This window comes from Saccostrea cucullata, unplaced genomic scaffold, assembly GCF_032062105.1.
Source record: "Saccostrea cucullata isolate Sc308-1 unplaced genomic scaffold, CSIRO_AGI_Scuc_v1 ctg3714, whole genome shotgun sequence".
NCBI classification, from domain to species: Eukaryota; Metazoa; Mollusca; class Bivalvia; order Ostreida; family Ostreidae; genus Saccostrea; species Saccostrea cuccullata.
The window spans coordinates 1-114496 of NW_026934169.1; the positions used below are offsets into that span (position 1 = coordinate 1).

General features: G+C 33.3%; 3 protein-coding genes and 1 long non-coding RNA gene across 4 annotated transcripts; 1 reads left to right on the plus strand and 3 right to left on the minus strand.

The window, feature by feature from the left end:
• Positions 1 to 13730: 13730 nt before the first annotated feature.
• Positions 13731 to 14855, plus strand: LOC134240068 (uncharacterized). The gene is made up of 4 exons (XR_009986349.1): positions 13731 to 13792; positions 14175 to 14219; positions 14494 to 14538; positions 14690 to 14855. It is a non-coding gene; the product is annotated as an uncharacterized LOC134240068 (long non-coding RNA).
• Positions 14856 to 22835: 7980 nt separating this feature from the next.
• Positions 22836 to 30066, minus strand: LOC134240067 (cysteine dioxygenase type 1-like). Its single transcript, XM_062722178.1, has 3 exons — positions 29867 to 30066; positions 23504 to 23742; positions 22836 to 23011 (listed from the first exon to the last, which is right to left on the minus strand). Exons 1-3 carry the CDS (start codon positions 30022 to 30024, stop codon positions 22836 to 22838), a joined length of 573 nt encoding a protein of 190 aa, XP_062578162.1. The 5' UTR covers positions 30025 to 30066.
• Positions 30067 to 33314: 3248 nt separating this feature from the next.
• On the minus strand, positions 33315 to 44839 carry LOC134240069 (cysteine dioxygenase type 1-like). The gene is made up of 3 exons (XM_062722179.1): positions 44595 to 44839; positions 43746 to 43996; positions 33315 to 33751 (listed from the first exon to the last, which is right to left on the minus strand). Exons 1-3 carry the CDS (start codon positions 44750 to 44752, stop codon positions 33561 to 33563), a joined length of 600 nt encoding a protein of 199 aa, XP_062578163.1. The 5' UTR covers positions 44753 to 44839; the 3' UTR covers positions 33315 to 33560.
• Positions 44840 to 49872: 5033 nt separating this feature from the next.
• LOC134240066 (uncharacterized) lies at positions 49873 to 97835 on the minus strand. The gene is given in 40 exon segments (XM_062722177.1): positions 49873 to 50793; positions 50976 to 51111; positions 51771 to 51885; positions 52052 to 52291; positions 52427 to 52617; positions 54347 to 54515; positions 54602 to 54763; positions 54851 to 55106; positions 55280 to 55500; positions 56494 to 56679; positions 56779 to 56842; positions 57391 to 57476; positions 57555 to 57938; positions 58130 to 58216; positions 58901 to 59184; positions 59333 to 60233; positions 60236 to 60456; positions 60819 to 60929; positions 61091 to 61201; positions 62557 to 62667; positions 67581 to 67691; positions 67797 to 67907; positions 68067 to 68181; positions 69783 to 70022; positions 70126 to 70316; positions 70694 to 70862; positions 71503 to 71664; positions 71749 to 72034; positions 74639 to 74865; positions 77167 to 77352; positions 77440 to 77503; positions 80434 to 80519; positions 80750 to 81154; positions 81521 to 81607; positions 83933 to 84216; positions 84558 to 84572; positions 85222 to 85383; positions 87098 to 87301; positions 88459 to 88518; positions 97789 to 97835. Coding segments are annotated over 39 exon segments (7365 nt in total). The 5' UTR covers positions 88517 to 88518; positions 97789 to 97835; the 3' UTR covers positions 49873 to 50627.
• Positions 97836 to 114496: the final 16661 nt, after the last annotated feature.

The window sequence follows — 114496 nt, forward strand, 5'->3', positions numbered from 1 at the left end:
ATTGTACGCACAATGGAGATTTCTCAGGTTGCCTTACCGTTCGCTCTCGTAGAATGGTCAGTCAATCATGCATTTTACTCACTTCTGACACCATGTATCATTATCAGTTCCTGGGTATATGTCATTAAAGGTAGAACCACGTGTTGAGTACTAAATCTAATTTATTCCAGAACGAGACAACTTGGTAACACAATAGGTCGTACATAAGATTATTCGTATTTGATTAACTCGTACTTTTATACATATGTTACAAACCCTATGTTATTTACTGGATATTTACAATAAATTAAGATTTATAATGCACAATGTCGATGAATTTCTACTTGCTTTGATTTATCTAACCAATAAAAAATATTTTAAAGCAGTATTTAAATGTCTAGAGATAGCATCCACAAGTCAAATTTCATATTTAGTATTTACCGCTTGAGTTATATATCAAATCAAAGCTTATTAAAATCATTTAAGAAAAATATAATTTTGATATTTTCTGGTCAAGCATTGTTACTAAAAATAGATTGCGAAACGTAACGGTATTGCCTTAGTGTGTGACCACTTTTCTGAAGAAAATATCTTGTATCATTGAGGTCAAAACGTAAGAAATAAATTCAAAATATATTCTCTCTCTTCTTTTTTCTTTTACCCAGAACCAGAATTATTTAAGTTCAATTGCATCAAACACATAGATTGACCTGAATCGTTAGATAGTGAGAGTCTTCTTCCTGTGTACTGGTGTCTCATTATATCGCGGTACTTAATCCTTTTGCATAAAAAGTGTTATTCCAATTTTTTACTTTTAACTTTCATCAAAAAATATTCATAAACCAATCTATGGACTAACTTTTTAGTGTAAAATTATTTCCCAAGCTTGCATCGTTTAAGTTATTGTCTATTTTTAAAACAGGAAGTCTTATTTACCTCCAAAATTTGAGAGTCTAATTGTATCGCGGTATGGGAAAACATGGAAACTTGTAGATGACATGGACCTCAATTTTTATTTTTGATTTTTTTTTTCAAACGAATGTTCCATACTTCTTAATCATCAAAAAAGTAAACATTCAGACAACATAAATATATTGTCTATCAATAAAAAGAAAAAAGGCTATGTATCCAAATCATTGCGGCATACCGCGATACAACGAAACCCGCGATATAATGAGAATCGAGTATATAATTAATTGGGTCAAACGAGACACGCAACGTTACGTTGACGTTATGCTTATAAAAAGACGTCAACAAATCCAATCAATAAAAATTATCACAAATTAATTTTTAATTAAAGGAAAAATACTAAATTATTTTTATTATTCTTCCATAGTATAGCAATTGAAAACCTACAAAAAAGCATCATTTACTAGATTATATATATCTCGTTAAATAGTGTCATGTTTTCGCTAACTCAACAGAAGAAATACAGATTATACTTGACTGGTTACACCGCAAAAACCAAAATTTAAGTATTCAGGTAAGGAGGAAGAGATAGTTTTTCATGGACTTATAATCATGAAATTTTAAAGTTTTTAAGTTTAAACTAGATAACGCAAAAGAAATAAGCTGAACAAAAGCTCAATCGATTTAAACTGTAATATGCAGAATTTGAATTCAACACAACTAAAACCCCTGTGTCAACTCTTTTAAATATATTGGCAGTTCTTTTGTTTGCAAGCTGATTTTTCTTGAATCTCTAGAAATTTAAAGACTGTTTTTATCTTTTTGTAAAATTAATCTTTGGGTTAGACACAACACATGCAATAACAGGATTCAGTGGCGGATTTAGAGGGGGGTACATCCACCCCCACCCCCTTAAAATTGTCAAAGTTAGTGTAAATCATAATTTCGACGAGAAAATGTAAAAATGTCTACTCGGTAGGCATCAAATTTACCTACAAAATCTCTAGAATCCTAGAGTTTCCGTTGGCTTCGCACCGAGGCGGCGCCCAGACCCTGCCTATATTTTTGCCACCCCCCTTTTAATTTTAAATCCTGGATCCGCGCATGGGATTTATAGAGAGTTGGAGTGATATCCACTTATTATACAAAGGAAACTTAAAATCATGAAAGTTTTATGTAAATTAATTTAAAAAAATAATAATAACTGCATTTTAAATTCTTCAAACAAATACATTTGATATGATGCGGAGAATTGATCCAGAACGAGTATTGACTGGTAGCGTGATGTTAATCTTAAATTATTTATATCAGGTATCGGAGAGTTATATTCTGAATAAATTGATAATTATATGTAATTAAAAAATAATTCAAACAATTATATTTGAACTGGATATTTAAAAAAAAAACTTGCGGAATATTAATCATAAATATGACAGCAGCATGTAATAAATTCTGAAAGAGAAAAAGAAGGGGTAGGGATTTAATGTAAAATTAGTTTGAACGACATTTAGTTAAACATTTAGATATTTCCTAATGTGTGTTAAAGGTTGTCCAAATTGTTTGTGAATTATTGAAGCTCTTTATCCTTTTCTTTCCCTTTTTTCTCTCTCTAATTTTTTTTCTCTCTCTCTCATTCTCTATCTCCCTCTCTTTATCTCGTTTAAAATATTTGATTTGTCCCGCTTTCGCGAAGGCGACGAGTCTTTTAATCTTATTCGTCTGTCCGTTTGTCAGTCAGACTGTAAATCTGTTCGTATGTCATTAAAATTTAACCTTGGTCATATTTTTTGAACTAGAACAGAGAAGAGAATTTTTATATTTGATTCATGTGTTATAACTGTGACAAGACCTTTCTAAATACACTATAATTTCTTTTTACCCCATGACCTTGATCTTGAAGTTTGACCTACTTTTCAAAAACTTGAACCTTGGTCATAACTTTTGAATGAGAAAAGATACATATATATATATATATATAGTCACAAGCCACGGTTCGGAGTTCGCTTACTATTATGTGATAGGTAATAGATCGTACTGTCCTCTACAAAAATTTGAATTTTTCAATTGAAATTTGTATATGACAGAGGACAGTACATTTTAGTCGTGGTTTGTGACGATGGAAAAGATAGGGCTTTCACATTTCATATGTATATTACCATTTCTTACACTATGGATTTTGACCTTTGACCTTGAACCTTGGCATTTTACATACTTTTCAAAAATGTTATTTTCCCCTTACAGCTTTTGATTGAGAAGAGATAAGGCTTTCTTATTCGACAAGTTCATTATGTGTCAAACCATCGCGGTTTGGCGCAGACCATCGGACTTTGGCGTGACCATCGGACTTTGGAGTCCCATCGCACTTTGAAGTCCTACATATATACCCGCTGGCCGATGCTCATAAGGAGCATCGCCTTTAAAACAAAAGAGTTACGTAATGGTCAAACTAACCGATCCTCGCGAGGAGCATCGGGTAATCTTTGTAATAATAAATGTTTAAAGATTAATTTATGTTTCATAACTCACAATAGATCATACGTCATACAATGTAAATGCTGAGTGAGCTTCTCAAACATTTAAACAGCGGCATAAGAACTGGTCATGATAATACGTTATTTCGATGTAATACTTTTCTTATGTATATATTGTTTTTCATCTATCAAGGAGGGTAAAAATTATAATCTAATGAAAAATCTGCATGTAGCAAAAAAATTAATAAGTTTTAAAACAGCGAAGGGACGTAAACAAATCACTGATAAAAGAAGTTGAGTTAACAAGGCAGGGCGACTTTTTAAAAAGATCTTTATTAAAGAAAATAATGAAATGAATTACTTCAAATGTAAAATTATTTCTGAATGAATACAGTAGTTTCAATGTTATTGTTGACAAACCAATCGAAGAATCGTTCGTGTAACGTGCAAGATCGTGCGTGTATCAGACTCAATCGTTTGCAATCGTGTAAGACTGTTGAACGTGTAGAATCGTGTACGTGAAGGATAGTTCGTGTATCAGGTTTAATCGTGCGTTAATCATGCGCAACCGTTCATATAAAGTGGTCGTTCGTGTAAGTTGTGAACCATAATATATGTAATACAATTATTTTCTTACTTATTCGGTGTACTAGATAAAGACAATGAACTCCCTGTGGATATGATAGTTCAATACTAGATAAAGACAATGAACTCCCTGTGGATATGATAGTTCAATACTAGATAAAGACAATGAACTCCCTGTGGATTTGATGGTTCAATACTAGATAAAGACAATGAACTCCCTGTGGATATGATGGTTCAATACTAGATAAAGACAATGAACTCCCTGTGGATATGATAGTTCAATACTAGATAAAGACAATGAACACCCTGTGGATATGATAGTTCAATACTAGATAAAGACAATGAACACCCTGTGGATATGATAGTTCAATACTAGATAAAGACAATGAACTCCCTGTGGATATGATAGTTCAATACTAGATAAAGACAATGAACTCCCTGTGGATATGATAGTTCAATACTAGATTAAGACAATGGACTCCCTGTGTATATGATAGTTCAATACTAGATAAAGACAATGGACTCCCTGTGGATATGATAGTTCAATACTAGATAAAGACAATGAACTCCCTGTTTATATGATAGTTCAATACTAGATAAAGACAATGAACTCCCTGTGGATATGATGGTTCAATACTAGATAAAGACAATGAACTCCCTGTGGATATGATGGTTCAATACTAGATAAAGACAATGAACTCCCTGTGGATATGATGGTTCAATACTAGATAAAGACAATGAACTCCCTGTGGATATGATGGTTCAATACTAGATAAAGACAATGAACTCCCTGTGGATATGATGGTTCAATACTAGATAAAGACAATGAACTCCCTGTGGATATGATGGTTCAATACTAGATAAAGACAATGAACTCCCTGTGGATATGATAGTTCAATACTAGATAAAGACAATGAACTCCCTGTGGATATGATAGTTCAATACTAGATAAAAACAATGAACTCCCTGTGGATATGATAGTTCAATACTAGATAAAGACAATGAACTCCCTGTGGATATGATAGTTCAATACTAGATAAAGACAATGAACTCCCTGTGGATATGATAGTTCAATACTAGATAAAGACAATGAACTCCCTGTGGATATGATAGTTCAATACTAGATTAAGACAATGAACTCCCTGTGTATATGATAGTTCAATACTAGATAAAGACAATGAACTCCCTGTGGATATGATAATTCAATACTAGATAAAGACAATGAACTCCCTGTGGATATGATAGTTCAATACTAGATAAAGACAATGAACTCCCTGTGTATATGATAGTTCAATATTAGATAAAGACAATGAACTCCCTGTGTATATGATAGTTCAATACTAGATAAAGACAATGAACTCCCTGTGGATATGATAGTTCAATACTAGATAAAGACAATGAACTCCCTGTGGATATGATAGTTCAATACTAGATAAAGACAATGAACTCCCTGTGGATATGATAGTTCAATACTAGATAAAGACAATGAACTCCCTGTGGATATGATAGTTCAATACTAGATTAAGACAATGAACTCCCTGTGTATATGATAGTTCAATACTAGATAAAGACAATGAACTCCCTGTGGATATGATAATTCAATACTAGATAAAGACAATGAACTCCCTGTGGATATGATAGTTCAATACTAGATAAAGACAATGAACTCCCTGTGTATATGATAGTTCAATATTAGATAAAGACAATGAACTCCCTGTGTATATGATAGTTCAATACTAGATAAAGACAATGAACTCCCTGTGGATATGATAGTTCAATACTAGATAAAGACAGTGAACTCCCTGTGGATATGATAGTTCAATACTAGATAAAGACAATGAACTCCCTGTGGATATGATAGTTCAATACTAGATAAAGACAATGAACTCCCTGTGGATATGATAGTTCAATACTAGATAAAGACAACGAACTCCCTGTGGATATGATAGTTCAATACTAGATAAAGACAATGAACTCCCTGTGGATATGATAGTTCAATACTAGATAAAGACAACGAACTCCCTGTGGATATGATAGTTCAATACTAGATAAAGACAATGAACTCCCTGTGGATATGATAGTTCAATACTAGATAAAGACAATGAACTCCCTGTGGATATGATAGTTCAATACTAGATAAAGACAATGAACTCCCTGTGGATATGATGGTTCAATACTAGATAAAGACAATGAACTCCCTGTGGATATGATGGTTCAATACTAGATAAAGACAATGAACTCCCTGTGGATATGATGGTTCAATACTAGATAAAGACAATGAACTCCCTGTGGATATGATGGTTCAATACTAGATAAAGACAATGAACTCCCTGTGGATATGATAGTTCAATACTAGATAAAGACAATGGACTCCCTGTGGATATGATAGTTCAATACTAGATAAAGACAACGAACTCCCTGTGGATATGATGGTTCAATACTAGATAAAGACAACGAACTCCCTGTGGATATGATGGTTCAATACTAGATAAAGACAATGAACTCCCTGTGGATATGATAGTTCAATACTAGATAAAGACAATGAACTCCCTGTGGATATGATAGTTCAATACTAGATAAAGACAATGAACTCCCTGTGGATATGATGGTTCAATACTAGATAAAGACAATGAACTCCCTGTGGATATGATGGTTCAATACTAGATAAAGACAATGAACTCCCTGTGGATATGATGGTTCAATACTAGATAAAGACAATGAACTCCCTGTGGATATGATGGTTCAATACTAGATAAAGACAATGAACTCCCTGTGGATATGATAATTCAATACTAGATAAAGACAATGGACTCCCTGTGGATATGATAGTTCAATACTAGATAAAGACAATGGACTCCCTGTGGATATGATAGTTCAATACTAGATAAAGACAATGAACTCCCTGTGGATATGATAGTTCAATACTAGATAAAGACAATGAACTCCCTGTGGATATGATGGTTCAATACTAGATAAAGACAATGAACTCCCTGTGGATATGATAGTTCAATACTAGATAAAGACAATGGACTCCCTGTGGATATGATAGTTCAATACTAGATAAAGACAATGAACTCCCTGTGGATATGATAGTTCAATACTAGATAAAGACAATGAACTCCCTGTGGATATGATAGTTCAATACTAGATAAAGACAATGGACTCCCTGTGGATATGATAGTTCAATACTAGATAAAGACAATGAACTCCCTGTGGATATGATAGTTCAATACTAGATAAAGACAATGAACTCCCTGTGGATATGATAGTTCAATACTAGATAAAGACAATGAACTCCCTGTGGATATGATAGTTCAATACTAGATAAAGACAATGAACTCCCTGTGGATATGATAGTTCAATACTAGATAAAGACAATGAACTCCCTGTGGATATGATAGTTCAATACTAGATAAAGACAATGAACTCCCTGTGGATATGATAGTTCAATTGTGTATGCTTACTTCCCTATGACACCTGGTTCCTTTTTCTTGTTTAAGAAGAGTGTCTTTGATAGTAGTTCTTTTCCTTTGTATTTCACGTGGATTACAAAATGGACACATTTTCCATCTGTTGTAATGTAATGAAGACTAATTTGTCGTGAAATGCTATTTTTGTAATGTGTTTTTAATCTACACGAAACAGATGTTTCGTATTTGGAAAAGTTAAACCACTTAGTTACGATGCCCACTGTCGTTTACAAAAATTTTACATCATTTATTCTTTTAACAAACTCTCATTCTCAGAAATTTTCCAAATACACATAAAATGAAATGGTACTTTTTCCTTTTTTCGATAAACAGGGAAGAAATGCTATTTTTGAAATGTGTTTGTAATCTTCACGAAACAGATGTTTCGTATTTGGAAAGATAAAACCACTTAGTGACGATGTCCACTGTTTTTACAAACATTATACATCATTTATTCTTTTAACAAACTTCCATTCTCAGAAATTTCTAAATATAATGTATAATGAAATGGTACTTTTTCCTTTTTTCGATGAACAGGGCAGAAATGCTATTTTTGAAATGTGTTTTTAATCTACACGAAACAGATGTTCCGTATTTGGAAAGAGTAAACCATTTAGTGATCCATGTCCACTTTTTTTACAAACATTATGCATCATTTATTCTTTCAACAAACTTCCCAGAAATTTTCAAAATGGTCCTTTTTTCTTTTTTTTTATGTATAGGACCGGGTATATATATACAGCAATTCTAAGCGAGCTATTCTCAAATCCAAGGGACAAGATGAGGAACCTCTACATTTGTTTAACCGTAAGTAACCTGCATGGCTTCTTTTCTTTTTACCGACATCTTTATGTTTTGTTATGCAAAAAATATATACACTTTAAAGCAATGCTGAAATAGAGTATGTGCGTTTTAAAAGTGATTATATGAGTTTTTAGTATTCGTCTTACAAAACGTAAATAAAAATATGTTTTTTTATTATTATACTGATATTTTCTGTTCATAACTGCATGATTTAATGGATAAGAAATAATTATTTGTTGTTTCGGAGGGTTTTTCACCTAATTATTACAATCCATTCAACTTTTTTGATGACAAAGCAATAGAGTAAAACGTGCGTGATCATTCATATAAGATGAGAGATCGTACGTGTAGCAGGTTTAATCGTTCGCAGTTTTAATCCTGTGCGTGCTCATTTCATTTTTAAAAGATTTTTCGGAAATTTAATCTTTTAAACAATTTTTTTTTGTTTATTGTTCTACATGTAAAAGGAAGGAAATGTCATTCATAAAGTTAAATATTGAATTGATGATCGCATTAAAACACGTAAAATCGGGTCGCGAAGCAGGTCAAAATTTAGTAAGTTACAGACAATTCACTAAATAATGTCTGTAGTTATATTCTCAGTAAAATGGAGCAAAAACAACAAACAACCTAGAAATTCAAATTAAGAATTGTTACATCAATATGTGTACAAAATTATGGTTTTATATTTTGCTTTGTTGAAAGGAAATCAACTTGAGAAGATTAGTAGTACTTTTTGAAAATGACAAAAACGATAACGTTTTAGAACGTCACGTAGAAGCAGATACCGAAGCAATTTTGTGTTTTTCTCAGGAAAATCCTGAATAAACTCTAAAAATGTTGAAGGAATCAAGAAAATATGTCACAAGCGAGTTGTGTCTGTGTGTACAAATAGTACAGACAATATTTAAGTGTAACTGTATCGGATGAGGATTGTATCATTTATATGTTTTGAATTGACCCCTTTGTGTATTACGTCATCAATTATGTGAAGGAACACAGAATTAAAAGCATGGAACCGACGCCATTCTTATGTTGTATCTACAGGCTAGTAAAAGCTTTATGGGACCACCTGAACCTTAACACAAGGATGACCTGTGAAGAAACGGTTTTACTGTAAACATCTAAACAAAACTTTAAAATTTGAAACGTAAATGAAAGACAAAGGCGCTTCAGAGTTGCTTATCCTGTGAAAGCAGAGTTAAGTGCTAAAAGAAATTAAAACCTTAACAACGAAAATTATACAATGAGATTAATTCTAAAAAAAAATTGTCAAGTATAAGAAAAAGAATTTAATGAATGTGTATTGGAATATTCTGTGTGAAATGTATAGGTATAGTATCTATTATAAATTTTCGATGCTATGTTTTGACGTTACATTGCCGTTTTGTGTGCTCCGCGGGTACAGAACATGTTGATTTGAAAATGAAGTAAATTTATTTGTGTTAATTCGAATAGAATGAAACTTCACACACCAACAAAACAAATATTTTTACATATTATAATGTGCTTGTTTTGAATTTCCAGTGAGAAGTATAACGAAGATGGACATCGTCCACGAACTTTTCGAACAACTCTCGTATTAAATCAAAAATAAGTAAATGAATTCATTATTTCGATTATTTTTTCAAACGTATGTAAACAACGGTGTTTCTTTTCACGTAGTCTCTTGTCTTTGAACGTTTTTCTTGCAGGATTAAAACAGGTACCCTATGTTGAACCTGAATGAAACAGTCTAAATATAAATCAAATTACATAGTTTTCATTGACTCCAATAAGAACTTTTTGTTATTGTTAAGCGCCACCTTAAAACAATCTTATACAAGCTTTGAACAGAACAATTCCTAAAAGGTTAATCTCATAGAAATGCAGAATCTAAATATTCATACAATATAAATAATTCAATGTTTATTGAAAATCTTTTGAATTGAATTGAACATATTTTATTGACAATTAAAGCCAAAAGGATAAGACACAAGTTCTGACAACTTAGATAGTCTTCTCCTCATACAAAATTTTTATAATATTGCCAAAATAAAGAACAATTATTTTCAGTAACAATTAGTAATGTCAAAGACAGTAAACTCTTGATACCAGAACACAATACTATATATACAAAAAATAAAGATTTTTCAGAGAATCGACCACACTCTTTTAAAAAGGTATGAATAACTTTAAAAATTTCTACATTTTGTTGATCAGAGAATGAATCAACACCCCATAACATCAAATGTACATCTATAATGTACAAATTGTTGAATGATAATAACTTATTCATTAGAGAATATCTTGCTGTTGCATATTTTCTACAAACAAAAAAACAAATGATAGGAATCCTCTATTTGTCCACATGAGCAATTCGGACTGTCAATTAAATTACAGCGAAATAGGTCAAAATTTAAAATACAATTATGTCTTAACCTTGTGTGAATAATATTCCAAAATCTCTTACCAAAAGAAAAAATAATTTGGAGGTTTTACAATATTGCTTGGCAAGCATTTTAAAACATTTTCATAGGAGTTGCCTCCCTTATGTAAATTTTAGTTGCATTCAACTTTCTAATAGTATCTGGAATAAAGGATTTATTGAAAAGTTCTAATCTGCATTTTGTCAAGGAATAATTGGAGGAATTTCTAGTAGAGTATTGTGAAATGTTGCCTCTAATATCAGGTACTATATTTTGAATATAAGTAGGTACTAAATTATTGTGTATTTAGTACATTGTTACTAGATTTGTTCGATTTCTTCTATTTTCCAATGGTTCCCATCCAGTTTCCAGATAAAGTGAATTTTTAGAAGCAATAAATGTAAGACCTGTTACAATTCTAGCAGCAAATAGTTGAACTTTCTCAAGCTTTTCTATGTCTGCCTTTGTACACCCCGACCAAACTTCAACTGCATATTCCAGTTGTGGTCTGATAAAAGAAATATACATCTGGGACAAAATATCCCTTGAAACATTAAATTTTAGTTTTTTCAGTAAACCAAGTTTTTTGTAAGCCTTCTTTACAATGATATCAATATGATCAGACCATCCCATATTTGAAGACAGAAGTATCCCAAGATGTGTATGTTGTGTGACATATTCTATTTGACAGTTATCAAAAATTAGATTTGGAAATTGCTGCACAGCTTTCAAATGAAAAAATACAGCTTTTGTTTTCTGTGGGTTGAATTTCAACAGCCATTTTTCGACCATTCATGTAATACTTTAAGATCTTGATTAAGATTTTGTTCAATATGATTAATATTATCTGAACATTGTTGTAAAGAATTATCACCAGCATATAATCTACAGACAGATATCATATTTTGAGCAACATCATTTACATACATCAAAAATAAGAGTGGTCCAAGTACAGATCCCTGAGAGACTCCAGCTTTTACATAACCAATGGAAGAGAGCAGATTTCTGTACTTGACTTGTGTTCTATTGCTTAAATAATTTTCCAACCATTTTAGCATTTTACCATTAATTCCGAAGTTTGAAGTTTATGAATGAAGCTTTTATGCCATACTCTATCAAATGCTTTGGATAAATCACAGAACACCATACAGCAGAATTTACCTTCATCAATACTTTTCACAACAGAATGGTACATTTCTAGAAGTTGATACACAGTAGAGTGCCTGGGTAAAAAACCTGACTGATATTTATAAAAAAGATTTTTTTAATGTAGGTAATTGTACACATGTTTGAAAATAATTCTTTCAAATATTTTACTTACACAACTCAACAAAGAGACAGGTCTTTAATTTGAAGTTATAGAGGGGTCATCCTTCTTAAATAGTGGAAGAACATATACTAATTTCCAACATTCAGGAAATGTTTTTAGCATTAATGATTTATTAAATAAAATACACAGTGGTTTTGATATAGTATTTTTACAAGACTTTAACATTTTGTGACTGATGCCGTCTGGACCCACAGCTTTATTGATAGGAATTACTGAGATTATGTCTGTAATCTCATATTCTTGAATTTGTATTTCTGGAAATCTATCATGACATCTAATTTCTATATTTGGAAGTCCATGGTCACTGTCGTCTAAAAAAGTGATAGATGTAAAATACTTATTTAAGAGTTCAATCTTGTCGGAGTCTAGTATTGCAAATTTATCTGTGTTAGTTTCATTTATATACTGAATTGGTGGTATTTTACTCGTCGATTTAGTGTGAAAAAAGTCTTTCAATAATTTCCAGTATAATTTTTGATTATTCTTATTAGCATCTTTTAGATGAGAACCAATGTTATCGTAATAATTAGTTATGGCACGTCTTTTTCATGTTATTAACCTTATTTCGTAGTTTACGATAATTGTTGCGATCAGATTCTGTTTTAGTTTTTTGAGCTTTTTTTCCTAAGTCTATTCCGATCACGAATAGTTTTCTTTAAAAGAGAATCCATCCATGGTTTATCGTTTGGTCTTATGGTTATTGTTTTTTTCGGGTATGCATTGGTGAATTATAGAATTAAACTCCTCTGTCAAGTTTCTTTAGCAGAATCCATGTTTTCTGTGTCATCAATAATGCTATTCCAATCACTTTGTAATATGAGTGTATTTAGGAGTTCTATATCTGCATGCTTGACATCCCATACTTTGCGTTTGTATTCCATATTAAGGCCGTTGATCTGATGAATATACATGTTAGTAACCCTATGAACATTAAGTGTATGAGCACCATTTAAGGTGCCAGAATCATGTACATGTATAGTTTCACTGATAATTATAGGATCTATGAGAGTGCCTGTGTTACAAGTGATTCTTGTTGGTTCAAGTATAATGTTTGTTAATCTGCCGCTTTTCAAAATTGTATTTACTTCATGTGATGTATTTAGTTTTAAGAAATCAACATTAGGGTCACCAAGTATTACAATAGTATTCGAAATATCACTGGCTTTTTCAATAGAACAAGAGAACTTTTGCCAAAATGTACTACTACTATGTGGTGGGCGATAAATACAGCATATAAGAAGGTTTCCCTTTGATTGGGGTATTTCTATCCATAATATTTCTGTATCAATTGGTTCTAAATCTATTCTACGACTTGCCTTAATAAAATTCGAGACAAAAATCATTACACCTCCACCATGGAAGTTTCTATCTTTTCTAAAAATACTCCTAAAACTTTGTATAAATAAGCTTTCATCTGTTATACTTGGGTCCAAGTGATTTTCACTAAAACACAATAATTATATCAAAATCATGTACTAAGTACATGAGGGAATCAATCTTATTTCCTATACTTCTGATATTGAGATGTAAAACATCAAGAGAATTTTCAACATTTGGACCTGGATTTGTTTCAATATCACCTGAGCGTAAAAGTATGAAAAACAGAAATAACTGTGCAAAAAAATGAATGTTGAGGGACCAAAATGCCAGAGACCTGCATTGTTGCTTTAAAACACCAAATACAAACAGTAAATTTTTAAAAAGATTTGCAGTTTTAAAGATTCTTATAGCTGACCTTTTAGTTTTCATTAATGTTTCTTTTTTTCTTTTCTAGGTTCTTTTGATCCTGCATCTAGCGCAAGCAAGACGTGATGTAATGGATCGATTCTCCACTAGGTAAATATGAAAAATCTTTTTATATATTGTGATGTTTGCATTATTTTTTTTTTTCACTTTTAGCAAAAGAAAGGTAAAGGAATATAGAAATTAAAATTTCTTTTGTGTCATGAATATGACTTAAATTGGATAATATATAAAATACTTTTTCTGTAAGTGCAAGAGAGTCTATAATATCAAAAGAAGACAGATGCATAATATTGTAAATATTTTTTAAATGTATATATATTGGGGGAGGGGTGATTGATGAATATCAGATTTTCAACTTTTTTTTCTTTTATGTATTGTATGTATTATTAACATACAAAAAAATATTAGTTCAAAATGGAGAAAATCCATGTTTTTTTAATAATACGTTTTTTGAATATTTTTTTTCTTTCAGTGAGAGAGATCCCGAGAAGTCAAAACAAGATGGAGGGTTAATGATGTAAATATTTTTTCTCATTCTTTTTTATTTGTTTGTATTTAATGTTGAAAAAGAATGGTAAAATTCAAAATAAAAATAATCAATGTTTTTGTGTTTAAAAAAAATCATTCAATGCGATTGGTCCTGAGAGGCCAAAACTAATTAAATGGGTGATGAAGTAAATAATGTTATTATTATTATATTATTAGTTTAATTTTGTTATTGAAAAGGGATTGGAAAATTTCGAAATGGAGATAATTATTTTTTTTTTGTCTACTATTTTTTTCCCTTTCAGTGCGAGGGATTCCGAGAGACCAAAACAAGATAGAGGGGTCATGATGTGAATATCTTTTGTTGTTGTTGTTGAAAATAGTAATGGAATTGCAAATATTACAATTTTTAATTTGCCGTTTGTATGCCTTTTATCAAAAAACATTTTAAAATTAAATTTTCTATGTTATGATGTGCTATTAATTTTGTTTTCGTTTCAGTACGAGAATCGCACGGGCGCCCCCGGACTATCCGTGGGGTTAAATGTAGCTGAAGGTAGTCAACATGCCGGGCCCTTGGGGTACAGATCCATATTATGAAAAGATGATGACTGACCCTATGCTATTTACTGGATATTTACAATAAAGATTTATAATGCACAATGTCGATGAATTTCTACTTGCTTTGATTTATCTAACCAATAGAAAAATATTTTAAAGCAGTATTTAAATGTCTAGAGATACATGTACAGGGCAATTCCATATGAGGGAATTATTAACAATATGATTTTACGATTAAAAAAAGCCACGTTTTACAAAGTTCGGCACTTAATATCAAAACTTATTACGTGTGTAACGTGCCATTTCATTGAATATAAAAATTATTTATAAAGTGGTTTCTATTGAGGTGGTGTAAGCAAGAGTAATTCCCACGACCGCTATATATTGTACGTCGAAATTCACAGATCATTTCATTATTCATCCAAGTTCAATTTGTTAAACTGGTTACTGAGGTAAAGATACCACCACTTTTCTTGTGAATACTGGTTTGTTAAAGCCTCTATTAAGGTATCCGATCCATATTAGCCCCAGATTCAATGGAATTGAATGCATAATAGATATGTATGGGCTTAATACTCAGTGAAGTTAGAACTAATTTTTATTTTTTTAGTATAAAAATGTAAGAGTGGGACATGTCCTAATTTTTTACCTTTTCCTGCCCTTGACGAATTATCTCCCTTTGATTTTATTCAATAAAAATTAATTAAAAAAAAAATGTTCGATAAAAAAAATTATTTCTAATTGTTTTTCTATTCCCAATGATCAAATACATCTTTCCACCACAGCATTTTTTGATATTTAAAGTATTTAATTTTTTTATCTTAAAAAACTTACTTCTTTCCATATACTTCAATGCAATTTTCAATAATTAATTTCTGCTTAGGTGATAAAATTTTTAAAAATTTCTCTTGGTAAATCCCTTTCTACTCTAAAATGCTTTAAAATAATATCAGGATATTTTACAAAAAATTGATATTTAAGGTTAGAAATTTTGGTCCTTATATGGGTCGGATACCTTAAAGCTGAACACGACTCGTAAATAGGCGTACGCCATTTTCGATATCATTATCTACGATACATCGACACGAGGGTATTTTCTACCGATTCATTACACCTGACTGCTTTATTGTCACGGATATCGGCGTTGAATAGCAACCCGTGTTTGAGCTGGTTATCCTGCATTAATTTCGTTTACATGTTATTCCAGTTACGTGTTTCTGTGTTTGTATACTGCACTGTCCTGTAAAATTATAATATATACACATAATTGTAAGTTTCTTTGGTATCTTACTTTCCTGCATTAGGTGAAATATTACATTATTATTGTCGTTACCGAGTACTGCATGTATAGCATACGTCCGTTCACACCGGTATCGACTGATTACAATTGGAATTATTGAAGTTATTACATACGAGTTTATTGTTCCGTGTCATCCCCTTGGTACCTTGAATGGGACGAAAAGTAGATATTTGTGCTACTCCCTTTAATTACGAGAAACCGGATGCCAATGTCTCGATAAAATTCAACATTTAATTAATCCCATCGGAGTCTGGTCGGAGACATTTCTCGCCATTGACGAAACGTTTTGTCGTACTGAATGGCTGCTGGCGCAGTAGACGGCCAGCAAGTTTTTGAACAATAGACGCGTATTACATGAATTTTGTGGATTCATTTGTACTCGTGCTTCGTTGTGATTTAGATTGATTTTATATTGTTTAATGCCGAGTCGTCAATATTTCAGCCATATTTCGGCAGATAAAATTTTGGCCCCAAGTGAGCCTACTCTTTTTTTCGACCTCCACAGAAACATTTTTTACATGCCAAGGGGTTTGTTACATGTATCCTTGACACGGGGTACCATTTAATGTCCCATCCGACGGACTAAACTCGACGGAAATACGATGCTGCCTTCCTATAAGTTGACAATCCTATCCTATCCTATCGTGAACCCTGCGTCCACAATCCTATCCTGTGATTTCAGTATAATCCTATCCTGCAACTCTCAGTTTTTAGCTCACCTGAGCATTAGGTGAAATATTACATTATTATTGTCGTTACCGAGTATTGCATGTATAGCATACGTCCGTTCACACCGGTATCGACTGATTACAATTGGAATTATTGAAGTTATAACATACGAGTTTATTGTTCCGTGTCATCCCCTTGGTACCTTGAATGGGACGAAAAGTAGATATTTGTGCTACTCCCTTTAATTCCGAGAAACCGGATGCCAATGTCTCGATAAAATTCAACATATAATTAATCCCATCGGAGTCTGGTCGGAGACATTTCTCGCCACTGACGAAACGTTTTGTCGTACTGAATGGCTGCTGGCGCATTAGACGGTCAGCAAGTTTTTGAACAATAGACGCGTATTACATGAATTTTGTGGATTCATTTGTACTCGTGCTTCGTTGTGATTTAGATTGATTTTATATTGTTTAATGCCGAGTCGTCAATATTTCAGCCATATTTCGGCAGATAAAATTTTGGCCCCAAGTGAGCCTACTCTTTTTTTCGACCTCCACAGAAACATTTTTTACATGCCAGGGGGGTTGTTACATGTATCCTTGACACGGGGTACCATTTAATGTCCCATCCGACGGACTAAACTCGACGGAAATACAGTGCTGCCTTTCTATAAGTTGACAATCCTATCCTATCCTATCGTGAACCCTGCGTCCACAATCCTATCCTGTGATTTCAGTATAATCCTATCCTGCAACTCTCAGTTTTTAGCTCACCTGAGCCGAAGGCTCAAGCGAGCTTTTCTTGTCACATCTTGTCAGGCGTCTGTCTAGCTGTCCGTCTCACTGTAAACTTCTCACATTTTCGACTTCTCAAGAACCGCTAGACCAATATCAACCAAACCTGCCACAAAGTATCCTTTGCTAAAGGGGATTCAAGTTTGTTAAATACAACGGCATCGCCCTCTTTCGAGGGGAGATAATTAATAATTAGTGAAAAAAATAATGGCATCTTTTAAATTTCTTCTCAAGAGCGTTTGGGCCAGGAAAAATGAAACTAATGTGGTAACATCCTCAGGTAGTGTTAACATGCATTTTGTTCATATCATGACCACCGGGGATAGGGCGCGGCCATCATTGACCATACCATCGAAGTTTTACATAGGAATATATAGGAAAAAATCTTGAACTTCTTCGAAAATAGCAAAGCCATGATTAGTAATATTTATATAAAGGTAACCTCAGGTAGAGTAGATTTAGGATTGTCTAAGTCATGACCCTCGGGGGAACGGTGAGGACACAATGAGCGGTCCAAGTTTCTAACATAAGTGTACATAAATAATTAATATTAGTAATTAACAAGGAGGATGGGGAAATGGAACAGACAACGGTGGATTGGATGAAAATGAATTTGGTCAAAGTGAACATGGTATGTAACAGGGTATTATATTTTTTTATTTAAATATAAGTAAGAAATAACGTTTAATAAAAAATGAAAGTCATCTTAACCACTGTTATTCGATATAATACAATTTTTTACAACAAAAAGGTTTATAAAAGTCTGAACTGCCAAAGTTATATTATAATTGTATAACATAGGTTAACATAAGGCTTGATTCCTTATAATTTAATTTCAGTGTAGAAAATAAGACAATTTTTTCCTCCAAAAAATGACTTCAAATTGAGCATATTTCAAAAGTAACGTTAAGCGGAATACTGTATACAATATTATTTTCCCCCCATGTTATTTTCGCCCTCTCACACTTGCGTTAAATTCGCCCAGTCATAGTTTTATTTAAGAAATTATAGTGTATTCTTTGAATTCGCCCGCTTTAAATTCGCCCAAATGAGAATAGGGTGAAAAAAAAAACGGGGGCGAAAATTTCCTTGTATACAGTAATGAGTTTTAACGTAACTCATAGTGATGTTAGGGAACTTATGGTATACCATGTAAGATTAATTTTGTATCCAATCAAATGACATCTTACATGTACAACAAAAATTTTACTATATATATCTTTTTAAAAATCATTTTGACAGATTCAGGGATGATTGATGAACACTTGGCATCAGTATATAGGTAAGCATCAAGTGGTACTGAGTCTAGGTTTTCTCTAAAGTTTTCACATTCAATTATTTTAATCACTATTGAATTTATCACAGTGCAGGACAATTTGTGGTTGTCACTGTATGCAGTGACACAACAGTTGTGCCAGAGCGTTATGTAGCAGAGGTAATTGTTCATGGACATTATAAAACTAACATATAAGCTCGTGTTTTGTTTACCAAGTTCTTTTCTTCCAGCACTTCTATTTTAGTTCTGAGATATCAATTTTAGCATAAGTTTTTTCATTAGTTTTTCTTGTCATCTCAGCCTTCTGATTCTCACACACTGATTGATTGAATTAAACAGTCCATATTTAGAGATCAAAACTTTATTTAACATTGTACAGTTTTCTAATCACATTGGATGTTTTTTTTCTTTATACACTGTGCATCCCTCAACCTTTTTCTAAGAGTTTTGAAAAGATGCAGATACCCGGTAACTTTTTTTTTTACATTAAAGAAGTCTAGGAAGAAGAACTTCTTCTCAATTTTGTGATCAAAGACAAAACATTTTGACTTTACTTTTGGCCAACCAGAAAGGATGAAGGCTAGGAGCCTTTCCGCTCGGTTACAAAAGTGCTAGGACCCCCGATTGTCACCCAAAAGTCCAAAGTTTAAAACTCTTTTATAAATTTGATAACTAAGATTCTGTAATATTATGGAAATAAAATCAAAGTTAGTGGATTACTAGTAAATACCAGTGACTGTTATTTTTTGTACAATATTTGAACAATAATAACTTTTGAACATTAGACACTAGGACTTTCATATTTCACCTATGTATTCTTTGTGGAAAGACCTTTCATTTGATAGCGACAACTTTGACCTTTTGACCTTGGAGATTTCCGTACTTATCAAAAAAAATAACCTTGACCATAACTTTTGAACGGTAAGGGGTAGGGTTTTCATACTTCATATATATAATTCTTGTGAGAAGGCCTTTCATTGGATACCAAGAACTTTGACCCTTTAACCTTGACCTTGGAACTTGACATAATTTTCAAATTCTTTGACCTTGGCCACAACTTTTGAACAGTAGATACGAGGACTTTCATATTTCACATATATACTCTTTGTGGCAAGACCTCATATGATATCAACAACCTTGACCTTTTGGCCTTGACCTTGGAGATTTCTCATACTTATAAATAACTTTAACTTTTACCATAACTTTTGAATGGTAAGGGCTAGGGCTTTCATACTTCACATATGTAATCCCTGTGAAAAGACTTTTTATTGGATACCAAGAATTTTTACCCTTTGATCTTGACCTTGGAGTTCAATGATAATTTCTAAATAAATGACATATGAAAGGGTGTTCATATTAGACACAATATGTCATAAACTATAAATCACAATTCACCCACAAAGACATCAAAAGCGGGGGACCACAATTCTTTGATTTTGTTTGTATTCAGTTATCCTGAATTTGGTGTCTATGTTACTTGCATGATTACTTCTTCTAAGAGTCTAAAGTAAAGAACTAATACAACTTTGGCTTATTCCATTTTTGTAATTAGTAGACATGCGTATTACAGTAACACAGCAGATTTATAATAACTAAGTCAAAATTCAAACGCTATTGAACATACATCAATATAATACTTCATCAGATTTTATGTTTTGTTTTAAAATTCGTAGCTTAATTACTTTAATTTCAATCACACCAAGTTACCGTACATAAAACATGCTTATTTTATTAAACTGTACATTGTATCCCTTTTCCTACATCTTGGATTATCTTTCAATAATATTTTTCTGCAAGAGGAAAGTGAAGTGACTTTATCAGTATACGAGGGGTTATCAAAAAGTTCGTGTACTGAGGCTTTAAAATTAGTACCATGTAGTCTGAGCTTACAAAATTTATATGGAGCATAAAACAACAAAAAATAAATTAATGTTGAAAATTTTAGTTTGATACGTTCATCATTCCCCAAGTTATTATAAACTAAAAACGACATTATATCAGCACCCGGCGCCGTCGCCGTTTAGTTTAATGCCTTCCGACAACGTTATTGTTTTTCAATGTCTGCTTCTTCTACCTCATACACTTATTTTGATTAGATCTCCTGGAGCTGAGTAAGGACTTCAGTTCGTATTGTTTATATGACTTTAAAATGCCACGAACAGCGGCTTTCAATGCAAATACTATTGCAAATGGATTTATATAATGGCAGAGATCCTCGCTTGATTGTGCCAGCATATTTTGCTTTTTGGAGTTCAATATTTACAACACATTATCAACGTCATTTTTTGACGTGATTGATTTTTCACACCTTGACTACAAATCGACGTAAACTGTGCATTCCTTTTCTCTCTGAATATATTTTGGCATTAAAAAACAAGTAATCTGGATGCAGATTATTTCTTTTTAGCCAGTTTAAACATTTCCTGGGTGTTTATCACTTTTTCTATGTGCAAAACTTTATAGAATGTTGGTAAAGGAAGCCTCTCCCCTCTTTTGACGTCATTTTCAAGGCAATTTTTGTTTGGATACTCCATGTAAAACTTACGATAAAATTTCATAGAAATTCCAGAATGAGGTAAAAATTTAATATTTTATGGAACAAATGTGTCCCAACACATACCTTAATAAACGGGATTTTGGGATGTCAAATGTGGATATCACAATGGTTTTTCTTAGTTGCTACTTAGATCGAAAAAAACGTCATTTTCGGGGTTGCGCCGCATGGACATACCATTGCTTACAAAATCATTACTAATTTATTGAAAAATAAAATTCATTATTTGTAATTTATTCTATAGATAGAAAAGATGATGAAAACTAGATATTTTAAAATTCATTCATGTACCTAAAGCGGTTTTAATTTTATGATTTTCATATAATTTTTGATAGCCCCACGTACATGTAAAAAAAAACAATTCTAACAACTTGTAAAATTTAGCCCTTCTGTCACACATTTTACTGCGGTTTCGAAGAATGAGTTTACTGTATCATGAAAGAGGCGTATCGTTCACCTCTAGAAATGACTGAGACATGGTGATGGTACTCAGTATCGGGTATAAAACTCTTCAGAACAAGAATTGGTATGTGTTAGAATACTTTGCTGGATATTCTATTCGAAATACATCACCAGATTACCCTTCTGGAGCAGATTCCAGATCATGCCATTATTCAACGAATTTCTCATTTATTCTCTAACACAAATGGATACTAATGAACTCTTTGAATGTCTAGTTTACTCTTACTTAGCTAACATCCAGCGTATGCATAGGAGTGTAGATTAAAGGAGTAAAGCAGATTTACGTTTCATCGTAGGCAAATCCTGATATATGAACAACGCAGTTCTTTATAGGAGGAGGAAACACTGATATGGTCAGATTGAAAGGAATTCTTCTACTTTCTTTTAGAACTGTAACATTTCCAGACTATAACTCAAGACAGGCCAAGATTCGTACTTTGCCAGAAATAAAAAGACTGTTAAGAAGTTGCTGCTTTCAATTTCTTGAAATTCAATGCAGAAATCTTGGTGTCGCAGGATCATTTTTTTTTCTATGATACTATTTATGATGATTTGAGCATGCGTCATCTCGTTCATTTACGGTTTGTAAATTCATGACCTCTGGTATCACACTGTGAGAATGGAATGTGTATGGAGGTACAACGGGAAAATTTTTATTTGACCAATAGAGTTAAAAAAAAAGCTTTAATGCCACCGTTTGTCAGAACAATTCTACACATGGACAAAATGTTTTTTTTATTTAAGAAGAAACTTTAAGGCAATATTAAATGGGATAAAATAATATTAAACAAGAAAATATGAACCCAGTATACTGTAATGATATCCAGCTTTACGTAAAACAAATTCCATTCAGAAGCAAATATAAACACAATTTCAGATATTTATAAGTCACATAAATTATACCTGCACTCATACGAAAAGATCGCTGTAATCTTATGAAATATCATCACAGTTTTATTTTCTGAATAATGTCATTTAAAAGAAATGTCAATAGAATAATATCACGATTTGCAAAACACAAACATAGTTTATATAAAGCTAAACTGGTCGCTAAAATACTGGTCAAACTTCATAGCCACCTCTGTGTATCTGCCCGTGTTGTCCTCGTATTTACGGCAGGTAGAAAAGGGTTGAAAATAAAGGTGAAGGGTCACTGCGCCTTCCACGTGACTTCTGTTTCCAACGCGATGAAGACCGTCTGCGTCTAAGAGAAGAGATGGTACTTGTCATTGAAATAAGAAAAAACAATGTTAGAATGAAAATTATATGTACAGATGTTTCCCGTGGGATTTGTTTTTAAGTTAGCGATTTCTTTTCTTTTTTTCAAGGTATTGTCAGAAGACCTTACTTCTTCGCTCGCTATACTGTAAACCAACTTTTATTAGCGGCCAGTTTATTTCGCTATTTACAGGGGAAAACAAAGTCGTGACAATTTATTTTCGCTACGAAGTTTTTCTTAGATCTCTAAATAGAGACATAAGTTCACGGCAAGAAATATTAGAAAAAGGCTCTTGCGAACATTACTCGCACGCGAATAAAAGTTGGTTTACAGTAATTCCTTGCCAAGAAATGCGTTGAATCCAGGCGTTTACGATTATTTTTTTTTCGCCGAACTGCGTTCGTTATCTTTAACATTTTTCATCTAATAGTCCGAAAACCTTACACAAATCCAAGACTTGGTTATCAAAATACTTGCCAGTGATATGGGCTACATCGTTGACTTTGTATACGTTATCCGCTATCTTCTCCATTTTACATCCACATGACGTCACATCCGGATGTTTATACATCTCCTCATATACCTCACCCTTCAGTGTCTTCATAAAGCAGTGAGAGTTGGCGTGATTATGTATGGGGCTTTTCTGGTTTTTGTTCCAACACAGTATCATAAGGTTGTACAGTCCATTCCCTTTGTCCAACAAAGTCCTTGTGTATCTGATCAGCAAATGAATTTATAAAAAAAATTAAGGTTGTCTCAACTCTTTCAAATCAAATAAGATGATGCAAAATAGATAGGCCAAATTTTCCTCTAAGTCAATTTTTTTAAAACTTTGAAATTTTGTTGTAGTTTACTAAATTTCTCTTAATGTGTATTTTGAAAAAAAAGTTTATATATAGTTTATATATATATATATATATATATATATATATAGAAAGCACAAAGAAATTCACTTTTACATGGATACCATAATTAATTTCATTACAACATGTATTGGTAACAATCCTCTGTTAAAACTAATGTCCAAATAACTGTATCTCACTTCTATTCTCAATGACTGTGTAGTGTAGGGCAGCGCCGCGAGAATTCCATCGGCATCGAAAGCAAGTTTTTTTTTACTTGCCTAGATAGCCGAGCGGTCTAGCGCGCTGTTCCTGCACTGCTAGGAGACAGATTCCGAAGGTCGAGAGTTCAACCCCGGGCTGGGGCGGAAGTGGGTATCCATGTAAAAGTGAATTTCTTTGTGCTTTCTATATTAATATTTCTTCACTTAGGGCAGTTATGTTAGTTTAAGAGTTGTTGTAAAATGTGCTTTATAGATAATAATTAATTTCATTACAACATGTATTGGTAACAATCCTCTGTTAAAACTAATGTCCAAATAACTGTATCTCACTTCTATTCTCAATGACTGTGTAGTGTAGGGCAGCGCCGCGAGAATTCCATCGGCATCGAAAGCAAGTTTTTTTTGACTTGCCTAGATAGCCGAGCGGTCTAGCGCGCTGTTCCTGCACTGCTAGGAGACAGATTCCGAAGGTCGAGAGTTCAACCCCGGGCTGGGGCGGAAGTGGGTATCCATGTAAAAGTGAATTTCTTTGTGCTTTCTATATTAATATTTCTTCACTTAGGGCAGTTATGTTAGTTTAAGAGTTGTTGTAAAATGTGCTTTATATATATATTTATATATATATATATATAATATATATATATATATATATATATATATATATATATATATATATATATATATATATATATATATATATATTGAAGAAAATTAATTCGCACATTCTTTTGCCAACATGGTTTGAAACATGGCCTATAAGACTCCTGTAAGAAGACTATGAAATCAGACACAGCACTTCAGAATATGCATTTTTACATTTTGAAAATTACCGCTTTTAATGCATTTTATAAATACCTCCTTATGTTATCCTAAATTACAGTGATGCCGGTACATTTTTTTAAATGTTAAGAATAGAACCTAGTTAGACAAGGAATCGATAATTTACGTTCAAGTATCCAACACTACTTTATTACAGAGAAAAGTATAATTAAATTTTCACCAAAAAAACAACAGAATGGTTGATATAGAACCTGGATTAAGATGTGCTAAAATGAAGAATATTGAACCGATAGATTAAGGAATTTTGACTGTGTAAATAAATATTCAATACAGAAAAATAAGATTGACTAGAGCAGAGATCGTTGCGAAGCAACGAGTAGGTCTTCCGTCATGTTTGACCGGAAGTAGCTTTAATTTTTAACAAAAATGAGAAATAACGCCTAAAAATGGTTTGAATCCTCTAAAGCTATGTTAATTAATACAAAATTAAGGTATTAGATGTATAACAAGCATTGTTGAAGAATGAAATTTTACTTTATATTTCCTTATCTTTAGTGTTTTGAGGCTTTAATTCCAAAGTTACATAAAGTTTTGTCCAGAGATATCTGAAAAAAGAAGAATTTTCAAATCATACCCCCACTGTCGGAAACAGTGAAGAGTGTGTTATACCAGAAAAGGAATTCTGTGAAATAAACTCACTTTCAGACTTTAATTTTACGTTAGATGGAGAAAAATAACATAGACGCTTCATAATAAAAGACTTTTTTTTTAAAGTTACAATTAATAAAATTTCCACATTAAAATACGTTACTCAATGCTAAGTGTGTATTTCTTATAAAAACAATTAATTTTTAACTTTTTTTTAATTAAAAAAAGAAAAGAATGGGCTAAAAATTTCTTTGATAGAAAATGACTCTTATCAATGTTATACAAAAATAAAATACACAAAATATTTTTTACCAGGATATTTTGGAGTAATTTAGCATTTACTATCCCTACCCCCAGTTTTAGTATCCGTTTGCTGACAGATAAATATAAGTTTTCATTCTCAACACTTTTAGTATGATTATGCCATACTTAAATATTGATTAAGTGTATCAAACAACATAAATAAATAAGTATAATGACTTTTTTAACATTGTCCTTGACCTTTTAACCTAAAAAAAAACGTATTTATACACTTGTAAAGAACAATTCTGGGAGATAAAAAAAAATGTACAAGTAATCTTGTTCTTATGTTAGTTTAAAAAAGTATGGTATTTTTTCCTCATATGTACAGAGAATTGCAAAAATCATGAAAATGAAATTAATATAAATATTTATTATGATACCCCCCCCCCCTCCATATCTATCTACTTCCAGTTTGGAACTGACGACGCCGGGCGTATTTTGACGACTTCAATAGATTAAGCATGACATTTTGAACAACTTTTCTTCTTTGACGTATTACTAATTCTCAATTCGTTCTGATTTATAAAGAAAAAACTGTCGGCCCCTCTACCCCCCTAATTGTAAGGACCAGCCCTTTTTAAAAGATATCATTTGAAAGGTCTTGGAATTTTACACTTCTTTTATTCTATATGTTTTAACAGAATATTTCCAGTTAAAAAGATATTGTAAAGGAAGTGTTAAAAATTTTGAAATTCGGGATACGACTATTTTCGGACCATAGCGAGCGCCGACATGCGGCACTTCCGATAAAAATGAAATACTTTATACATATCTATACACTTTGGTTTATCATACCTGAAAGTTTCATGTTTCTATCTTGAGCCATTATTGAAAAACTGTCGGACAAAATGACCCTCCAAAACTCACTAAATCGCAGAAAACTCTGAACCGGAAGTGAGATCATCAAATTAAAAAAAAAACCTCAAGTTCATTTAATTTGTCATCAATGCTGAAAGTTTCATGAAAATCCATCGACGCGTTTACGAGAAATCGCCTGCACAACATCGGTAAGAATAATAATAAGAAAAGTTGAAAAGAAACAACAGAATTATAAGACAGCCTTCCGTTGAACGGAAGATCTTAATCATCAGTAGGTGATGTCACAATATTTGACCTCTAAGTATGACCTTGACCTTTATCATGAATAAGGAATGGAAACTTCTAATAAATATTTTCAAATAACAGGTATATTTTAAATAGATCAAAAGTTACTTTGCATTTAATAACAAACTGTCATTTCGCATCTACATGACAAATGTAGGCTCTCAATTAACCAATATATGTAGGATACTTTTTTTACTTTTTAATTAAAATTGTGTCAAAAATTACCAATTTCCTTCCAAAGATCATTGATAATTGACAATACAGTGATATTATTCTTTTTTTTATTTAGTGTATGTATAAGAAATAAGTTAAAACAGATTGTGTTGGAGTGTTTTTTTACTACCTTAAATACTATTACTACATGTATATAATTAACAGAATTGTAGGGCTGAAGGATAGATAATATTTTTCAACATCAGATAAAAGGTCATCTAAAGCAAACAGTAAACTGTAGATTATGATTTGTTAGGAGAAGCAATCATTATTGTTTGTCCATTATACAAACGCATGCAAGGGGATAATAATCAGACACAGAAATTATTCAACTTTTTTAAAAAAATAATTTCTTTAGTATTGTAATCAGACATGAATACCCGAATGACAGCGGCATACAGTTCGTAAAACCGTTGTCGGATTTATTCCTGAATATTCCATCCTTCCCATACACATTTAAAATGACATTTATTTATATTTAATTTTTTTAGGCAGTGAACCAATTGTCATTAACAAGCTGATGGCGACAAGTAAGGTAGCGTTGTTGTTGTGTTTGTTGTAAAGAATTGAGCAAGAAAACCCTCAGTTTTTTTCCTTAAAATAATCACACGCCATGGAAATAAGATCTACAAAAACCAAGGGTATCATCTGCGGTAATTAGAATGTTATAACCCGTGACAGTTATAATCCCAGACTTTATGTTAAACACCTATAATTATAAACAACACATCCATTCAGTTCATTTTATTTTTAAAAGGAATGAAAACGATACTTGAGGTTTAACCCTGAAACACTCATATTTTCTATAACAGATTTCTTGGAAGTATTTTAATTTTAGTGCTGCATGTGTCTTCCTCATTCTTCAATGCAAAAGAGAAAGAACAACACAAACTTAAATCTGCATTTATTTAAAATAGGCCATTGTCATACAATAATAATGTTTCAGACCTTTTTAATCGACGATTTTTTATGACATACCCACCTTACAATATGTTAAATTTCCCAAATCACTCCCTTTTAAATGAACACAAAAGCTTGAATTTAATTCTGCACGTCAATTCCGAATCCGGCAAGCAGTTTCCCTGAATATCATTGAACAATAGGATCGAATGCGAAGCAACAACACATTTCGTTTGTTACAAAAATTTATTTCAAACTGTGAATGTTATTAAGTATTTGTAAGAAAAAGCAACTATTCATTTTTATGTGTTATCTGTTATACAAACGTATGTAAGATAACTATAATCCTTGATATTTCTTTTTTTTCGAATTCAATAAATCTATTATAAAAGCGGACGAATATTGCAACTAATTGCTGCAGATAGCTACTACATTTCTGATTTGGATCCAAAGAGTGACCACATTTCCTTATCCAAAAAAATCATGAATAATGAAAAAAAATCGTGTCAGAGAGAAATTATTCAACCTCCATTTAATTCCTCTTTTATTCTTGCAGATGAATAGTTACATGTACTAGACAAGAATATCTAAATAAAAGTGGCATCTCGTTCGTTAACCATTTTTTTTCTTAATGATTGCTTCATCCTTTCCATATACATTTTATATTACAATTATATATTTATGATTTATTTTAATCGGCTTTTTTGTGCGTACCAATTTTCATTAACAAGCGTATGTCGACAGGCAAGTTAGCGATGTTGTTGAGTGTTATAGAGAATTAAACAAGTAAATTTTCAGCTTTTTAAAAATAATTCCACGGTATTCTAACACGTCAGGTGGAAATTTAATGACCTACCGAAACCAAAGTATCTTCAGTAATTGAAATTTCATACCCCGTGACGGACAGCTTTTATCCTGTACTTTACCGATATGACAACTTTATTTATAAACAACTCAACAGTTCAGTTAATTTTAGGAAATGACAGATTTCTTGGAAGTATCCTAAATTGTGGAACAAACTACCTTGGCATTTAAACAATAAAAATATATTGGAGTTATTTTCCTTCTGATTTAATAATATCAAAAAAAAAGGTTGGATGTACAAGAAAGGCTTGAAGCAAAAAAAAAATCAAAGAAATAATGGAAGTGTGACAGGTTTAGCAAAATAATTGTATGAGGTTGGGAGAGAATTGCATATATTAAAACGAAGAAGTAAAAACAAGAAATAAAAAAACGAAAAAGCAGATTATACTTTAACAAATTTCATATATGAATCAATTACTACTGTCTTTTATTATCAAAGTTAATTTTTAAAAGCATATTATAGACATGTGTGATTCAAGGCATATTTTAAAAATATTTTTGTGTGTGAGTGAAGCAAGTGTCGTCTCACTACTTTAATGCTTAGACAAACTTAGACCCAAGTTTTATTTCAAATTTGGTTACAATGAATAATGATACAGTTTTGATTTCTTTAGATTCTTTTTATCGACAAAGTATATTTTTAATATGGTATACCACTTTAAAACATTTAATTTCTCAAATCCTTTAATTTAAAATGAACATAAAAACTTAAGTTTTGTTCAGAAAGTAAATTTCTTATCGTCAAGTATAATTTCCCTTTTAATATCAGTTAAAAGTGAAATTGTATACGGTATAAGAAACAGCAAGGATTTAAGATGTGTGTGTGTGTGTTTTTTTTTTGCATTACGCAGTGCAGGAGATTAAAGTATCAAGGCAGAGGTCATGGTTGAATACGTGCATTAATAAAAGAGGAACATTATTATTTTGAAATATATTGTATTCATCATGGAATTCAAACTTACTTTTCATCACTCCAGAATTCCTTCCCCTCCCAGTCTTTGGGGTAACTCTTGTATTGAGACATTAGGTGTTTGACCCTATCCACGGAATCTTTTGTTATTCCATTTTTCAGTTCATTTTTCAAATCTTCCTGCAGAGCTTTAAGATCGTAGCGGCCCATTTGCGTTGTCCAATTGTTCAAGTATTGGAACTACCGACTGACTACCAAGTTTATGTATTAAAATATAAAGTACAAGTTATGCAAAATACATCCTTATATAGCAGTCTGAAAAGCAGGGCTATTTGATTATTTGTTTTTAAAAATACTTTGTTCTAGAAAATGCTTTGAATGTTCAGATATGGTTTTTCATAGATGATGAATATAAGTTAGATAACATTGTTTTGACCTTCAAATTAAGTTAAAACAATTAACTATAATCTAAATACAGAACCCCCAGTTTTTGGAGAATATGAAACATAAATTGTAAATCAAAATACCCATTTAAAATGATCAAACAAGACCTTTATTGGAAATACACGTGAGTCACAATTTCCATGAAAATAATAAAAATCACTCGCCGGTATCCACTGAGTTACTTATAGATGCTGTCACTTAAAAAATTACAGCCTTCTTTTCATAAATTTAATCACTGCAAACTGTAGTAAAATACCTACACACAAAATAGGGATATATAAACCTATTTATTCTTATATTTCCGTGTTCTTTCCCAAAATTCATGACCTAGGCATTTACACCAAAGGAAAAAATTTAAATAATTAAAGATGCTGTTTACCCATCACTTTTGTTGATATTATAAACGTAGTGGACTCTGCTCTATAAATAGCACGGAAAATAAACTATAAAAATAACATACAGAGAGAGAGAGAGAGTGAGAGAGAGAGTAAAATAGACTTGTTCGTATCTCTTAAAAAATGTATAAAAGAAATTTCCCAAAGTAAACCAGTACAGAAAAGGGAGAAAAAAGGTTGCATCATTTCCCAGTCGGTTTTAAATGTTTGAACTTGCAAATTAAATTTAAATTAAATTTTTAATTTTTTTATTCGGAAAATGCAATTCCTAGAAAATTACTTTAACTGCCTTTATAAGAATTCCCATATAGCTTGACACGAACCAATAAAAAGTCATTCAGGCGCTTCTCCTTCAATTTGCTGTTTGAAGTTATGCGCCTTTGTTAAAATGTTAACTATAACTTGTATCTATCTACAAAAGGCCCGTCTAACCCGGTATTGTCATTAAGAGACAGATGCAATACAGATAAGTCATTGCAGAATTCTGTTTTTGAGAAAACTTAATTCATTTGATTATATTCGATTATATAATTGTGATTCTCATTGTTAAAGAGTGAGCACTTTGACGGCAATTTTAATACAATCAGATTGAGGAAAGTAACACTCTTTAAAATGTTCATGTCTTAGAGGTCACAGGTACAAAGTACCAGGTGTAACATAAAACTTAAACTATCATTATCTCCTTCATATCCCCTCTTTAAATAACACTTAGTTTTATAAGCTGACAAAAAAAACATTAAATGTGCTTTTATACATCCTTAACCCATGCCCTTCATTGATAAACAGATATTTTTTTCCAGTGAAGCAATCATTTGTTTTAAATATACAATTTTTTAAAAATATGTATTTAATTAATTAAATATTTATTTTTGAAATATTTGTTTCAGGTTACTTTCTATCTGTTAATCAATAATAAATTTATAATCTGTAAAAGTTTTAACTTTATTCCTCAAATAATATTAGACTTATTGTTAAAAAAATTGGACGTCTTTACTTTTGGAAAAACCTGAATTAAAACTCTAGTAAATTGAATTTAAGATTTTGTTGGGAAGTTGTCGGTCCAAAAAGCACAAGTCGAGCAGACAAATAATCATCGTGGCATTCAATGTTGCCGGCACAGCTAGGTGCTGTTATATGACGATGACATCTAAGAAAAGAATGAAATGCTTCAGATTGATTCAGTTTTTGTTTTACAATGTAAACATGCCCCGTCCCCGCCTTTTGGGTAGTCCACTTTTATTTACACGTGATGTTACACTTATATCGCCTAGATGCTTTTGTCCTTGATGTAAGCTGTTTTAAGTTCTTTTCTTAATATAAACCGGTTTTCATTTTGACTCGGTATTTTAATTTGCATTTTAACAATTGTTTGATTTGTAGAATCATTAATAGTATTGTGGAATCATGCCGGTGATAAAAGGATTTATTTTTATATCAGATTAGCTTTCTCTGGTCTTATTTCTATCATAAAGCTTTAAGGATATCATACTGAAAATTGGAGCGTCTTTGGCTTTTCTCTCGTCTTTTGCATTAACCTGAATACAACTTTATGAACTGTCTAGTTATGACACCTTTTTCGTATACATTGTACATTTTGTTTTGCTTAATTTACTAATGTAATAAATACGTTTTCCAGCATTTTTTCTCAACTGAGAGTGTTATAAATGGAATAAATACTACTTATTGGTCAACCGTAAGCTTTCCTGGTATTGTTTATCCAAGATTCTTAGAACCTCATGAAACAAACACGAATTGAAAATTTTGTAGTTTTATATGGCATTTTAGCATGAAATAATCTTTTCATAAGTTTGGTATATATATCAACACCGAAGGTCTGATTCAAACTGACCATAATTATTTTTACAACAAAACATACATACTAAACAAGGAAAGAGTCAAATAAAATGATTAACAAAAAGTGACAAGAAATAAAGTATCAATCAATTCTTGGACGAATGGTGACATTTTAACGGCATGTAAATAAATGAATTACTGTAACAGATGAAAGAATAAGTGTTAATAACTACCATCTGCCTTGGAAGACGGTATTGTAAAGTTGAAGTTTTTTACAGTCTTCGGACTATGCACTTACTCTCTTTTGTGATTGGTAGAAATTGCATGATGAGAAAATTTCCAATTATTTCATTGGTTGAAATGTTGTTCAAGGCAAGGGAGATAACTTTCTGATGATCTATTTTTCGTACGACTTAACAATTTTGCAAGATTTCCAATCTTTAAAAAATGACAAAACGAACAACAAAATCAGCAGTAATTATTTCTTAATAACATGATATTTTTTATAGCAATAAATGTAAAGGTCTCTTTAATTTCATTATCAATAAAATTTGATAGTTATTGCTTGCAGGCTTTACAATTTGTTATTATTCTTTTCCCCATTCTTGTTTGAAGAGGAATGGGAATCAGCCGAGGTTTGCCGAAAGCTCTCGGCCAGTCAAAGTTTACGTAGATGACCGACCGACAACCGTGGTAGGGCTAATGCCCGTAAAAAGCTAATTTAGAAATGCAAAATCAAATAATTCAAAAGAATTATACGGCATGTTAAGTGTAGATCTGTTTACTGTTTATAATTGTTGCTATAGACGGTAAGCTTTTTTGAAAAGCTCTACTTGTAATATATTAATAGAAATCAATAAAGGGATTAACTGTCTATCTCTGACTGTGCTTTCGTAGAGATTAAGGCTGCGCGGAATTTATGAAATTTATCACACTTGCTAAAATATACAAAGTTTTGATATCATTCTACACAAAGTCCGATCATGTTATTTACACAGTTATCTAAAATAAGTTCAAAAATACTTTATTCCAGATCGTAACATTATCATTTAATAGTCATAACAATTCGTACGTTTTGGTTATTTTTCTCAAAGTATACATTCTTAATGCCGATTATTCTCCACAACAGGAACTTGCGCAGCATTGTTGGCTGAAATCCTTGTCGATCTCCATCTTGACCTCTGTTGACTTGCCTGTGTCGTCATCATACGTCCGACACGAGGCAAATGGCGGGGAATAAAGATGTAAAGTAACAGCACCTTCTGTTTGACTTTTGTTCCCGACTCTATGAAGACCTTCTGCGTCTAAATACAAGACAAGGCAAGCGTATTAGTAAACAATTATAAATACTAGTATATCATGAAGATGCCTAACAAGTAACAAGGTGCTGATAGAAGCACCAATTAAGATACAAACAATTTTTAGATTTAACTACACGATTCTAGGGACGCTATCAAAGTACTACGGAAAAAAACGCTACTCCATCTCGACAAAAGTTTGTTAAAGCCTCATGCAATGTAGTGTAGAACTTTTGAATTTCCGAGAGAAAACAGTTGATTGGAATTTTAGAACAGATTTTGGTTATTGTTTGACTTGAATTATCCCATACTTTGCAACGCAGTAATAGTTAGGGTGATTAAAACTGGTGACATATGTGACGCGCCAAGCAAAAACCTTCCTTATATCTATTATGACATGCAGAAGGATAAAACGTACGCTCAACTAGGACCTGGGGTCCCCCGCAAATAGTTCGTCATTTTGCGTAGTAATAAAACATTCTAGGAACTCTCCAGGCATTAAAGGCACAAAAGTAAATTCATCGATATCAATACGGAGACCTCAGGTCACCTTATATATTAACTGAATTTTATATGATAGACAATTTTCTTTGTCTTACTCAAAAATAATCATTTTCATAACTTTATAAAGATCAACTTTCTAATATATATATTAGCAGAAACGTGAAAATAATAAAGGGTGACTAGAGGTAACCTCATATTGTACATCAATAGGGGGACCAAAGATCACCTCACACTGTACATCAGTAGGGGAACCAAAGGCCACCTTATATTTAACATCATTAGGGAGACCAGTGGTCACCTTATATTGTACATCATCAGAGGGATCATAGGTCACCTTACATTTTAAATTAATAGGGGTCCAAAGGTAATCTTTTATTGCACATAATAGGGGGACCTGGGGATACCTTATATCGTACATCATTTGGGGGACCAGAGGTCACCCTATATTATACATCAGTAGGGGGACTACAGGTAACCTAATATTGTACTGTACATCAGTAGATGGACCAGAGGACACCTTATACTATACATCTGTAGGGGGACCAGAGGACACCTTATATTGTACATGAGTAGGGGGGCAGAGGTCACCTTATATTGTACATCAGTAGGGGGACGAGAGGACACCTTATACTGTACATCAGTACGGGGACCAGAGGTCACCCGATATTTTACATTAGTACGGGGACTAGTGGTCACTTAATATTGTACTGTACATTAGTAGAGAGACCAGAGGTCACCTTATATTGAACATCAGTAGTAGGACCAGAAGTCATCGTATATTGTACATCAGCAGAAGGACCAGAGGTCACTTTATATTGTACGGGGACTAGTGGTCACCTAATATGTACTGTACATCTGTAGCGGGATCAGAGGACACCTTATATTTTACATTAGTAGTAGGACCAGAGGTCATCTTATATTGTACATCAGCAGAAGGACCTGAGGTCCTCTCTTGTATATCAATAGGGGGACCAGAGGACACCTTATACAATACATCTGTAGGGGGACCAGAGGACACCTTATATTGTACATCGGTAGGGGGACAAGGGGTCACCTTATATTGTACATCAGTAGTAGGACCAGAAGTCATCGTATATTATACATCAGCAGAAGGACCAGAGGTCACTTTATATTGCACGGGGACTAGTGGTCACCTAATATTGTACTGTACATCTGTAGCGGGACAAGAGGACACATTATATTTTACATTAGTAGTAGGACCAGAGGTCATCTTATATTGTACAGCAGAAGGACCTGAGGTCATCTCTTGTATATCAATAGGGGGACCAGAGGACACCTTATATTATACTTATGTAGGGGGACCAGAGGACTATTATTATTATTATTATTATACAAAATTTATAGAGCGCCTTATATAATAAACACAATTACTCTAAAGCGCTGTACAACATAGTTAAAATACATTCATAAATACAACATCAAGAATAAAAATTTTGTTGAATAGCATAAGAAAATAAAATTTAGTATTGATAACCATTTTAAAAATTAAAAATATTTTTGCAAAATGATGATTAAACGATATCAAAACACGAAAAGAGAAAACTGCATACAATAGAGCATAAGAAATTTCAGAAGATTAAAAATAACCAAATATTTAAAGTCAAAAATCTTTAAACATAAATAAATAAATAAATAAATAAATAAATAAATAAAAAGTCTATATTTGACACTTAAAAATAAGAATTTAACCGAATGCTGACACCTTATATTGTACATCGGTAGGGGGACCAGGGGTCATCTATATTGTACATCAGTAGGGGGACCAGAGGACACCTTATATTGTACATCGGTAGGGGGACCAGGGGTCATCTATATTGTACATCAGTACGAGGACCAGAGGTCACCCGATATTTTACATTAATACGGGGACTAGTGGTCACCTAATATTGTACTGTACATCAGTAAAGGGACCAGAAGTCACCTTATACTATACATCTGTAGGGGACCAGAGGACACCTGATATTGTACATCAGTAGGGGGACCTGAGGTCACCTTATATTGTACATCAGTAGGAGGAACAGAGTTCACCTTATATTGAACATCAGTAGGGGGACCAGAGGTCACTTTATATTGTACATAAGTAGGGGGGACCAGAGGTCACCTTATATTAAACATCTGAAGGATGAAAAGAGGTCACATATGTACATCAGCAGGGGTACCTAGGGTCACCTTTTATTGTACATCAGTAGGGGGACCAGAGGTCACCTTATATTTAACATCAGAAGGATGACAACAGGTCACCTTATATTGTACGGGGACTAGTGGTCACCTAATATTGTACTGTACACCTGTAGCGGGACCAGAGGACACCTTATATCTAATACCAGAAAGGGGACTAGAGGTCACCTTATATTGTACATCATTATAGTGACCAGAGGTAATCTTGAATTGTACATCATTACAGAGACCAGAGTTCACCTAAAAGTGTACATCATTATGGGGACTAGAGGTCACCTTACATTGTACATTATTGGAGGACCAGAGGTAATCAGTGATGGACCACAGTAAATTTTATATAACATATCATTACGGAGACCAGAGGTCACCTTATATCGTACATCATTACGGGAACCAGAGATCACCGGATATAGTGTACATCATTCCTGGGACCAGAGGTCACCTTATATTGTACAAGATAACTGGAGCCATAGATCACCTGATATAGTGTACATAATTACCGGGACTAGAGATCGCCTGGTATATTGTACATATTTACAGGGATCAAAGGTAACCTTATATTGCAGATCATTATGGTGACCAGAGGTCACCTTATTTTATACATCATTACAGGGACCAGAGGTCACCTTAAACTGTCACCTGATATAATTATAGATATAATTAAATAATTATAAATTTCAAGGTCCCTGGCTCAGGGGTACCATGGAGGGATGGGGGCTCTAATTAAATACTGTAATTGAATTAATGCTTTCAAATTTATTCTTTGGTATAAACCAAATTTTTTTTATGAACAAGGGTGCCTTTTCCAAAATTGTGAAATGTATGACCCCAAAATGAGGGTTTTTATGGTCAGTGGGCACTACTTATTATTGATAATTATTACTGATTATTTGAAATGCACTTTTTTTGTTCCCCTACGCTCTATATAGGTATTATGTAGCCAAATTAAGTATGCTAAGTACATAGTTATAATGCGCAATGGTACTTTTTTTCAAAATTGCGAATGTCATGGCCACTGGTTCAAAGCGCAAACCAAATTCAATCGGTTTAAAGTTTTTACATGATCTTCAGATGACCTATAAGACCCATAGGCCTCTTGTCGTGTTCTTATAAAAGAACCTTTGCATGGTATCCCGTTAGTATGCATTTTATCTCTAATCTCTGATCCATCCTAATGTTCTTTTGAGATGTCTCTGGGTTACGATGGGTCCGCCTTCATATGAATTATATTTTATGTCTGGTTTCCTTAAAAATGTACAAAATGGGAACCACTGGTGTCCCTATTTATGTACATTATAAGGTGACATCTGGCCCCCCTTGTGTTGTAAAATATAAAGTGCCCTTAGGTCCCCATGATGATCTACAACATAAGGTGATCTTTGACCAACTACCTTATGATGTAGAAGGTGACCTGTGTTTCCCCTTATGATGTACAATATAATCTGACGTCTAGTCTGAAACAGTATAAGGTGACCTCTGTTCCCCTTTCTGTTATACAATTTAAAGGTGATCTTTAGTCTCCATAATGAAATAAAATATAAGGTGACCTTTGGTCCACCTATTCATGTACAATATTAGTTAACCTCTGATCCACCTAGTGAAGAACGTTAAAACTGACCTGAAGGCTCTGTACCCAAACTGATGTACAATATAAGGTGACCCTGAGTCCCCAACTGATGTACAATATAAGGTGACCCCTGGTCTCCCTACTGATGTACATTAGAAGGTGACCCCTGGTCTCCCACCCATGTACAATTTAAGGTGACTCATGGTCCCACTACTGATGCAACAAAACAAGATGACCACTGGTGACCACTGGTCCCCCTACTGATGCAGACACCATGAATACTACTACCTCTTGTTCACCTTCTGATGTAAAGTGCTATATAAGGTGTCCTTTGGTCCCCCTACTCATGTACAATATAGGGTGACCTCAGGTAAACTTATGGTGTATAATATAAGGTGACCTCTGGTCCCCACGATGCACAGACAAGATGACCTCTGGACCCCCTACTGATTTAAATATAAGATGACCTCTGGTCCCCTTATTGATGTACAATATAAGGTGTCCTCTGGTCCTCCTACTGAAGTACAATATAAGTTGACCTCTGGTCCCCTACTGATGTACAATTAAAGGTGACCTCTGGTCCCCCTACTGATGTACAATATAACTTAACCCCTTGTCCCCCTACTTATGTACAATATAAGATGACCTCTGGTTCCCCTGCTGATGTACAATTTAAGGTGACCTCTGGTCCCCCTGCTGATGTACAATATAAGGTGACCCCTGGTCCCCTTACTGATGTACAATTTAACGTGACTACTTATGTACAATATAAGATGACCTCTGGTCCCCCTATTGATGTACAATATAAGGTGACCTCTGGTCCCCCTACTGATGTATTTAATCAATATTTTATTATGTAAAGTAAGATTACATTATTGGATTGGACATCAGGCATGGCCTATATAAGTCCTCTCCTACTGATGTACAATATAAGGTGTTCTCTGGTTCCCTTACTGTTGTCCCCTACTGATGTACAAAATAAGGTGTCTTCTGGTCCTCCTACATATGTAGAATTCAAGGTTCCCTCTGGTCCCCCCATGTACAATAGAAGGTGCCCTCTGGTCCCCCTACTGATGTACAATATAAGGTGACCTCTGGTCCCCCTTCTGATGTACAGTATAAGGTGACTTCTGGTCAACCTAATGATGTTTTATATAAGGTGACACACTGGTCCCCCTACTGATGTACAATATTAGGTGTCCTCTGGTCCTCCTACTGATGTACAATATAAGGTGTCTTCTGGTCCCCCTACATATGTATTATATAAGGTGACACACTGGTCCCCTTACTGATGTACAATATTAGGTGTCCTCTGGTCCTCCTACTGATGTACAATATATAAAGGTGTCCTCTGGTCCCCCTACTGATGTACAATTCAAGGTTCCCTCTGGTCCCCCTACTGATGTACAGTATAAGGTGCCCTCTGGTCCCCCTACTGATGTACAATATAAGGTGACCTCTGGTCCCCCTTCTGATGTCCCCTTCTGATGTACAGTATAAGGTGACTTCTGGTCAACCTAATGATGTTTTATATAAGGTGACACACTGGTCCCCCTACTGATGTACAATATTAGGTGTCCTCTGGTCCTCCTACTGATGTACAATATAAGGTGTCTTCTGGTCCCCCTACTGATGTACAATATAAGGTGACCTCTGGTCCCCCTACTATAGCTAATGTACAATATAAGGTTGCCTCTGGTCCGCCAACTGATGTACAAAATAAGGTGACTCCTGGTCCCCCTATTGATACACAATATAATGTGACCTCTGGTCCCCATACTGATGTCCCCTACTGATGTACAAAAGAAGGTGTCTTCTGGTCCCCCTACATATGTAGAATTCAAGGTTCCCTCTGGTCCTCCTACTGATGTACAGTAGAAGGTGCCCTCTGGTCCCCCTACTGATGTACAATATAAGGTGACCTCTGGTCCCCCTACTGATGTCCCCTTCTGATGTACAGTATAAGGTGACTTCTGGTCAACCTAATGATGTATTATATAAGGTGACACACTGGTCCCCTTACTGATGTACAATATTAGGTGTCCTCTGGTCCTCCTACTGATGTACAATATATAAAGGTGTCCTCTGGTCCCCCTACTGATGTACAATTTAAGGTGTCCTCTGGTCCGCCTACTGATGTACAATATAAGGTGGCCTCTGTATCCCCATATAATGTAGAACAGAAGATGACACCTGGTCTTATTAACTTTTTGTTACCTCTGGTATCAGCATAAAGATTATGGGAACAAGCAGAAGTCTTATATTGTACATCAATAAGAATTTCATACTTCACAAATTATAGTATATGAATGATACAAAGGTAATCTTATGTTGTACATTGTTACGATGTTGCTGAAAGTTGTACGTAGTTTAAAATCATTTAAATAAATAAATTTAAATAATTTAAAATCAGGGTATGTGTAGAATTATTTTTTAAATCCTCTCCAAAAAACAGTTGCGACACTAATTTTTTGAAAATTGGAAAAAGTGCACAATTTCTCCGAGTTCTCTAAATGTATGTAGGATTGGTCAACTTGCTTGTCTTTAAATACAGTATATGTATCCCGAAAAGAAATAACGATTGGTGCATTTTTAAATTTTTATTTCTTTTTTTTAATGTAGTTCATGAATTTGATGTGTTAATTCCAGGGAAAGGGGATGAGAACTCGATGCAGCCCAAAACTTCGAAATACAGGGGGTACATCTTCTTTGTAAAATAAATAAAATCAGAGGTTTACTAAAAAATGTTAAAGTGATGAGGTCACCCATTTAATCATGATCTCATAAGGAAGAAGAAGGAGACATTAAATAATTTAACAAATAATTATTCCATTATGTTGAAGGATCGGTGAAAAGTCCGAGCGAAATTAAGAGGTACGGGGTGGTAAGGGAAAACATCTTCCTCCTCCCCCTACTTGTTAGAGATCTGCGAATTCAGAGACTTGATGTCGTTTACTCTGAGTCGCATACCATTAGTAAGAAGATCAGAGGTTAGGCACTGTGTTGTATAGATACTATAACCTTACATGGAATAAAATCATAGGGGAGACCACAGGTCACCTAACGTAAATCATAAATGTTAAACGCTTATATATCATATAAAATTGCAGTTAATGTTGCTCAGCACCCACCCTCCACCCCCTCTATCTTTTCTAATACCCATCAGATGGTTATTCCTTTTAAAAAGTTGTTTGTTTTACACTGTAAAGGTTTCACAGTATTACGATTTATTCTATTTTCACTTTACGTATGCAACGCACTACATTTTGTAGCGGAGTAAACAGGCCCGATAGTCGTGAACTAGCAGGGGACCTAAGGTCCTAGTTCAGCGTACGTTTTATCCTTCTGCTTATGACATAACGCGTCTAAGTATCATTAGGACGTTAACCTGTATTCTCATCTGCCATGTGTTTAACTTCCTTGTTCAAGCAATAATAAAAACGTTATGGAGGAATTTCAGGTGAGTTTTAATGAAGTTTACTTCACCATAATATATTCGCAAAAAAATATTTAAGTTAATAATTTTTTTTAATTAAAGATAGATATATCCGAATGAGAAAAAAAATATGTGAGAAACTTGTTGGACCACTATACTGTCATGTTGATTGGATATCGGTACATGCAAATGCGACTTTTTCGATCGCATGCATGCATGCAGGTGTGGATTTATTTAACTTTTTTTTTTTACTTCAAATGAGAATTGTTGTATTTATATTTCAAAAAATTATACATATTATATAATCTTTGCATTTTCATTACATTATATCGAAGTGGTGCACAGGATTGATTGCCTTCATCACAAGCTCTGCGTAAGCATAATTTACGCAGAGCTCCTGGTTTTGTCAATCGAGTGATTTCTATTGACTTGTTTGATAAAATTGCGAACTCCTGTGGCTATGCTTTAATAATGTGGAATATAAAGGGATGTATGAAATTCATAATATTTGATTTCGACAGGATAAAAACGATCTTAATAACTTTTGTTGCCAAGCTGTTGCTAATGTAAACAAAGGGGCTTCACTCTAAATTTCTTCAGAAATGAAATTCTTTCGAGAATTTATTTAATGCAGTTACAATATGTCAACAAAATGCTAATCTGTTGTGTGTGTGAATATAGATAAATTTACAATCATTAATAAGCAAAATTGTACTATTCATGACACGATAAAGAAAAACATAATGTACAACCTGTGTGACTTGACCGATTTAAATTTAAAACTCAGGAATGAATGGCCGAGGATACGGACCTTTAGATCCATTTTCTAAGCCTTATACTAAAGTTCACTTTACTTTTGATTTTTCTCAGCAAATGTTTTAAAACTCAGGAATGAATGGCCGAGGATACGGACCTTTAGATCCATTTTCTAAGCCTTATACTAAAGTTCACTTTACTTTTGATTTTTCTCAGCAAATTTTTTTGCCTCATCACTCCAGACAAATGGGCCCACTTTACTTCCTGGTTCCTCGCAAAATTCAACTTTTCGGAGTGAGAGTAGATGGACTTCCGAGGCAGTATAACTACCTGGTCGACGAAAACGAAACTGTAGGTATGCAACTATTTTTGCAGACCAAAATATGTACATGGACGTTTACCCTGCAATGAAAAAATGTAAATTAATGAAACTGAATTACACTTTCAGGGGAAAATGGATCGAAGACACATGGACTAAATGCTGTAATATCAATGCTACATCACTGCTTACACAACTTTGGATTAGGTGAAAACGAGTGCATTGTTCATGCGGACAATTGTGCAGGTAATTCTGTTCTTAATCTTTCAGTTCATACCGGTATCCGATCATAAAGATTTTTCTTTAAAAATAATATTGATTTTAATTGTAGCATAAGATCAAAATAAAAATCGATATTTGTTGGCATACTTCTGCTGGAGAATGTGAACTATATTCAGAATTATTTTTAATAATTTCATAACATAACTCAAAAATCTTTTATGATGCTTAGTGGATTCAAATTTTGCACATATTAAACGCATCCACAAGAGAAGTGATTGCAACTCCCTCGAACAGATCTATCGTTGTCCAACAATGCGGTTTTATATGCTGAGGAGGAATCTTTGATGTGGTCGGGTTGGGTGCAGTTCTTCTCCGAGCACTTTGTTTCACTCAATGATTTGCGCTGATTCCAAATCTTTCGATTTTGCCATGACAGTCCAGGGTATGTACTTTGCAAAAAGTCTAGTGATGGTGAGGAGATTCCTGTGAGACTTTTGAAGTTTGATGTAAGGCATTTTGCTCATGATGCACGACCTCCAGAGATTTCACCAGGAGGTCTGACACGAGAAAGGCAGGCATACCTTTATAGCCGGATCCGACCTTTCGTAACCAATCCTTGGAAAGATGTGACCTGTCCCACGATTAAGAACGAAAAATGGCAGTTCAAAATTACTTCTTTTGATTAAAACCTGTGCGATACAATATTAACCTTTAAAAGGATCTTTTATTATGAAATGTTAACTTACATGTGATATTAAATATCGTGATTTGTACATGTATACGATTACCAAATACAGTAGTTTAAATCTCTTATGCATCTGATCGTATCTCTAGAATTTCCCTGTTTTTACCTTCCTTAAATATTTTGTTGTTTTAAAATTTTCGACACCGAACACTGTTCCTTATTTTCACCTTTTAAGGCTTTTATACCTTCCAAATATGTAATAATATGTAGTTTATATTTCATTTACATACTTGTGTATAATAATATACATACCAGTGATAAGAGCCACGTCGTTTAAACTGTAAACGCTGTCTTTTATCTTCTCCATTTTACATCCACAAGACCTTTCACATGACGTCATATCCGGATTCTTATACAGCTCTTCGAACACCTCTCCCTTAAGGGTCTTCATAAAGCAGTGGGAATTTGGATGATTATGTATTTGGCTTTTCTGACCGGAATTCCAGCATAATATCAGCAAGTTGTAATGTCCATTCCCGTTGTCTAATAAGGTACGGGTATATCTAAACAAAAAAAACTCGCAATACGGCTATAGAAAAAACGGAAACTTTGTCAAATTAATCAGTAAATATATTTATCATCCACAACTCAAAATCAATTTCTGAAGGGAGTTTTTTTTTTAAATCTAAATTTTGTTATAACACAGCAGAGACATCTGGGTTTTTTTTAACTAGATATTTTTTCTCGAACCAAATATGCGTAGAAATCTGGATATCTCCACCAGCGTTGGGTGGAATGATTTATCTGTATAATTACATTTAAAAAAAAAAATCTTTAAAAGTATTCTAGAAACGTAATTCTAACTAAAAAAGATAATCTGTTCTATGACATGTACAGTAATGTTTCAGACAGAGAACGCATTTGATAACCCACACAACGTAAGAATTAAATGTGTACAAAATGCGTTATGTCCCAGGCCTTTTTTAATTTTAGATTTATGTTGCGATTTAATAAATTAACTCGAGCTCATTTAATAGAAAATTGGAAGTTCAAAATTGAAACGGAATACAATGTGTGTCTAATTAACTATTACCACCCCTTATTTATTTATATAAAAAAACCATGCTTTTTATGAAAATAACTCATACAGCCATAACGTACTTGTCCTTGCTCCAGATTTCCATTCCCTCCCAGTCCCCTGGGTGACTTTTGTACTTGGACAGTAGCTGCTTTACCATTTCTACGGACTCTTTCTGAAATCCGTTCGCCAACTCTTTACAAAGATCAGATCGTAAAGCTTTCAAGTCGTATCGCGCCATTATTTGAGGTATTTGTTGAAGTGGAAATTTAACTGCCTACAATGAATTTCTGTATGCAATAAAGGTATTAACGAGATGTTCCGATCCTTATATATGCACAGAGGTATTTTATTAATTTTTTTTTCTTCGAAATCACCTGATGGTATGTTTTTCTGTAAGTTTCACAACGGGTCATATTAAAAGGAAAATAACTTTTATGACATGGCAACAAGATTAAAATCTTACAATAAGAACATAAATGTCAAATACTTGTGTACTTCAGTAAGTTTGATTTCCTTGATTTGATAATTTAATCATAATATTGTTTTTGAAAAGCAGTAAAGCCAGATAGAGAAAAGGAAATAATAAAAACTTAGACATGACAAAATGTAAGTTAAGGAGACAGAAATAATTAAGTGTTCTAGTTCATGTTTCGGAAGTTGGGAGTTGGGCTTATTATTTTTAAATATTTTTTTCTTCAAGCATCAAAATATTATCCTAGTTTGGTTATACTGTAACGAACAATAGGGAAACAGCTTTTCGTTGATCTTTTTCTTTTGTAACAAGATGTGTTTGTGATGCGCCCGGCGGCAACAAAGTTCTACAGTCTATTTTAAGCTTATAGGCCACAGCCAAGGTCACTGACTTTGGTGTCATTTGAAGGAACTTAATTAGTGTAATATGTATACCAAATATGAAGTCTCTATATTTAATATTTCAAAATATATATTGTGAAAGTTTGTCTATCTGTCTGTTGTTAACTTTAACCTTCGCCACAACTTTTGATCCATTAAAATGGAGACTACATATTTGGTATGCTTACTCCATTATATGACATTTCCTTTATGTGCACCTTGAATTAAAAAGACCTTACACTTAATTAACCTTGCTAATTCCCTCAATTATATACATTAATAGTAAACACTGTAATTAGTAAAAAAGAGAAACCTGAATTACTTAAATTACTGAAATATATACATGTATCATTGTTTTTAATTATTGTTTAATTCAATATACTCGAAGTTTCATGGTATACAAGTTTATATTATTGACCTTTGACATTTCATTTAAAAACATTAATTGACACTGGAAGTTTTTACTCATAAAATAAACAGCTAAATATCTTCTCATTTTAAAAATATATAGAACAAATATATTTGCAGGTTTATATGTAAGTACATTTGTAAAGGGGGTTTTGACCACAGAATTTCAGTTATATTCAGTTCAAATTATTATGATCGGGATGAAATTAATTTTTCATTGAATGTAATGAATACAGTGTTGTCAGCAAACGCAGTACATGTATACTAAAAGTTCCGCTTTTTGAACACAAAGAGTTTAGCTTTAGAAACAAAACACTTACTAGTCACCTGACAGAAACAACTGGTAAAAGTATACGCTTGGGTTTTTTTTAATTATGGAAATTTATTTTCATATGACCTGAATGCTTTTGTGAGACAGTAAACTGTTATATTACGTTTTTGAATAAGTTTTCCTATTATATCACAAATGTAATAAGTTTCGCTATAAACCCTGAAAAATGCCGAGTCACACCGGAAACAGTTATGTCCGGCCGGAAACAGTTATGTCAACCCTCGCCGGAAACAGTTATGTCATCCTTTCGATCACGTTCACGTGTTGTTACCTTACGCATTTTAGCTCGGGTTCGAGATGTTATGACGTCGGTTGCTAAGCAAATGTAAACAATGGAGCGTTATTCTTAACGTCAAGAAAGCATTTCTGGATTATTTGTGAAAATTTAAACGATTTTAAATGATTTTATTTTTTTTTTTTTTAGTTTTAAAAATGTCATATAACATATACCACATAGCTTCTCGGGCGACTATACCAGAATATTTGCCCCTCGTTGACAGGAAAGACCTGGAGTGTTATGTCACCCGATGCCTTCGGCATCGGGTGACATAACACTCCAGGGCTTTCCTGTCAACGAGGGGCAAATATTCTGGTATGTCACCCTCGAAGCCATGTGATATATGTATAATATTACTTGTTAAATGTATCTTTGCATTATAGACTTAGATCGTCAAATTCAAACTCATGACACAAGACAGCCATATCATTTTCAATAGTTTTCTAATCTTGAAGACATTCTAAAAAATTCTAGGTTATTAAATCTGTTGTTTCAAAACGTATTATGTTTCATTCAAATGTTAAATAATATTTTATTCCTGTTTATTTAATATAAGTAACGACTTTGAATGTTTGTATTCCGTCCTCATTAAATGCATAATGGTTCTATTTAGGGTAATATTAGTTAGAGTAATATGAGCTGCAACTTTAATTTGATGTCGGAATTTTTTGTTGTTGCAAAATTGTAAGTATTTCAAAAACAGAGATAAAGAATATTTATTATCCAGTGTTGTTCATATTTGTGAAGTTTTAATAAACCATAGTTGAAACAAAATTGAAATATTTTCGTCCTGTACAATATTGATTTCTTAATTAAACAATGCTACATAACTGATCGTACAGAAGGCTTTCTTCTGAAACAGTTAAATACTTAATTTTAGTCTTAATAAATAAAAAAATTTAATTTACATTAAAAAAAATCAGAATACATAAAACAGAATAAAATGCAGGTCATATTGTTTATATAAATATTTGCTCAAGTGTTACAGACTCAAGGGGGTTACTCTCCCAGAAGTATATAGAAGAAGACGACGGGATACATAAAGATATAACAAAGAACACCTGTCTGATTCATGTACTTGTGTTCAACTTTTGATGAAATTTTCCGCGATTGCTCTTATTTATTTTGTGTTTTAACCGATTGTGAATGTACAAAATTCAAAAATTGAGCGATAACATTTTCATATCGAAAGACTCAATCTGCTTTCGGCCTCTTACATGTTGCAGTTAAAATGTAGTTGGAACTTTATTTGCATAACATGTCTTAAAAATATTGAATTGATATCATCCACATTTACTACGCATATATTTATCAAAGAGTATAGTTTCTTTTTTGAAATATGAATTCAAAACAGCCTTTGATAACAGCTTCTTTTTTACTTCAAAGCAACCGTATATATCAGAATTTCAAAAAAATGTTATTATAAGAAGCGAAGCAGTATTTTAGGTTCTCTTCTAATTTTAATCTATGTGAATGATGGCTTCCAGTATTTATCCTGGTTGCAAACATATTTAATATGCTAATAAAAATGCAATTTTATTCTTTCATAAAAATGCAGATTATATTTCAGAGAAACTTTGTACTCTTTTAAACAATGTTGAAATGGGTTTGTTGCTTTTAAGATTATAATTCACGACACCTGTTTGCATTAACAAACTTACACATGTTTAAGATTTTCATACTGAGTGTAAGGGTCATACAAATCATTTTATGGAAAAGGTTAAGGTATTCAATAAATAACAACCATATTTTGTACCTAATAGATGAATTGTCATATATCTTTTGACTATGGTAGCATTTTGAAGATTTATCTCAAAAAAGGCTCCACCAAAAGAATTTGCAAAATTTTTGTCAACTTAAATGCACCTTGAATTTTATTTTTAAGTCGATGGGCAGCACATGCTATTTAAATATATTGTAAAAAGTAATTTGATTTTCAAACAAATCTAAAAGAAATTAAAATTTCTCGCGTTACGAAGTATAGCGAGAAATAATTGTCCTAACGACATGTAAACAAATTGTTTGAGTCGGAACGGAAGTCTTATACCCGGTAATTGTGTACTGAGTAATGGCCAATGAAAATTGGTTTTAAGTTATGACGTGTTCGAATGGGTTAAAGAGAACTCTAGAATTCATTCTCTCGCACGCTCTACCCGAGCAAGTCAAAGTTTTGTAAGACGGACGCTATAGTATGCCCCTCGGGTTACATAATTTCCGTTCTTTGAATCTAACTAGCGAATTCCAAGAACACGATACTAGCATTCTGAAACATAGCAGCACGAATAAATTAAATCCTCATTAAAAGAAGACAGGAGTTTCAGGGATGCTGCTAATGAGTTGGAAGATCTTGGTAACCAAATGGAAATGTCGTCATTCATACATAAGAAATAAATCACTGACAGCCAATACTTGAGTGGACACAAACAAGATAGTTGCAGGAGGTAAATAGTATGATAGCCATAATTTGTTCAGGTAAGCTCTCGGTTGACCTAAAATTGCGTGATTCTCGCTGAAAGTTGAAAAGATAAACAACACGTAGTTTAAAGATATGTATGCCGTGTTAAACAGTATTTTTGCACAGCTGAAAGCGAACAAAAGTTTCTGAACTATGATGAGCTATCAAAAATGAATCTTTCTTGCAAATTCGACGAAATATTATTCGGTATGAACAAAGTACTGGTCGGGAAAAGAACACGATATTCTCGTGCATATTTATAAAGGACTGACCGTTTATCCTGGATCTGCGCATGTGCGCGGGAAAAGAATCGTGAGAATCATCAGGTCGAGGAAAATATTTTTCGTGACGTCTGTTCAGTGATGAACCAGTATGACTGACAAATATACCAATCAGCTCAATGAGTTGCATTTAGTGCATTTATGGGTTACTACATAAAATACTACATGTGTTTTTCGAAAAGGCCAGTTTTTCAAATCGCTCTCGGAAAGACTTGATGCATTTTCCCAAGTATTTACACGCTTAATGCATTATGTACATTTATTATCTACTAATCCCAAGTTTTCCCCACTCCATTGTACAGGTCCGTTTGTTTAAAGTTTCTCCGTGCTGTACTGCTAGTGAAAAGACAATTGCACGTGATTATTCCTCGGTACAGAAAGCAACCAACTCTGAGGTGTGCTCACGTATTGACAATCCCTATCTCACGTGTTTGTAGTAAAAGTGTAGTAGACCATCATGCTTTTCGGTTCATTCACGAGATTGGACCATTGTTTGCTGTGAGCATGCGAAACCACGTGATCACGAATATTTCAATAAGAGGCGGTTTATTATCCGAATCGGAGAGAAAATAACTTTTACCAATTAATATTTCAAACTTTTATATATAACTTTTAAAAGTGATGGCGTGGAATTGTCTTATTTGCAGAAAGTATATAACTTGACGAGACACCATATATATTTATTTCTTTTAAAATAAAACACTAATACCGCATATATATCTATAATGCTTTTCAACGATGAAGTCTCGACATAATAATAGTCCATTAACTAAAAATAATAAAAAGGTTGCTTACGTTAATGTGCAAGCCTGTCTCTAGTACAAGGGTGGTTGAATATTCGCCCTTTGGTTCAGGACATCTTATAATTTTAAATGAATAAACAGAACAGACATATGGGGGCTGCATATTCTTCGATGAAAAAAGCTTACTTGGTTCTCGTAAGCGTAATACGAGCAGTCTTTAAAATAACCATTCATGGTGACGCTATTTATTTCGAAAAATGTAATGAAATAATAAAACGACAAATTTTAGGAGTGAAAATGACAAATTGGATTTCAATTACAAGTAGCATTATATCTTCGATTATCCTGAAGGTTTCATGAAATGCTAAGAAATATAAATTTTACAAAGCCCTTTAAATGTTCTTTTAAAATATACATATCGTAAATTCATCAGAAAATACATCCAAAAGATTGAGCAAGAAATAGTTAATAAAAATAAAATCACAGCATGTAATGTTTTGTGTAGTCAGTCTATGTATTTTTTACAAGTTGTAATGTACAGGTATTCCTTACTCTACTCTTTCCGAGTTTGCCTCAATTTTTTTTTTCTAAAACCTACAATAGGATGTCATGTATAGCTACAATAATATTTCATTCCAAGAACATATTTCAAAACGGATCTTCACTTTGTTATAAATTAAACTTAAAAAAATGTCGGTTGATATGTTAAATATTTGAAATACAACTATTCAGTAACCCTCCAAAACTGTTCGATGTCAGCCCAGCACTAATAACTGCTTTCTTGATTCCTGTAATTTTGTTGACCCGAGTGTCGCCGACCTCTTGGAATGTAAAACTTTTGGAATTTTTCTCCGTCGTCAAAGTGCCTTCTCCATCTAGGGACATTCAAGTCTCTTGTTGAGTCATCATCATTGAAGTGACGTTTAGTAGGCCTGTTGGTAAATGATGAAGTAAATTTTGTCCAAGATATAAAAAAAATAATATTTTTAAATTTCTTTTTTTTATTGTATTATTCTCGGTTATTCAAAATTTGTTTGAATAAAAAAATGAATGTTTAGAAGTTTATTTTCTTCATGTGATTAAAGGTTTGATGTTGAACTGGAAAATTACTCACGATCGACACCACCAGACAAGAACGGCAACAAGTAAAGTCACAAGAACAACTGAAGAAGCTGCAGAAACAGTGATAATGAAAGCAAGACTGGTAAATGGATCCTTGCTTGTTGGCGTCAACGTGGTTGAAATACAATCTAAAAAAACAATATTCAAAATTATTTTTCTAACATTTCTGCAATTATTCTTAATTATTTAATAAAAACCTTATCTTTGAAGTTTGAACAGCTCTATGTTTTTATTTATTAAAACATGTTCAAATAGAAATATTTTTATTGGTAAATTTTATTAATCTAAAGTTTATCAAAGTAAATGAAAAATAAAAACTATTTTCAATATTTAAATGAAACCAGACCATGTAGTCAAAAAAGGAAACACTGAAAGCAACTTATACTTTCTCTCATATTACATTCACACTACATTGATTGGTAGAATCGAAATAGAATTTGCAAAAAGGTAGCAGATGATGCAAAAGACGAAAGTCTGACTTTTTAAAATTCTGAATAGTTAATTTTGCTATCAAAATTAATATGCAACAAGGTTAATAAAATTCTACATCGTTCACCGAAGGACGAGTTAAATCTAAAGCAACTCTTGTGATCACCAATAGTATTCTCACTATTTTTATTGTACAAAAATCAATATTGTTATAAAAAGATACTTCGAAATGAAATATAATGTAAGGTCCACATCGTGTCAGTTTAAGGTTGCTCTGATGCAGTAGATAGAGAAAACAGAAAAAAACATATAGTTCTTTGGAAATATCAAATTTAGTAATTATCAAAAATAATTTTACCTTTATTCAATGACCAATCGAACTTTTGACTTGAAGGATTGCAAACCTCACAGCTATTTCCTGGTTTGAAAGCTCCATGTCTTACGCACGTATTGTCAATAAAACAATACTCTGCCTATTTGTAAGGTAAGAAATAATCTATTCCTGTTAATATTGCATGTAATGCAGATTCATAGGTTTTAATGAATTATACATGTTACATTTCTCATAACATTATAAATCGACGAGTTTTAACTCAAGTGTATGCAACATTGTATCATATTTATTTATATAAAGAATACCTTAAGGTTGAACTGTTCAGCACCGTTGACATTAGAAATCTGCTGGCATTTTGACTGATATTTGTATATCGAGTAAGACGGGGAGAATTGATTTCTATCGTAGGAGATTTTGAATGTAAACTTGGTAATCCAAGTCACCCTACTGTCCTCAGGCAAAGGGCACGCTCCTTGAAATAACGTTCGGTCATCTAGAGGTTCTTCAATGTCAGTGATATGCATGATTGTGTTGTTATGATGCACCTATATTAGAAATGGTAAAATGTAATGTTGTTGAAGATCTAAGAAAAGGTTGTATTTACGCAACCAAACACAAAACAAAATATTATTTGTACATGTAGTAAAAACAATGAACTATAACATGTTGCTTCTACCTACCAACTCTCTTGTAATAAAGCACGTTTTCTTAATATCCTCAAGGAAGTATCTGCCCTCTAGGAGAACTTCGGAACAGGTCCGTGAAGATAAATCGCAAGTTCTATTTGGTGCAGTGTTAAGAATTGAGGGGGGTGCTCTGACATTGAAAGAGCAGTCATTTCCTCCAAACCCAGAATCACACGTGCAGTTACCTGTTGGGTGTAAGTTTTTAATTATTTTAAATTTATCCCGGTCGATACAAACTAACAAAAATATTAATATACTTTCAGTTTGTATACTGTGATGAATACTAAAAGGTAAATATTCACATCCAAGCCTAGAGGTTTGTGGGAATGATAAATGATCAACCTTATATACATGTATTTTTCTTAAACTGTCGGTAATAAAATCTAATTTCGAACTCTTTTCAATTTTGTATGTGATAAACACTAATAAATGATCATCAGGATACTTATAAATGAACTCTGTACACTCCAAATTTAATGGGAACAAGAAAAAAAAATGTTTCAATATATTCTTTCATTTATTCATTTTGGGGTCAGCAGGGTTCTCCACGAGGGGTTTTACAATGGCGGCCCACCATGGTTAAATTAATGTGCGCCATGGTTAAACGAGCTGCGCCATGGTTAAAATCGACAGCCGCCATGATTAAATTTTTCTGCATTTCAGTCCTGACACCTGCTTTTTTAATGACTTGAGTAGTTGATTATTGTGTTTATACTACGACTGCCATGCACCTCCCATGCCTCAAAGGAAAGCGGACTGTGCTAAACAAACACGTCGTTAATTAGCGAGTATGCTGTGAAGCGTGACAATCAATGGAGTGTCAATCAGCTGATCAGATGATAAATATCTTGAGAGTTTAATATCCTGTACACATGTAAATAATTTGGGTAAACTTCAACATGTTCACTAAATTATTAGATATATAACGGGTTTATAAAAGATGACAATTACGAGGATGATAATCGTCATGCATGCGAGTAAGGTTTCTGTGCCACAAAACCTAGGCCTACTCTATAAAATTTTATATTTCTCTGTATTTAATCAATTTCCCATGCTCTGTTTTTTTAAGCTTTAACTTTATTATCTATCTGATAAAATGTGCATAGGGTCTACATCTCAATCGCAGTCTTAGTCTTGGTTTTAGAGTTACTTCCCGTTGTTGTGAAACGTCGTGTGGCGCTATTTTTAGCACTTGAATACGTGGGGAAGTAAACAAAACATGGTGAAAAATGCAGTAACTTGAAAAATAAACGTTTAGAAAAAAGGGACACTTGACCAAATGTTCCTAAATGTGTTTAAACTTAATAAACATACTGCCTATTGATCAGTTTTAGTCGTATTGAACAAAACATTTCATACAACAAGCTACAATTCCCTATAATTATTAATTTCTGAAAAATATTGCCATGGTTACTGACTTACTGACGTTTTTCTTCTTTAGAAGGTAACTACAGTTTTGGACAAATTTTGGTACATTTGTGAAGTAAGATACAGGATAAATCCTTTTCAATTTAATTATTATTTTTTAACTTTAAAAAGTGTTAGTTATTCCATTGCTGTGTTGCAGTGGTTAAGTTTAAAAATTGTAAAACCAATCATTGATTAAATAAGATTAGGAAGTCTAACAAGCATTCCTTTTTTTCAGCCACATTTCGCTTCGCGCAGCTTCCTCCATGGTTAAATTTTCAAATGTGGAGAACCCAGACTCAGGTTAAAAAAAATTAACATGAACTGTATAGCTTACAAAAAGTATGGTTTTCAATAAATACTATTCTCTGACAGTCAAGGTCAGAAAAAAAAATTTCTCGTCTTTGTTGCAAGTTTCTGAACCCCACATACATTTTTTTTCTTATTAAATGCCTCTACATTGTATGTGCTCAATATTGTTAATATATATATAAATTTATATATAACCTTCGTTGCAGACTCCATGACCACTACAATTATTTGAACACAGCGACTGAAGTTGATACGTGACATCAGGCTGCTCTGTCTTTAGTGTGGTGTTCAGGTCTAGAAAGTTAATGCACTGCTGAAGGGCAGCTTCAATATGGATCACTGTTATGTTTACATCTCCAGTCAACTAAAAATTAAATTCACCTTTCTTTATTCTTGAACTTTAAGACAATAATTAATTGATGTATAAAATGACCATGAAAGGATAGTTACTCTGACGTCCATGATGCAGTTCGACAGCGAGGCATTGGTCATGTCACTGACATACTGCTCACATGTCTGGAATGGAGCTGAATTTATAAACGCAGATTTACAGACACTCTCAGCTATGGTCTGGTTTGAGACGTAAATTGTTTGATCCCGCTTTTGTCGACCCTAAAAAATAATATTTTTACATGAAATGTAAACTTGTCAAATTTCATATTCTACAAATTGTAGTCTTTAACGAAAAGTTGTACTCACAACGGCAATACTTCCTTGAACAGAATATTCCGGGTTACTGTTCAGATGAACAGCCCTCTTTCTACGTGTTGGTTGCACCTGGCCCATTGTTTGAGAGCAATGGAACTGTTTTCCTTTAGGTTTCGAACATTCTGAGAATGTGTGATAAGAACACTGTTCCCCGTTGACAGGACAAGAACAAATTTTATCAAGAGTTTTGGATATTTGCGGGCGATCTAATGGTACACTGTTTAAGAGGTTTTCGTGGTTCTGGACGCTGTAAAAAAAAAATCAGTAGTCAAATTATACATTGGTAAAGACATATTTGGATTGCAATTTGACACTACTCAGGTAATCTACCATGAACTGTATTAAAGGATGCATTATTATGAGTTTTTTTAGGAAACATATTGCAAATTTCTCAATAAAATGCTTTATAAGAATTATTACATCCAGGATCTAGAAAACTCATCAGGAAATTCCAAGCTCAGTCTGCTTCCGCTTTTGTTCGTAAACTCGTTTTGTCTATCGCCATCTAACGTTCCACAGAGACCCTCAGTGTTGTTAAAGTCAGCCAAAGACGGGTAGATATCTAGGTCTATCTGCCATGATCCTTCAACGGGCCATTCCACCAATGATATGGTCACAGAGGTTCCAGTGGGGAGTAGTACCTGAACGTGTAATATTTTAACATTTAGGTTAAATTTTGAGATGATTTTCATATAATAAAAATATATATATTTGCATTATTTGAAATAGAGTGTTCCTAGGAACGCACGTTTCGCGTGCTTTTAGTTTCTTTAAAGATGTAATTAAATTTAAGAGTGTTGAGTTATTTATATGCTATTAGTATATACAGTATTTCATGCAAAAAATAACTAGCATTATAACTCATAAATGCACAATAACATCCACACATAGTGTAAGACTGCGATAGAATATGTCAATCACAAAAAAATATGACAGACAGACGGATGGACAGACAGATAGACATACATACACCGGGTAGAGTGACCCCTTAGTACCGCTTGATCCCCATCCCGATACATTTCATAACACTTAAATATCAGTTTGTATGGGTACATTATACAGTTTCAAAGAACACTACTACGAGCTCATAAACATTAATAAATGTTATTGACCAACACCCAAAACTCAGAATTCATGTCTTTTTTAAATTAAATTGCCCAGGACATTCTTTGTAAAGTATGTCAAAGGTTAAGGTTAAGTGAATTGTTACGCTGGTATTTTTCATAATGTTTTATGACAATCAGTGCGCATGTTAAATAGCATAGAATTACCCCTTGAATGCCAAAAATATGCTGTATATTGGCATGTTGAATTTCTTATTTAAGTAGATCAAAAGAAGGGTCAATGTCATGAGGTCAATAATAATTGCAATTTACAAATGCCATAGTACCAAACTATATATGTGCAAAATATCAATTCGTTATCTCTTAGAGTTCTTGAGATACGAGGTATGACAGACGGACAGAAAGACAGACACTGGGTAAAGTGATCCATTAATGCCGCTCTGCTCTGCAGGCGATACAAAAATCTAAATTTATACACAATATGACGATAATTTATTAATGTAACTGTAACATTGCACACATCAATTAGTACTATTCAGTGTTTTGATAATTTGTTTATAAAGAGCAAACCTTATAGTTTTTATCCGTAATTCTGTATACTTCAATAACGTTATCTTGACATCTAAGAAAGTCCATAAAATTGTTGTTTTCACAAATGTCAATCAAGAACACGTCATTTCCTGACTGCACGGAAACAGCACACGTGCACTGCGGGAAAGGGTAATTTACGTGGCATTTCTCGTGACGAGTTTGAATCTTAAAGAAAGAAAAGAAAATATTCAGAAATGTGCTCACAATTCATCTTTTTTTTCATTTGAATCGCTGCAAACCAAAAAATTTGTCTACATGTCTTACCTCTTGATTGTATTTCAAATTACGGTACAGGATAAACTCCCCTGCAATATGGCTATCAAATGCCCTGTAAATTGGAGTTAATTTTCTTTTATGAATTCGCTATACAAATCACCACTTAGGATCTCCAAGGGAGAGATTGGTTTATAAGGAAACCATTTTTATTTTCAAATCATTAAACTGTAAATTAAGAATATCTCTAATCTAGCCCTGGTTACCAGCATCATATGAATTAAAAGTGATATGTGTTGTTTTACAATTATAGTACAATAATGTAAGACCACGTGTATTTAAACGATCTCAATAGAAAAAAAAACGAAAATTATAAAAAAAAAAAAATATGCAATTTTTAGTTGGATTGATACTTAAAATTTCTTCTTGTTAAGTAATTTTTCTGATTATTTTTCAACTCTATTTAATTTTCATGAAGTTTTTATTAAAAGCAAAATTCCATGGATAATTATTTTATTATTCTGAGAAGCCAGTGAATACTTTCAGTTACCGAACTCCTGATTTGTGAGCCATGAGGATAGGATGACCTTGATATTTAAAAAAAAATGTTCTCAGAATGCTTGCATTTAAAAGTCAATCATCTTTTAAAGAAACATTTCTTACACTCCATCAAATGTATATAAATGAGGATCAGTTTTTGAACCGCAAGATTTTCCCTTCCACATGTCGTCGTCTTCAAAAATTTCAATCTGAAAAAGATTTTTTTCCAATATTAAACATATATATGTAAATATTTTTAATTAACAAAAGTGTTTCTGGGTGCTTACCGACATATTGTCTAGAGACATATTATGGAAAAATCCATCTTCATTTTCACTTGTTCTCAAGTGAAGTGTAGCTGTTTTGTCGATGTAATATCCATCTGAGTCAATATGATATACCGTAATGTTGTGCATTTTTCGCCATTCATCTGAGTTATACTTTCTCTTTTCGTCATAGGAATAAGCATTGATTTCAAGAGTACAGTGATCAACACCTATTGAACCTTTACAACCATTTTCTGACATAGGAATGTTACTGTGAATCCTCAAGGAGCTGAGCGCCTTAACGGTATCATTTACCATGACTGTTGGAGTCACAAACGGAACAGTCAGATAAAAACCAATTTGAGCCTTGCCTTTCCTGGGAAGACTAATTTTAGTGTCAATCATCTGTAAGTAAAAAGTTTTTGGATGAAATGTTGCACTTGCACAAGTTTAAGGCATTAAAACACAGATTCATGAATTGCTGTTTTATATGTAAACGATCATTCTTTCATCATTTAATATCGGTTGTTTATCCCTCCAATATAAACAAACCATGTTGATAAAATAATCTACAGGTTTCTTAAAAAGAAATTTACCATTATCCCCGCGAAGAATAAATTACTTTCTGACATTTTGCATGGAGCAATAAGCTGATCCATTGTAGCACCAACCTTGCAGAGTATCTAAAATTAATTGAAAAAACATTGATGAGAATAAAAATTTCAAATTTTTATTAGTTATTTGAAAAACAATTTATGTGTTTTGTCATGAAGTTGCGCTGATTGATTTTGTGATTTCATAAAATGCATAGTTTGATTTTGAGTTTTTATTGATTATTGTCATTTCAAAAAAAATATTCGTTTATATAATTTGTCAGATGCTTGTATAACCATAAATGTCCCTTTAATACATGTATGCAAGGGAATAGTGAGAATTGTTTCATTTAAGATCAGTGGCAACACAGATTCTGTTTTTTTAGTCCCAATCAAAGAATGTTATACATCATGTTATGACGATCGTTTATGTCAATTCCCTTCTCCACTGATATTTCACATTCTAAGCTTGATTCGTGTCATGGTCATTACTAGTTTCAACCGCAGGATCTGGAGCAAGTCCTGAATAAACCGAGTCCAAAGTATGTATTGGAACAAAAAATATCCTCAAATGACAAAAAAATTATCCCTCATTGACAAATGGGCCTGAGTACCGAAAATGTCAAAACTTGCAGCCTTAAAAGGCAAGTATTGGAGTAAACATTACAGAGAACCATTCTCGAGATGTACATTTAACAATCACTAAAAAAAAGTTTAAATGCCTGCAAAGATTTTAGTTTTTTATTTTTATTTTCAGAAGAATAAACATGTTACCTCAACTCCAGAATTTCTGTTGAAGGATATCAAATCCTGTAATGATAATGTAGAATATTTGTCAGGCGATCCTTGTAGAACCTCTGATTTGACGAGTGTGTGATTATTAACATACCACTCCACTTTGTAGAAGACTTGGTTGTTAGGGGAAGAGACAAAATTACATTTTAGATTCACTGACGGGTTGTGTATGATCTGCTTTGTTTTTCCTTCTGTTTGGATTGAAGTGTTCCAAGAGATGTTGGAGTAAGTTACTGTTATACTCTCAATATTCAATTCAACACCTAAAATGTATTTAAAAATCAGTTTAAAAATTCAAGAAGTACTTTGTGATTACGTATTTAGTTCAGTGAAAAAAAATTTGAATGGGATGTAAAACAACATATAATCAATCATTCAAAATGATCTTAATAATGTTAATTATCTTCTCACAAGAAGAGGCTGTTGTTCTGTCCTGAGTTGTTGTCATGGATTTACTGCTCACTGGATTCTCTTCAGTTGTACTTGTTTTTATTGTTGGTGCAGCTGTACTAGTTGTTTGTTCTTGTGTTGTTGTTGTGGGTGCAGCTGTACTTGTTAATTGAACTTTTGTTGTGGGTGCAGCTGTACTTGTTAATTGAACTGTTGTTGTGAGTGCAGCTGTACTAGTTGTTTGTTCTGTTGTTGTTGTGGGTGCAGCTGCACTAGCTGTTGTTGTGGGTGCCGCTGTACTAGTTGTTGTTGTGGGTGCAGCTGTACTAGATGTTTGTTCTGGTGTTGTTGTTATGGGTGCAGCTGTACTAATTGTTTGTTCAGTTGTTGTTGTTGTGGATGCAGCTGAACTTGTTGTTGTGGGTGCAGCTGTACTAGTTGTTTGTTCTGGTGTTGTTGTTGTGGGTGCAGCTGTACTAGTTGTTTCTTCATTTGTTGTTGTTGTGGGTGCAGCTGTACTTGTTGTTGTGGGTGCAGCTGTACTTGTCTGTTCTTGTGTTGTTGTTGTGGGTACAGCTGTACTAGTTGTTTGCTCTGGTGTTGTTGTTGTGGGTGAAGCTGTACTTGTTGTTGTTGTGGTGGGTACAGCTGTACTTGTTGTTGTTATGGGTGCAACTGTACTAGTTGTCTGTTCTGGTGTTGCTGTTGTGGGTGCAGCTGAACTTGTTGTTGTTGTGGGTACAGCTATACTAGTTGTTTGTTCAGTTGTTGTTGTTGTGGGTGCTGCTGTATTGGTCGTTTGTTCTGTTGTTGTTGTTGTGGGTGCAGCTGTACTAGTTGTTTGTATTGTTGTTGTTGTTGTGGGTGCTGCTGAACTAGTTGTTTGTTCAGTTGTTGTTGTTGTGGGTGCTGCTGTACTTGTTGTTGTTGTGGTTGCAGCTGTACTTGTTGTCTGTTTTTGTTTTGTTGTTGTGGGTACAGCTGTACTAGTTGTTTGTACTGTTGTTGTTGTTGTTGTTGGTGCAGCTGTACTTTCTTCTGGTGTTGTTTGTGCAGCTGTACTTGTTGATTTAGGGTAGTTGTAGATTCTGATGCAGTTGTTAATTGTATGGTTGTTGTTTGTACCATTGATGTTGTTGTGCATTCTAAAATGTAAATATATAAAAAAAAACTTCTTTTTAATTTGATCACTGAAAACAATCTTTTAAACAATGCATCCATTTTTTTTTTACAAATGATCGGTGAAAACTATCTTTTTAAATATATATATATAATGTAATTTTTAAACCTACCAATTGAAAATAATTATTGTAAGCGTTTTAGTCAAATATATATATAAAGTTATCTTCGTTAGAATTTCACATAGTTAACAACCAGTTCAACTTGCTTAAAGTATCGTCCAAGAAGTATGTACATGTACAATGATTTTTTTTAAATGACTTAATGAAAAGTTTCTTTTTCAGGTTAAAATCCCAAAGAAAGAATTGAAATATCTCTATACAGTTACCTGGACTAAAAGACCATATACTCTGTCCCAAAGATGTATTGCAGTAATAACAGTCATTGGTAACATTCTTCTGTCCATTTGCCAAACACCGGTTATTGATTTCACAGTATTCTTAAACGTCAAATAATATAGTTTTGATATTAAATACTAATACAGTAGATATGCTTAAAATCAATATTGTTAACTGTGTCTTTTTTATATAAAGAGTAAAAAAGGGTCTACTTTGTCAACACAGTCTTAAGAAATCTGAAAGAAGGTCATTTCAAAGGTACCTGGGTTTTTACTCCAGGAAAGTTGATTGGTAGTTACGTTACAATGATGGCAGAGATATGAAGAATTTGTGCCTCCATCCACAAAACATCCATCGTTAATAAGACAATAATCTGTAAATAAATTTTTCACGTAAAAAAAAGCCTGGGGCACATTTTTTATAGACGTTCTGTTCAATCACATACATATACCTTAATTTTGGTTGCATGTGAACAGTTTTGAAAATGACTTTTATAAAAGAAGCTATAAGGATTTCTTCTTAATTGCTTGTTAACAAAATTCTCCTTCATTCTTATTTAATTCTTAATAATTGTGCGGTTTTTTTTGGTTATATCTGCTTAAGGACCATCTCTACACAAGTGCAAATTTTTTTTTGGACTTTGAGAAAAATATATTGTATAAAGGGGTTTATATGGAGGTTATTTATTTAAGTTTCACTGTATGGTGCATGGTTTTTACCCCTGGGAAAAATGTTCAAAGACAACATACTATCCCTGAATAGAAATCACTGTTAATTACTTAAATAGAGAAAATACATGCAAATAACATGTTCAATTAATTTATCTTGGCCTTTAAAATGTTAAGAATACTTAAATTAATTACAAATTGAGTTATATATTGTAAATTTCATTTTTAGAGAAAATACATGCAAATAACATGTTCAACTAATTTATCTTATCTTATCTTATCTTATTGTAGTTTCATTTTTTTTAGAATTTAGATCTAAGTGTATATCACTCTTACTCAAGAAAAATTCCTAAGAATCAGAACTCTTTAGTGTGCAGTGTAGAGAGGGTTCTTAAACTAAAACACAAGGAAACAGCCTGTCCACGATTGGCAAGGAAATTCCTTCCTTAAAGCTGAACGCTTCACCAAAATAGGCACGGTCAGAGGATGTATGAACCGTTCGCTTTCGTTACACCCGATTGCACACTTGAAACTCGTGGCCGACACGTGTACTCCTTTCGTGGTCTTCGATTTTGTGCGTTTATTTCTTGTTTTCATGTGCATTTTCTGTTTGTAAATAATGTATTGACCTGTATCTTTTCATGATACTTTTCCGCTGTTTTGGAGAAAATACGTAAAATTCGTTAATTTCATCGAGATTGAGTAGCAAGAAGTGTAAGATGTACGTCTACACACGTCGGATCTCTACAGTGAAATACAGTGAACTGATTAGCGATCTGCTTCTTATATACGGGTTGTAGGGAGATCGTACAAAAACAGGAAATATAGCGGACTTTGCCTATTTACGGGTAGTGTTCAGCTTTTATCATAATGAAAATTATTAATTAGGTCTCGACTGATATGAAAATAATTAGCCGAGAATTCGAAAAAAAAAAAATGACACCCCCTCCACCCTCACAAAATCAAATGGTCATCCCCTTAAATGGTAATTTTAGAGCTTCTAACATTGCTTGGTGCCTTTGTTTACTGTGAACTTAAATAAAAATGAGTGTGTTCTTACCTTTCTTTAACTGCCATTGTGTTGTACTGATACTGGAGTTACATACTTTACATTCCATTTTAGCATCTGCATCACCGTCCTTGACACATAATCCATCGATGAAACAATATTCTACAGTATAATTTCAAAGTTAATCGTAGAATTTACTAGTTTTTTACAGACCCAAAAGATGTTCTTTGTTCGAAGAAAAGCATATCAATAAAGAGACCATTAGTTTTTCAATCCTTATATTCCCGCTTTCGTAAGATTTTTTCATCCTTTACATGTATTTATTTATATGTAAACTGTGTCCCCTGTTTGGTCCCAACCCTTAGCCAGGGTGTCATGAACTGAAAAAAAACTTCAATCTACTCTACTTATGAATAAATACAAGAGACCCATGGGCCTTATAGGTCACCAGAGCATCATGCACCAACTTTCAAATGATTGAATTTGGTTCATGTTTTAAGCTAGATGCTATGACATTCACAATTTTGAAAGAGGCACCATTGCTTATCATAACTATACACTTAACAACTGCTCAGTTTGTTTACTTAATACCCATAAGCAGAGAAGGGGAACAAAAATGCATTTCAACCAATCAGGAGTATTCAGCAATAATCAGAAGTGCCCCTACCACACATGAAACCCTGACCTTATGTCTACACATTGCACAATTTTTGAAAAGGCACACTTGCGTATCAAAAATGTTTGATTCATACCAAAGAGCAGATTTCAAACAATTCATTTTCAGTATATAAGTAGAGCCCCCCTCCCCCTTTGGTATCTCTGACCCAGGGGCCTTGAAATTTTCAATTCTGGAAGAAGAGCCCTTGCACACCATAACTATATAGGAGGTTCATCTGCTTATTACCCAGGAGTAGAGAAAAAGATTTTCATAGATGTAATGTATTTTCACTATATGATTATAATAAAGCTACGCCTAACACATTAACCCCTGACCCTGGAGCCATACAATTCACAATTTTGGAAAAGGCAATCTTGCTCATCATAACTTTCTACTTAATTAGTTTATCAAATACTTTGGAACACAGAAGAAGATTTTCAAAGAAATAATGCATTTTTACTATAGAATCAATAGAGCCCCGTCCTAACACCTTAAACCCTGATCCTGGGGCCATAAAATTTACACTTTTGGTAGAGGCACTGTTGCTCATCACAACTATCAACTTAGTAAATTTATTTCATACCCAGAAGCAGAGAAGAAGATTTTAAAAGATTTAATGCATTTTCACTATAATTATATTCAATAGAACCCCACACTAGCACCAGAACCTCTGACCCTGGGACCATAAAATTCAAAATTTAAGTAGAGGCACTGTTGATCATTACAACTATACTCTTCAAAAAAAGAAACGCATCGTAGAATTTAAGTGACACATTGAACATAAAGATTATTTAGTAAAATGATGCATTGATAAAACAGAAATGTGGTAAGCAACAGGAATACTATCTAAATGTCATAATATAATTTCTCAACAATTTTAAAATTATAGTCAGTTTAAGACCATTAAAGATCAATATCTGGTATGCCCTCCGCAGACACAAATGATAGCCACAAACGGCATCTAATGGAAGCAAATGTGTGTAATAAGAACTGTATAGGAATACTCTCCAACTCCAAATGTAGAACTTTAGTCAGCTGTTGCAGAGTCTGGGGATGCGATTGTCTTTGGCAAATCATGTCAATCCATTTTGTCTAATGCTGATTAATTTGGATTAAATCTAGCGATTTAGATGACTGTGACTGAGACAGGTTGTTGTTTCTTTGCAAGTATAGGTTTGTCGAACGAGTCATATGTGGCTGTGTATTGTGAGATTGCAATACGGCTCTAGGATGCTGCAAAATTGAATGGGTATCTGTAGGTAGAATTTGGTTAGAGTACCTTTTTTCATCAAAATCCATTGAATTCGAACCAAATCAATCTTACTTTCTTATAATACCATTTCCCATATCATTACACTACCACCACCAATTTTTTTAACGTCATTGAGGCAGTTTTCTATCAAACCTTCAATAAAAAGCATTAGCACTCTTAAACTTATAAGAGGCTTTCAGATAAACATTCTGGACTAGCAGATTAACCAAAATGTTCAGCAGTGATCCTGTGGTCATACTCTATTCATCTAAGATCTTTGAAGTCGATATTTGGGGTGTTGTGGGGTCGGAACAATGGCATGAATAATCCTCTTGCAATAATTCGTAGTCAACTGAAAACGGTATTGTTTGATGATCTGTGCAGTTCATGGAGAGCTAATGCTTAAGATGACGTCCTTGCATTACATTCATGCAATTTGCGTAATCCTCGGAAGTGATGCTGCGCTGCTGATGACACACGTAGTCTTCCAAATTTTTTGCGAAAATTGGGTGTTCGATGTTAATGGTTTATATTTTATAGGTTAGATATGGTCTGTGTGTAACATTAAAACCTCTTGCAATTGTTGATTGCGGTACCCGTGCTTCCAGTCGCCAATTTTCCTTTTTGTGCCACGTAACATTCAGATGCAGCAATTTTAGGAAGCGTCATTTTTCAGATAAAACCAGATTCAAAATATCGAGAACCCCCGCTTTTGAAAGCCCCTTTGTACTTGAAGGAATTGCATCGGAAATCAACAAATGAAAATTGAGATAAAAATTTTGGGGGAAATTTTGCAAAATCAGGTCTTTTTGTCTGTGAGACCTGTAGAATAGCTGTAAAGTTAAAAATTGCATTATTAAAAAATCATTTATTTCACTCGAATACATCGTATCCATACAAAAATAAAAGGTATGACAAAACTATAACAAATTTTCAAGGCATTGTTCCTACTATGCGTTTCTTTTTTGAATAGTATATGTACTGAGTTAGTTTATTTAATACCCAGAAGCAGAGAGGAAGATTTTCAAAGAAATATTGCATTTTCACTATATAATCAATAGAGCCCGGCCCGAACACCAGAACCCCCAACCCTAGGGCCATAAATTCACAATTTTGGTAGAGGCACTCTTGCTTATCATATTTATGTACTTATTTTATTTAATTCCCAAGAACAGAGAAGAAGATTTTCAAAGAAATATGCATTTTCACTATATAATCTATATAGCCCCACATTAACACTAGAACCCCTGACCCTGGGGCCATGAATTTCACATTTTGGTAGAGGACTCAATGCTGATTAGGGGACGACCATTTGATTCTGAGGTGGGGGCCTGGCAGATTTTGGAAATAAATAATCTGTCCCTGAAAATGTTGAAAATAAATAATCTGTCCTCCGATACAGAGAAAATAAATAATCTGACCTTGACTTCTGATATTTAAATATTGTAAAAATACCTTTTTTATTTACGTGTAATTTAATATCAAAAGTCTTCAATTCAAAATTTGTTTGGCTCGCTTCGCTCGCCATTTTAGAACCAAATAGTATTTAAAATCAGATTACCAGACTGGATACTTAAGTCATTTTATCAACATGACAATGTGCACTTTATAGTAGTTGTGATGAATAACTTTAAATACAAACCAATTATTATACACCACAAAAGATAAATTTTCTTGTCGAATAATTATACTTTCCAGATTAATTAATACAAATACACACTGGTGGATTTAAGGGGGACGTAAATGTGTACGACCCCAGGACCTCCCTTAAAATTTAAAGTATGATACGAATAATAATAATAATAATGCTATACTTTGCTATACTTTGGGACAATACCAATATTTTTGTGCCTAGTTTTACTCTTAAAATATACAAAAACACAAGAGCTTCAGGGGGCTTTGCCCCCTGGGCCCTTTTCATTCAAAGTATGATATGGCTTAATAATATCATACTTTGGTACAAATATAACCAATTCCTACAAAAGTTTTACTCTTATACATATTGAAAAACCCAAGAGCTTTAGTTGATTTTGCTCCCTGAACTTACTTCATTCAAAGTACGGTATGACCAGTATTAATTATGTCATACTTTGGTTCATAATAACCAATACCACACTAAAATGCCTGGTTTTACTCTTAAAATACACGAAACCCCAAGAGCTTCGGGGTGGGGGGTTACTCCCTTGGCCTCCACCAGGGCTTCGCCCAGGACCCACTGGGGTTCTTACGGCGGCCCAAGACCTCTTGCCTAAACAAAGTTATACCTGTCTCCTCCCCAAATCCTGTATCCGAATATGGTATATAAATGATTAGTCTTTAGAATCAATTGATCAAGGTACGGTAAGACATAGAAGAAAATAAATAATCTGTCCTTGATAATCTTGAAAATAAATAATCTGTCCTAGACAGGCATGAAAATAAATAATCCGTCTCAAAAAAATTTGCCAGGCCCCCCCTCAGGATCAAATGGTCGTCCCCTTACAATCATACCAACAGTTTTACTGCTTGATGTCCAGGAGTAAAGAAGAGGATTTTTAAAGATTGCATTAATTTTAGTGGTTTTGGCCACACCCCCAGGCCCCAGGGGGGCAGGGACCATAAAATTCATAATTTTTGTTCCCTTTCATCCACAGATGCTATGTACAGTACCAAAATTGGTTGAAATTGGTTCAGCTGTTACAGAGCAGAAGCTGAAAATATTCAAATATTCACGCACGACGAACGATGACAGACGAAAATGGATAGCAATAGATCACCTGAGTTTACTAGGTGACCTTACAAAAATAGCGTTGAACAATTATGCTGTTCTTAAGTAAACAAGTGTTTCCTACACATTCATAGGTAAGATTTTCATCCTGATTGATGTGGCACTCTATCGTCTTGGGTTATGATTTCAAAATAACGTGATTCTGCCTTTTTTTTAGACAGATTGTTGATTTAAAATACAAGACGACACTTTTTTGAAAATGTCCCAAAACAATGACTTTTTCTGATTTATATTTGAAGATTCATATCAACCAAGAAAACTTCTCTGGATGCTTAGCTTATGGGCCGACACCAAAGTCCTGACAACATTTAGTAAACAAAAACTACCGAAACATTGCTGAAATATTGCCAAACTCGGCATTAAACAATATTCAATAAATCACGCAGTAAACAAATTACCTTCATTAAATATCCAGTCACTTCTTGAGATATTTGACTGGCAGATATCACAGCTTTTGTTTGGATTGACTTGGCCATCAGAGTAACATATGTTGTCAATGAAACAGAATCCTGAATGGTAAAAAATAATAGTGAATACATAGTGGATGCTGTATTTAAAACAGACAGAACATATATTAGTTGAGAAGAACAAGAAGAGTATAAACAAATAATTACCTGGATTAGAAGACCAGGATGTTATGTTGATAGATGGATTACACACACTGCAAGGGTTTGTACCATTGATTGCTCCTCTCGTGGAGCACTTCCCATCAATAAAACAGTGTCCTAATTGTATAAAAAATGCATTCATTAACAAGTCATCAATTAAGCAGTGTTCTTATTATATAACAAATTATTTACTATACATGTAAACATCTTGGCATTTTTTTGAATTCACAAAATTTAAGGTTTTAATTAAAACGTCATAATTTTAAGTAGAAATACCTGCGTTGAATGACCATTGGTATTTATTGCTCGCCGTGTCACATATATCACACAGATTGTCCTTATTTGTATCTCCAGCAGCCACACAGGTATTGTTAATGTAGCAATAACCATCCTACAAAACAATGTTTTACATTGTATTTGAGAAAATCCTCAAATGGTACAAACACTATGAAATAATGAAAATAAAATGTTATATTTTAAAATTTTTAAAACACAACTGTTCAAGGAGCCAATTAATAGAAAAATTTGGTTCTTTCAGATGAGATTTCAGACTCATTGTGTGGCATACTATGTGTTGGCATGATGTATTACAGGGTTTTCCATTATTTCAAATTTTACTGTGGCGCAAGAATTGCGCAAAGTACTTATCCCAAAATCACATATTACATAATATGAATTATTATTCAAATGCAAATAGCATTAATTTTTTGGGAAAATGCTTCTTGAATTTAAAAATATTAATTAAAAAAATATATATCGATTTAACATAGTGTAGAACTATAAATAAATTATTTCTACATTATATACTGTGAAAAAGACCCCCCTTCCTAAACACATAAGTACTATGTTAATAGATATATGGTCACAGAATCTGAAAAAAATATCAGTAATAACATGTTTTAAGTAATTTAACCATAATTTAACAAATGCATGATTTTATTTTAAAGTTAAAAATTAACATACTTTGTTTATTAAAGATATTCAGAGGAAATTCTGGTAGGTCACATAAGACATATACCGATGTTTTGACTCGCAGTGCAAATGTAAGAGACAGGGTTAACTATAAAACTATTTAAGCATAAGCTAATTGATATTAAATATTTCCTTTGCAATTATCGTGACGAGTGAAAAAACACAACTTCATGTCTCCAGCGCAGTTTAGAAGATAATTGTGCAAGCCAAACAACGGCCCGTAACTAGAGTAAATTAACAGTTTAGTATTAGAAACTGAAAACGGTACATAATTTGGAGGTTTAGAGGTTTACTTGATTAAAAATTCATAATATTTATCGTACTGACAACGACGACTTTACCTTTGGCGCTAATATTTTAACTCTGGCGGAACATAGCGCTGATTTTAGCCGGGCTTATTGCTCAAAGAGCAATTGCCGGCTTATGTGATCCTGTTCAAGGCAGGGTGTTGACCCCATAGTCGCCATTTTAAAGTTACGTGCAAAATTATAGTTCTTACTCTCAACCGCTTTTGAGATAATCCAAACGCTAAATAAAGCAACAAAAATAAAACGAAGTTTTATCTATATAAAATAAACATTAGTAGTAATGACTTAGAAAACTTCATAAGTCAAAGAACATAGTTAATTAGCGTAAGGATTTTTGATAATCAGTGTTACCGTTGTTCTCTACACATACGAGGTAAAGCAGGAGAGGGAACCAGACTGGCCTGTTTGTTTACATTCAGCTGCGGTACCAGATTAATTCTGATTCTGACAAAATCGGACCGTGGTATTAGGATTGAAAAACTCACTGTCAGTTTCGTATCATTTATATTGATAGTTTTAAAATAATTTTTTCATCAGAATATAAACGTGATTCATGTAAGAAATCCATTCTACTCTGTAAATAAGCCCGGCTCTCTGTACTTCTGAGTACTTTGATTTAACGGTGGCGCTAAGAAATTTGACTGTGGCGGGACTGCCACGTTCAATGGCCCATGGGGAACCCTGTATTCCCTTTGTAAATATTCACACGTACCTTAAATATAAATGTGATGTTCCCTGTATCATTTTTCAGTTCTTGACAGAGAGATTGATAGGTATAGACGCTATAGTTCTCTGTGTATCTACTGCCGTCGTTCGATACGTTAAATCTGAATTCACTGACCCAGTGCTCATCTGTATTGTAGTCAAGGGGACAGTACCCCTCAAATAGTGTTCTTTCTTGAAGACTGGATTCATAGTTTATTTCTGATAAAACTGAACCATCTTCTGCAAGCTGAAATATAAAGATAATATGTTGTCTCATTTATCAAAAGAAATACTTGCTTTTGCATATAAAGCATTTTAACAATGCAATTCAGAAATTGTACACAAAATACCATTTTCCTCCTCATGTAACACGTGGTGTTCATATTTTCCAGGAAGTACTTCCCATACAGAGTGATTTCCTCGCAGGCTTCAGAAGTCTTGTCACAAAATCCAAAATCAGAGATGTGTGTTATAGAGGGTGGACCAGACAGGTCAAAGGAACAGTCGCTACCGACATACCCGATATTACAGGTACAGTTACCTACAATGTAGAATAGATATTTTTTAATCAAATTCTACTGTTTTTGAGCATATCTTTTAACCTAAGGGAAAAAATAATTCATCAAATGCACAATGCATAAGATTCTCTTTTCAATCAACTAAATGGTCACCGATATGTGTGGAAAGAATGAATTTATTTTGAATAACTGACATTCTGTCACTTTTCAGTACGCTGTTTGTTTAATTTCAATTAATTACATGACAGATTTCGGTGGGTAAAGATGACTTGGTTTAGCTTTATAAAGCATTAATATTACAACAATCATATTTGACAAGGGCAATTTTGTTTTAGTGTATCTTACTCAAACTGAATGAACAGATATGCAGGAGAGAAGCCCCAGATTACTTTCAACTTACCAGAATTACATACACCATTTCCGCTACAGTTGTTTTCACAAAGACTCTCAATTCTGTACGTTATTTCCGGTTCCGTTTCCTGGAAAGTGGCGTTTAGTACGACGAATGTTGAGCATTGCTCCAGTGCCGCCTCTATGTGAATCTTTGTGATGTTAACGTCACCAGTCATCTGATGTTATTAACAAGGGAAGTAAACATACAATTTCAAAATCACCAACAAGAGCAAAGTATTACATGCATTCTTTATAGAATAACATCCTTTTAAATATATACCTTTTTTATTTTAGGGACTTTAACCATTCTTTTAATCAATATTGCAGATCTATTTTGGAACTAAATAGCCTTAGATAAGGTTTAACTGATTTTGTTTATTTTCTTTTTTCATATGAATAATGAAAGTTCGAGAAAGGATTTTATACACAATAATTAAAGTTTCCTGTAAGACAGCACTCTTAAGATAAATTGAATGTATGTTCACTTTATGCTCAGGATTACTAAGAAATTGATTAACCCGTAAAAAGAATAATTATGTGTAGATAACATGACATCAGATACTAGTTAATTAGCGAGGTGTTTATACGTAACATGACATCAGATATACAGTTAATTAGCAAGGTCTTTATATATACACTGATATCAGATACAGAGTTAATTAGCGAGGTGTTTATACATACCATGATATCAGATACACAGTTAATTATCGAGGTGTTTATACATACTATGACATCAGATACACAGTTAATCATCGAGGTGTTTATACATACTATGACATCAGATACACAGTTTATCAGCGAGGTGTTTACACATACCATGACATCAGACACGCAGTTAATTAGCGAGGTATTGGAGAGATCACTGACGTGTTCCTGACACATGAGATACGATGCAGATGCTTCGAATGCTTCATTGCATATGGTCGTCGCATTTTCAAAAGACATCACATAAGTATTCGTCTGTCTCTTCATTCGACTCTGATTCAAGAAAAAAGGCGATAAAGTAACTTCAAGTTTGGGAAAATGCTTTACAGTTAATTTGGGGAAAAATTCAAGGTGTACCTTTGCATGAATTTCCTTTTCTCTAGGATCAGTAGCTGACAGCGACTGCAAATGACGAAGGTCCCTTTTTCTCCTTAACTGGCCTTCTGGATTTAAGATACAGTAGTACCTTTTTCCAACAGCGAACTTGCAGTTCTTGTAATTGCCGTAACTACAGATGATGTCCCCATCGTGTGGATTATTGGCATTCCTTTTACAGGTACAAGTACGGTCGTAGACTGTTGTTATGGACTTTAGACTGTCATATACCTTGTTGTCAAAGAGGTCTGCCTCATCATTTTCAACCCTTGAATTTAAGATTTTTAAAAGATTAAATATGATAGATATCTTCACGAACAATCGAGCGTGTATTGCCAACCTGTTGTTTATAATGGCATTTACCATTTATGATAATAATTAGTAAATGTTATACATATCATTTTCGATTTTAATATATAAATATCGCATCCTTCAACTACATGCAATATTTATTTAAGAAATAAAGTCCGCGTTTTCGTGAATGTTGCAGGATAACCTCCGAGGTCGACAAATGTTGTTTGAAAGATAAAGCCGAGGCGTTAGCCGAGGCTTTTATATTTCAAACAACATTTCGAGACGGAGGAGGTTATCCTGCGACATTTACGACAACAAGGACTTTATTTCTATTCTACAAAGATCATGAGGATCGCTAAAATACGCCTGATCGTTTCCTCGATAGAGAAACGAAATAGGTCACCATGTCTCGTTTGCGTTGTTCCATTTATCACCAGAGGGAAAATTTGTTTGCTTACATGTGTATGGAATGCAGACAATTTGAGCTTCTGTTGCAAAAGAAAAGCCTTTTTGAATTTCAAATTTGTTCGTTATATTTATTGATTAATTTAAATGAATATCTTATAACAATTCATGTTCCTCTTTAACTGCTTTATTGGTATTAAAATGTGTAGGGAGGTCCGTGGAATAGCCCAGCTTGACTTTAAAAACCTACATTCATCGGCAATTTGATGCAATTTACAGTGTTCAGACTGCAAAAGTGGTCTTATCAAGTATTTCATTTTAGAGTCAAATATTTATTTTAAATGTACAGGTTTGATTTTGATCTGATAATTTTTTGATGACTTTCGTGATTTATTGGAGAATAATGTCCACGGCATTTCTTTGATGTCTGCAATAATCGTATTAGAATAGATTATACTGAATGTTTTATACAAGTACATATTAAAGTGAACCTTGCTTGCATAACTTCTGCGCAGCCGACGTTTTTAAAATATCACTCGTCGTCAAGCAAAGTTGAATGTTGCTGCGCTGGAGTGCGTGGCTTCCTTATTCAGTGGGTAATAGTGTTTTTAAAAAAAGTGTCTCGACGAATCAGATTCAACCAATTTACATGAAAGTATGTTAAATAATATCTAATGTAATAAGAACTGCGAACGAAAATGTTGTTCTCCTGCCTACCCTCAGTCATTTTTTCAAAATTTAACATTTTCGAATGATTTTTAATAGTTTTATAGGTTTTTATATAGATTTTCTTAAAACACTCCTTTTTTGGGAAAACAAATAAGGATATAGTTTTGGTTACACTTCAACGGAAAATGGAAAATATCTTTAAAATATCCCCCATGAAACAAAAATTCCTTTTTACAGGTAATATTGATTGTCATTTCTCAAATTCATACCAAAGCTTATATGATTATAGACAAAAATGCTTATTATTTTCACCTATTTCAAAGCGATTTAAAACAATAACATTTTAATTTATTATTCTATATATGTTAAATTCATTTGCGTAAGACATAAAAAAAGATATAAGGAACATTTTATTATATTTTAAAGACTTTTTCAAAAATGCAAAAGACCGATTTTAATGGAAAATATCGTCTATCCCCCTTATTTCAAGAGCTAGAGTTAGGTATAATTTACTTATTAGCGCTGGTATTTTAAAAAATTATTCAAATACCATTAAACTGTACTTTGTACAAAACAAAGAGTTCTTTCGATTAATCTGAAATTTATATCTATCAATGACAGGTATTGAAATTGTTAATTTTCAACATTAAAGCATTGTTCGTGATATGACTTGAAAGAGATCTTAAAAGAGTGCAATATCACGTGTAGAAAATTTTGCTTTATTGATATGTTAAGTTTCATTCAATTCGATATAATAGAAATCAATTTACTTCATTTTTAAATCACATGATTAGTATCCATTGGGCTAACTAAGCGGTAATGTAAAATAAAAAAAAAACATCTCGTCAAGAATTTGTCAAAACTCATTAAAACCTTTTTTCTATCACTTGACATTTATTTTGTAACATTTTTTACGTTGTGTAACTTTCTTAATGCTTTGATTTCTTTGCCTAGCCTTTTTGTTTTCCCATGATATTTATATTTTTCTTTGTTCAGAATTTTACCAGATAAACTTTTTTTTACAGATTGTTCTTGTCAGATACAGAGTCTCTGTCACTGTTACCAGTTAAACATGCAAAACTTACTTTCGACATTTTTTTTAATTCCATTAACATTTAAAGAGTTTATTCGGGGTTTTTCCCGAGTACAAAACAAAATTGCATCGATATCTCCTGCTCGGTGACGATCTACAACGAATTTCTTTTCACCTCAGCCAAAAAAAAGCAGGATAAAACATGTAACAGTTTTTGATTAATAAGTCTATGATTGTTTTCCTCTATTTTACAGAAAATATTACTAAACATGACCTGCACCGCGATCCGATTCATAATTTGACAATATAGAAATAATTAATTTGGTTCATTTCACTTTTATTGTTATAGAGCAATTTAAACTAGTTTAAGATTTTTTCTTCAATATTTTCCAAAATTCCTTCATTATAAATTGAACATACTGAGGAATTTCACGCAGCACGTTGTATACACATAACCTAGACATACATTACCTCCACGATTTAGAGAATTCGTTAGGGGGATTGTGGTTGTCCACGGTTTTATCAGCATTGTTCCAGGTAAAGTCATTTGTATCATCGTTATCAAGGATTCCACACAGACCACTAGAATTCCCAACATCAGAGGGCGACGGGTAAATATCGATATTTAAATGCCAATCATTCCAATTTGGCCAAGAGGTAAATTTAATTTCAACTAATGTGCCTGTTGGGAAAATGACCTAAAATACATAGAAAAAAAAAATTAATAAATGTGAATACTTCAAAAACATTTATCTGCAAATAATTTTACAAATAGAAAGAGAATACAGAAATATCTTGGAAAAAACAAAATTGGACAATAAAACAATTTTTAAATATTTTAGATTAGTCTCACTGATACTTATTGTGCAATTTTGCAAATCTGAAGGAATATTCAGATGAAAAAATATTGTTTTTTTTATACTTGCATTTTTACAAGCTCTTAAGATTAAAAACAAGAGGTCCACAGGCCTTATAGGTCATCTGAGCGTCATGTTACATTTTTTCAGCAATTTAATTTGGTTCATGTTTTGAACCAAAAGCCATCAATTCACAATTGTGAAAGAGGCATCATTGTTTATCATAATTATACACTTAACATACTTACTTTGGTTACATGTACTTAATACCCAGAGATAGATCAGAGTAACAAAAAGAAAATGCATTTCCATTTTATAACCACCACTTTTGCCCACCACCCCACAGGAACCAGTAACCCTAGAGCAACATATTTCAAAATTTTATCATAAATTTTATTTCATCATAAATGATTGATTAATACCAAAGAGCATATTTTGAAGCATTAATTTATTTTCAGACTAAGTACCCCCCCCCTCCCAACCCAACCCAACAGGTACCCCTGACCCAGGGGCCATGAAATTAATCTGTATGGAAAGGGAACCTTTTTTCGTCATATATATGTACTTAGATCATTGGCATAATATTTATCAGCAGAGGAATAGATTTTCAAAGAATTCATGCATTTCACTATATAATCAATAGAGCCCCGCCCTAACACCAGAACTCCCTACCCAGGGGCCATGAAATTCACAATTTTGGAAGAAACATTGTTGCTTATCATAATTTTGTACTTGGTTAGTTTATTTAATATCCAAGAAGCAGATAAGATATTCAAAGAATTTAGGCATTTTCACTATTCAATCAATAGAGCCCCGCCCCAACACCAGAACCCCTGACCCAGGGGCCGTGAAATTCACAATTTTGGAAGAGACATTCTTGCTCGTCATAACTTTGTACTTGGTTAGTTTATTTAATGCCCAGGAAGCAGAGAAGAAGGTATTCAAAAAATTTGTGCATTTTCACTATGCAATAAATAGAGCCCCTCCCTAACACCAGAACCCCTGACCCAGGGGTCATGAAATTCATAATTTTGGAAGAAGAAGCCTTATTCAATATAACTATGTACTTGGTTAGTTTATTTAATACTCAGGAGCAGAGAAGAAGATTTTCAAAGAAATAATGCATTTTCTCTATATAATCTATAAATAACCCCACCTTAACTCCAGAACTCCTGATTCGGGGGTCGTGAAATTCACAATTTTGGAAGAGACACTATCGCTTATCATAACTATACATTAAGTTTGTTTGTTTAATACCCAGGACCAGAGAAGAAGATTTTCAAAGAAATAATGCATTTTAACTATATAATCTATATAGCCCCACCCTAGCACTAGAACCCTTGACCCTGGGGCCATGAATTTCACTATTTTTGTAGAGGACTCAATGCTGATTATAATCATGCAAAGACTTTGACTGCTTGATGTCCAGGAGTAAAGAAGAAGATTTTTAAAGATTGCATTAATTTTAGTGGTTTTGTCCCCGCCCCTCAGCCCACAGGGGCAGGGGCCATGAATTTCACAATTTTTCTTTCCCTTCACCCATAGATGTTATATGCCAAAAATTGTTGAAATTGGCTCAGTAGTTCTAGAGACGAAGCTGAAAAAGTTCAAAAGTTTACGACCGATTGACGACGAACGACTTACGACGACGGACGAAAACAGAGAGCAATAAGTTCACCTGAGTGACCCAGGTGACCTAAAAAATTGATAATTTCTTTGTATTTTAAGACTTTTTAGGCGTTGAAAGGTTATCACTTATCACAATTTGAATGGAAAAATTGCCAAATTGTTCCAAGTGTTCTATGTGATCATTGTGCACATAAGAACTTGATGTGAGACCGGAGATACAGCCGTCTTTAAAATAAATGTTTTTCCTCTCCCTGCTCAGGTTAAAATTATTTGGTCGGCAGGAAGATGGGAAAATCTTTGTCAACATATTTGTTACATATGTTATGGGACAAAAACATCGTGTCCTATAGTTCTAAGTCAGACAACAATATAGTCAGTCGGTCGGGAAAGGACAACCAAACATTTTTTTTAAATGATTTCCTAAAATCTTTTTAAAATTAGGATTACTACTATGAGACGTAATTGGTTAAGTTGATAATGTGGTACTAAAGTGTATTTGGAGAATATTTTTACCTTATAGAGTTTATCAGTTGCTTTGATGACTTTTAAAACTTTATCCTCACAAGAAGGAAAATTGATGACCGTTTGGGTGCTGCATATATCTACAATAAAAACGTCTTTTCCTGACCTCACAGCAACCGCACAAGTGCATCTTGGGTAGGAATAGTCTGGATGACACATATGGTGTTTTTCTTGTACCTGATATAAATTTCTTTATCAATATCTAATCAAACAATACATACCATCTTTTAAATCAAATAGAGTTTAAAAAAAAAATGGTCAGACCTCTTGTTGGAATATCTCGTTTCTGTACAATATGAAAGTCCCATCCAACTGGCATTCATAGTATCTACAACGATTTGCATTTTTGCATAATTACATAAAAACCATTACAGGTTTGCAAAACTTGTTTTCGTTGTCCTAAGTTTTAAATGCAATATAAAGTATAAAGAAGTCTATGTAACTTATATAATTGTCTACATTCTTGACGGGAAAAAAGTGAACTAGGAAGGAAATAACAATTTTTTGCTTCAATATTTTCTGCATAAAAATCTAATTTAATCTTTGTTTCCTTTACAGCAATGGTCAATTTTGTAACCTATGTTCTCAACTGCCTTGAACGGTAAATCAATCTTCCGTTGGAGACGGAAGACCGAGACGAAAGACCTTATTAATCAAAGTACTGAAAGCACTCATGGGAGTTGAACATGGTTTAAAATAGAATCTTTGATCGGGAGGTTAAGTGAGTGAACAATATTATTATTTCAAATGCAGACAACTGTTTCAGATTTTTTATGTTGCAAGAATCATGAGAAAGACATTCACAGACATTGAATAGCAAAAAAATGCATGGGCCATAATGCTTGTCCGTCTACATTAGTCCTTTTTTATACCCCCTGCTTGAAAAACGGGAGGGTATTTATTAATCGGGATGTCCGTCCATCTGTTTGTTACGCTTTATGTATACCCATCTCTTATCCGCAATTCTTCTTACACTACTGAATGAAATTTTCAAAGATATCTTATTACATATTGCCGTTGTGCACCTTCTATTACTTTTTCATCCTACCATATTTTGGGTTTCCCATTGCAAAACATGGACACTGCCATTATATTCATATTAGAGGCGGTTGATCATTGATATTCTTAACTGCTAACAGTATCTCTAGTTCAACTTCAAATTTGTAATATAATTTTCTTTGGCACCTTTACCCATGTGTTATGAAAATTTCAGTTTCACGGAATAATATCAATGTTGATAAAATGTTGATTTTCACACATTATCCTTTTAAGAGCTAACAGGTTTGGTATATAAAACTTCTCTGTGAATATAAATGTATTTCAATTACACGAACATTATACATGGTGTACGTCAGAACTTAATTTTTTTTAATATTGTGAAGAAAAAAACAATACAAAGTTAAAAACAAATATTTTTAAAATGAACAAACATACGAACAGTGGTATATGTGAGAGTTTGTGTGCGTACAAATTATCTGGTATGTAAATGAGGTTTTCCTTTTATTTAAAAAAAACTTCATTTTGCTGTTTTTAATCGCGATTCTATGAAAACATCGGTGTCCATTTTTGGTTTTAACATTTATAACAAATTACTAGATTTACCGCTTTTTGGCAGGTGATACTGCTGATTCAGTAATAATTACATATGTTTCCTAGAGTTTTTATGCATTAATGAATTCATGTAAACCAAGAAAATGTTCCTGAAAAGTTTGAATAAATTCTGCGCACCTGTAAAAAAGAAATTGCTAAATATTCTAGACCGTCGGGAAGACTAGATTTACCGCTTGCCGTCAGTATGTAGAGTTGTCGTTCGTATCTCTTTCAGTGTTTATAGATGACGCTACACTAAATATGAGTTCCATTACGAAAAACTGTTGAGGTTCTTTAGAATCTAGTTTTACTTTGAACGAAATCTAATATTCAAAATAAGATTACTTTATCATTTCATTTACTTACATTTCAAATTATAAAAAAAAAAAGATCAATTCAGGAGAAAATGACATGAACTATTTGTGGCGGATGTTTATGCATGTTTTCTGTTGAATATCATCCGAGTAAATTGGTCGACATAGTAGCCTCGTTTTCGGCTCTATATAATCAACACAAACTACTGCGCATGTAAAAATGCGTGATGACCAAGGGAGATTGAACATACGAGGGGTGATCAATAAGTTCGCGAACTAATTGAATAACTTCCATAAATAAAACAATATTTGGTTTCAGTGTTGATTTTGTGTTGATTTTGTTTTAAATTAGCCCTCTCTGATTTCACTGCATATCTGCCACCGTTCTGCTCATGTGCGAATCACATGATATAGGCGGTCACGTGACCCCCTCCGTAGCGTTCTGGCACAAAGGCTGAAAAAATTTTTCTTTTATATTTCTTTCCGTGTAAGTTAATTTTTATTACAAAAACAGCTCACTTGTCAGAAATGGTCAAATCTCGGCAATAGAATGGCCTTTCCAAAAATAAGCATGACGACTATCAATACCCAAATCTTCTGTTTTTGGAGAGACGTTTATTCAAAGTGGAAAGAGAATGGGCGCCTACTTTTTATCATATCTAATATGTTTAAAATCTAAATTAAACGATATCCTAGGTATTTAGTAATTATATAATTGTTAAGATATTCAACTATATGGCAAAGTGTAAATTGGAGGTCTCTAATAGCAAATTGCTTAATTAAAAACACATTTTCAAACTTGCTTTCACTGGGCAACGTAACAAATATCATTTTTAACCATCTGCCATCCTTCACTAAAACGATCAATCCGATCATTGTTTAAATTTATAGGAAGTCATTTGTCTTACTAAACTGTGTACAAATTATTAGACGCTACTGTAAAGGATTTTCTAACATATACCATAAATTGTACAGTCGTTCGTTGAACGAGTACGACTGACACAATCAGTTTTTTGTCACATGTGACCTACATAGTTACGTCATTTTCACATTGTGACGTCACAAAGAGTAAAACCATATTCAAAATGTGCTATTTATAGAATTTGTGTATGGCTATGTTTGTACTAAACTTTTTTTCTAATCTGAATTGTGATTTTGTAGATATAGAGATAGTTCACGAACTTTTTGATCACCCCTCGTAGTTCAACTCCCGAAAACGGTGGTAAAATCAGGAAGGTTAAATATGGACTTATGATAATGAAATGTTTTATATTGATGATTAAATTGATATGATATGAACTCTTTTTAGAGAATAAACCTTTGTATACTGCATATTAAATTCACTCTTCCTTACTTTCCATCAAACGTCTTCATATGTGGATCTGTATGAGATTGGCAGTTTTTCCCCTTCCAAGCCGAACTGCTGTCCTCTATATAAACCTTGATAAAAATACAAGCGGTTGATAATAAAAAAAATTTATCATAGGTTTTCAACAGTGTTTTTTGTCTCAATAATGATTTACAAATTATATACTAAAAATGTATCATCTAATAACAACAAAGTACTGGAACTGCACACAAGGTCTTTGTCTAAGCTATTTTGCGTATTGGCACGTATTACAAAAAGAAATCCTTTGTTGTGGTAAATTTAGTTGAAAAGAAATACAAACCTGTATGTCTGGTAATGTGATAGATGCCCATATTTCACTGCCCAGGCCATTTGTTGATCCCGTTTCGAAACGCAACGTTATGTGTTTGTCAATCAGTTTGAAATTTCCATCGTTCTGATTTTGAACACTAATTTGATGTATACCTTTCCATTCGTCTGTATTATATTTGTCCCGTTCGTGGTATTTATACGCCTTAATCTCTTTGTCACAGGCTTTTCTGTTTGGATCGTCACAGATCGGAGAGGAACTGTTATGAACCGCCATTTGAATATACAGCACTGGTTGGTCGTTAACCGTGTTTCCCGGAATGTAAACAATTCCGTTTTGATTTATAAATGGTATTGTAAACTGTAGTTCAACCTTTGCGCTCTGACCCCTATTTATGCGAAGTATTGGTGTCAAAACCTTCAAAATTGAATTATAAAATTGTGCTAAGATGTCATTCGAATATATCTCCATGCTAAATGTTTTAATTTTGTTTTGGAATGGATATTATTTTGTACATGTATGGTATTTGTTTTGCCGTTTCTTTCCCAAAGCTCGGGAATAGAAAACGAGTTTAACTTAAAAAAATTATATCCAGTCACAAACCCTTCTTTTATACAGAACCTTTTATTGCCTTATTCGCCAAACAAATGATAAAAATGGGGTTCAGATCCAAGTCAGTAAGTTCATTTTATGATAAATCATGGTTTCTGCCGCGCATTTTCTTTAAGAAGAAACTTTCTCTCTATATGCTTTTACTGCCATACCTATTTTCGTTCTTAATACCTTTATTCCTGCATAGAATAGAGAACTTGTGCCGGTCTCACAAGGACTGTCACCTGCACTTAGTTTTGCTCCAACCACACAATGGATCTGTAAATTTTACATTTAGAAATTATGATACGGTTAAAGGTAATAATTATTTGAAAATACTACATGTAGATGAAATACCTCACAGGCGCGGGAAATTGAATTTTTAGTTACCACTTCTGACATATATTTTACTGTAGTTGTTACTGAAAGCCTACATGTTTATAGAATGAACACTTTGTTTAAAATTCCGGAAGAAATAAATGTAGGTCTCCACCCCCACCCCCTTTTTGTGAAGCATGAGAGAAAAAATAACAATTTAAAAAGTTGACGTTTATAATGAAACCTGATGTACAATGCAATGAATGCTGTACTTCCTATCAAAAAATACTATAGTTAACTATGGTAAACTATAGTGAGTTAACTATAATAAACTGTAGTGATCACTTTGACACTTTGAAAACTTTGATTTACTATAGTGAACACTTTGACACTATAGTGAACAATTTGAAATCTTTGGTTTAATATAGTGATAACTTTAACACTTTGATTTACCTTAGTTTACAATAGTTAACAAAAGTAAACTATTTTTACTATAGTAATTTTTTTTTGTTAGGGTTCAGATGCGCTTGTTTCATTTCCGTGAAGTTTAAAATCAGCGAATGTGAACATTTTACTTATGAATAGAATTGGGGGTTGTTGAAATTCACAGGCATTGGTGTCTTGCTTTATAAATATGTATTTACTTTATTGAAATAAAAGTACTTTACTTTTTAACATATCAATAAGGTACATATACATGTAATATATACATATTTATAATTCAAGTCCCAAATACATATATATGAAAAAAAAAACCTTTTCACGCCCTACGACTAGGCCGAGTATTTGACACAAAAGACTATTCAGAAAAAACTGAAATTGTTTTGATTAAAGCTCAAAAGGTACAGCTTTAGTTATATTTGAAAAATACGTCATTCATTATTTTTTTCTTTTCATGACAGCATATTGTACTTTTGGTTCAATGCCACGATGCTCTCATTGAGGAAAATACAAATACCGATAAATTTATTAGAAAAACTTACTACATATATGTTGTAGACTTTTGATATATGAATATATGCACAACTTATAGTGTTGACAATGATTTACCATGATTTACCATTAATTCAATGAACATTCACACAAAAGCATTTTTTATGCTCATGCGGCTATAATCGCCTCGTTTTTCTTTTCAACATCAAGATCGATGCTATACGATGTTCTAGAAGCTTTCATCATATCAAGTTTAGCGGATTACGAAAATAATTTACTTATTTCCCTTTTTAATCTGTTATCACAACCTATTTCTTTTACATAATTTCAATTAATTTTGAATGCATAGTTCCATGGTGACGTTTTATGAAATAAATAAACGACTGCTTGTTGTCAGTTTTAATAAAAATTGCTAGTAGCTTAGATCCGCCAACTGGAAACGCCACCTTACTCAGATTTTGCAATTTCATCGCTGTTTATAGAAAATTAAAGTAGACTTTTAATTTAATCTAAACTTACTATGCGAGTGAAATCTAAGTATAGTTTACGGACATCATCTTGTATATAGTGATTTTTTAGAGAAGTAAGAACGCTGGTGCCCTGGTATCGGAGTTTATTTGCATATTTTTTTATTTATAAGTATAGATAATAAACATCCATTTCCTAAAGGTTTTTTTCATACCTTATTGTTATATCATTACATTTGTAACTAATAATCCAAAAAAGTCTAGCAAATGACTTTAAATTTTCTATCGTCAACTTCCCATACTTATGCAGCAATATTACCTCATCACATGCGGAGTTTATATCTTTCAGTTCATTCCATACACAAGAACACTGCGTATGAACAATTTCTAAAAAGAGGTAAATTATTGACAAAAAAGTTGATGAAACAGGAATATGAGAGGTCTCGCTTTAACTCATCATTTCCTAAGTTCTACAATGATCTTGTCAGCAAATACAATTTATCATTCAGTCAATTGCTGACTGATGTTTTTCATACTAAGTGTACGTCCATTTTTATACACATAGTTGAAGACTGATTTTTCGTCATTTCCCGATCATGACAAGGAGCACACAGCACCTGTGACCAATTAGCAGGAGACTTCGATGGAACCTGATCCCACCTTTGATGTTTTGAAACTGTGAGTTTGCTCTGCTTCTATTTTTATTGGTTTATGGACTTTTGATCTCGAATACTGTTCTTTATCTCCATATGTTTCATTCTAAGCATTGATATCAAACATTTGTTTCATTTTTGTAGTTTAACAAAAATTAGAAATACTTATACAAATGATCCCTTCCTGGTTCTAGCATCCATAAAACATATACTTTTAAGATTAAGCTACTTACCATTGAGTTGGCCTTTTTGCCCTTAGCTAGCATTTGCGTCCCTGATAAGAAAGCTACTTCCGATATGTTTGAGGTGATGGTTTGATTTCTAAGAACTTCAGTATTGTCAGCGTACCACGTGATGTCATAATAAAGATCCTGATTTGCTAGTCTTTGAAACTGGCAGACAAGATTGACATCTGGTTCGTGGACAGTCTGTTTTATTCCATTGTTTATAGTTGTCGTAGTTGTCCAGGAAACACTATGGTAAGCTACCGTGATACTGGAAGGAACTTCTGAAACACCTTTTAATGTAATGAACTTTGGTTATCAACTTGATAAATCATATTTATGCACGTGCATAAGACAAGGCCCTTCAGAAAGATGCATCATGTTTCCCCTCACACGGATACACAATTGAAAAGTGAAAGTAAACTTCAATAAAAGAATACTTTTTTCCAGCGATTTCTTTTTCTCGGAAAAGTTTAACTTATCATAATTTTATAAATTTCAATAATGTGAACTTAATTTAAATACTTTATTCACATATATATATTATATTAATGAATATGATTTCTTAATATCTGAAGCTATAGGCATTCTACACTCCTTATTCCCCCATCTTCTTAACTAATAAATTACTCACATGATCTGCCTGGTTCTGCAACAAAAAATAATTCAATAAATGTTTCCTGTTGAAAAGAATTATTTTTGAGGTGGTGAATTTTCGATATGTACGTGATATGAAGAAATCCATGAATCCATGTTGAAATAAAAACAAATACAAATTTCTCAAACCTCGAGCTAATATTTTAATTAATCTGATTCAACATAAATCTAAGTCAAACTGTGTTATATACAAACATATCATAATTTTAAACATCCATCTTTTGGAGAGAAAAAAACCCAAGGTGTTTTAAATTATACGAGTTCATTTAAATTCTGTTGGATCGAGATCTTAAAGTTTACATGCTTCAAATGTTTCAATACTGTTTCTAAGATTAGAACTAAGAAATTTTAGTCACATATATAAATTATCCACTATGCAATAATCCTGAATCCGGGCGTTTCAATTTTAAAGATTGAAAAAGACTGGGAAGGCAGACGGCATGTAACATTTCCCACTGACCTATTACTCTTTTAAAAATAAACCATAACAAATGGAATATCCGTGGTATGGATACCACAAGGAAAAACAACCTATACATGTAAACTAGACATAGACTGATTCCAACATTGCATCAGCAGCACTAGACCATAGGCAAAAGTATTTGAGAATTGTATAATGACCAGAAAAATAGTGAGCTCACCAAAACAATATGCAGAGTTGCACAGATCCAAAGGTGTCAATTCATATACGAAGAAATTTCCACAATTCTTTACATTTATGGTGTGCTGCTTTGAACAGCTACCACTGAATCCAACTTGACAAACTGTCACTGCTTTCGTTTCTCCTGATTGTGGCGGTGAACCTAATGTATAGAAAAAAAAACATAGCATAATTTTCTTTTTTACGGGCCCATTTGTCTTTATCGTATACTAGATACCGTAAATCCGGAAATTTTTACTGTATATTAATTTTTAGCAAACTCGCGAATTCATTATATTCGCAAAAATATTTTTCTTAAAAAAAAATAAATCGACAATAAAATAATTTAATAAACAAAGCAGAACTCTAATTATGCTCCAAGCTAATTACTCGTGATAATTTGTGATTGAAGAGTGCCTTAACTAAACTTTTAAGTGTCTTAATGTCTGACAGGCAGCATGTCTCTTTCAAATTATTTCCTTAAGAAAAGGAGTCTAACATCAAATTCCTAGCATGGCAGATTGTACTTTCGTAATTTATAAACTGTTATGAAAATTTAAGTGCTTTTCAATTTTAGCGACAACAATTCGAAAAATTTTGAAGCGTAAAAATTTATCAACAGCTTTCCCCTTACAAAAAATACTATAGTAAACTATAGTTAACTATAGTTTACTATAGTTAACTATAGTACCAAAGTTAAAACTTTGGAACTTTGATTTACTATGGTGAAAACTTTGGAACTTTGATTTACTATGGTTAAAACTTTGGAACTTTGATTTACTATGGTGAAAACTTCGGAACTTTGATTTACTATAGTGAAAACTTTGGAACTTTAATTTGCTATAGTGAAAACTTTGGAACTTTGATTAAGTACTTTAAAACCCGTCGAATTATGGTTTTGATACTCATTTTGTACATTTTATGAAATGTTCAGAATAAGATTTATTACAGCTTCAATGAACGTTTTTAAAAAAACCGACTCTTCCCCTAAAAGAACAAAGTACAAGAAATTAATTTTAATGAATAAATTGTCCTTGCATCGAAAAATAAGCAATATTTATTATTATTTATGGAGAAGAAATTACTATAAAATAAAAATTCCGTCATTTAGAATCAAACTATTTGCTTTTTTTAACATCAGTCAACATGTTTGTTCTATCGTTCAATGTATTTAATACATTTAAACTAATTACTTTAAATATTTAAATTCAGATGAAAAAAAATCAGCCAAAACAAGCCAAAATCATCGTCCTTAAAATACATAAATAATTCAAAAAAACATTAATACTTTGATTAACTATGGTGAAAACTTTGGTAACTTTTGATTTACTATAGAAAAAGCTGTGGAACTTTGATTTACTATGGTATAAACTTTGGAACTTTGATTTACTATGGTGAAAACTTTGGAAATTTGAATAACTATGGTATGAACTTTGGAACTTTGATTTACTGTAGTAAAAACTTTGGAACTTTGATTTACTATGGTGAAAACTTTGGAACTTTGATTTACTACAGTAATAACTTTGGAACTTTGAATTACTATAGGTAAAACTTTGGAACTTTGATTTACTATAGCAAAAACTTTGGAACTTTGATTTACTATAGTAAAAACTTTGAACTTTGATTTACTTTGGAAAACTTTGGAACTTTGATTTACTATAGTGAAAACTTTAAAATTTGATTTACTATAGTTAACTATAGTAAACTATAGTTAACTATAGTTTACTATAGTATTTTTTTGCTAGGGTCTGACCAAGATTCGCAAAATTAAATCAACGTAAAAACCAGATTTAAGGTAATACCTTTGGTAAAAAATCAAGTAAGATTATCTTTTGCGCCAACACATAAAATTGTTTTTTATAGATTTATGTAACTACCATTCATCCAATAAGGATATAGTGTTCCACACATTCCCAGTGTGGGTGCAGAGGTTGGCATTTTGTGGTAGCTGGCCCTATACCACTTCTGTACAATATATCGGTCACAGAGCGGGACGGAGTCCTGGACATAAGAGGGGTTTCTTTTCGCCAAATCTCCAAGCTCAGTATACACAGAAGTCGAACAAGGATCTTGAGCAATAACTGTTATATAAAAAAAATCATTTCTTAGAGTGCATTTCTCGGAAAGGAATGTTGTGATATAAAGAAAAACTTGTTTAATGATTTTTTTTTTCAATTATGTCAGGTATGTCTATCTGCTTAACAACAACTTAAAGCTCATATATTTTCCTCTTCTTCGTGTTCAATTGCGTATCATTTTCTGTTAACTTATTGTATGACAAAAAAGGTTTTTATTATATTTGTTTAATGCATACAATGATTAGTCTCAGTCTGGCGTTTGAATTCTAGATACTGTATAGGGGGAAAATAACTCGCGGTGTTAATATTCGCTATATTCACGGTGTTAATAAATCCGTGAATTCAAGAAACAGTGAATAAATTTTCAATAATCCCCATGCTTTATTTGGAAATTTGAGAATAGACTGCGATAGGTTGACTACGACAGGTTGATATACATGTACAAGCAGTGTATGTTCGTTTCAGTAATTACGAGTTGTACTCGCCATTCAATTATTTTAATCATCACGCTTTACTTTAATTCAAATCGGCAGATAATAACTCGTATTTGTTTAAAAGCTGTTTTAATAGGCAATGCTACATGTATCATTAATCAAAACACGAGGGGCCATGGGTTTTGATTACCCGTGCGTAACTAATTTTACCTCGTGTATTCGTTACCTGCATTATCATGCATATTAGTTTTTATCAACATTTTGGTTTTTAAAAAATCATTCCAATAAATATCGAACTTACTGAAGATGTGGAAAATATTATTTCGGCGAACTACATCAACACATTTACTTCCGTCCAGTGGTTCGACGCGTTGTATTGAAGATCTTGGGTGCACATGCACTCATCCTAATACCATATAGGAAAGTCATTTGACGTTTAGAGTGTGCGACTTTTAATAATTTCACTTGTTGTTAATTGTTGTCAATTTTATATAAACTTACTCTGTTGTTCGTGAAAAAAAAACGCTGAAGAATGTCGTTTACATGTAGCTATGGTATGGATTAAACGAATATAGACAAGGGAGGTAACTTTTATTATATACCAATTCCGCGAATTCAAGAAACCGCGATCGTGTCAGATGAGAGAAAAACGTGAAAATTACAACCCGTGAAATTAATCCCCTATACAGTAGTGCAATCAGTTAAATATAAAAATTACCAGCTTACCTAAAATAATGTTTCCACTTATCAGCACCAATATAAATTGAAGAACTGTCGATTTCATTGCTGTAATATGTATTTATTAAAAAGGATATATATCATTAATGAATAGTATATCAAATGTTTAACATATATTCATTTAGTTACCTTATAGAGTGAAATAATATCTTTTAAAGAAGCTATGTACTGCAGAAGTAAACAATATTTTTCAAAAGCAATTAGCTGGATGTTCAGATACATGTTTTTGGCGACCAAATTCAAATCTTTCAGCCCAATAAGAGTTTTTTGTTATTTTCCTTAAAATGTAGCAACACTGATAAATAAATAAATAAATATATATATATATATATATATATATATCTATATATATATATATATATATATATATATATATATATATATATATATATAGCGTAAAAGAAGCAAAAATGATAATTTAAAATCTAGTTCAAATTATAAATTGTGCGTTCTCGATTTAATCCAAAGCAAAACACCAAAGTTCTGAAAAAAAAGAACATAATTTCTGTCGAGACTATAGCTCTACTGGTTTGTATCTATAACAAACAAAGAGAAAAGTAGCACTTGGACTTGAAACTTTTCAACAGAAATATATATAGAACAAAAGGCCCACGGGCCTTATAGGTCAGCTGGGTATTGTGTAACAATTTTCAAACAAAATTTGTTTCGTGTTTTTAACCAGTCATGATATTCACAATTTTAAAAGAGGCACCATTGCTAATCATAATTGTAGACTTAGCATGCTTACTCTATTTACTTAATACCCAGAGGTAGATCAGAGTAAAAAAAAAAGAGAAAATACACTTTATAACCAGTTGTGCACCTAACCCCAAAGGAACCACTGATCCTGGGTCCCACATATTTCAAAATTTTGCAAATTTTATCATAAAATGGCTGATTTTATTTACTTACTTTATTTAATACCTAGAAGCAGAGAAGAAGATTTTCAAAGAAATAATGCATTTTCACTATATACTCTATATAGCCCCGACCTGGCATTAGAACCCCTGACCCTGGGGCCATGAATTTCACAATTTTGGAAGAGGCACTATTGCGCATCATAAATATGTGCTTAGTTAGTTTATTTAATACCTAGAAGCAGAGAAGAAGATTTTCAAAGAATAAGTACATTTCACTATATAATCAATAGAGCCCCGCCCTAACACTAGAACCCTTACTCTGGGGCAATAAAATTCACAATTCTGGAAGAGGCACTTTTGCTCATAATTACTATGTACTTAGTTTACTTAATACACAGGAGCAGAGATGAAGACTTTCAAAGAAATAATGCATTTTCACTATTACACTCTATATAGCCCCGCCCTAGCACTAGAACCACTGACCCTGGGGCCATGAATTTCACAATTCTGATAGAGGAATCAATGCTGATTACAATCATACCAACAGTTGAACTGCCTGATGTCCAGGAGTAAAGAAGATATTTAAATATTGCACTAATTTTAGTGGTTTTGGTCCCACCCCCAAGGGGGCAGGGACCATGAAATTCACAATTTTTGTTTCCCTTCACCCACAGATGCTATATGCCAAGTTTGGTTGAAATTGATTCAGTGGTTTAAGAGAAAATGAAAATGTTCAAATGTTAACGCACGACGGACGAAAACGGATAGCAATAGGTCACCTGAATTTACTCAGGCGACCTAAATATACAATATACATGTATTTCACAGAGATTTCTATTTTTAGAGACCATGGCAACATCGATCATTAAAATTAAAAACTGATACATAGAACTTTGTATCATATAGTAGTCTACTTGTGTGCCAAGTTATATTGAAATCACATTTAAAATGTAGAAAGAAGTAGCAATTTGAAAGTATTTTACATTAATATCTTTTTATAATGCGATAAATCATTCTATATCCTTCAGCCTGTATTTTATTTACTTATGCAATTTAGCAAACAATTTATGAAAAATTATTAATTAAAACCGGGGAATGTTGTCCTTAGAAAAATGATTTACTTCTAAAACGAAAAAAAAAACTCCGATCATGTCCACGTTTCTCATTTTGAAAAAAAATCTTTCAAAACAAATCGTTCCATTATCCAATGACCGTTAAAATGTAAATAAATACCACATGCCATGAGTAGTCTTAAATGGCTATATATACACATGTGCATATTTTTAGATATTAATGTTAAAGTGTTAATAATGAAAGGTCAAGTTAACTACCAGTTGAAAACAACGTCCTCTTGACATCACGCCAAATATGTTTTGAGAGCAACATACTATGCATATATACAGGCATTCAGATTTCTTTAATGCACTATTGATATAGCATTATTCATTCTTTTAATTTAAAAACCAACGCAATTGCGAAACAAAAAAAATGGAATGTACGAGCCCTTCTTCCTTGTCTATTTATAAACCTGACGGATTGTATTCTGCCAAATTTAGGCCGATTTAATAGCTAGTAATCAAGTTCTTTCATTACTTATAAATCTAGGATGAAAACAAAATAATGTTTATAAAAAAGCAAATCATGTCTTGTGTTTTATTAAAGAATCATGTCTTGTAAAAATATCTTAACAGAATTGCAGACCTCTAAAGAATATATTTTCATATTTATAAAAGAACATCCATCGAAATAATAAGTTTTCACGGTCATAAAATGTTGTAATTTTTACTGACAGGGTGTATGACTGAAGTGATTGTTTCTCTTTATTGATATTTAGATTATTTTTGAATAAAATCTTACTTTACCCTTCTATAATAGACTTAATAAAAGGACACACACTCAACATTTTTTCAGAGATATACTGACTTAATTTCGCGTCTTTTTGAAAAAAAAAATACAAATACTAAAGTATATGTATTTTTTAAATATGGAATATTTTAAATAATGAAATATTTAAAATTTATAAATGAAGAGAAAAAAATCTTACCGAAATGTAAATCCAAAAAGATACCTAATGAAATCAAGGTAGCAATATCATTGCATGAAAAACACCTTATATTCTAAAGTTCCTCGAGGTAATAAATTCACTTCCTGGTTCGTATGATTTAACTTGTCTCCATAACCGAAACTATCACATCAAAAGAGTTCATAAGCCATTATATCCATAAAAAAAACTCTATAACTTCTTAATAAATGTAGGAAATAATTTAACAAAATTATGAACTTAAAAAGTAAAATTAGCGATAAAAGTATAGAGAAGAACATCGCAATTTTTTACCAAGGTGAAAAATGCCTGTAAATATATACGTTTACAATAATCATACAATGATATCAAGAAAATCAAAGGTTAAAATAAATTAATTCTTAGTTATAAAATTATTTTGATTTTTATTCTTCTACATGTACCAATGCATTTATATATTTGAAATACAATTAGTTATTGTTTTTATTCCTTAATTGTGATAATTAACTTTTATTGCCCAAAAAACATATTTCACTTTCTGACCGAAACATTTTGACTTCGGAAAGGCAAGGAATGGAATAAAACCTGTATATTTTTAAATCTTTTATCTCACACATGAACAAAAGAGAAGAGCACCCCTTTTCTCGTAAATAAAAAGGGGTCCGTATCTTCTCTGGTTTCCCAAGTCGGTCTAATGTCACCATTACAATGCCGCAGCAGTGAGGTAACAATGTATCACATGTTTTGTATGATTTTCAGATTAAGCTACAATTCATTGTAAATATTTTATCCACTGTTTAAAAATTATTCAGAAGCCGAGTGACGTTAATTTATTCATGTATTGACCAGCTTTTGTAATTTTATACAAAGTCTGCTTTTTGTGAAAATTTTGTGAAACTTATATTTAAAGTAAACAAATAGGTCAAACACGAGGGTTGGACGTTGATTTAAACTGGGTATGGATTTGTTCTTTTCTTAAGTGCAGTTCGTTTTTTTTAAACTACGTATGAATTTGATATATTCAAACAACTTCCAGAATGAAATGACCATGTGATAACTTTCACTATTTATTTTTAGGTCACCTGAGTCACTCAGGTGACCTATTGCTATCCGTTTTCGTCCGTCGTTGTGCGTCGTGTGTTAATATTTGAACATTTTCATCTTCTTCTCTGAAACAACTGAACCAATTTCAACCAAATTTGGTATACAGCATCAATGGGTGAAGGGAAATATAAATTGTGAATTTCATGGTCCCTGTCCCCTGGGGCCTGGGTGTGGGGCCAAAACCACTAAAATTATTGCAATCTTTAAAAATCTTTTTCTTTATTCCGGGGCATTAAATTTGGTATATAGCATTTATGGGTGAAGGGGAACAAGAAATGTGATTTTATGGTCCCCGCCCCCCTGAGGCCAGTGGGGTGGGGCAAAAATTCCTAGAATTAGTGCAATATTTAGAAATCTTCTTCTTGACTCGTGGACATCAAGCAGGCAAACTGTTGGCATGAATGTAATGACCATTGAGTCCTCTACCAAACTTTGAAATTCATGGCCCCAGGGTCAGAGCTCTAGTGCTAGGGAGGGGCTATATAGATTATATAGTGAAAATGCATTATTTCATTAAAAATCTTCTCTTCTCCTGGGTATTAAATGAACTAATTAAGAACATAGTTATGATGAGGAAGAGTGCCTCTTCTAAAATTGTGAATTTTATGGCCCCAGGGTCAGGGGTTCTGGTGTTAGGAAAGGGCTCTATTAATTATATAGTAAAAATACATTTAATCTTTGAAAATCTTCTCTGCTTCTAGGTATTAAATAAAATAAGTACATAGTCATCATGAGCAAGAGTGCCTCTTCCAAAATTGTGAATTTTATGGCCCTAGGCCTAAGGGTCAGGGGTTTTGGTGTTAGGACACGGCACTATTGATTACATATTAAAAATACATAAAATCGTTGAAAACCTTCTTCTTTGCTGCTGGGTACTAAATAAACTACATGTAGCTTAGTATATAGTTATGATGAGAAAGAGTGCCTCTTCCAAAATTTTGAATTTTATGGCCCCTGGGTAAGGGCCGGGGTTCTGGTGTTAGGACGGGGCTCTATTGATATATAATGAAAATACATTAAATCTTTGAAAATCTTCTTCTCTGCTCCTGGGTACAAAATAAACTTAGTATATCGTTATGATGAGCAAGAGTACCTCTTCCAAAATTATGAATTTTATGGCTCAAGGATCAGGGGTTCTGGTGGTAGGGCGGGGCTCTCTTAATTATATAGTGAAAATACATCAAATCTTTGAAAATCTTCTTCTCTGCTCCTGGGTACTAAATAAACTAACTTAGTATATACTAGTAGTAATAATGAGCAAGAGTGCCTCAAACATTTTTTTGAATTTCATGGCCCCAGGGTCAGGGGTTTTGTCATTTGTTGTAAAGGGGGGGGGGTTAGCTCTTTTGATTATATAGTTTAAATACACTAATTCTTTTCAATCTTTTCCTTTGCTCCTGGGTTTTATGCCAATGATCCAAGTATATATATATATATATATATATATATATATATATATATATATATATATATATATATATATATATATATATATATATATATATATATATATATATATATTTATGATGAAGAAAGGTGCATCTAGGAAAATGGTTATTTTTAGGGGGGGGGGTGTTACATAGTCTGAAATGAATTAATGCTTTGAATACGGCTCGTTCGTATTTATCAACCATTTAATAATAAAATTTGCAAAATTTTGAAATACCTGGCCCCAGGGTCAGTTGTCCCTTTCGGATGGGTGCACAACTGATTATAAAGTGGAAATGCATTTTCTCTTTCTTACTCTGATCTACCTCTGGGTATTACGTTAATAAATTAATATAAGCAATGGTCTGCCACTACCTCTTTCAAAGTTGTGAACTTATACACAATACTCAGGTGACCTATAAAGCCCGTGGGCCTCTTGTTCACGATTATTTTCTTGTTTAAACCCGACGTCTCTTTTCAACATTTTACATCTATCAACAGTAAAGAAATAGACCCTGATAATGTTTACATTTCCGTCAGGATTTCCAATACGTTAATGTTTGATATGCTGTAATAAATTTTCATACTTCATTCGGCATTCCTCTGTTAAGGGACGACTATTTGATTTTAAGAGGGGTTAGGGTTGGGTGCTGTTGAAATTTGTCGATTCGGGTTATATTGTTTCACACCTATAATGGACGGATGATTTATTTTCAATATTATCAAGAAAAGAATTTTGGACGACAAATAATCAATTTTCCTAAAACCGCCACGATACCATCTCTGAATTTGATGTCCGGTCACTTGAATATATTACAGAGCCATATTTTCTTCACAAAGGCCCTTTAAGAGTCTATATACTGTGGATTTCTGAGATAACCAGCAGACCCCGATTTTGTGGATTCGTTGGTACCTGTTATCAACGTATTAGAATTCACAAAAAATAAATAAACAATGGTTACAGTCATATTTGCTTCTAAGATAGTACACGAAATTTTGTCCAAACTTCGCCGACGTAAACTTTTTTTAATTGCACTTGTTTGTGATGTCCAAATGAAATCTGTAACTATGAAGACCAGTGGTTTCTCTTCAAACACCTTATAATTAATTTACCTGGCGAAGGTATTTCTTGTAATATTTGTACATACCAATGTATATATATTCTGAAAGCAGGTAATATGTTATTTCTAAAATGATTGTAAAAAATTCATTTCAGTTGCCATGGCAACGAAATACACGATAATCATGCTGGAATTTCTATTTATTAAATAATGAGTTTCATTCTAGTTTTTTTGCTTTTTAATATATTAAAAAATATTTTATTGTTCTGTTGAAAATTATGAACATGCTGTAATTTTTTTTTTACAAACCAATTTTAAGTATTTGAGGGTATTGGGTAGGGTTTGGATGTAAACACCAGAAATTAGCATTTTTACATATTACGTGTTACCCCCGCATTGATTTCGATAATGGCAAAATCACTCAAATAGTGCACAAAGTTTAACTATATAAAGCTAGCAAAAAACTGGTACAATCAATACAGATACTTTTAGTATACTATTTTACCGTATTTATTTTCTCTTTCCAACAGTGCAAGAATTATTCTGATATTTCCAGTATTAACGAGGTTATGAATGTTTTTTCACATTATACTTGTTTTTCAAGTCAGAGGCGTAGAAATGCGTATATGCCATGTAAGGGGTTAAACGTGTTTGCTCTATTCCTGATTTGTACATGTATTATAAGCTTAACTACTTTTGTTGTATCCATATGCATGTATATCATTTTATACTTTAATTTGAGCAGCGCAGTGAACAGTTGACAAACTTCTGACTCTTACTGTCAATACGATACAATATTGTCATCTTGAATAGAGAGAAGACAGTCAAACATTATTTCAGTGTTTGTCTTTATATAAATGGTGCCTGTTTTGGAGGGTTACAGTTGAAATTGACACCCCAAATAAAACCATTGTGAACCGACGCGTCAGCGGAGGTTGACAATGGTTTTCCGAGGGGTGTCAATTTCAACTGTTACCCTCCAAAACAGGCTCCATTTATTTTATTATACTGAATGTCTTCTTGATTTACTATGTCAGCAATACAAATCGTTGAACGCCTTTTCGTTCACGTTTAGAAAGCTTTCAAACTCCCCGCTACTTCGAAAAAGAATTACTGACCTCTTTATTGTTTATTTGATACTCTACGAGTCCTTTATCATCTAAAGTTTCGTTATTTCTGCACTCGCAAGCATGTTTCGTCTGTCGTTTGTTGTTTTCAAGAAAGCTACAAGCTTTTCTTGACGTCAAGTTTATTCCAGTTCTTTTAAACGCGCAACTGACGTTTTGAGAATTCTACGGTGAACCGTACGCGCATTATTTTCAGGCATGTGGCATTACCGTTGTGTTACCCGTTGTCACGTGTGTTGCTAAGGCTGAGGGTAATAGAACAGTTTGTTAACTGCGTCTAAACCAATCAGATTTTAGTATTTAACATGAAAGTATAATAAAATCAATTGTGCAATGATTTAATGACCTAAGCCGATTAATATATACATGTAACTTTTTATTGTACATTCAGCGGTCCCAGTGACTTCGTTTTAACCGAGTTTTACTAAACCTGTTTTTAGATTAACTTGTTTCTTAGAAATAAATTCAATTAAAATAATTCTTTACCTAAGCCACATACATGAAAATGTTCAAATTCCTGTATCCAAGTATTTCTAGAATTTGTATTTGATTGTTAAATACCTTTTCTTGAGGTAGGTCGACATTTACAGGTATCTATTGCACAACCTTATCGATCAAATTCATTTATTGAATGGAGCGACAAGAGAATCTAGACTGAGCGTACAATGTATGTAAAATTATGTAATTTGAATCTTGTGTCGACAAGAGGCGTAAGGTAGAATTTTTTCGCAGCAAAAAAAAATTCTTAAGAAATTTGAACAAAAATGCTGAATTTTCAAAATATATTTTCATGCATTCTCTGAAGATGAAATAAATTAGTCGGGCCAAATTTAGTCAGTCGGTTTTGGGGCATCCAACCAAATATTTGTTAAAGATTGCCTAAATTGAAGATTTAAAAACCCGTAAATCATTGAAAACCGTATAAGTAGATTTTTTAGCGAGGATTTAATTTTGGCATTATTAGCGAGGGTGCCGAGATCTCTAAAATTGAATGTCGCTAAAAATTAAGTGCCTTTTATTCCTAATAGCTTCTTAAGTATGCATTTTAAAATCGCTAAAATAACATGTCGCGAAAAATAAATTACCAGTTTTTAAGGACAAATCGCTAAATTTGTGTCTCGCTAACATTTCCACTTATACGTTATTTGGCTATTAAATTTCAGATGTGTGCCTTATTAATATTTCAATATGCATGCAAGGTCTTCTTAGTATTATAAATCTTCACTTGTGTGTTTTCACAGACATTGAGGTAGGAAAACTTTTGTTCTTATGAAGTATTCTGTGAGCAATCAAAAAATGAACCAATTTATGAACTCTTAAAACACCTCAACTTTCAAAGAATGGGGGGGTGGGGTCTACCTGAATTGTGTTTTTTGTGTGTTTCCAATTTTAATGGAAGAATTTAAATTGAGTAAAACTACACGCTCTTCATCATTCCCCGCATTAAAAGGACAAATTATATTTTTTCCTAAATATTTCGTAAGTTGTGTAATGTAACGATTTCCCTTTTGTTTTGTTTTTTCTGATATATTTATATTATTTGTGATTATAATCTTACTCAACCCATCGATGATAGATGGACAATTTTTTGACGATAAATTTACAAATACTCAAACATTTTCAAGGATATCTTGACTTTATTTAGCGTCTTTTAGGAGGAAATACAAATATCAATGAAATATTAAAAATTTATAAATTAAAAAAAAACTGCATCTTACCGAAATGTAAATCCCAAATTATACCTAATAAAATCAAGGTAGCGATATAATTGAATGAAAAACACTGTATATTCTAAAGTTGTTCGAGGGACTAAATTCACTTCCTGGTTCATACTATTAAACTTGTCTCAAGTTCCATAGCCAACACTATCACATAGAGAGAGTTCTAAAACCGTTCATCCCAAGAATAAACTCTGTAATTTTCGAATTAATTTCGGGTATGTTTTTTTTTTTTGAAAATCTGAACTTAAAAAACTAATGTAAAAAATTTGCTCTGTAACAACTTTAATACATCTTCCATGATTTCGGAAAAGGCAGAGTTAAAAAAATAGGTTATAAAAATTATCTTGATTTTTTTTACACCCATGCATTTATATATTTGATACACAAATAATTAGTGTATATTCCTTAAATGTGGTATTTACATGTAACTTTATCGCCGAAATACACATTTTACTTCCTTAAACATTTTAGACTTAGGAAACATAAGGCATGAAATATAATTATATTTTTATAGCTTTTATCGCACACACGAACAAAAGAAAAGAGCGCCCCTTTTCTCATAAATAGAAGGCGCTTTCTTTTTAAACTTCTCCGGTTTCCTAAGTCGGTGTATTGTCACCATGAAAATGCCGCAGCAAAGTGTTACAATGTATATGTATCAGATGTTTTGTATGGTTTTCAGATTAAGCCACATTTCATTGTATATAATTCATCCACTGTTTAAAAATTATTCAGGAGCCGAGTGACGTTAATTTATTCATGTTTTGACCAGCTTTTGTAATTTAATACAAAGTCTGCTTTTTGTGAAAATTTTGTGAAACTTGTATTTAATGTAAACAAAAAAGGTCAAAGACGAAGGTTGAATGTTAATTTTCACTGAGTAAGGATTTTTTTTGCTAAAGTGCAGTTCGATTTTTTCAGCTCCATATCAATTTGATATATTTAAACAACTTTCAATATAAAATGATCAGGTGATAACTTTCATTTTCTTTTTTTCACGATTATTTTCTTGTTTAAACAAACTTGCCGTCTCTTGTCGACTTTTTATCAACAGGAAAGAAACAGACCTTGATAATGTCAACATTTCGGTCAGGATTTCCAATAGGTTAATGTTTGATATGTTTTAATAAACTTCCATACTTCATTCAGCATTCCTCTGTTAAAGGACGACCAGTTAATTCTAAGAGGGAGGATGGGAGGGTGCTGACGAAGATTTTCGAATGGAACTATTTATTTTCACTTTCGTTATGGACGGATAATTTATTTTCAATTTGATCAAGAAAAATATTTTCGAGGACAGATAATTAAATTTACAAAAATTTGCCAAGTTACAATTTCTGAATTTTACGGATAATGCATAATGTGTTAACGTTTCTTTACTTTTTCTGTATTTAAGAACGACTCAGCACTACCACAGCGTCCTTTAACTATGAAGTAATCAATGAAATATAGATGAGCATAAAAATAACCTAAGAATTAAGAATATCTTTAGTGAACTTTTATAATTATTTTTAAAAAATCTTTTGATAACTCTGTTATTCTCGTATTTAATGCATGATGTACATGTATGCAATTCTCCATGTACGATATTGTTCAAACCGGTGTAGACTTTTGAAAGTTAACTTGCAAGAAATTGCAGATTTGATTGCAGAGCTGCCAACATTCTGAAATTTCAAATAGTAAGGTGGGGTCTACGGACCACCTAGGCCCTCTTCCGCTGAAGATGTTTTGTAAATGAACATGCAGTCTGAGGCATGTTTCTATTTTGTTTACTTTAAAACATTGACATGAATGTGATCGGCCTTCTGAAACCGAAACGTTGATACAAGCAAGCGTTGTAAGAATTATGAATATATTATAATAGTAGAAAATATGTAGTCTGCCAGCTATGAAAATACGGGTATTATAAACTTTGAACGAAAAAAACTGCAATCGGAAGAATATAGAGAGAAATCGTAAGGCGTATTTTAGACGCTGATTTCGTACGCCTTACGCCAAAATCGTAACGGTTGGCAGCTCTGTGATTGGTATTGATTTGCAATCAGTATGGAACCTAAAAGATGATTTCCCTCATTTATCGACGAACAGAAAAAATAAACAGTAAATGCAACTAAAGGGACATTAATTTTTGGAGAAGTATGTTCGGAAAAAGAAAATTTAGGCCAGTAGAAAATATTCCAACAAGGAACTAGATTTTTTATCGACTACTTTTTATTACATTGATATTCGCAAAAAGACGAAAATGAATAAGAGTAAGGTTATGTACATTTTTTCAAGTGAAGTTTCGAGAAGTATCTGAAATATCATTATATGACCTACAGGGACATGGACGGCGAATTGTCATTGACCGTTTAAACCGTGCTAGATGCAAATATTACCGTGGTTTAAAACACCGGAAATGGACAAAGCATCACGCTATACGTGTTATCGGACAGCTGAGAGACAATTTTCACTTAATGAATTCAGACTAAATCCTTCCCGCAGTAGTTTTTGCACTTGTGAAGATGTCCAAGTAGAAAATACTGCTTTTCCGGTATAAAATCCAAATGAAATCGTCAACTATGAAGGCCAGTGGTTTCTCTTCAAACACCATATAATTTATTTACCTGGCTACTCTATAAAATAAGGAATTCTAGAGAATAACCATTCAATTAATAACCCTTCAATGAGTACAGTTTTCCGTAGACGAATACTGGACTAGAAACTCAGCACAACCTTTCAATGTAAGGGTGCGACAATGCCGATAGCGTAGGGAATTGTGAATGTGGTGGGACTTCTTAACAAAACAGAGATTGACAACTGCCATATAACATACGATGTCTTTTTGATTCCTTTTGTTCATACTAGTAAACAGATCTTCATAAAATTTGCACCAAAGTTTCATTTGTCCCTTTGAATTTTTATTTTCAAGTCTTCGACGCCAGAATACAGGATTGTATCTGTGTGAACAGCAATTGAAGGCATAAGGTAAACCAACTCTATTTGCTCTATTACTGATTTGTACATGTATTGTAAACTTAACTACTTTTGTTGTATCCATAAATTTCATTTTATATTTTGATTTGAGCAGCGCAGTTAACAGATGACAAACTTAACTCTAGCATGATTCAAATAACGTAATTTTACATACATATGTTTTGTTATTGCTCCATGCAATTTATGTATTTGATCGATAAGGAAAGGAAGTTCGACCAACCTCAAGAGGTATTTGGCAATCAAAAATAATGCAAATTCTAAGAAAACTTGGCTACAGAATATATGATTGTTTTTGTGTGTACGAACAAGGTTTATTGCAATTGAAGGCATGTGGTGAACCCACCTTTCACAATTTAAACGTGTTTGCTTTATTCCTCAGAAAATTTGGATACAAAAAATTGAGCATTTTCAAGTACATGTTGGTGACTGATATTAAGAAATGTTTCTAAGTTATCAATAAAAATTAAAATCAATTTGTATGAAACAAGTTAGCAGAATACGATAATGACGTATATTGTAATATGTAACATTAACTTAGGTCAATAAAGCATTCAAAAATAAATTATGATCCAAATATTGTTTGTCTGCCCTCTTCCGATTCAAGATGACAATATTTGATTGGTAGAAATATTTCTTTCTAAGAAAATTTCAACATACATGTAAATGCTTAATTTTCAAAATATAAAACGTATTTCATTGCATAAAAAATTTATTGATTATTAATTTTGAAGTTAAGAATTTTGTCGGGCCAGTTTTAGTCAGTTGGCCCAGGGGCAACTAAACATTTTTTTTAAAAGATGCCCTAATTGAATATATATTAACCCATATATTACTGCCTATTTCGTTTTTAAATTTGAAATACTAGTATCCTAAACTCTGCTACGGGACAAAGTCGAATGCGTTTAATTCTAAAGGAAACAATTTTTGTAAAAATTATAGTGTGGGATCATTCACCTTTATTATTTGAAGCTTTTTATACACCAATTAAAAACCAGAAGTCTCTGTCGAGACTGTAGCTCTACTGGTTTGCTTGGTTAAAACAAAGGAAGAGAAAAGTAGCAGTTGGGACTTGAGACTTTAAATCAGCAATAAATAGAAAAATGATCCTTGTCACTCATCAAAATAAAAACCAATGCACAGAATTATGTATCTTAGTATAGTCTACTTGTGTGCCAAGTTATACTGAAATCAGACCAAAACTGCAGGAGGAGTAGCATTTTTGAAAGAATTTCACAGAAATTTCTATTTTTAGTAACCATGGCAACATTGTTCATTGAAATCAAAAACCAATGCACAGAATTATGTATCTTAGTGTAGTCTACTTGTATGCCAAGTTATATCAAAATCAGACCAAATCTGTAGGAGGAGTAGCATTTTGAAAGAATTTCAAAGAAATTTCTATTTTTAGTAACCACTGCAACACCGTTTATCGAAATCAAAAACCGATGCACAGAATTATGTATCTTAGTGTAGTCTACTTGTGTGCCAAGTTATACTTAAATCGGACCAAATCTGTAGGAGGAGTAGCATTTTGAAAGAATTTCAAAGAAATTTCTATATTTAGTAACCAAGGCAACACCGTTCATCGAAATCAAAAACCGATGCACAGAATTATGTATTTTAGTGTAGTCTACTTGTGTGCCAAGTTATAATGAAATTGGACCAAAACTGTAGGAGGAGTAGCATTTTGAAAGAATTTCACAGAAATTTCTATTTTTAGTAACCACGGCAACACCGTTTATCGAAATCAAAAACCGATGCAGAGAATTATGTATCTTAGTGTAGTCTACTTGTGTGCCACGTTATACTGAAATCGGACCAAATCTGTAGGAGGAGTAGCATTTTGAAAGAATTTCACAGAAATTTCTATTTTTAGTAACCACGGCAACACCGTTTATCGAAATCAAAAACCGATGCAGAGAATTATGTATCTTAGTGTAGTCTACTTGTGTGCCACGTTATACTGAAATCGGACCAAATCTGTAGGAGGAGTAGCATTTTGAAAGAATTTCACAGAAATTTCTATTTTTAGTAACCGGCAACACTGTTCATCGAAATCAAAAACCGATGCACAGAATTATGTATTTTAGTGTAGTCTACTTGTGTGCCAAGTTATAATGAAATTGGACCAAAACTGTAGGAGGAGTAGCATTTTGAAAGAATTTCACAGAAATTTCTATTTTTAGTAACCACGGCAACACCGTTTATCGAAATCAAAAACCGATGCAGAGAATTATGTATCTTAGTGTAGTCTACTTGTGTGCCACGTTATACTGAAATCGGACCAAATCTGTAGGAGGAGTAGCATTTTGAAAGAATTTCACAGAAATTTCTATTTTTAGTAACCGGCAACACTGTTCATCGAAATCAAAAACCGATGCACAGAATTATGTATCTTAGTGTAGTCTACTTTTGTGCCAAGTTATACTGAAATCAGACCAAAACTGTAGGAGGAGTAGCATTTTGAAAGAATTTCACAGAAATTTCTATTTTTAGTAACCACGGCAACACCATTCATCGAAATCAAAAACCGATGCACAAAATTATGTATCTTAGTGTAGTCTACTTGTGTGCCAAGTTATATTGAAATCGGACCAAAACTGTAGGAGGAGTAGCATTTTGAAAAATTGTTTACAGACAGACAGACAGACAGACGACGGACGCATTACTATCGCATAAGCTCTTCTGGACTCTGACCAGTAGAGCTAAAAATTATAAAAATAAAAAAATATTAAATATGAAACCAGTGGGATTTCGTTCCAACTCGTTTCTAAATTATTCGTAAAATTAGAAAAAAAGAAACTGAATAAATGAAAATCTACAGTGTATAGCGAATGAGAATGGGACAATAAGACAAATCTTACCGACAGATAGATCCTAATCACCTATATGTATAAAAAGGAAGGAATTTATGCATACAAACAATAACAAGGTTTACTCTGACAACCATGCTTTTAATTCCCTTCCTCTTTTGGTGTTTCACGTGTTCATATGTCTTCATATCTCACAGTGATATAATATAATAGAAGCTTTAAAAATGTTACAGTATCTCTGAAACATTTCATTCTTAAAATACCTATCTTTTGAAAATTCCAAAATAAAGCTTGATGCAAATAAAACATTAAAAAAAAATATGAAAGAGGTGTTAAAGTGTACACATTACAATTTCCCTCAATGATTTATGTATATGTAAATGTAAACCCTTGCACGACTTCAGATTTCCAACTGTAACAAACACGGTCAATATCAAACAACCATTTCTAAATTGAAGGAAAAAAAACTTCCCGATTTTTAGTTTTTTTTATCAGCACCCCTATTTCCCTAACGATTTTTAAAATCAAATAAATATATACCATTTCATTTTTTTCTGTCCATCCTTATGGCTTTTTAGTATGATATAGGAAAAATCATTCTTTATTAACATAAAAGCGGGATCTCTTTATACTCAAATTATTGTACTAGGAAGTAAAGCACGAATTTATGTTGGTATGAATGGCGAAATATTTTCGTATGCAATGTCAGAAAAACAGATGGGGCTGTCCCTCATTATCTTTAAAGTACTCTGCGACATTTCAATTTTCTTCACAGGTTATAATTTTGTAAAAAATTTAAATGCCACAGCGGGGATGTTACAGGGTACTTTGTGTGGTAATCAGAAAAAGCTACATTTCATTGTGTAACAGTAATCACAGTTTAATAACTATTTCAGAGTTTAACACCACATTCAGGTAAGAAATCATTTTGCATTCAGTATGAGGGTGATATTATCACTTGCATTCAGTCAGAAGGAATTAAACGAAATAATTATATAAACACATAACTTTGGTGCATCCATTGACCTGTTTTACCTGCTTCAGTAATGTGATACATTTTCTGCTGAAAGCTAGATAATTAATAGAATCTCTATATATTCCGTGGGTAAGCCGTGACATCGACGATGGTTTGAAACATTGGATAATTTGAATAACAAACTCTGACTTAGATCTGAAATAAAACTGTAAATATATATATATTTATTACTGTTAGGTTTAAAATACAGGAGTCCTCCCATGTCAATTTCAAAAGTCCGCGCCCACCGACGTCAGACACAAACACAGACACATGAGACTGACATGCATATCATATTTGACCACCATTCAGTTGTAATTCAAGCTGAAATTAGAACATACAAAATAGCAATGGAGCAATAGACCTTTACATAACTCTAATTGGGGACCCAAATTTGGGTAAAAAAATACTAATAATTTTAAAGCCGTACATAAATGTACTAAAAAATCGAAAAGATTTTTATGAATGAGCAGCGTAACCATTCTGTCTCGTTTTAAAACCCCATCCTTTTTTCTTCTCTCTTTGCACTTTCATTCCCTTCCTTTATTATTTCTCTGCACCCCTTTCCTTCTTCTTTGTATTGTATATTTTTTGCTTGTACAAATTGTGTATATAATTTGTGTTATTTTGTTAGTGTTTGAGAGTACAGTCTAAGGTGACATAACTTGTGTCCAATTTAATTGATTGTACGTGTTAAATAAAATATGTTGTAAATCACACTATATGTTTACGGATTTGAACCCTCAGCTTCCGCAGGCGTACATCTTGTTTTCCCCGCGAAACTGTAAAACGAGATTATGTACCCAATCTAGATTTTCAAACAATTTCTGCATTTTCTCTATATAACAAATAGAGCCCTGCCCTAACTACAGAACCCCTGACCCTATGGTCATAAAATTCACAAAGGTATTCTTTTACATCATAACTATGTACTTAGTTAATTTATTTAATACCCAGGAACAGAGAAGAAGATTTTTAAAGAAATAATCTATTTTCACTATATAATCAATAGAGCCCCACCCTAACACTAGAACCCCTGACCCTAGGGCCATGAATTTCACAATTTTGCAAAAGGCATTCTTCCTCATCATAAATATGTACTTGGTTAGTTTATTTGATGTAAGGAGCAGAGATACAGATTTTAAAAGAAATAATGCATTTTCTCTAAATAATCAATAGAGCCCCACCCTAACACTAGAACCCCTCACCCTGGGGCCATGAAATTCACAATTTTGCAAAAGGCATTCTTCCTCATCATAAATATGTACTTGGTTAGTTTATTTGATATACAGGAGCAGAGAAGAAGATTTTTAAAGAAATAATGCATTTTCACTATATAATCAATAGAGCCCCGCCCTAACACTAGAACCCCTGACCCAGGGGCATTCTTTCTCATCATAACTATGTACTTAGTTAATTTATTTGATACTCAGGAGCAGAGAAGAAGATTTTTAAAGAAATGATGCATTTTCACTATATAATCAATAGAGCCCCATCCTAGCACTAGAATCCCTGACCCTGGGGCCATGAATTTCACAATTTTGGTAGAGGACTCAATGGCAATTACATTCATACTAACAGTTTGACTGCTTGATGTCCAGGAGTAAAGAAGAAGATTTTTAAAGATTGCACTAATTTTAGTGGTTTTGGCCCCACCCCTCATGCCCCAGGAGGGCCATGAAATTCACAATTTTTGTTCCCCTTCACCCATAGATGCTGTATACCAAATTTGGTTGAAATTGGTTCAGTGGTTGCAGAGAAGAAGCTGAAATGTCCAAATGTTAACACACGACGAACGATGCACGACGACGGACGAAAACAGATAGCAATAGGTATACTCAGGTGACCTAACAAGCGATTTCAACCACAGGACTATTTAGAGCTCGGACAAATTTCTTCCTTTTTAAAGACTTACTGCACAAAAGGAAAATTAGGAACTAGAATCTATCCTTCTAGACATCAGAAAAGCAGAAACCACATCAATTTTGGAGTCAGTCAAATAAATATATGAACAATTAAATACAAACGTTAGCACATCAAAATGATTCAATCTTTTTGTAAATATGTACATGTATATACTTTTTTTGTAAAATTTACTATGTAATTATGTTTTCCCCAGTTTTCATGTGTTACTTACTATGTGAGTGTCGGGGGCGGTAATTGGCCGCTTCATGTATAATTATGTAACCCCCCCCCCCCCAAATCATATTTTTTACTATGTGAGTGTTATATTGGCAGCTGAAACACGCCGCAGTATATGTAATTATGTTCCCCCTCCATTTTCATGTGTTTTTTACTATGTGAGTGTTATATCAGGGGCAGTAACTGGCCGCTCCAAAGCAGAAGTGTTCATGTATTTCTAATACGAATTCCCAGCGGGTAGACGAGTAACAGCTGGGATATCACTGTGTTCCTCTGTAAGTTAATAAGGGATTACTTTTATCACAATCATTGTAGGAAACTAAATTGTTCGACTTACTTTGCAAATTTCGCTTTAAAGTCCGCGACCCAGCATGTCACCATTCCGCGCAAGTTTTAACAATTTTTTTTTTGCTTAATATCTTATAGTATTTTAACTCAATATTTTTTTTGTAACTGGTTTACATGTGATGAATTTCGAACTAAGTATTTTTGCTATTAATGTTTATATAGTTTTTCGAAGAAATATTTTCATATCTGACTTAGAAATTTCTTTGCAATTCAAAATAAAATGTTTTAATTTCTACGTTCACTGTGACATTCCCTAAATGTTAAGGATAATTGAAGCTACACAAATGCAAAGTCTATTTTTAATATTATACCCCCCCCCCCCCCCGCTTGAAAAGCGGGAGGGTATATAGTAATTGCTACTTCCGTCTGAGTGTCCGTCTGTTACGCTTTGGGGTACCCATCTCTTATCCGCAACTCCTTTCATACCACTGAATGAAATTTGATGACACTTTCACAGAGTCTTCATTACAACTTACCATTGTGCATCCTCTATTTTCTTTTTTGATCCGACATATATTTTGGATTCCCACAGCAAACCAATTACACCGCTATTATATTCATATGGGAGGCGGATGGTTTCAATTAGTGAGCTCATTGCTCACAGTACCTCTAGTTTTTTTTTTCAAGAAGAAGCGGTAAATGATATAATGAGCAGCGAACGAATGAAAAAATTCAGACTGAGCTGGCCTGCCTCTCCTCTGGAGTACCAGTAGATATGCTCCCTATACTTACTTTCAAGCATTTGCAAAAAATATTGGAGGGGGTTATGAAGTCACAGAAAATGTAATTTTCATTCTTTTATAAATTATCGAATTTCCTAAATAAGAGAAAAGTGAGAGTTTATCTAGGAACATAACCAATGTTATTGACTCAGAAATTAAGAAAATGATATTCAACATTTGCAATGGAAAATATTTACTCCGTTTATAATTTGTTGTAGTTTTTAATCAGGCACATGGAATAGGATAGCCTATACCCATTTTTTTCCCTAAACATAAACTTTTACTATTGAAAATATTCATTTTTAAACAGACAATTTTATTTTAATCCTTACAGGACGAAGAATTAATTTTGGACTGCGGTGAAGATGCAGTAGAAGACCTGGTGAGTGAAGACAGCCATGTGATTCTATGAAATGCATCTTTTTATCAAGTTATAAATTAATACACATATTTAACATTTTGATGTATTCCTCTGCATAATGTTTCATATATTGAAGATCTGTAATAATTAAATTATCATAAGAAAGTTTGCGTCTTAAATTGGGACTTCAGATTAATCTTCATTGAATCAATATTTTTATACAGAGAGCACAGAAGACAAGAAATGTCCAGCAAAAACAGATGAAGAGACAAAGGGAGACGATGGCAGAGGTTTTCAAAGAGCTTAAGGTAAAATTTGAAGATTTATCAGAAAAAAATATATATTGTTAAGATGTGTATTGGAGTGTGTAATTGGTACATGTATTTGTAAAAAGGTTAAATTATTCACGAAATTTAATTTAATAATGAGGACTGACATTTTTTTTTAAATTTCGACAATGGCGTCAAGATTTGAGAAATTGTATTATATTTTGTGGATTTATGTTCTGCTCTGAAAGTATTTTCCAACATTCCCTTTATGGATGTGTCTTAATTTTATCAATATCTTTATACAGATTTTGAAAAAATCAAGATGGCGCTCGTGAAGTAAGAGGTGTTTTTTTTTTGGTGAACGCGAGTTTGGAGATATTTAAGTGAATTGATTAATGACTATTGTGACTAAGGATTTCCTACGACAGTGCTAAAATAACTTGAGAGGAACCTTTACACTGTGAAAAAAAAAATTGGATCTCTCTTTGTTTTTTAAGAAAGGGAATTCTACACAGCCGAGAGTACTGCTAACTACGATCTTTAAACACCTCGATTCGTCCGTGCTGTTTCCCTTAATGTGATAGACATTGTTTACGCTACCTCCAAATAAAAACAAAAAATCTGGGTGTGATAAATATGAAACGGTTGATTGATTGTATAATGTTTAACGTCCCTCTCCAGAATATTTCACTGATATGGAGACGTCACCATTGCCGGTGAAGGGCTGCAAGTTTAGGCCTATGCTCGGCACTCACGGCCTTTGAGCAGGGAGGGTTCTTTATCGTACCACACCTGCTGTGACATGGGGCCTCGGTTTATACGGTCTCATCCGAAGGACCGTCCCATTTAGTCGCCTTTTACCACAAGCAAGGGGGTACTGAGGACCTATTCTAACCCTGATCCCAACGGGGCTAAACAACAGACGAATTGACAATAGGGCCATTAAAAGCTGATTTACTTGAAATTTACAGCTGTACCCGGGTGCTGGTTTCTCAACGCTCACCCCGTGCTTCTGCCCAATCTGTCGACACTGGCGTCCCAGAAATGTAGCCCCCCCCCCCCCCCCCCCCTTCACGGCGTGCGACGATTGAGGCCACCACCACCACCCTCTCCCCCTGGAAAACCAGACTTTATGGAGCCCATTAGCTCTAACCAAAGAGAGATCGGAATTCCGTGGTAGAGGAAGACTTTTCAGGGTGTAAACCCTTGAGAAAAAAAATCGACCCATCGGCTCTTTTAAGAGCCACCCAACTCTTCACAAAAGATGCCTTTTATACAGTCAAAACTGGCGTCCCAGAAATGTGCCGCCCCCCACCCCCCTTCGCGGCGAGCGACGATTGAGACCACCAACCCCTCTCCCCTGGAAGACCGGACTTTATGGAGCCCCTTAGCTCTAACCAAAGACCACCACTCTCAGAGAGACGGGAATTCCGTGGTAGAGGCAGACCTTTCAGGGAGTAAACCCTTGAGAAAAAAATCGACGCAACGGCTCTTTTAAGAGCCACCCGACTCTTTACAAAAGATGCTTTTTATACAGTCAAAAAGAAACGAGCGTGTCAAAGAAACGTGTGGTCAAGTTAATACCAGTCAACTGTTTTGTTTTTTGTTTATTTAAAACACCTTTTTTTTAAACAAAAAACTTTTAAGTTTAACTAATAGAACATGAATAAAAAAAAAAATAATACATGATTTTCTGAAAATTTATTTTACATCACATAAAATAACAACACACACTTAATGTTTATGAAGAATGTACACATGTTTGACATAAGTGTGTACAAATTTAAATATGACGAATCCAGTTTCCCCCAGCTAAATCACATCCTATTTTATGAGGAAAGACATGTCTGGTAAGGTAAAGTTCCCATTTCTTGTAAACAAGCTTGAAACCATTTCTCCCTGTTTTCTGGGGTGTGCTGAGAAGTGGAGATTCTTTTAGGTCTTTGACTTGCTTACCCATAACCCCATCGAGCTGGTAAACAAATGACTTCAGTAAGGGTGCCTGAAATTCCTCTTTCTACTTCTAGTGTTAAATTTGTAGACCCTATAGGTCTGCGGTAGGGCATAGAGATTCGCTTGTGGGAATATTTCCGCAAGACTCTGACTCAATCCAACGGCATGAGCTTTCACAGTCAATTAACAATTACACTGATGTACAATAGCTTCTACATCACTCTTTAATAAATCAGCCTGTATCTCCTGAAGACTGATGATGTAATGATAGTTATATAGAGAACAACAAACTAATACAAGAGGCCAATAGGTCACATCGCTCACCTGATTAACTTGTAAGATGCAGTTCTTTACCAGATTTCCCCTCTTCTTATAACTATTGTGGCCCATTACACCCCCGTCTTGATTTTAAAGATTTAGAATCTACACTACCCCCAGGATGCTTCCACCTAAGTTTCAGCTCTCCTGGCCTACTGGTTCTTGAGAAGAGGATTTTTCCTATATATTTCTATATAAAAATCGGATTCCCTACTGTGGCCCCGCCCTACCCCGGGGTCATGATTTTAACAATGTAAAATCTACACTACCCAGGATGATTTCACATGTTTCAGCTATCCTCGCCCACTGATTCTTAAGAAGATTTTTCCTATATATTTCTATAAAAAAATTGGATTCCCTATTGTGGCCCCTTTTTAAAGATTATTCCTATGTATTTCTATGTAAAACCTGGATTTCCTATTGTGGCCTCGCCCTACCCCGGGGGTTAGGATTTTAACAATTAAAATTCTACACTACCCCAAGATGCTTTCACATAAGTTTCAGCTTTTCTGGCCCACTGGTTGTTGAGAAGATTTTAAAAGATTTTTCCTATATATTTCTATGTAAAACTTGGATTTCCTATTGTGGCCCCGCCCTACCCCCGGGGGTCATGATTTTTACAATTTAGAATCATTACTACCCCAAGATACGTCCATATTTATTTAAGCTTCTCTGGCCCAATGGTTCTTAAGAAGAAGATTTTTAAAGATTTTTCCTATATATTTCTATGTAAATCTTGGATTTCCTAGGGGTCATGATTTTTACAATTTAGAATCTACACTACTCCAGGATGCTTCCATGTTATTTTCAGCTTTACTGAACCACTGGTTCTTGAGAAGAAGATTTTTAAAGATTTTTTCTATATACTTCTATGTAAAACTTGGATTTCCTATTGTGGCCCGCCCTTCCCCCGGGGGGTCATTATTTTAACAATTTAGAATCTACACTACCCCAGGATGCTTCCACATAAGTTTCAGTTTTCCTAGCCCACTGGTTTTTGAGAAGAAGATTTTTTAAAGATCCCCACCCTATTTTTATCTTTTCTTGATTATCTCCCCTTGGAAGGGGACCTGGCCCTTTATTTTAACAATTTGAATTCCCCATCCCCCCAAAATGCTTTGTACTAAGTTAAAAATTGCCCACTGGTTCTTGAGAAGTTGAAAATGTGAAAAGTTTACAGACGGACGGACTCAGGTGAGCTAAAAAGAGTTAAATATTTTTATTCAGATTTTGAGTAATCTATATACATTGAGAACTTTATCTTTAAAGCCGCTTTAGCCTCTCTTTCTTCAGGTCTTTTCCAGTCCCCTATGTTCCATTGTATCAAGTCTCTGGGCTGTAATTCTTTGTTTCTCTTCTCAGGCCAGAGTTCCATATTCTTCATAGTCACCCCCTGCTTGTAAAACAGGCTTTCCAATTCAGGGGTACTGTGAGAGATAGCAAATCTGGCAGCCATATGAACTTTACACATATCCATTCCTCCTACCGGTTCTTTCATTTGAATGAAACCCTGGATTTGATGCACCTCCTGAACCAACGTAAAATACCTAGTAGAAGGCTGCTGATTATGTGTAAGTGTCCATCTTAGGAGAAATTCAACCTTTATTCCCCCCAGGGCTGTACTCACTTGACCTTCCTATCTCCCCAGGGCTGTCCTCGGTTGACCTCCCTATCCTCCAGATCTGTACTTAGTTGACCTCCCTATCCAGGATCTTGTGAGGTCAAAAGTGCACTTAGTTGACCTCCCCTGCGAGACGCCTTATACTACTCTTAGCCCTACATTTCAACAATTTAACTTCCCTTCATCCACGGTTTGCTTTGTACTAAGTTTGGGTAAAAGTGGCCAGTGGTTTAAGAAGAAGTTGAAAATATCAGAAGTCTTCAGATGGAAGGACAGACGGACATCGGGTGATCAGAAAAGCTCAGTTAAGCTTTCAACTCCGTTGAGCTAACACATTCAAAAGATATCAAAGACTGATTGATTGTATATTGTTTAAGGTCCCTCTCGAGAATTTTTCACTCATATGGAGACGCAACCACTTGCCGATGGAGAGCTGCGAATTATTCTCCTATACCCGGCACTCAGGGCCATTGAGCAGGGAGGAATCTTTTTCGTGCCAGCACCTGTTGCGACACGCGATCTCCTTTTATACGGTCTGAAGAGAAATTAAGCAGCATATAGGGGAACATAATCCACATAAGTACACAATGATTTGTAGCCATATGCCTCGCAGCTTCGGAACCAGCTCAGGAGGATAGTATGAGCAATCTAATAATTTTTTTAGGTCACCTGAGTCCAACAGATGACCTATTGCTTTACGTTTTCAACCGTCGTTGAACGTCGGTCGTAAACTTTTGAATTTTTTCTCTGGAACAACTGAACCAATTTCAACCAAATTTAGTTTACAGCAGTTATGGGTGAAGGGGAACAAAACAAGTGAATTTCAGGATCCCTGCCCCGATCAGGCTTGAGGGGTGGGGCCAAAATCACAAAATTTGATGCAACCTTAAAAGTGTTCTTTTTTACTCCTTTTCAACAAATAGTCAAACTGTTGGAATTATTGTAATATAAGTAATAAGCAGTGAGCCCTCTACTAAAATTTTAAAACTCATGGTCCCAGGGTCAGGGGTTCTGGTGGTAGAAAGGGACTAGATAGATCATATAGTAAAAGTGCATTATTTCTTTTGAAATCTCCTCTACTCCTGGTTATTAAACAAACTTAGTAAAAAGTTACGATGACCAAGAATGCCTCTTCTAAAATTGTGAATTTCATGGCCCTTGGGTCGGGGGTTATGGTGGGCGGGGCTATATTAATAGTAAAGTGAAAAATACATTATTTGAAAATCTCCTTTTCCGATCTTATATATTAACAGAGTAACAAAGTACATAATAATGATGAACAAGAGTGCCTCTTCCAAAATTGTGAAATTTATTGCCCAGGGTCAGGGGTTCTGGTACTGGGTGGGGCTTGGGAGATGATAAAAGTGCATTTATTTCTTTTAAAATCTTCTTCTCCTCATCTGGGTATTAAACAAACTAAGTACTATAGTATATATAGTAATCATATTGCCTTTACACAATATTTAAGTTTAATGAATCCTGTATCCTGAATCCTGTATCGGAGGTTCTGGTGTAAAAGAGGGGGAGGGCGCTCTATTAATTATTTAGAAAACTTTAATTCTTCTCCACTAATCCTGTGTATTAAACAAACCAAGTACACAGTTAGGATGAAAAAGAATGCCTCTTAAAAACAATGTGAATTTCATGGGACTTTGGTAAGGGGTTCTGGTGAAAGGGCGGGGCTATATTAATTATGTAGAGAAAGTGCATTTTCTGTTAAATAATCATTTCTCATCATTTGTATTGGGCAGATGATCAAAGTGCATAACAATAAATAGGAGTGCCTCTTGCAAAATTTTTTGAAACTTTGTGGTCACAGGGAGGAGATGACCCTGAACAGAGTTTCTTCAGCTCTTTGTGTAGAAATCTACATGAGCGGAGCAAAGAATCTGATTTTAATCAAATTGTAGTTTATCTTATATTCTATGGATTCTCTAAGTTGTTGTAATATACTCAGGTGACCATTAAGGTCATTGGGCCTCTTGCAGAGGTGACCAGTGTTTGGTAAAGGCACTAGAGGATAATAAAAGGAATGTAAGATTGGGGTGTTCAAAGCCTATTGTTTGATTTAGGATTGCTTATATTTTTAAAAAAATTAAAATCCTGATATTTCAGGTCCAACTCATGAGGATACAGAACAGATGTTAGGTGTCATTGCTGATAATTT

Coding starts and splice junctions, on each gene's coding strand:
- LOC134240067 (XM_062722178.1), bottom strand. CDS start 30,024: ATGGGCCGCTACGATCTTAAAGCTCTGCAGGAAGATTTGAAAAATGAA. Junction 23,743..29,866: donor GAATTCTGGAGTGATGAAAA/GTAAGTTTGAAT, acceptor TTTGCTGATCAG/ATACACAAGGACTTTGTTGG. Junction 23,012..23,503: donor CGATGTAGCCCATATCACTG/GCAAGTATTTTG, acceptor CTCTTCTCTTAG/ACGCAGACGGTCTTCATCGC.
- LOC134240069 (XM_062722179.1), bottom strand. CDS start 44,752: ATGGCGCGATACGACTTGAAAGCTTTACGATCTGATCTTTGTAAAGAG. Junction 43,997..44,594: donor GAAATCTGGAGCAAGGACAA/GTACGTTATGGC, acceptor TTTTTTGTTTAG/ATATACCCGTACCTTATTAG. Junction 33,752..43,745: donor CGACGTGGCTCTTATCACTG/GTATGTATATTA, acceptor TCTTGTATTTAG/ACGCAGAAGGTCTTCATAGA.